Here is a 144179-nt window from a genome sequence, read left to right on the forward strand (position 1 = left end):
AAGAGGAGGGCCTGCAAGAGCGTGAATTGTTGAATCCAAGATTGCAAAAAGAACAGGGACAAATAGCCAAACGAATGGAAGCACATGAATTATGACCAAGGGCTGTGGAGCCCCCAACTGGATCAGGCCCTCTGGATAAGTGAGACCATTGAATAGCTTGATCTGCTTGGGACGCACCCAGTCTGTGGGACCTGGATCTGTCCTTAGTGCATGAGCTGGCTGTTTGAAACCTTGGGCTTATACAGGGACACTTTGCTCAGTCTGGAAGGAGGTGACAGGACCTGCCTGTACTGAATCTACCAGGTTTAAATGAATCCCCAGGGGTGCCTTGATCCTGGAGGACATGGGAATGGAGGGGAGGGGCTAGGGGAAAAGGTGAGGTGGGGGTGGGAGGGGGAGGACAGGGGAACCCATGGCTGATGTATAAAATTTAAAACATATAATAATAAAGAATAGCCCAAGGGTTTGAGAAAGAAAATGCAGTAGAATTAATTTAACTTACGGTTACTGTCTTTGTCTCAATGGGGAAAACCAGGATATGTTGGCTGACTTGAACAACACAACTCCTCTAAGGAGAAGGTGGGATAAAGTACACATCCCAGGGGAGAAGGGTCCATTTTCCACTGGGTCATGTTAAGCATCCAAAGGGAAGTCTCTAGACAACCAGCCCTGATGCTCAGCAGCTTTCAATATACATGCAAAAACTCACCTTTCTCCATTCAAAGTTGAAAGTAAAGCTCCAGTCAGCATTTCCAGATTTCACAGACAATGTGAGGTTTCCCATCAGTGAGATGAGAGAATCCATATTAAAGGACAAGGAGAAAACCAAGTATCCAAATAGGAAAGACCACATATCCTCCCTCCTTCCCATCCCTTGCTAATCCTCTGCCTTCAGGAGGTTTGCTGGACTATTGAGTGCCATTTTCTGTTAGTGTGCTGAACTGATTAGGAGCAAATGCATTTTGTTTGATTTATTGGTTTTCTCAATTCCTTTGCCAGTATGGTGGGAAGGAGATCAGAGGAATAAGATCACTGAGATCTATAACTAAAAGGCAGGCCATGTTTACAATTTAGAAGACTGTATGAACTACACAGTAGGAAATACAAGAAGTGTAAGTTCCAGGAATGAATCTTCGGACATTTGAAATTGCTGTACCTAGGAATCCTCTCTCATCACCAATGCCTTGGCCAACCATCCCAGTTCCTCCGCATCTGTCCCTCTGTCAGCCCTCCCAGGAGACCCGCTCAGTGCAGGAAAAAATGAGGAGCAGGTGGACATCCTTTCAGCAAGGCTCTACTCCCTGACAGACACTGATGCAACGGCCGCCCTAGCTCTGACCTGTGTGAGGAAGAGTCCAGTAAAAGGGCAGAAGGGAGCAAAAGAAAACTATATATACCATTGATTTTTCCTAATGTCAATGGTACACAATATTGTGGTTAATATAAAGGAAATGTGTAGTTAGAGTTTTCCTGCCTGGCCCAGTCAGGACAAATCTCTCTTACCCGCCAGTCCCACAGTCATTCAGACCCAAACAAGAAAGCACACAGAAACGTACATTGTTTACAAACTGTATGGCCATGGCAGGCTGCTTGTTATCTACTTCTTCTATCTTAAATTAACCCATTTCTGTTAGTCTATACTTTGCCACATGGCTTGTGGCTTACCAGTGTCTTTACATGTTGCTTCTCATGGCGGCGGCTGGCGGTGTCTCTCCCCAGCCTTCTACTTTCCAGAATTCTCTTCTCTCTTGTCCCGCCTATACTTCCTGCCTGGCCACTGGCCAATCAGAACTTTATTTACACAGAGCGATATCCACAGCACTTCCCCCCACCTTTTTTTTTTTAAAGGAAGGTTTTAACTTTTACATAGTAAAATTACATATAAAAAAACAATTATCAAGCAAGAATTACAGTTACAATATTAAAGAAGATATCCTATCTATCTTATATTTATGAGTCTAAGGTTTTATATCTAATGTATCTTTTATCATAACTGAGGAAATTATAACTATCTAGTCTTCAACCACATCAAAGACCTCAGAAGGATATAATATTACCTGAGAACCAGGAGAAGGATACAAGCATTTTTTAGGAGTCTTGCAAGAGTAGACAGAGACAGCTGGCAGCCTGGACAGTCACCTAATGTTCCTTTGTAAAGTTGGGGCATTTGTCTTCAGCTCACAGGGCTAGAGTCTCTCGGTCACTTCTCTCAGTGTCCTGTAGAATGTCTGGCAGTTTCCTCTGTGAAGCAGGAACCTGAAGGACCATTTTGTCAAGCAAAGTTTAGTGGTCACCTTTCTATGGGTCTTGCATGTCCATTTGATCGAGCAGTCCAGGCAAGAACAGTTTCTTGCCCAAATGGCTTTTTTTGCCAAGGTGAAGATAAACTCCATATGAAGTGTCTTCAATGCCCATCTTCCTCTCTGAAGTAAAACGGTGCTGCCAGGAGCAGACATGCCTCACTGTCCAGAAAGTTTAAATTTTAAAAATATTTTAAATGCCATATTCTGTAGGTCTTTGAAGTATTTGAAGATTACCTATCTATCTGAAATATCTCTATATATATGTAGAAGACTTAACTAACATGGCTACGAGTATGATTATCATAGATGACTAATTATTAATCTATTTTTAATTATCCATTACAATTTAAAATGAGCTATACAAACATAATACCTTAAACACGATTAGAAATATACACACAGTATAACAAAATTAACTTTAAGTTTGTATCAATAGACTAAAATCTAAACCAATGTAAAACATTTTAAACAAGTTGTTGCTCTTTAGAAGTAAGTTCCCTAATCTACCCCTTCATCCTATTATATCTATATCATATTCCCCTTTCTTCTTTAGAAAGAGATCTCATTTATAATCAACTTGCTTTAAAGAAAAATATTGGTTTTTGTCTGTCCCACACCAGAGGGCTCTTATGATTTGGGACAGAAGTAGCTCTTACCCTTTTTTTTTAGTAATATGTCTGGGTTTAGAGAAGGAGTGAGCCAATTCCATCTCCAAAGCCAGCTTGATAATTTTGGGAATGTGGGCATAGTTTTTCTTACTATTTCTTGTTGGAGGGGGGCGCTGTATCTTATGGGGACACAAAGAAAATTTTAGGATTATGGAGTAGTCCATTAGGGTGAACCTCTGAGCCAGTTGCCTTGAAACCATTTTGGATGTTGGATCATCTGGGCCATTGTGTCATTGGAGACCTTTCAGGTGGTCTTGGCTGATCAAACCTGATGTATCTTAATTTGGAACAAATCCATAGCCTCTGGCTTTCTGTGGAAACAAAAGCAAATCATTCAAATTCAAAGTCAAGTCTTTAAATTTAATTTTGTTAATCAAATAGCACAGAAGCGTGAGGTAACGCAGGTTTTCCTGAGTAACAACAGGATACATCTACAGAAATGGTCTCATTGGAAATTAATAAAGCACAGAAGCTACGCAGGTGAGTCAGGAACCAAAGGAAGGAATCATGGAGTAGAGCAATGTTGGGCCTTTTGTATATTATGTGTGTCCTACACTAATTGTCACTTTGCAATTATTCCCCTCGGTCTTAGGGTTTTATTGCTATGAAGAGACACTATGACCATGGTAACTCCCTGCTTACTAAACTCTGTATAAATAAAGAAACACAGCCAGGTGGTGGGGGTGCATGCCTTTAATCCCAGCACTTGGGAGGCAGACCCAAGCAGATCTCTGTGAGTTCGAGGCCAACCTGATCTACAGAGCAAGATCCAGGACAGGCACCAAAACTACACAGAGAAACCCTGTCTCCGAAAAGCCAAAGAAAAGAGAGAGAGACAAAGAGAGAGGATAAATAAAGTATGGTACATATACACAATGGAGTACTGCTCAGCAGAGAAAAACAATGACAGCATGAGGTGTGCAGGCAAATGGATGGATCTAGAAAAAAATCATCCTGAGTGAGGTAACCCAGACTCAGAATGACAAACACAGTATGTACTCACTCATAGGTGGATACTAGATGTAAAACAAAGGATGACTAGATTGCTACTCACAACTCCAGGGAGGCTACCTAGAAAACAGGACCCTAAGAAAGACACAAGGATCGCCAAATGATAAAGAAATGGATGAGATCTACATGAGCAAACTGGACATGAGTCAGGGTAATGAAGGGCAAGGTCTGAGGGAAAGAGAGCTTAGGGGAGTGGGAGATACCAGCTGGATCAAGAACAGAAAGGGAGAACAAGGAAAAAGAGACCATGATAAATGAAGACCACATGGGAATAGGAAGAAGCAGAGTGCTAGAGAGGTCCCCAGAAATCCACAAAGATACCTCCACTGCAGACTACTGGCAATGGTCAAGAGAAAGACTGAACTGACCTAGTGTGGTGATTGGGTGGCCAAACACCCTAACTGTCGTGCTAGAACTCTCATCCAATAACTGATGGAAGTGGATGCAGAGATCCTTGGCCAGGCCCCAGGTGGAGCTCCAGGGTTCAGTTGGTGAGAGAAAGGAGGGATTGTATGTGTGAGAGATGTTGAGACCATGGTTGGAAAAAGCACAGACAAATAGCCAAACCGGTGGAAACACATGAACTATGAACCAATAGCTGAGGAGCCCCCATGAAACTGGTTCAGGCCCTCTGGATAAGTGAGACAGTCGATTAGCTTGAACTGTTTGGGAGGCCCCCAGTGGGACCAGGACCTGTCCTTAGTGTATTAGCTGGCTGTTTGGAACCTGGAGCCTATGCTGGGACACTTTGCTCAGCCTGGGTGCAGGGAAGAGGGGACTGGACCTGCCCCAACTGACTCTACCAGGCTGAGCTGAATCCCCAGGGGAGTGCTTGCCCTGGAAGAGGTGGGAATGGGGGTCGCGGATTGGGGGAAGAGGGGGAGGAGGGAGGACAGGGAAATCCATGGCTGATATGTAAAACTAAATTAAATTATAAAATATAAAAAATAAAACTTTTAAGAGGTGACAGGAATTTGAGAGGAGGTAGGGAGATGGGGAGATGTGTGGTGTTTCATGAGAAGCAGTGGAAGAAGTGCATGGAATCAAAATACTTTGTATGAAATTTACAAAGAATAAATAAAAATTATGGTAAATAAAAAAGAAAGGAAGGAAAGAAGGGAGGAAGGAAGGAAGGAAGGAAGGAAGGAAGGAAGGAAGGAAGGAAGGAAGGAAGGAAGGAAGGAACACTCTGGCTGCTAGTCAGTCAGGCTACAAGGTTCTCCCAACTACCATGGCCTGGCTCACTTCCTTCCGACTCCTTACACTGTTCCTTCACATCATTCTTCCTCATTCATTCGCTCATATTCTCTAACACTTCTTCTTCATCTGTCACTCATCTCTCTCTCTCTCTCTCTCTCTCTCTCTCTCTCTCTCTCTCTCTCACACACACACACACACACACACACACACACACACACACACACAGCACTCACATTCTGTAGCAGTTCTCACATAACTCTACACAGCCATCTCTCTTCATACCACCACCACTGCTCTGTCAGCCAAACTCTGGACTATTATAAGTTACATTTTCAGGACTCTACCCATTCTCATACATAAGATAAGTCATGTAGTTTCTCTTAGGCTAGTAATGTCGCATTGACCCATGCCTGTAGCTCTAAGTTGGTAGGGGTCCCAGACATTAGACAATTGACTGAATCTTGAGCAGTCAGGGTAGGTGCAGAAAGAGAGCTGCTGCCAGGAGCCAATCTCAGTGTAAACATCCTGGCCTTCATATGGCAATCAACAACACCCGGTAATTAGTCTTTGTATATATTCTGTAGGGGCAGCTTAGTCTGTTTTGAACTAGTCCTAAGGTCTTTGCAAAATGTGTAAAAGGCTAGCTAGCTTTGAGACTGAGAATATTGTTACTTTCCTGTGTCAGTAAAAAAGAATATTCTGGTAATATTTCTGCTCATCATAATTATGCAGCTTAAACAAAAACCACAGCTAAATGTGTGCCCAGAGATGTAAAACACACTACCAAAGGACTGTGGAGAGCAACCCACAGCTGTTCTTATTAGGGAAGCATAACAGTGGCACCCGAGAAAGTTACAGACAGGAAACAACCAGTTTCCATAGCTACTGACCTCATCATGGCTTTGCCAGGTGGGGCTCCCCATTGGGGAGTTATACCTCTGGTAAGTCGACCTGTCAAACACTAGTTGTCACCTGCTGTATACTCCCACAGCCCTCAGCATGAACTCACCAAAAAAACAAAAATATCTATGTGGAAGGCACAATAAAGTATTCTATGAGAAATTTGGCATAAATTGCTCATTCAAATAAAAGATTTTGCATCAAGGTATAAATGAGAAACTTCCTTCTATCTGTATTCAGTGCTGGGTACATTACTAAAAGAGGTAGGGAATATGAGCACAGTGTTTAACCTCAAAGCCAGCCAAGACTTTGCCCAGCCTTAATACATGGGAAGGTTCTTAGTCTTACTGCAACGTGATATGCCATGTTTTGTTGATACTCATGGGAGACCTGCTCTTTCCTGGATGGAGAGAGAAGAGGAGGGGACTGGGAGTGGGGGTAGGAATGGTGGAGAAGAACTGGGAGGGAGGATGTGGAGGGAGGAAGGTTGTGGCCTGGATGTAAAATAAATAGATGGATTTTAAAAAATACTGGAGAAGGCTACACATGAGTAAGGACAAAGGCAGTATCTGAAATCCATCTCTACCTTTCTCTCAATATACCCATAAAAGCAGAACTGCTATAAATTAAATATAAGAACTCACCTTTGTAGGTCTCTTATGTGATGGTATCAGACATCAAGTTTCATTTTGTACTACTACATTTTTCTAACATCAAACCCCATTTTCAGCAGAATAGAGTTGTCCCAGCCTGTGGCTTAGCAAGAGAAAACATAGTCACATTGCTGTCTGAGAGAAAGACCTTTGTCAGTTTACAGTTTATAAGTCAGAAGTCCCTAATAGGTCTCACGGGGCTAAACAGAGAATTCTCAACAGAAGAATATCAAATGACTGAAAAACATTTAAGGGACTGCTCAACATCCTTAGTCACCAGGGAAATGCAAATCAAGACAACTCTGAGATACCATCTTACACCTGTCAGAATGGCTAAGATCAAAAACACTGCAGACAGCTTATGTTGGAGAGGATGCAGAGCAAGGGGAACACTCTTCCACTGCTGGTGGAAATGCAAATTTGTACAGTCACTTTGGAAATCAGCATGGCAGTTTCTCAGAAAACTGGGAATCAATCTTCCTCAGGACCCAGCTATACCACTCTCGGGCATATACCCAAGGAATGCTCAATCTTACTTCAAGGACACATGCTCAACCATGTTCATGGGCTAAAATCAAAATGATAAAAGGCTGTATTCAGCATCTGGACAATTTGCATTCCAAGATTCCCAGTACGTTCCATCCTCAAGGTTGGCTGTTGCATCACTCTAGCCTAGCAGAGAAAACTCAAACCCAAGGTTCAGGAAAACAACCCTGTCTCAAAGGAACAAGATGGAAAGTGATGGAGAATGACACCTGATACCCTCTCCTGACCTCTGTGTACACACACACACACACACACACACACACACACACACACACACACACACGTGTATACATACAGACTACATACCCACATATGTGTAATACACATACATGCATAAATTAATTAAATATTTTAAAAATAATGTGTTCTATGAGAAAGCTACAGGTAGCAGAGTCCACTTTTATCCCTGGGCAGGAGAAACAAAATTAAACAAAACTATTTCCATGAAATCCAAATCCACTTCTTATCTAAAAATCAAGCAACTTAAAGTAATCTTGAATGGAACCCAGGTCCAGGTTGACTCTATGGTGTATAGTCAGCATATCTACCTGAAGGTAGATTTCCACCAAAGAGCCAAAAAAAAGGGTGTCCTACACAATGAAATGAGGTAGTGCCTATCAAACAACTAAACCTTCATAAAATCATTACAGATAAGCATCAGGAGGCTATTGGCCTTGGAGGAGGCCTGTGTACATTCACATATTAGCCAAATTTCCTACTCAGGAATTTGTTTTTGCGGGGTTTTTTTGTTTTGTTTTGTTTTGTTTTGTTTTGTTTTGTTTTGTTTTAGAAATGATCAGCCAATAGCTAAAGCTTATCACTAACTAACTCTTACACTTAAATTAATCCAAAATTCTTACCTATATTTAGCCACATGGCTTGAAACCTTTTCTCAGTATGGCATTCTCATCTTGCTTTTCCTGTGTTTGTTGGTGACTCCTTACTCCGCCCTTCCTCTTCCCAGAATTCTCCTAGTCTGGTTCACCTGTTCAATCTTATCCTGCGCATCCATCAGCCAATAAGCTTTTGATTAACAATTAGCATAATCCACAGCAGTCCCATTTGGTTGTTACCTCTTGCATGACCATTCTTTTCTAATGACAGACAGAAAGAGTGCATCCAGAAGGGGACCAGGACTGGGCTAAATAGAAGGAGGGGAAACTGTCATCAGAATATATTACATGAGAACAGAGTCTATTTTCAATCAAAGGAAACAAATGAAAAAATATGTATTTTATTTTTTATGCATAAATGTTTTCTCAAACAGATGTATGTGCACCACACGCATGCCTGGTACCCTGAGTGGTCAGAAGAGGCCATTGGATCTGCTGGAACAAGAACCACAGGGGTTCCTGAGCCATATGCAGGTGCTCTACTGACCCTGTGTAAGGGACAAGCACTCTTAACCTCTCAGTTGTCTCTCCAAGGCTGATATTAATAACCACTGGGTGATGTTTAGAGAGAACTGAAAAATAAAGGCTAATACATTTAAATACATACCGACTGGACAAACATCTTGTTCTTTTAAGGCAGTACTTGTAAAACTTACCAAGGAATGAGCAATACTTCGAGAGAATTTCATTTTAATTCAATGCATTGAACTTTGACCTTAAAAAGATAACATCACATATCAACATCTCACCTATCACATTCCATCCATAACTTACTTAGACCTTTATAACTTGGTAAGGATTGCACACTTTCTTTCTGATGCTGGGAAAACATCCAGCCATATTAACCTTTACACATATTTTTTGCTAAAAAATATTTTCATTCTCACACCTTTTCCTTTTATTAAGTTTTTCAATTGCTTTATTCATTTTACATATGAACCACAGTTCCCCCTCCCTTCACTCCTCCTTATCCCTCCTCCTCTCTCAACCCACCCCCATCCACTCCTCAGCCCTGCCTCAGCTGAACATGCCAGGCTGAGGCCCACCCCCCACCTCACCTGTTCAAGGCTGAGCAAGGTATCCCACCGCATGGAATGGGCTTCAAAAAGACAGTTCATGCACCAAAACTGGTCCCACTGCCAGTGACCCACAAACACACCAGGCTACTACACTGTCACCCACATGCAGAGGTCCTAGTTAGGTCCCATGCAGGAACCCCAGCTGTCAGTCTAGTGTCTATAAGCTCCCACAAGTTTGGATCATCCGTCTCTGTCAGTTGCTCCTAGTGATCTTGACTCTCCTTGCTCCTATCTTTCCTCTTCCCTCACTTCGACTGGACTCCTGTTACTCAGCTGGTTCTTTGTTTTTTTTAATTATTATTATTTTTTATTATTATAATTTAATTTTACATATTAGCCATGGATTTCCCTGTCCTCCCTCCTCCCGCCCCCACACCCCCCGCCTGTCCCCCAATCCACCCCCCATTCCCACCTCCTCCAGGGTAAGCACTCCCCTGGGGATTCAGCTCAGCCTGGTAGAGTCAGTTGGGGCAGGTCCAGTCCCCTCCTCCCTGCACCCAGGCTGAGCAAAGTGTCCCAGCATAGGCTCCAGGTTCCAAACAGCCAGCTAATACACTAAGAACAGGTCCAGGTCCCACTGGGGGCCTCCCAAACAGTTCAAGCTAATCGACTGTCTCACTTATCCAGAGGGCCTGAACCAGTTCCATGGGGGCTTCTCAGCTATTGGTTCATAGTTCATGTGTTTCCACCAGTTTGGCTATTTGCCTGTGCTTTTTCCAATCATGGTCTCAACATCTCTCACACATACAATCCCTCCTTTCTCTCACTGACTGGACCCTGGAGCTCCATCTGGGGCCTGGCTGAGGATCTCTGCATCCAGTTCCACCAGTTATTGGATGAGAGTTCTGGCACGACAGTTAGGGTGTTTGGCTGTCCTATCACCAGACTAGGTCAGTTCAGTCTTTCTCTCAACCATTGCCAGTAGTCTACAGTGGAGGTATCTTTGTGGATTTCTGGGGACCTCTCGAGCACTCTGGTTCTTCCTATTCCCATGGGGTCTTCATTTGTCATGGTCTCTTTTTCCTTATTCTCCCTTTCTGTTCTTGATCCAGCTGGCATCTCCCACTCCCCTAAGCTCTCTTTCCCTCAACCCTTGTCCTTCATTACCCTGACTCATGTCCAGTTTGCTCATGTAGATCTCATCCATTTCTCTGTCATTGGGCAATCCCTGTGTCTTTCTTAGGGTCCTGTTTTCTAGGTAGCCTCCCTGGAGTTGTGAGTAGCAGTCTAGTCATCCTTTGTTTTACATCTAGTATCCACCTATGAGTGAGTACATACCATGTTTGTACTTCTGAGTCTGGGTTACCTCACTCAGGATGATTTTTTTCTAGATCCATCCATTTGCCTGCACACCTCATGATGTCATTGTCTTTCTCTGCTGAGTAGTACTCTACCACATGATCATCTCGCTAGATGCTGAAAAGGCATTTGACAAAATCCAACACCTCTTCATGATAAAAGTCTTGGAGAGATCAGGAATACAGGGAACATACCTAGACACAATAAAGGCAATTTACAGCAAGCATCAAAATAAATGGAGAGAAACTCAAAGCGATTCCACTAAAATCAGGAACAAGGCAAGGCTGTCCACTCTCCCCATACTTATTCAAAATAGTACTTGAAGTTCTAGCCAGAACAATAAGAAAACACCTTTTCAACAATATCTTTTTTCCTATGTCCTGTTTCCTTTCTGTTTTATTTTCATCATATGAGAAACAGAGCAAAAGAGTGAATTAAGTTAAAAAGAAAGTCAGCTCCAAACTACATGTCTAGCACTATAGAAATAAATTAATATCTCCAGTACACATAGTGTTAAATTATACAACTTTGTATATTTCCCTGCAGACACCATATAAAACAGGTCACTCAACAATAGTTCCTGCATTATAAAGTCTACAAAATGTTCTCACATAGGCATGCTTGTTTTCTCCATTGAGCATAAACAGCAGATGGATCAAAGCAAAATATCAATCAACTGAAGTTTACATCATCCAATAACAAAATAGGAAAAGCCCTGATAAAATGTTATCTCAAGGCAATGGCTCAGGAGTTTTAGACAGATGTTCCTCTCGATCCAGTAGGTGGAAGAGCAGCCCAACACCTGTTTCTATTGTAGACATCATTACATCTAGAGACAAACAAAAGCCCCGTCTCCTTGAAATAGTTTTCCTCTCAGCTGTTATGAAGGTCACAATGTCTTTACCCTTGGCCTCTTTTGCTGTTCACCTTGGTGCTTGTCACAGAGTCAAAGACCATCCTGACTCAGGGTAGAGGATGTGGAGGACTGTTGAAACCAAAGTGGTTGTGCCTCAACTACTTACTCAGGAATTTGTCAAGAGATACTCATTATTTTTGCTACATTACCCAACTCTTGGGTTCTTACATCATTCTGTTGCTCAGAAGTCACCTTTACACAACATGGAGGGCCTATACAGTAAGTAAACTGAGATGGGCAAATGGGAATGCAAGGTATCAAGGTAGGAGGGGTCAGCATAGGTATTTAAAAGTGGCTGGGTCTGGAGCAGATTGTTTTACAAAATAAGTGAAACAAGACAAGGTAGAGACACACCTCATTAGCAAATACTGGTATTCGTGGAAAGGGAGACGTGGACAGCACAAGAAAGTGTGGCATGGCTTGGCTTACCCTCTACCTTCTAAATGTTCTGTGGGCTGTGGCAGGAACCAGCACCCAAAGCTCTTGCTGTGAGTATGGTGATTATTCCAATGGCAAAGAAGCAGTCTCCCTCCAGAGAGGCAGAGATCTCAGGCACAGTTCTGCTGATGAGAAAGGGGTGGAAGAGCAATCACTATAGGAGCTCTGAAGAGGTAGGCATAAGTCAAGGATGGAGACATAGTCACCTTTCATGACTTCACAGAATAATTCTTGGAAAGTCAAGTCAACACACTTTTTTTGGTGGGGAGTGAATTATGATTTCAGGAATGTTGGCTGCTGGAACAAGATAGATACTTAGTGGTAACTAAGACTACATGGGAGGCATGAATATTTGATAGGCAGATTATGCCTCAAATCATAAATATTCTTCATGAAATAATAGAGGGAAGTAAATGCCAAAGAAAACAGTGACTAATAGAATATGAACAGAAATCATGGAAAATACTTCTGCGGTTGTACTGCTCAAAGTTAGCACATGAAAAAACCACTTTAAAGACAGAGATTGTTGGAGAAGATGTAAGGACTAATGAGCATCTAAAGAATAATGCTGATAGTTACTGCATTGCTCTTCTGTCTCCTCAGATTGCTCAAGCATTCTGCCTAAAAGACACAGGAATTACACTTCTGGGAAAGGGATGAGGGCTGGGGGGAATGAGGGATGAGTGATGGGGGTATGGCAAGTGGCTTTCCTTTTCTCAGCTGTCCCCCAAGAACAGCAGCCCTGGGTTGATGGCCTACAAGTGCTCATGGAGAAGTCGGTGACAAAGTCAAACTTCACAAACCCCAGCATCCTGATTGCCATGAACCTGGCCGGTGCCTACAATCTGGAGGCCCAGAAGCTCCTGACTGACAGGCTCATGGCCAGTGACAGTGCAGGTTAGACACTGGAGTCCCTTCCTGAAGCCTGAATCTTCCACATACAGGCTACCCCGGACCCCAGGTGAACATCATCACCCACCTTTCCCCACACAGCAGAAGAACATCTTTAGCTAAACATAAGTGACATCAGAATAGTCAGGGATGCACAGGGAGCTCCAGACTCAGGGCAGAAAGCAGGCACTTCTGCTTCCAAATCTGCTGCTTATGAACAAGCCACTGCATGTCACTTACTCACCCTGCTCCCTAAGAGCCAAAACAATAACAATAGTGGCAGTAACAACAAAGTCTAGGGTCTAGTCACTTCACATGAATTGCCTAGAGGTTCAAGATGCATGACAACTTTACTTTCTGCATCTAAGTCTCCACTGACTCTCATGGGTTTTCTCCTTTCTTTTCTAAACAGACAGCAGATTCTTTTCTTACCACATATTAAACATATGAAATAATTGGTTTCATTGTACAGTCATCGAGTCACAGAGACAACACTAGATTCATTGTTGCCTCAAAGAGTTATTTCCATATTTCTTTCTTTGGGGAAAAAAGAGATTTTTAAAATGATGTGAGTGCACTACTGAAAAATCCAAATCCTGGATTTGAGACTCTGGATATAAGGCTGGGAGATGCTGTGTATGGTGACATATACCTGTAACCCCGGCACTCAGCAGGAGTGAGTTCCGGGCCAGCCAGGGATACAGAGTGTCTCAAAAATTAAAGGGAGGTAGTGAGCAGCCACTGAGAGATGGGTTAGTCAGGTGGCTCCATGGGTAAAGGTGCTTGTTCCACAGGCTTCATCATCTGAGCTTGATCCCCAGAATCAACATAACATTACAAGGAATAACTGACCTCACAAAGATGTCTTTTGACCTCCATATACATCTGTGTTGTGGCTCACACACACACACACACACACACACACACACACACACACACACTAATAATAATAATAATAATAATAATAATAATAATAATAATAATAACAATAATAACAATAAATACGTAGTTTAAAAAACAAGTGCAGCACTCAGTCTAACCTTCGGTAGCGCTTTGCCCTAAAATGCCTGCCATCATAACTCTGCTCTCCTTTCCATAGACCTGACAAGCGGGCAGCTTGCCCTCACCATTTTGGCTCTCACCTCCTCATGCCGAGACACTGGAAGAAAAGTATCCATTCTGCAAAAGAATATGGAGAACTGGGTGCCTCCAAGTAAGACCTCATGGGGAGGGAGGGAAGAGTGGGGTGCAAGGTCCTACCTAAGATTTTTTTAACACAGAAGGGAAAATATGCAAGTGAGAAGAGTGAACAGTCAGGGAAGACACAAGGCTGCCTATGCTCTGACAATCCCACCAGTGAGACACTCAGTTCTCAGCCAAAATGAGCTAAAGAAGCCAACTCCCCAGGCATGGACTGAGCAGCCACCATCCTCCCCAGAGTCAGCAACATCCTGCTTCTCTTCAGATGCCAGATGACATTCTTACTCTGAGAAACACTGATGTCATCCTTTGCCAATATTGTCTCTTTATATGACAACAGGTTTTCTAGTGATTTCTATTTAAAAGCTCTGGTCTATGCTACTCAAAATGTCTCCAGTGTGGTGTTAACCTAAGGATGGTTCTCTATTGTCTTCTGAGGCCCCGGTGCTGAAGCCTCAGCTTTCTATGGGCCCAGTCTGGCCATCCTCACACTGTGCCAGAAGAACTCAGAGGCAACAATACCCATCGCAGTGCGCTTTGCTAAGACCCTGATAAGGGAGTCTTCGCCCTTCAATGTGGGTAAGTTGATGCCATCAGACACTGACCAAGGAGAGAGTATCAGAGTCACAGTAGATGAGAGGTCGTGATGGAGGGGGAAGTAAAGGAGAAAATCCTTCCGTGGAGGTAGAGCTTGGAGCCATGCAGATGGTTGTGGATGAAAAACATTGAACAAATGCTTGTTGAACTTGTGAGTAAAGGACAGACCTCCACTGGGACAATAAACATGTCACACAAGTTACAAGTTATTTTCAAACAAGATGGAGATGGATGTCTTGCCTCACTCCTACCCTGCACTCCTTAATGTGTACTAATTCTCCCTTATTCTGTATATTTCGACATGTTTCTCCTTTTTCCATCCAAATGTCCTCTCTACAAGCAGCGATTTTCTGAAGCCAACACAGGGACCTTCTTATCTTTTTGTGTTACCCACATTGGGCTGCTTATGAATGGAATCCCTTTCCTCTGTGATGCTATTTCGTTCTTAAACGTTCTGTGCAATGATCTTTCCTCTGTTGGGGCCCCTGGCATGGACTCACTGTCATGGCCCTCTGCCTCTCTCTAAGCAATATCATCTCAGGCTTTCTCTCACTTACACAGGCCTCAACAGCAAGCTGTTTTCTTTTTACTACCGAGACAAGCAGGCAGATACAGTCTAGGAGCCTTCCCAGGGATCAAGAACAGGCTGGTATCCTTCTCCATCTGGAACCTCAAACATGGTTGGGGCATCTCTGTCAGTTCAGTAAGTGGAGTGGACGTCTTTGTCTTTAGATGTCAATAACACTGTCACTCTTAGTGGAGCTATGAGACTTTCAAATGAGGGGAGAAGGGCAGTGAGATACAGCTGCCATCTGGATGGCATTTTACTTCTTCTAGTCTTGTCAGACTTGCTCATCTGACCCACACTTGTTTATAACATGCAAATAATGAAAAGTGGGTATTATGGTGGATGCAAAGTTCCCACTGCCCAAGCATGCACAGAGCCCAGGAACCACACACATGACACAGAATGCTGATAGAATAAAACAGGCATGAACTACAAATGCTGAAGAGACTCAGGCTGCTGTGCTGGAAAGACTAAGGTGACTTCACGGAGGTGTGACAGCTAGGCCTTCCAGAACTGCTGACATCTCAAAAGATCAACCTTGACATGGGAGAAGTGGGATGGAACACACTGCTGTTCACACTATTTAAAGTTTCAAAGTCTAGAGCTGTCCAGTGGTACACATTTATTTTAAAGCCTGGCCCTGCTTCTTACTGGCCGTGTGGCCATGGGTATTTCCTTTACAGCTCTGAACTCCCACTTCCTCATCTCTTAAATGAAGATACTTGTAGGTCCTGTTCCACAGGTGGTCCCAAGAATTAAAGGTGGTCTGTAACTAGATCACAATAAGCACCTGATGAACACTGGCTGTGGTGGTGACTGTGGTGAGGATCTGTCTCCCCTCTGCCTTCCAGACACAGGAGCAGTAGCAACCTTGGCCCTGACCTGCATGTACAACAGGATTCCTGTAGGTTCTCAGGAAAATTACAGAGACCTGTTTGGTGAGGCACAGAAGGTTCTTGTGGATAATATCAGCTTGAAGATCAAAGCTGATGGCATCATTGGAAACATCTACAGCACCGGCCTTGCCATGCAGGTAAGCCCATCCCATATGCTTCTAATCCAGGCCAGAATAATAACCCTGAACTGTAACACCAAGGGACTTTGTGTCTACTAACACACCTGGGAAAGTCCAACTAATGTGATTTGGGGTCAATTCCTGAACTACCTTGCTTCAGTCTCTCCACTTGCAAAATGAAGGTATATGGGAACTCATAGATAAAATGTAAAGACAAACCTAAAAGAATTCATTCTCCTTTCATGGAAAAAAAATGAAACAAATAAATCAAGAATTTTCAGGGTTCATTACCAATAATAACCAGTTTACTAGTAACAGTCATTCACTACTGAAAGTTTGATGCATACATACTAATATGAAGGCAGATCTGCTTCAAACTTACCAGAAAAGGGTTTCTTCTTTCCCTCTTATCTTTAGCCACAAGAAAATTGGTTGTTTATTTAAAATGATCAATGTAAGTAATCTAAAGATGACTGGAACACATACACACATACATACATACATACATACATACATACATACATACATACATACATACATACATACATAAATCCACTAAATAGTAGAGCCAAGTCTGAGTCCATCCTATGCCTCCCTCACATATTTCCAGGCTTAAATTAGGTAAAATGCTCCTTGACAACCACATATCAATCACCATCTCCCAGTCCCTGTTCACCAGAGCAGGAGTCATCCAGGGAGAGCAGATTATCCATAATGGTGGGGAGATATTAACAACTAGAACTAAAAATTATAGTCACAATTGATCAAATCCTCTAGCCCATACTGAAATATTAATGGTCTAAATATCTTAGGAAATTAAGAGAAAAAACCGCACCATGAACTCTCAGCCTCAAAACACCAGGAAAGGGAGAGGGCTGGAGTTATGATGTCAGCCCTAATTTTTTTGTAGCTCTTGGTTACTATTAGAAAGAAATGGTCTCCTGGGGGAAAAAATAGAGATAGGTGTTGGTTCCTTCTACACACTAAAAATTAGGGAAGAACAGCACATGTAATAGTCAGTGTCAAGCATAAGAGTGAAGACAAATCACCTGTCCAAGATACCATATGGGCAAGTGACTAAGAGCAAAGCCAGCTTCCTTGTCATGGTCACTGGAATTTTGTCACAAAACAAAACAATTTTCCCATGGCTGACCCATACAAAAGCATCCCCAGAACTCATGTCTAGAAATTCCTGTGGAAAGCAGGCAGTCTGAAGGAATGAGGTTAAAACTGGATTTGGCAGGGTCAAGTAACATGCTTAACCTTGTCTAAGGACTTTGATTGATTTAGTGCCAGATGCAGAACTATTTATTTTGCTAATTTGGCTTAGAACTTCTGTTTGCGATTTCATCACTTTCTAGGTAGATTACACTCTGGTAGATTACACCTGAGAATAAAAGCTTTTCCTATCAAAGGGTAAGACCTCATCCATATCCAGACACCACTCACCATGTAGATTTCTTGTCACTTAAGAAACATAACTTCTCCCTATCTGCCTGCTCAGGAGTATCTACCTGGTGCCCCTTAGACCAAACTGCCTTGGAAAGTGCCCTCACTGGGGAGTTACAGTCTTCATTTGCCAACGTTAACAGGGTGACCATACCTGTCACAAATGTCCAAGTGCCCACACTGCTCTCCCTAGCTGAAACAACTGTCTCTGACTCCCCTCCACCTTCTCCCATTTTCTCTTCCAGCTTCACGCAAATGTGTCATTAGCCAACAAAGCTCACTGCCATACTTGGTGGCCCTAGTTAGCGTAACTGTAAAGGAAGGGAGGATGCAATGAGTTTCCACAGCATGCCTTGCAAAATCCTCTTCCACACTTGCACACTGGACTCTCAAATGATAACCCCTCCAAAGGCAAGCAGGATTTATACTTTCTAATTTGCCCCAAAGAAAGAAAACTAGACCAGCATAAGGGCATCACTTGGTAGAGTAAGCCAAATTCATTTTTCCACTTCCAAAAGCCCAATTTTAACAATACCAACTTAATATTTCACATTCCTGGGTGTGTCCAAGGCTAAATGAAGTGGTTTCAAGAAAAGCCATAATAAAAAGATCAAATGATGACATCAAGGACCACTATTAGTTGTCTGTCATCCCCTGTTTCACTCATTCTCCCCTGCTGTGTAGATTTAAGATGGCCAGTGACAGCTTGGTGCTTACTCATACAGTCCCACCTGAAGTATAGAAGCAAGAGAAATGTTTTCCTCTTTCAGTATTAGTGAACAAGGAAGGAGTGATTGGGGCAGGCATCCACCAGTCACTGTTCCCAAGGACTCCAGTGCAACCCAGAACATGATTCCATCCCAAGGTCAGGGTTGTGGAAACTATGACTGACAGTCCTGACATACACATGGACTTTGGGAACAGTCTACCAAAAGGTGTGCATGACAACACAAATCAGAACAGTCTAGAGGTGTGCCAGTCCAGCTGCCCTAGACTACAGCTCCTTCTGTGGTTTGCTTTGTTACTCTTGTTCCACATTTAAAAACTATGCACAGATACAGCAGCAGTCTTGGCCATAAATCCTGGCTCCAGTCATTGACTAAATAATTGTTCAGTGGCTATTTTTTAAAATCATTTGTCAGTGTTGGTTTCTTTAATTGTTTTATTTTATCTTATGTGTATGAGGTGATTGCCTACCTGTATGTCTATGCATCATATGCATGCCTAATACCTGAGGAGGCCATAAAGGGCAAGGCCTTGTACTATTATAGTTTGGACTCTGGAAGATCATAATGATTAACAATGAAGTTCATCCCTCCTGAGATCCATCTTCCTGCCATGCCTAATCTTTCCTCTCTTTCTATCTCCTTCCCATGCCTGCCCCCTCTATCCTAGGCTCTCTCTGTGACACCTGAGCAACCTATCAAGAAATGGGACTGCCAGAAGACTATGGATATGATACTCAATGAGATTAAGCAGGGGAAATTCCAAAACCCCATGTCCATTGCTCAAATTCTCCCCTCCTTGAAAGGCAAGACTTACCTAGATGTGCCCCAAGTAAATTGTGGTCCTGGTAAGAACATCTCAGTGACTTCCCCTTTTATATCATAAAGTTGCTACTTAAAGTACAGTGGCATGTGGCTTGATGTTGAGTGGAATATTAGATTGTTTTGTAAATTCATCCCAGATAGGTAGAGCTATGATCTCTGATTCCCAAGCATGTGCACTAGCCCATAGCCAAAGGGCCTAGCTAGGGAAGTCAGTTCCTTATACTGAACACCTGCTTTAAGGAGGTAGACGGCCCGTGGTCACCACAGGGATCTTCATTCATTTGACAAATGTACTGCCAAACATCACACATGTCTCATCTGCTCTTTACAAAGTCAGAAAACAGACATACAGTTGAAACTACAGACTTTACAGTAATGAAATCAGTATTAAATAGAAATCAACATCATCTACATCGCAAAGGCAAAAAGAAAAGTAGAAGGAAGGAGGAGAGGAGGAGACTAATAACCAATTAGTGATTTTATTTGGAGGGCTGAAAAGGCACAAATGTAATTCACTCAAGCCTTAAGGATGTAATAATGACAGCCTGACACTCACAGAACACCAACAGGATGAAATGGAACATAACATGTTACTTTATAGCACTTTTATATCCAATCAAATACAATACTGAAATATTGCCGGGCAGTGGTGGTATACACCTTAATGCCAGCACTGGAGAGGCAGAGGCAGGCAGATCTCTGAGTTTGAGGCCAGCCTGGTCTACAGAGTGAGTTCCAGGAAAGGTGTGAAGCTACACAGAGAAACCCTGTCTCAGAAAAAAAAAAAAAAAACCCTAAATATTTAAAATCCATATTGCCCATCCAGAGCCTTTCTAAAACTTTTGTCACTCCAGAAAAAGTCTCTGAAATTAACTCCTTCAATTCTTTTTTTTTTTCTTATCAAAAACTTCCACTTGCACGCACTACGTTCATATGACAGAAAGAAACTATAAGCTCCTCATAGACTTCAGTGTCAAATCCTGCAGGAGCCAAACTCAAGCAAACCCACTGCCACCATGTGAATCATGGCTACCTTAGCCTGACTTCCTGTGCTGCTGCCCAGTGACAGCACAAATTTAACATGGAGTCCTTGCCAGGATTCTGGAATAGCTGTCCCAGTATTTTGTTTAATAGCCTAAAGGTTACTATTTTCTTGAAATCTTTTCTGGGATAAGTTCCCGATAACAATGGCTTTTGCATCCATAACTCAAACACCAAAATCTTTAATAAACTTGGCCTTTTTGTTCCTCACAGATCATGAAGTGCCACCAACTCTGACTGACTATCCTACCCCCATCCCCACCTCAGTGTCCAACATTACCGTCATATATACTATAAACAACCAGCTGACAGAGGCTGATCAGCTCTTCACTGAGACCATCGAGGTTAGTGTGAGGAATGGATCTGCGCTATCTGCTGTCCTAGAAGAAGCGCAGCGCAAAAACCCCATGTTCAAGTGAGTGGTGCATGTGATGTCGCCATCCCCCCAAGCCATACTCAAACTCCCCTATATTCTCTGTCTCTCTGTCTCTCTGTCTCTCTCTGTCTCTCTGTCTCTCTCTGTCTCTCTGTCTCTCTCTCTGTCTCTCTGTCTCTCTCTCTGTCTCTCTCTCTCTCTCCTCCCTCTTTCCCTGTCTTCATCTCTCCCCCTCTCGATCCATCCCTCCCCTCCCTATCTCACTAAGATCACATAACATGTAACTAATAGAGTTCAGAGCTAAACATGTATCTGATTGCCTTTGAAATTCATGTTTCTACCCACTATCCTGTTAGGAAAGAGTAGAATATGGAAATGGATCAGAGGGGAGAATTAAATGTTGAGAAATGTCAAACATTTGCAAAAAGAGGAAGCAATAGAGGAAGATAGGAAGGTCACAGTTTAGTATCAAGGGACCATGCCGATTCATGTAAAACAAAAGAGGACACTTGAGGCCCAAACTCTCTGGATATACTCTACAAGTTCAGCATTTAATATTGCCTAATTTTTCTTCTGTCCATAAATGTAAAAATGGCACATGGTACATAATAGAAACTTGGAGAGAGAAAAAAACAAAAAGAATAAATTGCCTCCACAACCACAATATAATCAGTTATTTAAAAATCTGATAGAAGAATCCGTCCCTGGTGCATGAGCAGGCTTTTTGGAGCCCACTACCCATTGGGACACCTCGAGCAGCCTTGAGGCAGGAGAAGGGCTTGGACTTGTCCCGAGTGGATATGCCTCCCCATGGGAGGCCTTGCCTTCTTGTGGGGGGCAGGAGGAGTGGGTTGGGAGGGGAAGTCTGAGAGGTGGGAGAAGGGAAGAGGGGGGACCTTTGATTGGTATGTAAAATGAATGAAAAGTTTTTATTTAAAAAAAGAAAAAAGAAAATAATCTGATATATTTTTCTATGCATAGTACAAACAGTTGTGATTTATCATATTCATGGGCTAGCATACATTTCTCTAAAATTTGAGTCCTTTATTTTTTTAAATGTATTTTATTTTTAATTACGTAAGGAATGCATATGCACATGTGAGTGCACGTACCTGTGGAGGCCAAAGGCACCAGATGCTATGCTTCTTTGAAGACAGTCCTCTGGGAATTTGGACATCACTAAAATTGATCAATAATAAAACACATCCCCAAATGATCTTCATGCACACTGTCCTCTATGATGGCTGCTCCTTTTATTGCCATGTACTATTCTATAGGGGAGAACCTTGGGCATTAACTGAGCCATGGAGATGTATGTAAGAGTAGAATGTTTTATTGTACATACATGAAGAGACTCACTAGTCTGGGGTCCTCAACATACCAAACAGAAATTAACCCATGGAATCCGGTAAACACATAAATTGTGCAAATTAAATTGTTTGTTCTAAATAATGTATGAATAAAACATGAATATCTAAATATGGAAATACCTATCAACCTACTCAAGTGAAAATATAAAAACCCCTTTATCTATTAATTGAAATTCCATTTTAAGTGGCATGATTCTATACCATTACTCATTTACATTTTCTCTTTTGAACATTATTTTTATCTGCTCTTTAAAGAATTGGAATGTCTGTCCTCCATCTTGCCTCCTGTTGCCTGACTTCAACTGAGGTGGTAACTATTTACATTTTATTCTTAGATTTGAAACCAAAATGACGTCTTGGGGCCATTTTGTTACTTCTATCAACAATATTGCTGGAAATGTTAATCACAAGACATACTGGGAGTTCCTTAGTGACAAAATGCCTTTGGATGAAGGTAAGGAAAACAAAGAAATGTGTTTTTCTTCCAGTTGGTGGGCTACATTTACTAATTCTTTAATTAATGTACTTGATAAATGTGATGCTATACGTGCTTATGATAAGGATATACATGGGAACTTAGTGTCATATGTAGTCATTACATAAATACTCTGCAATTTTTAGTGACTCTCTTTACAGGAAGGTAACCAAATCCAAGAGATGTGATGTGAATTATATACATTGGTGGTGAAACCCAAGTAACCAATTATGCATCAGTGTAGCATTAAAGAAAGAAATAAAACACATCCCCCTTGGTGGCCACTTTACCAAGAGCAAGTCCAGATTTGAATTCTCTACTTCATTAAACCTGTGTCTTCCATCCTCTGTCTTTCTGTTGCATGACTCTGAACCTGTGCTTGCCTGAAGAAGACTGTCTTGTCAGTCTGTCTGGCCTGTGTGTGCTGTGTGCATCTGTCATTATATGTCTCTGTCTATATATGCCTCTGTGTCTGTGCCTCCCAACCGCTTTTATCGGTGTTTATTTAACAACACAGAGAGCATCACAAGGGGGAAAGAATGTGATACTTTACAGATATCTTTAACAGTACTACAAACATCATCAGTGTTTATAAACCAATTTCCATAAATGGATGCTTTCAAACTTTACGGTAGATTTTAGGAAGTTCCTTTCAACTTCTGTATTTGCTGCTTTCAGCAAATGACACACATGCATTGCTCTGGGTAAGGGGCAAGGAAGAGTACATAACTCAAGAACTTAATATTACATCTGTGCATCAACTTTGGTTGTAAAAGTTGATTACATGGGAAATTCAAGGCAAGTATGTTGATTCTTGTACTGTTCTCAGAAAGCCAGGTTAAGTAAACAGGCTGAGTACTCAGTAAGGTAACAGTCTTAAATCCTAAGTGACCACAGTTATATTATTAACACTAGCAGTGAGTTCCAGCAAAAATTCCAGTCTCTTAGAATGCAAGAGATTTTCATAATATCACATCACCATGAGATGTCAAAGTGACCTGTGTGAAACACAAGTCTAGAATTTGATAGAACAGACATCCAAGTCCAGGTTCCCAAACTCTAGGACAAGTGAGCTTTCTAACATAGCTTCATCAAAAATTCAGCCCTCACCATCTGTTTAGTCTCTCACAGAAGGAATGTTGTGATGGCATTTATGTGGTAAATATAGCTAGAGTGAAACTCAGGTTCCAGCAGAATCTTAATTTTTCTGAAAGTTTTTTATAAATGCTGAAACATCTTCCCACTTAAAGAGCACTGAGGCATGCTTTTGTCTAAGCATCATGTTGACCTGACATTGACTGTTACCATGAAAAGGACTGTAAACCCAAGGAGTCACAGGAGGCCAGTGCTGTATCTTGAAGGCTCCACCCTACAGTTTTACCATGGGAGAGATGTTTTGCTTGTCATCTACCATATAGTTAGGAAAAACTGGCCAGTCAGAATTCATGAAATGTAGCAACAGGCTTTGTAGAAAGTTCTTTTCATACTCATAATGTACGTTACACAAATAAGGAATCAGTCTCTATAGCTATAAAATGGAAATACCACTCCTTGGGTTCTTGTAAGGATTAGAAAAATTGTTTACAAATATTAACTACAATATCTTTTGCACATTATGTGTTCAAAACACTGTTATTATTGTCATTTCTCCCACCATTTTGATCTCAAGAAATCATTCTGAAATTTTAAAGGGATTATTCCTCTTGTCTGCCAATTACTTCCCTTCTCTGGGAGCAAGGATAGTAAAAGTAAAGATATCGGATTCAAAAACATTCGGTCACGAAATCATATTTTCTGTTGCCTGAACACCTAAAAGTTACAAGATATCAATGTCATCTATCCTTCTTATTGTGAAAGATCCTCATCCTATGCCCTTCCTATTTCTTACAAAATCTTCCAAAAAAGTGAAATTCTCCCTGGATCACTTTAATTTGAGCTATTTATTGTATGATTCTTATGTGGCAGATATTGTTTCTAATACTAAACATAACATTTCAGGGAAAATATTTACCAAAATTTTCTACATGAGAGAAACTAGACTGGTACATCTTAAGGGGCTATATCCAAAGACATGCTCTACAAAATGGCAAACTAAAGGCTGAAAAAGAGAAATCCATAAATATTTATAGAGCAAATTAAAAAAACAACACAAGAGGGAAGTAAAATATCTTTACCAAAAAGAAGAGAATGAGGAGGACAAAAGAAGGAGGGAGAAAAGAAGGGAGGGAGAGAAGGGAGGGAGAGAAGAAGAGAGTTTGGGGGAACCACCCCGCCCATCCTAGGGACTGGAGAGATGGCTTCATAGTTAAAAGCACCTACTGCTCTTGCAGAGGACCCAGCACCCACATCAAATGACTCACAACAGCCTGTAATCACAGTTCCTCTTCTGGCTTCCACCAGCACCTTCACACATGTGGTACACACACACACACACACACACACACACACACACACACACACACACAAACTGTCTTAAAAGAAGGAAAGAAAATAGGAAGGAAAGCATCAGCAGCTGAGACCCTGGAGGCATCACCACAGTAGATGCCCAGGAGACAGCTCAAGCAGCAAGGGTCTGTGAGTGGGTCTGTGAGTTTCCTGCTGTGAAAAAGCCACACTGAGGCACCGGCTTGGTGACCTGAGTTTGATTCCTGGGAACCACATGATAAAAAGAGACAATCAACTCTGACCTTGGCATGCATGCACCTACACACATACATACAAATAAGTAACAATAATAAAAATATTTTAAAAGAAATCCTTAAACATCCCAAATTCATATTTCTGCCCACTTCTCCCCATGATAATCTAATAAGCATAATGGGCTGATGTTTTGGAATGGGAAGTTTACATGCACCATGGACATTTGTTATCCTTCGTCTCTTTACAGGGGTCGATTATTATATTCCCTCCAACTATGAGCACATCACAGCCAACTTCACCCAATACTGAGGAGGATCTTCTGCTGAATGTGACCAAAGGAAAAGGTTTTTTTTTTTTTCATTTCATTACAAATCTGTGCCAAGAAAAGTGGATGTTAACAATGCTACTCCATTCCTGATTTAAGAGAGAGAGAGAGAGAGAGAGAGAGAGAGAGAGAGAGAGAGAGAGAGAGAGACTGTGTGGTTCTTTCTCTCCATTGTGACTTATGAAATAAAATTTCTGACTTCTCAAAACAGACTGTCAGTTGTCACTTACACCTCTGCCAAGGGAGAAGGAAAGCCCCAGTGATTTAGGAAGATCAATGCAATCTTCTTGATTAAACAACACACTATCTCTCTGGCTATCACACATTTTCTTATCCTTCTCTCCTCCTCCTAAGAATGCTAGAAAAGGTGGGAAAGGTAGGAGCTGGACACCCACAGTCCCCCACAGATGGTGCCACAAAGGATATAAGGGAGTGGGCACCATGAGAGAGGGGTGGGGGCGCATGCCTCCTAATGAATTAAGGTGAGGCGGTGGTATTGTATTCTTCGGGAGTCAAATTTTAAATATAAAGCAGAGTAGTTCAAGTTAAGATGCAGCAAGTAGTTAAAGTTAGGCTGCAACAAGTATCTCTCTGTGTCTCCCTTTCTCTCTCTATGTCTCTGTTTCTCTCTCTCTCAATCTCTCTCTCTCTCTCTCTCTCTCTCTCTCTCTCTCTCAATCTCTATCTACTAATTTAGGTCTAAAAATGGTAGTATAAGTAAGTCATAGAAGTTTTATGAAGTTTAGTTTGAGAAATGCAGGCTTAGGTATATTGGGGTAGAATAGACTTTAAGTATAGGAATATTATGAAACTTAGGATAGAGTAGTTTTCCCCCAGAGTACAGATGGGACCTGGGACGCAGAAAGTAGCATCCAGGACTGAGCAGATGCTGCGACCCTGGCAGTCCAAGAATGAAAAGCTGCTTCAGAGACTGCCAGCTTCAGAAAGCAGCAGCGGAGCAGCTGACCTAGTATCAGCAGCTGAGACCCTCGAGGCATCACCGCAGCAGATGCCCGAGAGACAGCTCAAGCAGCAAGGGTCTGTGAGTTTCCTGCTGTGAAAAAGCCGCAGCAAGGAGAGCCGGTCAGTTAGGATGCTTGTGAAGGCTGAACTGACAGAGGGTGAGGTTATGCTCCACCTCGACAAGCCCAGCAGAGACTCTGCATGAGAGGCTAAGGGCAGGCAGCGGCTGCAGCTTGGAGAGTGTAGCAGAGACTTTGGACCCCAGCAACCGGAGCAGAGCTGCACAGGCAGCTGGTGAGTAAGAGTACAGGGTGCTATGGCAGCTGTGTAAGAGATAAAGCCTCCAGAGAAAGATACCCTTTGGGCCGCACACCAGAAGCTCCAGAGAACAGGTGCTTTGGGGTCTGCATGTGTGCGTTTGGGGATACCAGGGTAGGCCTGACTACTGTGGGCAGTGATGCAGGGGAGCAATAGGGAGTTTGTTAATTTAAAGAAGGCCTTGGTACAACTAAGACTGCTGTAGACATCTTAGACCCATTCATATCATCCTCTATGGCTTTACTGGGAGGTCTGACAGCCCATGGGAGCAGGAGTAGTGCTGTGGTAATTCCAGCTACTTGCAAGTTCTTAGTGGAAAGCTGACTCAGAGCTGCATGGAGTTAAGCTCCATGCCCTCACTTGAGATTTATATTATCAAGAAGGGGGAATTTTTGTGAGATTCCACCCTCCTGAATGCTTAAGGGAAGCTCCTTGTCTGTGTATCCAGCATATTGGGCGTTAACAGCTTTGATACAAGATTGTAAAACATCAGAAGCGGGATTGGGGATTTAGCTCAGTGGTACAGCGCTTGCCTAGCAAGTGCAAGGCCCGGGGTTCAGGGTTTGATCCTCAGCTTAAAAAATAAAATAAAATAAAATAAATAAAAAAAACCAACATCAGAAGGGAACTTCTGCCATATGGGGTTCTCCCATTGTGCTCTCTGTGTAAGCCTGTATTTAAGACCTCCTCCATCCGAAGAAGAAGAAGAAGAAGAAGAAGAAGAAGAAGAAGAAGAAGAAGAAGAAGAGGAGGAGGAGGAGGAGGAGGAGGAGGAGGAGGAGGAGGAGGAGGAGGAGGAGGAGGAGGAGGGAGTCAAGATCATGATGGGGAAACCCACAGAGACAGCTGACCCGTGCTAGTTGGAACTCACTGACTCTGGACTGACAGCTCGGGAACCTGCATGGGACTGAACTAGGCCTGCTGAATGTGGGTGACAGTTGTGTGGCTTGATCTGTTTGTGGGGTCCCTGGCAGCAGGGCCAGAACGTATCCCAGGTGCATGAACTGGCTTTTTGGAGCCCATTCCCTACGGTGGGATACCCTGCTCAGCCTTGATACAATGGGAGGGGCTAGGCTCTCCTTCAACTTGGGATGCCAGACTTTGTTCACTATCATGGGAGTCCTTACCCACACTGAGGAGTGGATGGGTTAGAGTGGGAGGGAGTTGAGGAGGCGGGAGAAGGGGAGGAAGGGGGAACTGGGGTTGGTATGTAAAATGAAAAAAATTTTAATAAATAAATATATTTTTTAAAAAAGAAGGGGGAATTTGTGGAGGCCCAAATTACTCAGGGTCAGGGAATATGATCTTGTGTTACCTAGCAGAGCTGGATAATGGGATGATTTGGTCACAGAAGTGTTTACCAGGTATTTGGAAGGGTCTACATTTGGCTGTACGGTGTGCTTTGACCTTGCAAGGGGGAGGTCTTTTGCCTCTCCCCTTGGCATGTTATAAAAAGCCTTTTGAATAAACCTTCAAGGTCGTTGGGTATTGATCCAGACCCTCCCAAAGCTATCCTGTGTTTTTGTCCTTCTTCTATTCAGCTAGGTCTCTCTTTCTATCTGATATTTTCTTGTCCCTCTCTCCTCCTCCTAAGAACCCTAGAATAGGTGGGAAAAGGCAGGAGCTGGACTCTACAGTCCCCCACAATATATACAAACACATTTGTATGAAATGAACAAAATTATTCCGTTGTGATTCCAGAATGGTTTGTAACTCAGTAAATTATGTCATAACTTATATCTCCAATATTCTTTCTGGATAAATTCATTTGGGGAGGGGGCAGGAGAGATAGCTTGGCAGTTAAGAGCACTTGGCTGCCCTTCAATTCCCAGCACCCACAAGGCAGCTCACAACTCTCTGTAACTCCAGTTCCAGGTGATCCTACACCCTCTTCCAGCCTCCATGGACACTGCATGCACATGGTACACAGACATACATGCACATACAGATACCCATACACCCATACACCCATACACATAAACAAAATTTAAAAACTAAAAATGTTCCTGGGGATCAAGAGGCAGATTCATGGGTAAAGTGGGTGCTGTACAATCATGAAGAACTGAGTCTGGATGTCCAGCACCCACCTAAAATAGTTAAGCATGGGATCATATGATCATCCCTAACCCCAGCACTGGAGAGCAAGTGGCTGGAGCATACTTGCCAGTGAGTCTAACCAAAACAGCAGGATCCAGTTTCAGTTAGAGACCTTGTCTCACAGACTAAGATGGAGCACACATTAGGAACACCTGATGTTGGTCTCTGGCCTCTATGTGTGCATACACTGACAGGAACATCCACCCACATGAACACTCACACACATATGCACACCCACATACACCATACATACACAAAAATAAAATAATAGTCTGAAAATACAATGTGAGAAGAAATCTGTATAGAGAAGCAAAAGACTCTGAGCCACCATTCCGTACATGACTGTAATAAGCACAGTGGCTGACCTCGGCAAGTGTCCAAAACACCAGTTTCCTCATTGGTAAAATGAGGAACCTGGCCTGTCCTTAGTTTAGAAAAAGTTAACCGTCATTTTAGCGGGCATGGTAGTACTGGCCTGTAATGCCTGCACATAGGAGGGTGCAGAATCCAGACTTTAAGCCAGACTGGGATTTACACAGAGAAAGAAAACAAAAGAGAGGAGATGACCCTTTAAGATACGTACATTGTTAGTAATAAGATACTTACACAGCCAGGTGGTGGTGGCACACACCTTTAATCCCAGCCCTTGGGAGGCAGAGCCAGGCAGATCTCTGTGAGTTCAAGGCCAGCCTGGTCTACAGAGTGAGATCCAGGACAGGCACCAAAGCTACACAGAGAAACCTTGTCTCGAAAAAACAAAACAAAACAAAACAAAACAAAAAAAAAGAAAGAAAGAAAGAAAGAAAGAAAGATACTTACACAACCTGGAATAAAATAAATAGCTAAATAGCTGGAATAAAACACACACGCACACAAAGAATGAACTCAAATGTAACTGTCACAGCAGTTCACAAACGTGCACGTGCTCAGGGTAGTCATACACTTGGCCTGGGTGTGACTAAAAAAACACATTGGTGCCCTCTAATGGCCACAAATGGTAAAGACCAAACTTTGGCGGCGCAGTCAGCTACACATACTTTTGTAATGCTGCTGGGAAAACAGAAAAGATGTTTTCCCCAGGTAAGAAGTGTACACAGTTGTATGTGCCTTTGGTTAGATGTGTGAGTGACCTGTGCAAAATACAAGCACATGGTCAAGTACACCACCTTCTTAAGGAACTGGAACCAGACAGATGAAACCTTCTGTCTCTTTCAGAGCAGAGAGAGAAATGGGAAGTCTACAGAATGGAGAACATGATTTCAATCTATACAAGTAGACAGTAGTTAGGAAACCCAATACATAACAACAAGTTCTGAAGTAGCCATATCCTTTTTAAATTAGTATACATAGTATGGGCTGTTCACATTTCAATTTTGTTGATCCTCTCCCGGCCTCATGCCTAGCCCCGCCCCATCACCAGCTGGTGCCCTTCCTCTTCTCTCCTGTCCTCTTTACGTTTTCATGTCACATGTATTCTGTTCCTTTTTTCCCTTCTCTTCTCCCCTCCCCAATGCTCCCTTAAGACTTGTCCCTCCCATTGGTCCCCTTTCTAGTTTCAACACACACACACACACACACACACACACACACACACACACACACACAAGCACACACACATACATACACACATGCACACACACATACACACACACACACATGCACATACACACACAAGCACACACACATACATACACACATGCACACACACATACACACACACACACACACACACACACACACACACACACACACACACACACACACACACACACACACACACACACACACACACACACACACACACACACACACACACACACACACACACACATTAAAATCAAGGATCCACCTACAAGAGACAGAATAAGCAGTCTTGAATTGATATGGGAAAAGTGAAATCACGCATTTGAAAAACAAACTACATACAAGCAAATGGCCAATGCTGAAATCAAAAGCATGAGGGAAAGCTTGACATCACTCATCAATGAAGAAATGAGAACTAGCCTCTCACCACTATGTGCTTATAATTCACTAAGCTGGGGGACGCTGTCAGACATCCACTTCACCCAGCTTTTGTTCACTAGCTTCATCCAGACAGTGTGGGGCTGATAGTTTGTTGTTTGTTGCTGCTGTTGCATTTCCTCTTACTGACACACTGAAAAATGGCAACTGCTAGTGGTTCAAGAGATGGCTCAACAGTTAAGAGCAATTACTGCCTTTCAGAGGAACTTAGTTCTGGTGCCACATCTATGGGCAGTTTACAAGCACCTTGAACTACAGCTCCCTCTTGTGGCCCATGTGGGCACCTGCACATGCATGCAAATTCTTTTGTAAAATTGTCTCTCCTAGTTACAGAGAACATAATTTCAAAATCTAAATACTCAATATCACATAATACTACGCTGAATTAAATTTAGGGGGAAAACAGCCTCTCAGTTCAGTATTATTTTAAGTAGAGAGATAACAGAGGAAATAAGACAGGAAGAAGGGGGGTCTCTATTCCCTTGTTTTAGACTCTTTCCAATCAAGTAAGATTTTTGTTTCCCTCTGATCAGGCACCTTTGCTTACCTTCCCGGGAATGGGTGGTACCTGTTGTGGGCTGAATTACAACTCTTTTAAAAAATGTAGGAGTCCTGACTCCTCCCTTATCCTTCCAAATATGGCTGTTTGCCAGGGCAAGAGGGGGAATAGTCTTTTAAAAAGTAAACAAGTTGTCGGCGGTGGTGGGGCACGCCTTTAATCCTAGCACTCAGGAGGCAGAGCCAGGTGATCTCTGTGAGTTCAAGGCCAGCCTGGGCTAACAAGTGAGTTCCAGGAAAAGGCGGAAAGCTACACAGAGAAACCCTGTCTCGGAAAAAAAAAAAAAAGTAAACAAGTTAAAATTATGTTCTTAGGGTGGCTTAGTAAAGTCCATTAACACTTTGGAAGCAGACGCATTGTATAGGTGTGTAGATTTGTAAGCAATTTCCCCAATATATGTTACAAGTATTATAGACTGTGTTTACTGTTTTGATTTTTGTTTGTTTGTTTGTTTTTTTGGAGACAGGGTTTCTCTGTGTAGCTTTGCACCTTTCCTGGAACTCACTCTGTAGCCCAGGCTGGCCTCAAACTCACAGACATCCACCTGCCTCTGCCTCCCGAGTGCTGGAATTAAAGGCATGTGCCACCACCGCCTGGCAAAATGTGAAATTAATTCTTAAGGGCACACAGATTTAACATGACTTAAGCACAACAGACATGTCTCATTTCTACCCATGTCTCTCTTATCTACCCAGACACACCTGCAGCTCCTTCTCTTGGATTTCTTGAAGAGAAGAACTTGAAGACAGAATGTTGCTCCTCTTCTGAGAAGACAAAGGCTGCGTCCCAAAACATAATTGACCTCATATAAACAGATTCATCCTGTTGAAACCATGCCAGCTTGAGATGGCTACTGTGCCAAACCAGAACTGAGGCAATGATCAACCAGACACCTTGACCAAGGCTCCTCAATTATATATACTTTTTAATCGACCCCCAACCTTATACCCCAATTCGCCCTCTATTTAAACTAAAAGCTATGGGCATGGTGGAACATGGAGAGGCTGGAGCAGGAGATCTCTGTGAGTTCGAGACCAGCCTAGTCTACATAGTGAGTTCTAGGACAGCCAGGAGTATACAGAGAGATTCTGTCTCTAAATACATACATACATATACATACATACATACATACATACATACATACACACACACACACACATACATACATACATACATACAAAGAAAATAAAAGAAAGAAGGAGAGGAAGGGAGAGAGGGAAGGAGGGAAGGAAGAAGGGAAGGAGGGAGGGAGGGAGAGAGAGAGGAAAGAAAGAAAAAGAAAGAAAGAAAGAAAGAAAGAAAGAAAGAAAGAAAGAAAGAAAGAAAGAAAGAAGAAAAGAAACTTAAAGCTCATGTCAGAGTCATGAAGACAGTCTTGGATGGTCCCTGGACCCCTTCATCTGTTATTTCAAATGAAGACACCTTAATTGAATAGGATGTTTTCGCCATTACTTCTCTTTGATATATTGGGACAAGCGATCGAACCTAGCCTGTTGGGACTGCTCAAGCCTGGACATTTACCTTCAAAACTCCAGCTACAGCCCTTCTCATGGATTAATCAGAACAAAACAATGCAAGCGTCCAGGAAATAAGCCAATGACAAATCAATGTCATCTTTCTAACGTCCTCTAGAGAAGGGATACAATGCAGCGAAAGTTAAGGGAACCACTTGCCTATCAAACCTCAGGCTTTCCCAGCTTTCTAAACCAAGGAGGAAAACCTGAGCGGTCACTAAGCAGGAAAAACCGGAGATCCTGGGAGAAACACGGAACGCCTGGGCGTGGCTTGGCGTGCCAGACCTTTAACCCGAAGACACCTGCTCCGGAACCAAGAGTTGGGCTCAAGTTTCCTCCGCTTCCGTCAGGACTCTCTAAGAAAGGAACGTAGCAACGTCACTTCCGGTTCCGGGTGGCTTCCGGCCGACTGGACTCTAAGGTTTTACAGGGGAAATCTGCTGTTGTCGCCGAGAGAATCCTGACCCGGCCGCTTGCGCGTGGCCATGTGGAAGCTGCTGACGCGCGCCCCCGCGCCGCTCCTGCGGGTGCACTTTTCAGGTCAGAAGACCTGTTTGGTCTTTTTAAAAGGCATTCCCCTGTTCTTCCTCCCCACATTCCGAAGTATATGCGTACTCTGATGAGTCCTGCCGCCACCTCCGCTCTGAGGATCCCTGGGTCCTAAAATCACGTGCGGGAGCGATGCTCCGAGTCCCTGCTAGCTCCCTCGGGAGCCCATTGAGTGGAACTCGCGCCCCACACTGGTAGTCACCACTGTCAGGAATGATCCAAAGTGTACCAATAGTGATTTGATTTGTCTTTGTAGATTCTTGGGCAGCCCTTCCCACCAGTGCTGGTCTGAAAACCCTCCTCCCAGTGCCAACTTTTGAAGGTGAGCGCCTGTCATTTCCAGTTTTTTCTCTGATGAAACCCAGCGGATGGTAAAAGACATCAAAGGTGTTCTTGGTGCTTCCTATCTTCATTGAGTGATTCAACAAATATAGGTAACGCTGACAAGCAGTGTTCTAAGAACTAGTAGCAAAGAACAAAAGAAACCGTAAAAGTTACTCACCTGTGCAGAGCAAATATCCATTGGGTTAGTTCCCCGGGATCCTACCCCCATGGTCTACTCAGTCAGAGCTAACTGGTCATTAATCAGACTGATCTTCTCTCTAAATAACAGTACATAATGCAGACACGTAGCAATAGTAACCAGGTCAGCTGCAACCCTGTAAATCTAACTTTACTCTTTAGTATACTATTTTTTCCAAAATGCAAACAGCCAGGACATCTGAGGACCTTCTGCGCATAATTGCTAAACTACTGTTGGGCTGGAGTAATGGCTCAGCAGTTAATAGCACTTGTTCTTGCAGAGGGCCCAGGTTCAATTCTCAGAATGTACATGATGGTTCACAACCATCTATAATTCCAGCTCCAGGGGATCCAACACCCTCTGCTGCACATCAGTACATACTGGCAAAACGCTCATAAAATATTTAAGAAATAAAGTACTCTGTGCTCTTGGAAGTGCATACTAACTTGTAGATGAAAGAAAGCATTACCAAGTTTCTCAGTAGTTGCCCATAGAAGTTGGGGGGGGAAGGTGGTTTTTATAACTTGTCGTGTCAATTTTATAATTCCAATGATAATATGATGAATCTTTGAGGTTTCCAGGCTTGTTTATTTCTACCATGGAGCCATGCTTTTTGTCATATTTAATTTTTTTATGAATCACAATTGTTTTTCCCAAGTTGCCAAATAAAGAGGGTAAAGATGTTAAAATACTGATCAGAGAATTCCTAGGTTATAAGTTTCTCAAGAAAAATGCATCACAGTTGAAGAACTTAATGTTTTTGTATAATATTCTGTACCCTCATTAGCATTCAGCGGGGCAGTAACTTTTTTTTCATTTATTTATTTATTTGTTTGAGACAAGGTTTCTTTGTGTAGCCTTGGCTGTCCTGGAACTGGCTCTGTAGATCTGCCTGTCTCTGCCTCCCAAGTGCTGGGATTAAAGGTGTGTGCCACCACCACCTGGCCTGACTTTTTTTATTTAAAGAACATGCTTCTGCTTTTGATGTTTTAACTGAATTAATTGTAAAATGTCTCTATGCCCTAATTCCTCTTTAAAATGGAGATTAGAATACCACCTGCCCAATTATCTGTTTCTTGATCTAGGTGAAAATTATGTGTGTTCTTGTTTTCAGTTTCTTCGTTGTTTTTATTACTTTTTATTTTTTTTGTATGCACATGTGTGTGTGTGCGCACATGCTATAGCATACGTGTAGAGGTCAGAAGACAACTTATGGGAGTCAGTGCTCTCCTTCCCCTATGTGGGCCCTAAGGATGCAGCTCAGCTAGGCAGACTTAAAAGCAGGTGCTTTTTACCAGTTGAAACATCTCACACGCCCCTTGTTTTCAATATCTAATACTTCACTTTGTAATATCACCCCCATGTCCATTTAGTATATGTAATTTAGTTTTCAAAAGTTCAAACCAGAAAAAAAAAATAAGTCCTAAATAGTATAAAGGTCACCCTCCAGGTGTGGTGATGCACACACTCAATCCAGGACTTCTTACAGGATTGAGATTACACAGTGATCACCATCTGACATTCATGAAGGCTGTCCCAAAATACCAAAGCTGCTTTAAAAGTGGGATGAAATAATAATTTAGAACAGTCCCTGTTATAGGTGCTGAACATAGAGCAGGGGATTAGTATGTGAATTTGGTTTAGAAACATTTGCAGAAAGCATTGTTATAGTGGAAAGATCCCAGTCTCACTGGAAACATCCACAGGAGAATAATAAGCTTTGGAATTATTATTCAGGGACCTAAGAGTTCCCCTTGATTGGTGTGACTCTTCCTAGGAAGAAAGTAAATCCTCTGAGAAGGGTAGCTTCACTTATTCTTGGTTGTTTTTGTTCCTGCTAGATGTCTCCATCCCTGAAAGGTCCAAGCTTAAATTTGTAGAAAGGGCCCCACTTGTGCCAAAAGTAAGAAGAGAACCAAAAAATCTGAAGGACATACGAGGACCTTCAGCTGAAGCCACTGAATTCACAGAAGGCAATTTTGCCATATTGGTGAGTGATACAAGAGATTAACAAAGTTTTCTGCTCTTGGAGTTGATTCTAGTCTCTTCCTCCACCTTATCAGAACTGCCACACCTAGAAGCCACAGTCCAATCACTCTTTAAATAGATGTAGGTCATAGGATTGAAAACACAGTAGTCCCGCACTGGATGCTTAAGAGTGTGGATAGCACTGAATTCTGTGCACAAGCCCTGTGATACTGTTGCAGTGGATCTGATAACCTAGTGGCCACTAAGAACCCCACAGGCAGGTAGCCTATACAACAGAAAGATGATTCATATCTGGGTGAAACTATGTAGAACAAGATGATACTAGATTTTTATTTTGCTATCCCAAAAAGTGTTTAGTTTAAAATTACAAACTGTTTTTGCCAGGATCTCCACTTCACTATTTCAGATGGGTTTAAACCAGAGAGAGGATGAGGAAGGTTACTGTGACAGCAGGGCACAAAGGTGCTGCCTCATCTGCCCGGTTAGAACGAGGTCTTTGTAAGCCTTTGGTAAAAGAGAAATATTCCTGCTTGAGGATTAAAGCAGCTGCTTCCTTATTTGTTGAGTGGTTTCCGTGAAGATTAATGTCAGTAGCCACACAAAGGGATGTGCACTATCATCTCTGCTCCATGAGGCAGCCAGAGTGATATCTGTAAAGTCTTTTTCCTCTGACCTGCATGAGCACTGCTGCATACTCTCAGAAACTGCACTCTGCATTCCTCCTGAAACCTAGCAAACACCGGATTCTGTGCAAACTCACCAAAGCCTTGTGTCGGGGCACTGACGTCAATGTTTCTCTGTCTGGGACTCTCAGCTCCACTCTTGACTAGTTCTTAGGACTCTACCCTCAGCTTTACGGAAGAACTTATATATTTATTTTCATGTGTATCGTTAAAGCCAGTTACTATGAAAGAGGAGGCATAATAGACTCCATAAAAGATTTCTAAATCCCTATGTGTTCTAATTTTTCTATCCATTTTTAGGCATTGGGAGGTGGTTATCTCCACTGGGGCCATTTTGAAATGATGCGTCTTACAATCAACCGCTCTATGGATGCCAAGAACATGTTTGCCATATGGCGAGTACCAGCCCCTTTCAAGCCCATCACTCGCAAAGGTGTCGGGCAGCGCATGGGGGGAGGTAAAGGTGCCATTGATCACTATGTGACGCCTGTGAAGACTGGATGCCTCATTGTCGAGATGGGCGGACGCTGTGAGTTTAAAGAGGTCCAGGGCTTCCTGAACCTAGTTGCCCACAAGTTGCCCTTTCCAGCAAAGGCTGTGAGCCGTGAGACTCTAGAAAAAATGCGCCAAAATCAAAAAAAAAGAGAAGAGAACAACCAAAATCCCTGGACCTTTGAGCGCATAACCACTGCCAACATGCTTGGCATACGGAAGTTCCTGAGCCCGTATGACTTGACGCAGAAAGGACGATATTGGGGCAAATTCTACCTGCCTAAGCGTGTGTAGTGAAAGCACAGGAACCATGTGCACACAAACTCTTGAGACTGTGAATCTGCATCTTTATTGTCTTTAGGATTTTCAGTGGTTCTTGGATCATAATTAAGCACATGAATAAGTGACTTCTGGAAAACTGTGTTATCTGACTGTTTCTAATTAAAGTTTGAGTGTAACCTCAAGGTACAACTTCTCATTGGTCAGTTTCAATTGCTTAAAAGATTAAGAATGATTTGGCATAGCCAGCTTTGTTGGAGCATGTCATTGATCCCAGCACTCTGGAAGCAAAGGCAGGCAGATCTCGATTGAGTTCAAGCCAGCCATGGCCACAAGCAAGATCCTGTCCTGGGGAGGGGGGACAAAAAAAACAAAAAAATCATGGTAGGAACTCTTACTTCCTGCCTTGTACCATACATGTCTCCAGGGCCAAAACTTGTTTTTTCATCTCACAGCTGGAAATGTAAATGTGTACACTGCCTAGTTGATGACATTTTGCTCACTATAGGTGCATTTTTTGGAATAATAAGGATAAAAAGGACAGTACTTAGATTAGTAGGTTCAACAGATATTTATTAATATCCAGCTGCCCATCTTCTGTCAGTCTCAGAAGGGGAAACATGGAATATGACAAGGAGTATACCATTTAGCCAAAGAACTGATGGCAAAAGTTGAAACCTTTGGTGCTTCCTAGATCTGAAACTATCTAAGGAAGGGCATTTTAGCTCTCTGACCCTTCAGGATCTAATGTATATGGAGCACACAAGTTACCGCTGGATAAATGAGGGTCCCGTGTGATCCAAAACTTCATGGTTCCAGCTCCATTTGTACATAACAAGATTAATCTGTTTTTCTGAGCTAGCCAGTATCCCCTATTCAACCTAAAACACATTTGATAGCAGTATTAAACCATTTGCTTTTGAAAGTGAGTAGAAAACAGCACACTGATAAAACATTGTTTCTTCATCCTGTTTCTTAAAAAATAAGATCTCTCACACACACACAAAAAAAAAAAAAAAACAAGTATTTTTCACTTTCAAAAGGATATTTAGTCCCAGATTTTTAATTTATCTTAATGAGTGTCTTCAATGTAATAATCTCTAAGTAAATTAGTTTTGAAATCAAAACACAATGAAACCTTGGACTGGGGACGTGCTTGAACCAATTTCTTGTTGCACCTTATCACTGCTAACTCAGATCTGGTGTGGTCGGGAGCCATAGCCTGACCACACTTTTTCCCCTTACATCTCCCATTGTTACAGATCACAAAGTGTGCCAGTTTGATTAACTATTGGGAGCTGAATCATAGTATAAACTTCTTCCTTGTCGGAGGAATAAATTTAGTTAATGAACCTCCATCCTGAAACCAACCATCATCTCTGCAAAGTGAGAGGCTATTGATAGGAATCTATACCACCAACAGAAACCCAACTTCTACTACCATCCCCCCCCCAAAAAAAAACCACTTTAACGTGTATGATATGGTAATGAGGAGGTTGTAGTATTTTTTCATAAGCCACTGACAGTACTAAACAATGTTCCCAATCACATCTTAGAGTTTAAAAACCTAGCCTAAGGACTCATCCATGAATGGAATCAAAGCTTGACTGCAAGGAAGCAAATTATGTGACAGTGGCAGGCACTGCTAAGCAGCAGGGACATGGCAATGTTTAAGATAGGCATGGTGCCGATCCCTAAACAGTCTATGCTTTACAATTATCCTTGGACCCTGAAGAAGGAAGCAGACATTTGGTTGGCTAAGGGTGAGGCCAAAAGAGCCTTAAGAGCAGAAGTAGTGAGGACCATGATCTGAGACAGACTCACAGAGTTCAATTTAAGACCCTGTGAGTTGGGCATGTTATAATACCTGCCTCTTCACTACTGTCCTGGCATTCAGGCTCTCTGTGTTGGACCCTAACAGGGACCCATTATGCTTCTCTACCACGCAGGCCTGCCCTTTAAGGACCATCTAAACCAGCTGCATACTGCTGTGCTCCCTGTTCATCCAGGTCCCCTTCAATTCGGCATTTTCATTAATTGGTTCCCCCTGTGTGACATTTAATAAGCAGTTGATTGGTGCCCTGTGTTGTAAGTTTCCTAATGAAAAGAGGCATAGCTGTTGAGGGACTCTGAAGGGGAGACGTGATGGCACCAGAGAGGTGGAGACTGGAGATGCCTGTGGAGATTCCATCTGTGAGGGCAGAAGGAAGTGACAGAAAATGGGAAGAAAAATCACGTATTACACAGCATGGTCTGCATGGCCAGCGTACCACCTCTCCTTTGAAGGCGTGAGAAAGTACTCTCAAAACTGTACTGGCTTGTCCTATCTGTGGGGGGGGGGGGGGGTTTAAGGCAAGTACCATGCAAAAGCTAATTCTTACTCCTTTTACCATTTCCAGATCCAGAGGCTCAGATTTTACAAGAGGAATGAATATCCCTTACTGTTCAGAAGCACTATCCTACCAGACTCAGTCATGGGGCAGATTCTCTCTTGTCTTGTCTCCCCATCTCCCTCACTGACTACATACTACCAATTATTCTTCACCTACTCCTCTCCAAAACATCCCTTTCCTTGGTTTTCTCTAACAGTGACCTAGTCTGCGTCCAGCCCCCACCCTTATTAGGCAGTCTGGTTTACATAAAATGAAATCAAGCAGAATACAAGTAGTCAAGTAAGAGACAGCCGGCCTGGCCCTCCCAGACAGCTCACCTTTTTCAGGCAAATATGCCCCCAATGGTAGAAGCCAAGATGATGGCAAGGATAATACAGCAGATCATGATCATGATCTTCTTCTGCTCATCATAAGGAGAGAGAATTACATGAGAAATGGCATCACTGCAGATACACATTCTGACGACGAGACAGGTACAGCTAGATACGGAAGAGGGGAGTAAGGACAGGGAACACCAGAAGGAAAATGGATGGATCTGGCTTGTTCACAGAAATGTTTCCAGGTTAGACTTGAAATCAGATCCACATCCCATCAGATCCCCTACTTCCTGGTAGAGCAAGCCCAGTGACAGTTTTTTCCTGGGGCACCAAAAGTCACCACAAGGTGGCACCAAATCACCGAAGTGTTTTGCAGGGAGATGGACCCAGAGCTGTTTTGCAATCAATATAAAGTCATTTATTTTTAAATTAGCAATAAAATAATCACGTTTACATTTAAAAATATATAAACAACAAAAGCCCTTCACGTGGCATATATTTCAAACTTTCATCCCCTGAATTCATTGTCAGAGAAGAAAGAAGCCTGCACTGAGGATTGTCTCCCCTCCTAGCTGGAGCCCATGTCCAGTCAGACGTCACAGCCATAGGAAGGAAGGAGGGCATCCCTGTGGCTCTGTCTTGAGTGCTGGGTGACTAAAAGAAAGTCTTTACAAAGGAAGCTCATGGGCAGTGCCTGGATTAGAATGCTCACTCTGTCCCACAACACATTAAAGTTGGGGCTTAAATACCCAAAATCGGGGATACTGGCGGGGACCACAAAAGGTCTAAGGCTTACCACTGGGTTGCAATCACTAAATAAGGATGTCCAGGCTGTTGTCTCCATGGTAAGTATTATGGGAGACAAGAGAGCAGGAAGAGCTACTACTCTATAGCCTCCCAAGCCTCCCGCCAGAGAGGGACATCACATGCATAGTACAGAGAACATCAAATAGTCTGGGGAGGCTTTCTGGGCCACCCTCTTGTAGGCAGCAGCTGGGAATAAATATTACACTATCTACTATGCAGAAAACTTCAGTGGGAATCATCTCAGTCCTTACTCCAAAGGTCTCATTTGATTCCCATCCAGAAAACATGCTCTGGGAGGACAAGGGGAAAAATCACATTTTTACAGTGGTTCACTTGAGGTAAACATCTATCCCTTACCTGACTTTAACCAGGCTCTGTTGTTTACCTTGCCACTTTTTTTTTTTTTTTAAGCTCAGAGTATCTTCTAGTTTTTCTACTTCCTGAGAAGCAGACAATTATGTACATATCTCTCACATACAGTTATAAAAGTACACTCTGGACACTTCCAGAGCCTGAGACTATAGCACCTTGTCCCTGGCCCAGTTGTAAATCCTCGGTTCTGCTTGGCCTCCAAGTAATGGCTTCACAAATAGCAATTCTCTAACAGTGACTAGCCAGTTTCCAAGACTCAGACATGGAAGCATATTCCTTAACTTCAGTCTTTGCCAATGGTAGCTTCAGAGGACTGTCACCAGGGTCCCTCTGAGTAAACAAGAGTGAATACAGAGAAAAAATCAAAGTGGCTCACAAACTGAACTTAGAGCTTAATTAAAGGGTGGATTCCAAATAAGTCAACTTATAAGCTCAAAACGGCATCTGTTAGTCCCTCATGTTTTCAGGACATAGGACAACAAACTAAGGACTGGCAGCCTGCAAGCTAGGGGCTCTGATCCAAGCCACACTACAGCCAAACTTAGACAAACCCCTCTATTTTGTTGGTTACTCCCCTGCAAAGTATATTCCAGGAGAATATTCCATGAGGTAGAAATACAGCGCCTCGAGCTGGTCTCACTGGGGACTTTACAAGACGCAAGGTGTAAGAGACCCACTAGAAGGAAGAAAAAGCTGGGTTGCTTCACACAGTCCAGAAGGGAGGGTACGTCAGCTGCTAGGGTAGGAGGTGGTTTGGAGGAGAACTCAGGGCTGCATCAGGTAGGTTAGATTCCTCCAGGGTTGGATTGCTGAGTCAGGTCCAAGGATGGCTACAAGGAAATAAAGGAACAGGTACCCCTCGTTCTCAGGAAGGCCATTCTCATCTGGAGACAAGAGTGGTCAGGCCACGCTGGAGTGAAATCAGGTTCTAAGAGAGGCAAGGAGAAAGAGGGGGCACTGATCAGCATACAGGACAATGCTAAGGCACAAGGAATTTGCCACAAACCCCAAATGTGGAGATTAAAGATCAGAAGCACCTACAAAAAAGAGCATGCAGAAGTCAACACTAAATTGAAATAGCCCAGAAACAAACTTAAGGCTGGACATGTGAAACAAAAGATCTGCATTGTAAAAGAACTAATAAAAACCTCTAGATCAGCACTCGGGAGGCAGAGGCAGGCGGATCTCTGTGAGTTCGAGGCTAGCCTGGGCTACCAAGTGAGTTCCAGAAAAGGCGCAAAGCTACACAGAGAAACCCTGTCTCAAAAAAAAAAAAAAAAAAAAAAAAAAAAAAACACCTCTAGATCAGTGTTTCTCAACCTTCCTAATGCTGCAACCCTTAATATTGTTCCTCATGTTGTGGTGACCCCCAACCACAAAAATGATTTTCGTTGCTACTTCATAACTGTAAATTTGCTACTGTTATGAATGATAATGTAAATATCTCTGTTTTCTAATGGTCTTTTGGGGGTTGCAACCCAAAGGTTGAGAACCACTGTTCTAGGTACAGGAGACTGTGGTGGTGGTGGTAGTGGGGTGGGGGGGAGACCGACAATAGAATTCATGTGACATGAAAGGTGAACAGAGAGCTACTGAGGTTGGAGATCCAGCAGGAAGTGGGTAGGAGGGTCAACAAAAACTACACACATGACATAATGAACCCATTACCATGCATACTAATTTTAAAAGTGTTTCAGTTATTTAACAGTAGTACCAAAAATATTTAGGCGACTTATAAGCCTTTGTGCCACAAACTATCGGCTGTGGAAGAACATGGGGATGCACAAGCCCTAGTTGAAAACACCTGTTCTCTGCCTGGCACGTGGCAGCTCTTTGAATTCAAGTTTCGGGAGCATCCTATATCCAGATTTTCTCCAGGAGCCCTCCTTTCACATAGGAAGCAGACAGGCGCAATCAAAAGACTACGGAAAATTTCAGGTGTTATTCCGTGGCTGCTTCATCTTAGAAGTGATGTAAAAGTGGGCAAGTTTCTCCAGTGGTTTTCTGTAAGTTAGAGGCATGGATGACATTTTAGCACTGCAGCTGGCATGCAACTGCAGAATGTAAATACAGATTGTCGTTGGTCATGGGTTGGCATGGGAGACCGGTAAGCCTAGACCTAGGTGCCAATCAACCTTGCCTTTACTAGTGAATACTGAACAAAATGCAGTAAGCCACATAACCTACAGAGCAACTTAATGCTGTGCAGTCTGGTTAGTCAGCAAAAAGTAATAGTGTTAACCTCCTCAAAAATGAGTCTTCCATATTCTGAATTCTTGGAATCAGGAATGAGAATTAAGAGGCATCATGAATTTGCAAGGCATCTTTCATCTGAGGATATGGAAAGCTAACAACTACTACACCTTTTTCATTATTTTACCATATTTTGCATTGAGATAGTCAAGACTGAGCAAAAACTAAAACTTTATAAAGAGAGGTCATCAAGGACTATAACAATGTCAGGAAAAAGACAAGGGATCAAAAGAACCTATGAAGCTTGATTGCCTCATTGCAGTTATCTCTCAGTGTAAAGTTGAGCACTTAAGATCTACTAATCTGACTTCCAGATCCTCCAATCACATGGAAAGGGGAGAGATGCAGGGATACACTGGGACAAAAGTAAATGAAGGATCAGCCCAGTGTCAACATCAAAGTCTGCATCACCTCTCAGGGAGGTTCGTGCTTGTTACCTCAGTAAACTAATTTCTTAATTCACAGTAAAGAGAAAAGTAAAATAAAAAGCTCATCACATTTAATGGTAGCAAAATAATATAAACTTCAGCACTGAGAAAATGCTAAAAATTAGATTTATAAGATTTTAGTGACAAAGAATGATCTTTAGGATTTTCTAACTGGGTAAAAAGCATTATATAGTTAATATAGCCTGAACTATGCAAAACTGAGAGTGTGTGAGCCTGCCACATGTTTAGAGAAATAATATTACAATGTAACTTTACTTGTCTATATCTTAAAAGCTTTTAAAAATGACATATGCTCTGTTTTATTCAGAAAAAAAGGAAGTTCTTAAGTCCTAAGACTACTAGGTCATCTGTATCATGTTCACCAATGTCAAGCCTAATTTACTGGCCAGCTATATCTTAATAAATTTTGGTTGATAGCCTAGAATTCTCTGGACTTTATAGACAATGAGAAACACTACCTTACTTTATAAAGAGAAACTAAGATGTAGCACTCTCCTAGGTCCACTATTAGCTGTGTGAGTTCAACCTTTCTCTAAGACTTGAAATTTTCTACTTCTAAAATAATACTACCTGCCTCATACGAATTTTGTGAGGATTCTGTTACATATATAAGGTGTTTAGCAGACTGTCTGCCATGAGTCAACACTTAAAAATGTTACAAGTACCTCATTCAAGAACCAACCATTCAGCCACAAACATAACTCTTAAAGGCCTGAAGCCGCAGCATAAGGCTTCAGTTATGCTGAAAAAGGACAAGGAAAGCAAAACCCAGCATCTGTGAAAGCTACTAAGAATTTAGAAGATAGCTCCCAGAGGGTACCCAACATCTACCCATGTTCCCTGGGTACGGACATCAAAATGAGATGCTCAAGTGTGCCAAGCAACAAGACAAAGTAGGACAGAATCTTCAGGCAACAAACAAAGAGAAGGCATGACTAATACCCTGCAGCCAGAACCCAAGAGTGGAATTTGAAGGAAATGAAAAAAAAACCACACAGTTTTAAAGCACATTGTGACAGTCATTAGGAAAGAGTAGACATATGAAATCCCAGTCTAATTCCTCAGGAGGAGCCAGTCCAGAGCCCCCAGAACAATTCATCTACTTACATTTCAGTGCAGCAGCCCCTTAGGCCACTCTTACTTCAGCCCAACGGACAGTCCAATAATCAACGCTAAAATGCCCAGCAACACAACTACTACCACAATGATAATTATCAATTTCTGGAGAAAGGAATAAGAAACAAAAAAGTTAATAAAGTAGCAACTCATCTAACATTCAGCCATTCTCATCTCTTTTACCAAGAAAAAAAATCTCAATCCAAATAAAAATACATGTCTACATAAAAATGTTCTCATGTATATTTTACATTTCTTAAATTCCTTTATGCCTAGCCAGCAAGTAGAAATGTGGAGCATCTACAGCTCTCAGTTCATAGGCTTGCATATGTACACTCATGGCAATCTGTATCATGAGGTCTCCAAGCAGCACTTGGCCAATCCATAAAACATGTAAGTTTGTCTTTTCAACAGCGAGCACAAAGATATCTCTGACCTAGTCCTAATTACCAACTTGTATTCACCTGCCTTCTTAAAGTCCAGTATATACTTCAGAACACACATACTGAACAGATGTCCAAAGTGTGAGTTAGCACATATTCAGATGGAAACTGACTTGCTGGATCCCTGAATAGTTGCACAAGCAATAGGAGCAGTTGGAAGAGAAAGAGCTAAAAAATAAAACCACCAGAGCCCACGAGAAACAAAGAAGAGTGAAAGGTAGAAGCTGCCATAGCTGGATGTCCATAGTCAATGAGGACAGAAGCTCTGAAGTTCTTGAGCATAGAGCCAGAAGGGCAGGCAGACACAAAGATACAGTGGAAAGAGTATGAGTAGCTTTATGAAATGCCAGGTCCACCTCCTGGGCTGCTGAGTGGCCTGAAGCCAGCTACTTACCCTCTGACCCTCAAATTGCTTCCTCTAGAGAAAGGAGGTGCTTCCATGAACAAATGGTAACTTTTACATAACGATTAGCATCTGTGCTTGGTTCAATTACGAGAAAAAGAATGGGGAGCCCGGTGGAAGATGATACCAAAGATCTGTGTAATGGATTAAGGGTTCACAAGCTACATTCAGGAGATTAGTGACAAGACCTAGGCCATGTCTCCAGCCTACAGGGACACTCAAGTGTTGGTTCTTGGGCCAAAAGCATGTGAGAGCCAGATCCATGCAAGGTACCCTGGGAAGGAAGGAAGTCTCTAGGAAAGACTAAGGTAGGGGTTTGGAAGAAGCTAGGACAGAGAGGGGAGACATGGGCTCAAGAACAGAGGTATAAAGGTGACAAAGGACAGGAAGAGAAGGTACAACAAGCAGAGACTGAGGCGCTCACCCTCCGGGCTTCGCTCTGATACTTGACAGCCTTTTTGGTATCTGCCACAGCCCGCTCCACAAAGCCCACTGACTGGTCCATGTTGTTCTCAATACGGTCAATCATGGCTCCCTTTCCCCAGATGCAAGATGTGGTGGCAACAGAAACAGACAGAAGGAGGGGAGAGAGAAAGCGCAGTAGCAAACAAAATGGTCTCTCTTGTCTGAAGATAGAAGGCAAACCTCACCTTCCGAGCTTGACCCTGATACTTCATGGCTTTTTTAGTTTCATCCCGTGCCTTCTCCACATGGTCCACGGTGTGCATGACATTCAACTCTATGTTATCTAACATCTCACCCTGAAAGGGAGACAGAAGTCACACTTGTTAACTCACCCACAACAGTCCTAGCTAATGTGGTGAAGGGACTCAACAGTCTTCCATGCCAAAACACATACAGAAACCTTAGCGCCCAGCCTTCTGTGAGCAAACTTGTCCATTTCCTATGTGATGACCTAGAGTTCCCCAGTCCTTGACAGTGATCACTCATTCTACAAATGCTGGATTACTTCCTTCAGATCAGAACTATGCTGAACACCTTGAAGCAGGTTTTCTAGATGCTTAGTAACTATGTGTAAATATACATAAAGAGATTCCCTCTCCCATATTTTCTTTAATTTTCTTATCTTTTAAGTACATAGGGATGAATCAAAATAAGGAAGTCTCCAATTTTTAGAATATCACCAGGATGTTGCCCCCCTGTTGGCCATTCAGACCCAAACAAAGTTCATTCAGCCTAAATGAGTTTATTCACCACTGTAAATAGCACCTGGCACATAAAAGGTATTCAGTAAGTATCAGGTTGGCAACAGAAGAGAGTACTTATGCTCTTCAAGAGAAATCCCCAAGCTCCTTAAGCAGTAGCTGCTGGGTTTACCCATGCTCATCTTCCCCTCTAGACACTAGTCTTCTAATAAGACTGTCAACTATTTCCCAGCTTATACTTCCCATCAAGAACGTTTGGTCACTCCAGAGAATGTGAAGTAGAGAACTCCCCTCACCCTCTGCCCAGACCCTTCTTAACCCTATCTTATCACCATAGGACTCTCAAACAAACATAGCAAGGCACTTACCATCACTTGAAACTCAAACCAGATCCTCGGCAAGGCAATGTGGTGGGGAAAAAAGAGAAGTGGGAATGGAGGGATTGAGAAAGGTCTCAAAGGCCAGGAGGAATGGGAGGAAAGTACCAAAGCAAGGGCAGAGAGCTAACAGGGAACTAGTCGGCCAGTGCCCAGGCTGCAACGAGGCTCAGTGGTCCACCGCCTAAGCAAGGTTCCAATTCTGGCCAGATGGCTGGACATCTGGAGGTTCCTGGTGAGGCTGTACAACCAGTGACCCTGCTTGATCTCTAACTCTATCCCAAGAACCAGGGACAAACTACCTGACGGAAATGAAGACCATATACAAGCGATACCGAATTCCACCCCTGAGCAGGCATACCTTGGGATGAACTGTCAAGTACCATAAGTGTTTCTACAAATATTCCTTTACTAATTCTCATTCATCCCTACTGTTGAGTCTTAGCAAAAAAAAAAAAAAAAATGCCAACATGCTCAGAAAAACAAATCTGAAAAAATTAGCTTGCTTTTAAGTTCTATGGTGAATTGGAGGGGAAAAAAATTCAATAAAATAATTCACTTCAATAGGCTGACTGCCGAGGCTTGTCAGACTTTTTTTTTTTTCAGCCCAGGCTGCCCCCTCAGACTTGCTCTGTGTTAGAAGACAACCTTTAGCTCTTGATCCTCCTGCCTCCATCTCCCAAGTGCTGAGATATGCCACTATGCCTGGTTTATGCGGATCTGGCCAGAAGATGGCTTGGACCCAAGGCCTATTGAATGCTAGGCAGGCATGCTGTCAACTGAACTACATTCCCCAGCCCAAGAACCCAGGTATTTACTTTTAAAGGGGGGTGGGAGAGAAGAAGGAGAAAAAAAAAAAGATGCTGGGTGAACTGGGTCCTTGTCATGACCTAGGAAACTCCACTACTAACTAGAATCACTGTGAAACCGAAATAACACGCAGAAATAATAAGATTGAGATGGCTCAGATGCCAACACTTGATAAGTAAGAATGCACACCTCTGCCTCAGACTCTAGAACTGTGTTGCTCCATGGTGAAAAATCCCTGTTCCCTGCCCCACTGGACCTCCAACATGTTCTCAAGGAAATGTGTGCTTTTCTCCCTGCTAGCTACCTGATTCTCCACCAGCATGGCGATGTCCATAAACATGTCATGGAGCTCTTTGATGCTGCTCTCCAGCCTCACGATATCCTTGTGCCGGCCCTCAATCTCACTGAGGGCTTGCTTAGAAATCTGCGAGTCGATGATCTACAAAAGGCCCCATACAGACAGGCCATCAGCCACACCAGTAGCAGACCGCCCCTGCACAGCCCTATACCCCAGTAACAGACTGTCCCTGCACAGCCCTCACGCCCCAGTAACAGACAGCCCCTGCACAGCCCTATACCCCAGTAACAGACTGTCCCTGCACAGCCCTCATGCCCCAGTAACAGACGGCCCCTGCACAGCCCTATACCCCAGTAACAGACTGTCCCTGCACAGCCCTCACACCCCAGTAACAGACGGCCCCTGCACAGTCCTACACCCCAATAACAGACTGTCCCTTCACAGCCCTATACCCCAGTAACAGACTGTCCCTGCATAGCCCTCACGCCCCAGTAACAGACAGCCCCTGCACAGCCCTATACCCCAGTAACAGACTGTCCCTGCACAGCCCTCACGCCCCAGTAACAGACGGCCCCTGCACAGCCCTATACCCCAGTAACAGACTGTCCCTGCACAGCCCTCACACCCCAGTAACAGACGGCCCCTGCACAGTCCTACACCCCAATAACAGACTGTCCCTGCACAGCCCTATACCCCAGTAACAGACTGTCCCTGCACAGCCCTCACGCCCCAGTAACAGACAGCCCCTGCACAGCCCTATACCCCAGTAACAGACTGTCCCTGCACAGCCCTCACGCCCCAGTAACAGACGGCCCCTGCACAGCCCTATACCCCAGTAACAGACTGTCCCTGCACAGCCCTCACACCCCAGTAACAGACGGCCCCTGCACAGTCCTACACCCCAATAACAGACTGTCCCTGCACAGCCCTATACCCCAGTAACAGACTGTCCCTGCACAGCCCTCATGCCCCAGTAACAGACTGCCCCTGCACAGCCCTCATGTCCCAGTAACAGACTGTCCCTGCACAGCCCTCATGCCCCAGTAACAGACTGCTCCTGCACAGCCCTACACCCCAGTAACAGACTGCCCCTGCACAGCCCTCATGCCCACCCGACGTAAGCTCCCTCCTCTGCATAGCCACAACTGCAGTGAAGCCCCCCCATGACTCTCCTTGCCCATGGTGCCTCTGTCACTCACCCCAGAAGTGAAGATGGTAGGGTTACCACTCTCCAACATCTCTTCCAGCTCCTCATCTGTTGTCTTCTTGCCAGCTTTGTGACAAAAAAATACAACATAAAATATCAGATCAAAGCATAACTCCATTTAAAATATCCTCCCGGGGGGGGGGGGGGGGGAGGACAGGGGAACCCATGGCTGATGTGTAAAATCAAAACACAAATATAATAATAATAATAAAGAAAAAATAAATAAATAAACAAAATATCCTCCCAAACAAACACTGTCTCCAACAACCTACTGGCTCTTCTGACTTCTTCCAATGCAATCCACCTTGAACATTACCAGCAGTCAGTCCTCACCCCAAGCACGCTCTCCTTTACTTCTCAGCTCAGACTGCTTATTAGCCCCAACCACCATACCACAGAGCCCCAGGCCCTCATGACAGTGCACAATTTGTGGGTGGCCCTCCCTCAACCTTAACACAGCAGCTTCAAACATGCCCTCCTTCCAACCCTGGACAACTTACCACTCCTAGACAAACACATCTGCTTTTTCTTGGTAACATCTTTGTTCACACAGCTTCTCCTACCTGAATCCATTTTCCTTGTAAGGCATACCTTCCATATCTCTAAATTCCTAAACATGTAACCTTATTAATTTTTCAATTCTTCACAGGAACTAGCACTACACCTCTGTTTCACAAATGCACTTTTCCATTTAACAGCAAAACGATGCAATGAGTTCTCTGGAGAGCGACTATTTAGTGGGTGTCCCTGCAGGTATGGTAAGTGCTGGATCCCATGAGAATAAAATTCCCTGGCTCAACAAATATAACACTTTTCAATCTAGGATACCACATTACAGACATATCAATCCCAGACCAGCTGTCCTGTATTTGAACACCAAATAATAGAATGCAGAAGGCCCAAGCCGCAGGGTCACTGTTGCTTCTCCCAGGACTTGGGATGGACAAGCACATAGCAGGAAGGGGTAGGGACAGACACTGGCCCATCTTCAAACACATACTAATTTCAAGCTGCCGCTGGATGCGCCCTTTGCTGCGTTCACGGAAGTCCACCTGAGCCTCGTTGTACTTAGTCATCACCTCCACAAACTTCCGGGAGAGGACGGAATGCTACAGAAACAATGTTAAATGAGTAGCCCCCAGGAGATGGTGTCAAACTCTGCCCCACCCCAACACAGCCTAGTCTGCAGATGCCTGGGCTGGAAACCGAAAGACAAAATGCAAAACCCAGTTTTCTAGTTTGGTGCTACGGGAAGAGTCCACTGCCACTTTCAAGGTGCAATCCCCACTACCCATTTCCTCCTTTACTGAACTCACATCACAATGTTTAGTCAAAAGGAGAGAATGGCTGAGAACCTGAGAGCCCAGTAGCAGCTTTCCACCATAGCCCTGGCTAAAGTTGTCAGCCACCCACCCACAAGCAATGCCTGCCAAAGATTCTGCACTTCTTACCCCAACTGACAACCTCAACTTTTCTTGCTTACAAATAGACATTTTCTCTCATCAAACCTACATAATAATTTTAATTCTTTGCCTACTCACAGCATCAAACCCTACTGATATCTTTTTTTTTTTTTCCCAAATGCACTAATTCCATGTAAATTCAGACTAAATCATGGCAAAAGCCTAACTGGGGGCCTCCTAGCCTCTTGCCTCTTCCCACACATGTCCATAATACTATCACATCCCCATAGCTTGGTGTGTGACCTGAAACAAATGACTGTCAGGTACTGGATCAGATCCAAATCCCCTCAACTAGTAGAGACCTTTGACACTACACTATCTGCGAGAAAATCAGCATCTGCTACCCAACAACAAACTCGTTTCTCAAGACAGGTTATTCCCATTACATCTATCCTAAACTCAACCCTCTGCCGCCCACACCACTCCTCTCCTGCTGCCAATACGCACATACACAAACATACTCATCCCTGATCCTATTTCTTATTTCCTCTCAAAAAAGGGAAGTTCTGCCTCCTGAGCCTGTCTACACTGGCATTCTTGCTTCCCCAAGGCCCAGGCTTCTCAGGCTACCCCCAGTTCTCCATGAGACCTTTCAGTGATGAGATGACCATGTATTCAATGATGTCTTCTTACATTGTTCTCCTGCTGTATAATATTTACTAGATAGATAGATAGATAGATAGATAGATAGATAGATAGATAGAGACATACTATATAATAATTACCACTTAAGCACTGGATCAGGTTCCTCCCTGTTTTAATTTGTTTTTTTAAATTCTCACACTCTAGCTCGGACAGGGTAGCCTCGAAGTCTTGGCAGTCCTCTTGCCTCAGCCTCCCGAGTGTTGGGGTTATGCTTTGTGACAGTTCTCATAGGACAAGGATCGTTTTTTGATGACCCCAAATGTCTGACTCCAAACTGGACAACTACTAACTAACAATCTTTAGAAGACATGGGGGGGGGGGGGTGCTGAGGCTGAGCTCTGAAGAAGCTAGGGAAGTACTTTAAGTGTGAGAGAAGGCCAAGAGGGCACCATGGACCCTGACCACTGCTTCAACCCGGACGGCTCCCTTTTCCCAGTTCCTCAAACTGAGTCTCAATACAATAGAATCATACCTTTTTTTTAATGCACAATAGTGAAAAAATAATTAAAAGAATGGCAAAAATGATTGTTAAACCAGAAACAAAGTTACCTGGGACTTTCGGATCCTAAGATCTGCTGATGACCGGACCTCATCTTCTTCAATATGCTTCTCCATGCCTGGAGTGAGAGAGTTATTCTAGCAACACATCTGTCCTTCCTTCCACAAAGCATCCTATCCATGCCGATTCCTTACCCATCCTCACACACAGAGACCATGAAGGTAGGCAGCAGGGAGGCACAATTGCAAAAAGTTAATGTCTCCTCCCAAGAGCTGCACGCGTGCTCTCATCAGCCTGTACTATTGCCGGTCTCAGCAACACAGCTGACAGTTCAGTTCAGGTCATCAAGGGACTGAGACTCAAATCCTTACCTTGCTATGGACTAGCAATGGGGCACAGGGAAACCATGTAACCCCTTTCACTGTCTGCCCTCTTGTTTATAAAACGGAAAAGGAAGCAATACAAGCTCAGCACCCTGATGGGAAAGGCTTAGAACCAGGTGTTCCAGATTTTATCAAAACTTGGAATATTTACATATTTATAACATCGGCGATGGCACAAAGGATTCATTTGTGTTTCATATATATCTTAGAGCTTGGAAATATATCTCTAGTGTACTTGTAAGGTTAGGTGTGAAATTTTCTACTTACAGTGTAGTGAATGCTCAAAAAGTTTCAAATTTTGGAATATTTGGAATTTGGAAATTTTGGATTAAGGATGCTCAACCTAAACTCCCTTAAAATACCAATGCAAAAATCGAATAAACTGCTTAGCACAGGAACAATCGCATTTTGGAGAGCTGTCTTCCTCTCCATACCTACTGAAATAACTGTCATAAGTTACTGGAGAGCAGAGAAAAACACTGATTTCCTCTCTGACCAATGACACATGCTCAGCAAGTACTTTGAATGGGAACATGGATTACAGCTGTGGAACTAACTAAGCAAGCATTTGGGATCCCCCGGAGGACTGGGTCTATGATAATGGCTTTACTGAGCTGTGCTCCAAACCAGGGGAGGAGGCAGGAATGAGAAGGTACACAGAAGGGATGTCTGCGGGCTGAATGTCAAACCCTGTACCTAGTCCTCTGCAGTTACCTCTCAAACGCACAAGGGTGCTGGGGAACAGTGAGAGAGAACAGAAGCACTAAGCTAAGCTGTTTTTGTTTGGCCTGGGGTGTGTGTCTGTTTGTTTATTTGTTTAGCTCTTCAAGACAGGGTTTCTCTGTGTAGCCCTGGCTCTCCAGGAACTCTGTAGACCAGGCTGGCCTTGAATTCACAAAAATCCACCTGCCTCTGTCTCCCAAATGCTGGGATCAAAGGCGTGTGCCACTGCAGCAGCTTGGAAAGCACATTTTACCTCCCACTTTCTAACTTCAGTTCTGGGCATTTTCAACTGCAGTGAGAACTCAAGAAGCAATAAGAGTCTAAGGACACAGTAGGTCAATCCAGGGACGGTGCCCCAAGCCTCCAGTAAAAATGGGACAAATGATGTCACCCCCATTGAGATGACTGGCAGTTGAGAAGAGGGCCCTGAGCAGCTGCATCTGTTGTGGTAGAGACTGGCTTATTCCTGTGTTCCCTTCTTACTCTTCAGCTTGTTCCGGACATTGTTGGCCCTTTTCTTGATCTCAGCCGTGAGCTGTTCAAGGTCGTCTTTGGTTTCTGGGTAAACATAAAAGGTAGGCTCAGTTAGAAAAGAGGATGAACTGCTCTGTGAGTCACAACATTCTCGGACACTCGCTGCCACTGTAGTGTTCATCCCAATGTGCTTTCCAGAATCTATCACTACAGTCACGGAGAAATAGTGTTGGTGGAGTTTGTTTGTTTTTTTGTTTTTCTTTCTAAAGTGTTTTCAGACTGAGGTAATGGCACTGTGGTAGATTGCATGCTTAGCATGCACCAAGCCCTAGATTCAACCACTCACATCCAAAATAAAATTATTAACTAAATTAAAAGGCATTTTCCAGGCACCCCATCTCAGACCAAATACCCCAGGGTTAGAGCCCAGGATCTGCTTTCCTTAAATAGCCTCCCCAATCCAAGTCATGCTTTTAGAGGAATCAACTTGTTTACCATGTGCATGCGCTCAATCTCAGGAGAGAGGAGAGGAGTCTATGGACGTTCTGGGGAAAAGAAATTTCAACCAAAGCCCATTAACTTAAATGAGGCAAGTATCTATGATGTACTTACTACATGCCCAGGGCTGTTCCAGCTGATGCATGGAGCACCGCACTCATGGTTTATGGAACAAAGTCAACAACAGTTATAACCTTTACTCCAGAGCCATCATTCAGCTCCTCCACTATCAGAACTGAGTGAGAAACTCAGGGATCAGAGAAAAGAGAGAGATTCGGCCTTGAAGGGGCTAAAACTGGCAGGGGCTGAAGAGGGAGTACATCAGAAGTCTTGCTTTGTAGCACAAGGTATGGTTGAAGTTCTGAGCAAGGTGTGCATGGGATAGTTATGGAAAACCCCTAGCACAGCCTCAAGGGATCTGGAAGAGCCCATAAAGGCAGAGATAGTAGAAATGAGTCTCAACAAAAATACTACAGGTTAGCAAATGGTAAAAGGTTAGTTGGTTAGTTAGTCCATTTGTTCATTAGTTAGTTAGTCAGTTAGTTAAGAAAGACTATAGCTTAGCTAATTAGCCAAGGATACTAAGAACAGGAATCCCAAGGAGAAAGAATGATATATAAAGGACATGAGGGAACAAGGAACAGCACTTCAGGAACAGCCAGAGGTTAGCATGAGTAAAGTATCGGCAGGATGGGGCAGGAGGAAGGGTGGAGAAGAAGTTAGGAACATGAAGAGACGATTCTCATATGCCCAGAAACTGGAGAGCCACTCAGCAAGGCAAAGTAGGTAACAGGCCAAACAGGCTGTTTGCTTTTCTTAGGAACATAAAATACAGTGCTAAACTGTATTCTCCAAATATAAAACACAGAGGGGAGCAAAAGTTTGCCCTCGGCAGCAGTAACAAATGCAAGTAAGAGACAAAAGGGACTTCATGAACTTGAACCATTCCAGAACACCTCATAAGGAAAAGAACGAATAAAAATGAACTTGACCAGGTAGGATTCTGGAAGGAGGCTGGAAAACGCATTTCAGTCAGAAGAATGAATGTAAACCAAGGCACAAAGCTGGGATGGAGCTTGGGGTATGTGAGGAGCTGTAAAAGGCATTGCTGGTCATGAGAGGTATGAGCTGGGAAGTAGAGGAATTTGAAAGGTTCAAGTGGGACTATGAAGAGAAGAGCTGGTGGATGCTGGGAGTGAGAGCTCAGAGACAGAAGAGAGGAGATATGGCATGTACATTAACACAAGGGAATGTATACGCTCCTTTGCTGTTCCCAGAAGGGAGGAAAACAAGCCTGTCTCAGCCCCAATGCAAAGAGTCAGTACAGAGTGACTCAACTTAGTCAACACTCACTTGGCTCTGGAATCGGTGCAGAGAGAATGACACTGTAGAGCTTCTTCGCTTCCTCCACACTCTCTGAGATCTTGTCAATGTTGAGCCGAGTTTCCTCAATCTATAATCAGGAAGACAACAGAGGAAAAATAGTCCACACCTGAAAGGAATGCTTAGCAGAGCTTCCTGATGCAAACTATCCACCTTCTGTGTTTGTGGAAGAGCTTGAAAAAAAAAAAAAAAAATGCAGCTATCCAGGGAGTGAGTGCCATCTCCACTGTCAAGGAAATTAGTCTATAAAGAAGTATCATTTCTGAGAGGGAAATAGTCACTCATCTTGAATGGTGAGTCTCAGATCAGAGTCAAGAAGGTCAGGGAACCCGTGAAAAACAACCAGGAGAGACAACTGATAACAGTATGCAGGTGATCCTCTGGCCCCCAAAGTGAGAAAAGAAGAGGATGAGCATGGGGTGGGAAGGAAGGAAAACACTCCACGAGAACAGAGCAAATGTAGAGAACAAAAACTAGAGAAAAGACTAAGAGAGAGCAGAGAGGCAGATGAAGGAGACAGGGGATGGAGGAAAGAAAGAGACTCGGCAAGGCCATCTCAGAAAATAGCCAGGTTCTGGACAAACTCTGGTGAACCAGCTACTACAGACAAACCCCAGCAGCTGATCACGAAGTTACCACCTTGGACCATTTCTGCACTTTTTAAAGTTCCTGACTGCATGAGTGCATGCCATAAAGGATTTCCAATAACATTTCATTTTGGATTGAACACCATCAAAGGACACTGAGCAAACCTCAGCTCCGTCCACAGGCACCAGCTGCCTGGGCACCATGGTCCCTGAAGCAGATGTACAGTAGGGGCAGCAGATACAGAAGAAACCTCAGCACCCACTGTCCCTATGTGCCTCATCCCAAAGTGAAGAGGACATCAGCACTGCAACAATTAACCGACAAGAATCTTGTCATTGACATAATACATCTTATTCATAACACTCTTAACATCTGGAATGTAGATTCATTTGATGCATAGGTGGCTTCAAATCCAGTGCCCCCTTTCTCCAATGGATAGGTACCTCTTTTTAAAAACCTAATTGCAGTGCTCCAGAAAATAGCAAAGATCAAGCTTGAGCTTTCTAACCCTCACATCAGCATTTTTGCCACTCAAGGGATTTTTTCCTCTATAAATAAAATAAAATTTTAATGTGATCATATCAGAGAATAAACATATGCATAACTACTCAATATTTATGTAGCATTTTAATAGTTCACAAAATAAGATTTAAGAGTATATTAGTATTATTATTCAGTCATATCCCACCAGGTATGGTCACACATGTTATCGCCTGTGAACATCCATGGTCCCTAGACCACCCACTCCTGCCCTTCCTCTTTCTCTCTCCCCAACACCAGCTCCTGCAGCTAGTCTGATGAATTAGGGAGAATCCTGGTCCAAACTTTGGTCAATGGTTGAGAGACAGAATATGGGAAGTTGTTAAGTTTGTAGTGTGCCCCAAGTTCAGAGTCACTACAGGCATGTGGGGACTGAGAGTTAGGACCAGGTTATCCAATCTTCTGCTTGTCTTCCAGATGTTCAAGTCTAGGGGAGCAAACCCCGCCCCTACCCGACTAACTACAACTGTTCTCTTCCCTCTGTCCTCATCAATCTCACCATCTGGAGGCATTTCAGGGATCTGATTAAACAGCCCTTTAATCAGTTCACCAAACAATCAAAACCGCTTAGAACTTCAGGGTGAACAACTGGTCAACCACAGGGGTTTCTCTTTCTTTCTCTCTCTCTCTCTCTCTCTCTCTCTCTCTCTCTCTCTCTCTCTCTGAGCTTTGTGTCAGTTTTCTCTTGGAAGTGTTCCTCTTCCTGAACAACGAATTTCTGGGTATTTCTTGGTGAAAGATACATGTGATTTCCTCTTGTGAACTCACCAGATCATCAGACAAATCACTGGGTGGAGAGAAGCTATGTAGGAACTGGTAAGTCTTAATCTTAAAAGCTTAAGAAACTATTTGTGCCTGTGCTTGACATTACCCATATTATCACAGATTTAGACGATGCTAGGACCTTTGCAGCACTTTTGTGAGGTCACCATCACTATCTCCTTTCACACAAAAAAAACAAGGTTCAGAGGCAGAGGCTCCAAACCAACCTACAAACAGGAGGAAACTGAAGTTTGAACACAGGCATCTGTTAGATACCAGACCCTGTCTCCTAGGCTCCTTCTCTGTTAAGCTCATTCACCCTACATCAGGTTGATGTATGTCCAGCTCATATTCTATAAGATTGGTTCTGCAAAGCTAGGCATAGCTGCCCATGCCTGTAGACCCAGCATTGATAGGCAAAGACAGATGGCTCCTGAAAGCACTGGCCAGTCAGACTAGCCAAAATAGTGAACTTCTGATTCAGTGAGAGACCCTGTCTCTAGGCAGTAAGCAGAGAGTGACAGAGGATGATACTCACATCCTGCTCTGAATTATACATACATGTCCATGAATTATACATACATCTGCACACTCATGTGTATACACCACACCAAAAAAAAAAAAAGAAAGAAAGAAACAAAGGAAGAAAGAAAGAAACAAACAAACAAAAAACAAACAAACGAACAAAGAAAAACAGATTGGTTTCAGAATGCATATCACAGGGATCATGTTGTACCTTACTTCTTTCTCTGTCTGACCACAACTCTCTATCAGGAGCTCTTTATACAGAAGCATTGCTTCAGGAATAAGCCAACCCAAAAGTGGATTTTTCAAATCACCACTAAATTTGAGGCTAAAGCATCCCTAGTGCCTTTTTGCTATCTATTGGTTTTCAAACTATTTACCAATGAACTGTCAGCAATATGAGACTCCAGATCATATAATTAAAAAAAAAAAGTATCAAACAGAATAAGTTCAGGGTTCAGCTCCACCTCTTAGCATTTTTATGACCTTGAATAAGCTTACTCCACATCAAGTATATAATGAATGTTAGATGATAACAATAAATACAAACTATAATAATAACTGCTTGTTTATTATATGCCAGGCATCACGCTGTCCCTTTTTTTTTTAAGATTTATTTATTTATTACGTATACAGCATGTATGCCCAGAAGAGGGCACCAGACCTTATTAAAGATGGTTGTGAGCCACCATGTGGTTGCTGGGAATTGAACTCAGGACCTCTGGAAGAGCAGTCAGTGCTCTTAACCTTTGAGCCATCTCTCCAGTCCCCGCTGTCCCTTTAAAAGTATGTCTCATTAATCCTACAGCAATCCTAATATCCTCAGTAACCACTCACAAAAACCTAAGGACATCAAATCATTTTCTCTTGATTGTAGGTGCTACCAATTAGAATGACTACATAATATTAATCACAATCATCTAACCGAAAGGCAGAAGTTGTTTTTGTCTTTTTCTATTTCCATGCATATATGTATGTTATGTGTACATGTGTTTGTAAGTATATGAGCACATATGGGAGCAAATGCACATGTGTGAACATGTGTGGAGGCCTGAGATATATACTGGGAATCCTCCTCAATCCCTATTACACCCTATTCATTGAGGCAGGGTCACTCAATGAAACCCAGCATTCATGGACAAGGCTGATTAATCTAGGGATCCCCTATCTCTGTCTTCTGAGGCTGGAAGTACAGGTGGCTATCATGCCTACTTGGCATTTACATGGGTTCTGGGGATTTGAGCTGTGGCCTTCACATTTGTGTGGCAAGCGCTTTAACCACTGATCCATCTCCCCAGAGCAGGTGGTAGTTATTTTGAAGGCATCAGTGGCCTCTTCCCCTGGACTTAATTCTCCAGTGGAATCTAATTAGACAACAGAAAACAGAGACAGGCTTGGCAGACTGCTGCTGGATGAGTTGAAAGGCACAGCAAAACGTGGTGGCACACGCCTTTAATCCCAGCACTCGGGAGGCACAGCCAGGCAGATCTCTGTGAGTTCGTAGGCCAGCCTGGTCTATAGAGCAAGATCCAGGAAAGGCGCAAAGCTACACAGAGAAACCCTGTCTCAGGAAAAAAAAAAACAACAACAACAAAAAAGAATTAGTCTCTGCCTCTCCTAAATGCCCAAGTCCCTAAAGGGTTTGATCGTGACTTAGGTTAGTTTTTCAGCATCTTTTTATGAATGAAAAGCATGAACTTAGAGTTGGACTGACCAATAAAAACAAGTTTTCTAAGACAATATTCTCAAATCAATTAATTGAAACACTAATCTTCCCCAATCAGAATGTCAGTCATAAAAAGAACAAACATGGTAGATCAAGGAAATACACTGTTGGTGGAATGCAATTAGTACAGCCTCTATGGAAACCAGTATGGAGGTTCCTCAAAAAGCTAGACGCAGAACTTGTATATGATCCCGCTAGACCACTCCTACAAATAGACCTGAAGGAAATGATGTCAGCCTGCAGCAGAGCTACCTCACACCCATGATTACTGCGGCAATATTCTCATTTACCAAGAAAGAGGATCAGCCTATCTACTGATAAATGGATTTTAAAAATGTGTGCATATCAGAATATTATTGAGCCACAAAGAATAAAATACTACCATTTGTAGGAAAATTGATGGAACTAGAGGTTATCACTACAGGTTATCATGCTAAGTGAAAAAAAATGTTAAAGCAGTCTCAGTCAACTAAGTATGTTTTCTCATACAGAATTTACACACACACACACACACACACACACACACACAGACACACACACACATACACACACACACACACACACTCACACACACACACACACACACACACACACACACACACAGGACATAAAAGTAGGTGAGGCATTACTAGGAACTTAGAAGAGGGACCAAAGTAGAAAGTAAGGGCACAGAAGGAAAGGTGGCTTCAAACGGAGCACAATATACACAAACATGTCATATAAATTTATAAACATGCTACTCTGTATAATATATACATTTTAATGTAGTTCCCAGAAAGAAAGGGCAAAGTGCAGGAAAGGAAATGGGAGAGACAGGCCAAAAGCAAATTGCCAAATGACCAGCCAAGGCTTCCTGCCTCACTGCTGGAAGAGCCTAGAAATCAGAATCTACCAGCTTGCCTACTTCCCTCTCATACAAATACCCTACCAAAAGAGTTAAAAAGTTCTTAACCTGCTGGTTTTGACCTAATGCCTAGATTTCCAAATTATAATCACTTTGAAAGGTCTTAGGTCCTAACAAAACTCAAGCCCAAACAGCAAATCCCTATGCTTCAAGATTAGTCCCTCTGTAGCTCTTACTGCTCAGTCCACACACACCCTTCCCTAATCTGCTCTCCAGCCAGGCTCCAGAGAACTTGGCCTATTCTATAAGCATGATTCAGATGCTTCAAATGCTGGGGCTGTGTTTCTCATCTCAAACTATTTGAAAGACCTCATGATGCCAAACGTGCAGGGTTACTCTGTAAATGTCTCTTCCATGAATGTATGAATACAAGTAACTTACAGAAACAAGCATGCTTGAGTTTGTGTGATGTGTGAGCCTAAACAGTCTTATTAAATAAAAAATCCAGAGTCAGATATCCAAGGTGAAAGTTGAAAGATCAGAGAAGCAGAGCAGCCAGCCACCAGAGAGTTCTTATCTCTACAAATCCTCAGATGGAAAGGGGGCAATCCTATTGGTACAAATTCTCAGACTGAATAGGTGCTCCTGTCTCTACTTAGACTGAATGGGTCTAAGAGCCTATCTCTACCTGCCGTATATTTCTGTCTCCACCTCCCTAATGTTGGGATTAAAGGTGTGAGCCTCCCAAGTGCTGGGATCAAAGGCATGAGATCCCAAGTATTGGGATCAAAGGTGTAAGCCACCATCTCTAGGCTCTGTTTCTCCTTTAGACTGGTTCAGTCTTGTCAGGGTGGCCTTGAACTCTTTATCTTCCCGCTTCCTCCTCCCAAGTGCTAGGATTATAAGTATGTCCCACCACTGCCTGGCCTCTATGGTTAACTAGTGGCTAGCTCTGCACTCTGATCTCTGGACAAGCTTTATTTGTCAGAACACAAACAAAATATCATACAACAGATGTGGGGAATGGTTCAGTTGGCAAAGTGTTTGTCTTGTAAACTTAGGAAGCTCAGTTCAGTTCTCCAGAACTCAGATAAAAACCCAAGGCATGTCTGTAATCCTAGCACTGGGAAGGCAGAGATAGGTAGATCCCTGGCCAGCCAGTTTAGTCTAACTGGCAAGATCTGTGCCAATGAAAGACAATTTCTCAAAAGAGGTAGATATTCCTGAGGTGTACAAATGAGAAATATGCTTCATACCCCCAGTAAAATAATCTCATTTTTTTGTTTGTTTTTGTTTGTTTGTTTGGAGCTGAGGACCGAACCCAGGGCCTTGCGCTTGCTAGGCAAGTGCTCTACCACTGAGCTAAATCCCCAACCCCAATAATCTTTTTAAGTGTATCTATAATGAACTGAATGTTGTGCCTCCATAAATTCATACATTGCTTCTTAATGTAAAGGTATTTAAATGTGAGGCTCTTGTAGGTTACTAGGTCATGAAGATGGATCCCTCGTGAATGGAATTAGTTGTCTTTGCTCTCTTTCCACTTTGAGAAGCCACAGGAAGCTGAAGTACTCTGCAGTCTAGAAGGAGGACCCCGACATAATCCAATAATGCTAGTACTCTGAACACAAATTTTTAGGCTCAAGAACCACAGCAAGTAAGTTTCTATTATCTACAGGCCATCCAAACTATGTACTTTGTGACAGCAGCCCAAACTAAGGTAGACTCCCCAAAAGAAAGCCCTAATGGTACATTTTCCAATGTGTAGCTACTCAATCTTGCTAATAAAAGTTCTATGTCAGGTCTGTAAAGAGCTAAACACTGGGAGAGCCTAGCAAAACCAGGTTCTTCACTATGGGACTTCTTGGAGCCTTTAGGAAGATAACATGCATTCTAAATTTCTGAGAGAGGGCCAGCAAGATGGCTCAGCAGGTAAAGACACTTTCCATCACCCAAGTTAGATCCTTCAGACCCACATGGCCAGAGAGAACCAACTCCCTCAAGCCAAATCGTCCTGTGACCCACACATATGCTAAGGCACATGTATACACACACACACACACACACACACACACACACACACACACACACACACACTAAATAAATGTAAATGAAATTTTTTTTAAAGCAGTAACTTTAAACAAATATACTTCTGACAAAAAAAAAAAAAAGGAAATTTCTCAAATACTTGGTCAGAGGTTTATGACATCTCACACTCCAGCCAGAATGAGCATTCTTATTGACCAAACAGCCACACCCAACTCCTACCCTGTCGTTTAGTAACAGTCCCTGGCTGTGTTTGGGCAGCAATGCGGTCATCTCCAGAGGATGTATCATGCTAGATTCTATGGCAGTCCTGGTGATCTTATCTCTCTGTGAAGTATTTACCCTCTTGTGTTCCTTCCAACAAAAGTTGACCATGACCCACCACTAACTAGGGAAACAGACTCTAGTCTTTACTCATGGACCAAATCCCACCATCCCCTGCCTTGCAAGGAATACTGCCTCTTAGGGACCCTCCTGTGGATCAGGAGAAGAGGAGGACACAGGTACTAGAGAAGATTCTTCATCATAGAGAAGATACTCTTTAACACATGTGAGGCTCCAGGGCAAGGCTGACATCAACTTAAGTCCACCTCCACCACTGAACAACAGCAGCCTTCCACTGTCCACAAGTAGAACAACAGAAGTGTTGTTTGACCCCACTATGAGTCTTTGACTGATAGGTCACACCCACCCACAAGCAGGGTTTGGAGCTATGGAGGCTTACAGACAACTTTCCAGGCAGGTAAACAAACACTCAAGTTAGCTCTTCAACCCAGTTCTTAATCTAGCAGATGAGCAGGCATGAACTGCCAAGCTCTGTTCCACTCCATTCAGGGAAACTCTGGAGGATCACTTCTCCACACTTAAAATCCAGATGGTGGGAAGCCCCTGAATTTCCCCTCAGAAAGAAAATTATGTCTTTTGCTTCTTTCCAGGAGATTGAAAAGATAAATACAGAAAACAGTAGATACAGAAACGCGGGGACAGTAAGATTGGGGAGGAGGAGGAGTACTGAGTGTATACATGCCTGGCAATATCCTGGATATTTTATGAGCATAATTAAACCCAACCAATATAACCCTGTGAAACTCATTATATAACTGATCCCAATTCACAGATAAGGAAAACAAGGCTCAGCAGGTTAAGGAACAATCACAAAATCAATAGCTGCTCAGAAGCAGACTGAGATCTGAACCTATATACTCAGCAAAGCCAGAATTTCTGTTCTCGATACCTCTACCACTCCATATTACTGTAACCCCACCCTGTAAGGCCTTCCTGCTCAAAGTACACATGAATCTGTAGGCACATATGACTTTACAAACACGGGACAACAGCATCTTGTTTTCTCCATCACCAGTAAAATTAAGACAATTAGGAAAATTATAAGAAACAACAAATTTGACCAATATGAATCAAAGGCCTTAAGAAGCAATAATTTTGTTTTTACCCCTAGCTGTGACTCCAAAGTTGACAATGTATTTAAATTATATAATTTTAAATAATAAAAGACATCATTAAAATGTTGTCATGTACTTGACTTTTCAAATCTATCTTCAATTACATGTAATTATCCTCTACTAACCTTTTAAAAATCATTTTATCTATCTATCTATTTACTTACTTACTTACTTATTTATTTGATGTGTATGGGCATTTTGTCTGCATGTATATGTGTACAATGTGTATGCTTGGTGCCCACAGGGACAAAAAGGAGGCATCCGATCCCTGGCATTGGAATTACAGGTGGTGTGAGTCATCATGTGGGTGCTGGGAATCAAACCTGGTTCCCCTAGAAAGTGGTTCACAATCTTCCTAAAGCTGTGAACTTTTAATATAGTTCCACGTATTGTGGTAACCCGTAACCACAAAATTATTTTCCTTGTTACTTTATAATGTTTCTACTCTTATGAATCATAATGTAAATATCTGTGTGCTGTGGATATCGCTCTGTGTAAATAAAGTTCTGATTGGCCAGTGGCCAGGCAGGAAGTATAGGCGGGACAAGAGAGAAGAGAATGCTGGGAAGTAGAAGGCTGGAGAGAGACACTGCCAGCCGCCACCATGAGAAGCAACATGTAAAGACACTGGTAAGCCACAAGCCATGTGGCAAAGTATAGACTAACAGAAATGGGTTAATTTAAGATAGAAGAAGTAGATAACAAGAAGCCTGCCACAGCCATACAGTTTCTAAACAATGTAAGTTTCTGTGTGCTTTCTTGGTTGGGTCTGAGCAACTGTGGGACTGGCGGGTAAGAGAGATTTGTCCTGACTGGGCCAGGCAGGAAAACTCTAACTACATCTGTGCTTTCCATTGGTCTTAGATGACCCCTGTGAAAGGGTCATTCAGCCTAGGGTTGTGACCCACAGGTTGAGAACCAATTCTGTAGCAGCACAGCATGTGATCTTAACGACTGAGCCATCTTTCCAGCCTCTTTCTGCTGACTTCCTTAACAAGATGTAAAGTCTAGATACTCCCAAGAACTGAAAACAGAATCTCCCTAGAACAATTCTGCCTGCCCATCTGTTCCTCTGCCAGCATTGAAAGATCTGAGGTTTCTTTATTCTCACTGAGGAAACTGCATTTCCTCATGTACATTCAGGAAAAAAAAAAAAAAAACACAGGAAGGCTGCCCACCTCAGAGAAGAACTCATCCATGAAGGCTGTATTGTCGATAGCAATCTCAACCTCGTCAGTGTCATCTTCCTGTGTCAGCTGCTTCTGTAAGAGACCAGACAGAACATGCCAGAGTGAGAATACAAACATGATAAACAGCCACTGTCATTGATGGAGTCGTATTTAAACGTGGATAGATGATAGATAGATAGATAGATAGATGCCTACATATATACATATAATTCTTTTTTAAATGAATAAAAATTTAATAATACTCTGGAGTTGTCTGTAATTAAATCCAAGGTCTATCACCTCCTGACTTTGTACAAGGGACAAGCAAGTTACTATTCAGCTTGTTGGGCCTAGGTTTCCTTAACTGTCAAAACTAATAACATTACTTTATAGACTTAGTTAAGAAATAAATGAGATACCCTGGGCATTGGTACCTTTAAACTCAGTACTAGGGAGGCAGAGGCAGGCAGATCTGTGAATTTGAGGCCAGCCAGGTCTACAAAGCGAGTTCCACTACAGTCAGGGATACAAAGATAAACCTGTCTCAAAAATTCAAAAAAAAAAAAAAAAGAAAGAAAGAAAGAAAGAAAGAAATGAGATACTGAACATAACACAGGTGCACAGGATCTAGTACACTGTACACTCAACATTGGGCCTTGGTTGTGGGGCCTTTGTCTCGGTTTGCTTTGTTTTATACTGGGGGTCAAAACCGGGGTCTTCACATGCATTAGGAAAGTGCTGTCACTGAACTCCACACCCAGTCCAATCTTGTTGCTACTGGTGGTGATGGCATTTCTGTAACTCGCTCTAGTTGAAGAACCTAAAACTAAGAAAGGTTTGGTAACAAGCAGATTCTGTTCAAACAAGTTCCAATAAGCTGCTTCAAAGCATGAGCTCACAGCTGGAGCAAAGATCTTCCTGTGTTTAGAAACCACCTATTGCAAAGAAAACCATGCTGTTCTCTATCCAAGAGCTCATGTTTATAAGGAAAAGGAAGTTCTTCCCCAGCCCCTGAGCAACCTCAGGGAGTGCAAACCTTCTCAAACTCATTCACCTTCCACCTCAGAATTACAAAATGGCTGTCTAGAGGAAGTGACTCCATTCCCATCCAGCAACAAAAGCCTGAGCTGTTTCTACATTCTCCCGGACAAGTGCTATACAGGGCACTGCTGACTTCTAAGCACACTCTCACACTGGCTGTTGAGAGTGGAGGTGGGGCAGGGAACCGCTACACTTGCTTCATCACACCCGTCAACGGCTTACCCTCAACGGCTCAAAACTCCACAAGCAATGAAAACAGCCAGGCCCCACATCACCTGTTACCACCCCCACAAATCCAAAATTCCCATAGAAATCTGCAACCACCTGAGAAATCTCATTTTTCTGTATGGTCTGGGACAGTCAACATCCCAAACTTCATAGCTATCTATATTCAAGAGAGAAGCTGAACCTGAGGGTCCTCCTACTCATTCCACAACTATCTCCTAAAAAACTCAACTAATTATATCCTCCTGACACTTAAGGTCATAAAATGATAGCTCATCTCCTAGGACCAAAATCCCTTGGCCCAAAAGAACCCACAAGGGCCTTTAAAATCTAGCCACATTGCCGGGCAGTGGTGGCGCACGCCTTTAATCCCAGCACTTGGGAGGCAGAGCCAAGGGGAATCTCTGTGAGTTTGAGGCCAGCCTGGGCTACCAAGTGAGTTCCAGGAAAGGCGCAAAGCTACACAGAGAAACCCTGTCTCGAAAAAACCAAAAAAAAAAAAAAAAATCCAGCCACATTCACACTTGTCCCTCAATGCATTCTTGAGATCAGCCACTTGAGATTCCTTACATTTCTAGTCACAGCATTCCTTTATATATAACATCTTTCTTTCCATGCTGCCACACAAGGATTCTAACCAAAAACCACATCTGTCCAACTACCAAAATCTTATTCATCCTTAGACTTCCCTTCAGACAGCCTGATATCTGTCTCTCCCATGCAAAATTCAAGACCTCCCTTAAGCTCTCACCACTCTGTAAAGACCTTCCATAGCAACCGCCATGGCCTCCTGTTATCAATCTGTAGCCAGTGACCATAAACTCCTGGATCTGGGTTACCATGTGGATCTGTTAGAATACATTCATTGGTGTGTCTGCCTGCCAGCCCAGGGTACCTCCTATGGAATGCTCTTTCACCCTTCCCACCTGATTTTGGGAAGGCCACGGGATCACTCAAACTCCCTAAGAAATCTGTGTTGTGAGAAGAGCCTGAAAGAAATGAAACCTAGTAAACCAATGGCAGCACCTTCCTCTCCTGAGCCCCGCCCCCATTGGGTGCAGGCAGATTCTACAGATCTCCCCTTGTATTCTTTCAGTTAGCTCAAAAGTTCTTTTGCTCATTTAGCCAAAATCAACCTTATCACCTTCAGTTAAAGTACAACGCCATAATTGTTGTAGTGGTTTGAATAAGAACAGCCTCCAGAGGCTCATATATTTGAATGCTTAGATACCAGGGAGTGGCACTGTTTGAAAGGATAGAAGGACTGGGTGTGGCCTAGTTGGAGGAAATGTGTCACTAGAGGTAGGCTTTGGGGTTTCAAAGGCCTATGCCAGGTCCAATATCTATCTATCTATCTATCTATCTATCTCTCTCTCTCTCTCTCTCTCTCTCTCTCTCTCTCTCTCTCTCTCTCTGTGTGTGTGTGTGTGTGTGTGTGTGTGTGTGTGTGTGTGTGTGTGTGTGGCTGGCTGGCTGGCTGGCTGGCTGGCTCTGTATCTCTCTCTCTCTGTCTCTATGTCTTCCCCTCTCTCTGTCTCTCTCTCTCTCTCTCTCTCTGTGTGTGTGTGTGTGTGTGTGTGTGTGTGTGTGTGTGTGTCTGCCTGTCTGTCTCTGTCTTCCCCCTCTCTGTCTCTCTCTGTCTCTCTCTCTGCCTACAGATCAGGACGTAGAACCCTCAGTTACTTCTCCAGCACTATGTCTGCCTGAATGCCACCATACTCCCTGCCATGATGATAATGGACTAACCTTTGAAACTGTAAGCAAGGTCCAATTAAATGCTTTCTTTTATAAGAGTTGACTTGGTCATGATGTCTCTTCACAGCAATAGAACAGTGACTAGGACATTTATCAATAATTTATTTCATGTTTCCCAAGTATTTAATAGAAATTGAATTACTTCTAGCTGAATGCATTCACACTAGCCTGCAACCTCAATTCACACATCAGTTTCCAATGTTTGAGACCAAATGTTCTATTACTCAACATCCCTCAACATCCAAGCCTCTTAGAGGCCTCCACAGGATCCTCTCCAAGGAAGACACCTGCACTACTTCCTAGGAAATACAAAGCCATTCTTCCTCAGGAAGTTAGCAAGCTTTTATTAGGAGCATCCTTTTTAAAGGATTTGTTTATTAATCTATTCCTGTGTATGGGTGCTTTGTCTGCATGCATGCCTGCCTGTGTAACACTTGCATACAGTGCCCATGGACAATAGTAGAGGATTTTGTATCTACTGGTATTGGAATTACAGACAGCTGTGAGCCACTATGAGGGTGCTCAGAATGGAACAAGAACAATAAATACATGATCTTAACTGCTGAGCCAGCTCTCCAGCCCTGAGAATGTTTTTTCCTAAGAGGTGGTCTATCAGCTCCACTTGGACCCCAAGTATGTATCTGATACACATATACACACAGATACAGCCACATGATGTCAATTCAGAGTCCAAAGTGGCACACATGCTATGGACGTAAGAAGAAGCTACCTCATGAATGGATCAAGGGAAGTTTCCAGAAGCTGGGAACAACTGTGGACTGGAACACGAGAAGCGGACACTTAGTGGTTATCATAACATGAGCTTCTAAGACTAGATAGTATACAAGGACTTCCAAATGCCCAGAATGGCTCTTGGCTTTGAGCAGGCTTGAGACAAGAGGCCTTGTCCACCTTTAGTGCGAGAGTGGACTAGGAAAATGAAAAATAGCCCTTGGTAACCTACAAACTCCGTCTAACACCTGTTACCATTCTAGCTGTGAGACCTCACTCAAGCGCCACACCTGCCTAATTTTTTTAAACCATTGTTGGTACTAACACCACACACTTTATTACTTGTATGAGAATCGAAGAAATCACATATGGAGATCTTTGAGCACAATACCGAGCTCCCACCTCACCAACATCTGCCAGGTGTCAATTTCCCCATCACATGGCATTAGATGAAGGCATAGAAAAACAGAACCTGTAAGGAGCAGAAGACCCTCCCTTCCCCTTCCTAAAGGCTGCATCTGTAAGACAGTTCTGCCGGGACAACATACACCAGGGTTATAATGTGGCCCTATCACATGATAGTCACTGAACCCAAATACATGGCTTAACATCTCTGAGCCTCCACTTCTTCATCTATAAAGCCAAAAGTAGGTTACAGGGCCTTGCTTGAGTAGTAGGCTCTGGACCATTGCAACAGCCTCCCCAACCACTTTTCCAATTACCTCCCCAACTCCCAATATACGAAGTATCACCTCCTGGACAAAATCAAAGGTCTGCTCTTTAAAACCCTTTAGAAGATGACTGTGCATGTCAATCTCCCTGATCAGCACCAAGCACTTTCTGCCCCCACCAACCTGATCCTACCTACATCTCCTGCACATGCCATGTTTACTTCTGTTCCTGGGCTTTCTACTGGTACCATGGTCCTTCATGTAGTTCATGGGGGGGGGGGGTTGAATAGGTATGGCCCCCATAGACTCATGTGTTTGAATGCTTGGCCCATAGGGAATGGCACTATTTGGAGGTATGGCCTTGTTGGAAGTAGGTGTGGCCTTGTTGGAGGAAGTGTGTCACTGTGCGGACAGGCTTTGAAGTCTCATATATATGCTCAGTGTAGCAGTGGCTTCTGCTGCCTAAAGATCAAGAGGTAGACCTTTCAGAACCATATCTGCCTGCATCTGCCACGTCCCGCCATGATGATAATGGACTAAATCTCTGAAACTATAAGCCACGCCAATTAAAATGTTTTCCTTTATAAGAGTTGCTGTGGTCAGGGTGTCTCTTCACAGCAATAGAAATCCATATATATATATATATGAACTCAATAAAGCACTGTAAATGTGCACTACTTCTCACCAGCCTTATTGTGAGTCTAAGGGTCTTTAAGGTAAAATAGGACTTTGGGAGCTGAATGCAATCTTAAGGGTGCCTGACGCTAATGGGATTACTCTGGATTTGGATGTCCATCTTCTCAGGCTGAGTTCTTCCCATGTATAGCCTCTCAATACATAAAGTAACAACAAAATTTAACCCACATCAGGAAACGCAAGGACAAGGCCATGGTCTTGTGTCACCTGACATCACTGGACCCAGAACCATTCTCTGTCTTCTACAAAGTAGAAGCGGGTGGGGCTCCTTTCTTTCTGATACAGGTGGCTGTGGTAAATCATGTTCCTCAGAGTCTGTCTCCCCAACACCGGGGTGGGGGCAAGGAAAACACACTCTGCTCTTTATCCTCAGCTCACATGACTGAGCTTAACCAAGAGAACATCAGCATCAATATCAAAGAATCAAGATATGTGGGAATGAGGACGTTATAGTAGCTGAAAGTTCAGCCACAGGCAGAAAAAAATGTGCAGGAGAACCACAGCCCGGACACACACTTCCTCCTGATGCCTCTCCTGGGGGGGAGATGAAAGATTCCACCAATGACTCAGGCAACAGCAAGCTACCCAAGGCTTTAGCTCCCCTTCTCAAGCCTACAATGTACTCCAAATGTCAAAGACAACGGCAAAGGCTGACTCCCTCCTCACACAATAGCGAGTGTTGAGGAGCCCAGAATGCAACCTCAAGCAACTTAACCTGTAATTCTTGGGATTGCCTTTTCCTCAGAAGCCTTCTCCACCATCCTGTCTGTCTGACCACAGGTGGCTCTTCATCAGCTCATATAATAAATAAATGTATTTGCCCCCTAAAGCCACTACTAGGTACTTGGTGGCTGTAACAGCCTACTTTCTTGCACATCATGTGAACAAATCCCATCTACATGCTGTAGCTAAGAAACTGTTAGTCAAGGTCTTACAGCTACTGGTTGCAGAAGCCACAGCTTGGGCATCGGGCCTCTGCCCTCAACCCTTTTTACTTCAGTGCTCCCTGCTCAAAGGCTACCGTCAGCAGCAGCTTGGAACATGAAATTGGCAGCCCAGGCATGCAGAAAGTACCCTGTACTTTGGAGGTATAGGCCTTGGCCACAATACATGTCTTTGTTAAACATTGGCTTTTCTCACCAAGTAAGGAGCTGAGCTCTCCAATGTGGTCTGGGGGGAACCCCCAGGACACCTCAAATGTGCCTCAGAAACCACCCAGCATAGTCAAGGAAGGGGAGCCCAGAAGGTAGGCTCCAGGGCCCCACCTCCCTCGTCAGTGTGCCAGAGCTTTTCCTTCACTGGGACCTGGGAGAGGGGAAAAGAGGGAGGGAGGCAGAGAACCACTCAAGTAGACAGCAGCTAAGAAGGAAGGGAGGTGAATCAATAGACAAGAGGACATCTGGTCACCACACCCCATAGAGGCTAGTAAAGGACTGTGGCTTGTGGGAAGGAGCCCTCCCGGCAAGCACAGAAGAACACAGATCTTTCCATCTTTTCCCCTGATTGAAATAGTTCTTTACTCCAGACAGACTCTTCATTATAGACTCAGTTTTCTCTTGACCTGTTTAATTCAAAGGGACGATTACATATCCTTTTTCTTACCCCAGCTGGCCACTTCTCTAAGGCTGTCTCCTCTAGGACCAGGGTCTGTGGACTCCCAAAGACACATACCAACCACTCACTATTCATAGAGCCCCAGACACATGGACACACACATGCATACAGCGGCCTAATCTGAGTATTCTATTGCTGTGGAATAATCCTTTTGTACACTGTGACGATTTAATAAAAAGCTGATTGGCCGGTAGCCAGGCAGGAATTATAGGTGGGACAATCAAACTGAGGATGCTGGGATGAAGAAAGGCTGAGTCAGAAGAGTTGCAAGGAGACCAGAGAAGAGAGATGGACATGTCACACTGAGAAAAGGTACCAACCCATGTGGCAAAGCATAGATAAGAAATATGGGTTAATTAAAATGTAAGAGTTAGCTAGTAACAAGCCTGAGCTATCAGCCGAATATTTATAATTTATATTAAGTCTCCAACTCAGTTATTTAGGAAGCAGCTACCAGTTATTTGGGGACAGGCAGTTGGGACAGGAAAACTCCACCCACACCCTGTCCCTTTACTTTGATTTAAGGAACCAGAAATTCTAAGTGAGTATGTGGGTTCTCAATGGGTATCTAGTGCTCTCTGTTCCTCCAATGAAAAGTCATATGAGCCTTTTCCAATGCCCAGTTCTCCCAAGGACAATGTTCTTTCTTAGCAAAACCGTCCCTGAGAGATCACTTCCTCTTTTCACTGAATTTCATCTTCTGCAACACTCTTACCATATGAATAAAGAGGAAATCGGCAGATAATGATACCCTAGGTAAGCCTCCTGCTTTTCCTTTCAACATCTTGTTCTAGCTGAGCTATTGAAGGCAAAACATTGGCCCTACTTGAAAGGAGGTAACACTGAGGAATAAAGGTCATTATCAGATTAGGTCAAGACCAGCAAGCCAGATGTCAAGAGCCAAAGCCTCCGAGGATGCCTCGTACTTTGTCACAAACATGACAGTAGATAATACGTATGTTTATTTGTCACAGGCACTTCCACAACTTCAAATGTGTTATTTAAGTCACACACCAACACCCTGAGGGACAAATATTACTTTCCTCACTTACAGACTCGGTAACTGCTAATTAGGTTAATTAATCATCCCAAGCAATTTAGCCATTAAATGGCCAAACAGGACTCTATGCTAGCAGAACTATGGGAGCCTCTGCCTGGACCCACTGCAGTGCCTGAAAGTGTCTCTCTGCAGCCTCAATGACAAATCTTCATTTATTTTAGAGGATGCTACAACATCCATAAATCTAAGCTGAATGAACCTATATCCTCACATGAAAGAGACATCCTGCATGTATTCCTACCTCTGTTCATAAATATGGAGATACACAGGTACATCTGACTTCCGTGGTGAAGACCCAGCATGGCCCTTCACAGCTATGCGCTACCCTCTTGAACAGGTTACTTCTCTCTGCCTCAGTTTCCTCAGTAAACGTGACCGGGACATTCTGCTCACAAAATTCTTGTGATGATCAAAGCAGCTATTACATACAAAACATTTAGAGCAACACATTACATGTGACTCCAGTGCCAGTTCTCAGAGACATCCAATGAGGAGGGAAACTCCTACAATCAGTTTATTTCATTTATTTTAAGACTTTCATTTTTCTGCTATATGAGTTTTTTTTTTTTTTTAATCCTCTGATTTGAGGTCCGGCTACATTCTCACAAATGTACTGCTCTTATTGTCATTCACTCAATACTCTGTCCTTTCTGTTTTGATTTCTATTGTGTTATTTTGAAAGAACTTACTGAAATTCCAAAATGGGAAAACTGGGAGACTACTACTGTATCATTATCCAAGACTCTCACTGATTCATATCCTGTGGAATTGGATGTTTTCTTATGTCTTAGTATAGGGTCAATAAATTTCTTCATCTTCTATATATGTTTCAAAATACCTTCCATTCAGCTTGTGAAAACAAACCCGGAAATCCCATCCCCACTGCTGAGTTACTGTCTGCCTGGTTTTGGGTCTCAAGACCTCAGCTAGATCCGGAGTAGGGCAGTGAGCATTCTCATGAGAGGGAGGAGGTGAAGGCAAGCCTTCTGGGTAGATGTTCCAGCTGCAAGCAGTTAGGAAAGCTAACTCCTTGAGAGTCACCAGCTAATATGGAACAACGGTCATTCTGGACTTCTCTTGATATGATCTAAGCTTTACTACTACATTTACTTGGAGGAGGATCTCAAAGTTTCATAACCAACCACCACACCCAAAATACTCTCCTTCTCCCCTAAGGGTTTATGTGTTCCGCATTCATCCAACAGGAAGAACATCTAACATTTGCCAAGTAATAGTCCAAGTGTTGGAGACTCACAGGGCAAACTCAGCATCCCTGGCTCCAAGTTCTCTCTGGCTAAATTGGGAGACAGCTGGGCAAATAGATGACTCCAATACCATGAGGAAGGGAACAGCAATTATAATGAGAAATTGTACACCCAAGACAGGGTGCCCAACCTCACCCACACATGGAGAGCCTCGCAGAGATGGGAACCTAAAGGAGACTGTACGCAGAGCAACATTTTGAGAAACCTGTGAAAACTGAGTGGATTTACTCAGAGGAACTTTCCATTAAGACCAGTCTGAGTGAGAACACCACACCCAGCCGTCACTCTCATCCTTGAAGCCAGGAGAAAAACCTCACAAAATACTTTCTTCTTCCTCCTCCTGAGCTCAGCTTCCCTTGAGCTTTCAACCCCTGCTACAGTGTCCTATCCTGACTTCCTCTCCCTCCTCTCCCTCCTGTCCCGGCCCCTGACTACCTCTCAAGGCCCCTGACTACCTCTCAAGGACTGAGAGGAGGAAGGAGCTGACAATGTCTCATTCCCTCCTCGGCTCCCTGCTAGATCCTTCCTTTCAGCCCATCCCCTAACCGCTTTCCCAGCATGATCCTTCTACAATACTCCAATCACAGCTACAGCACTTCTAAGGAGTGCACTCTCTATTTACCATGGCATTTAATCCCTGCACCGTTCTTCCAGGTACTAGCGCCCAAAGATGCCAGCTACCCTGCCAACAGTGTGTGCCTGAGCCACTGGAATCCGGAGAGATTCCCTACCCCCATCCCCACTCCAGCTGCAGCATGTAGCCCTGGCCCAGGGACATGCATTCCTAAAGCACTGTAAAGTGGATATCATGCCAACAAAGTCATGAAAAACCAGGAAAATGAAGAGACTGTGTCTGGGGACAGAGGAAGCAAAGGAGGAAGCATGAGACGTGGACACAATGTGGTGTCCTGGCTTAAATCCTAGAACAGAAAAGGGATTTTAGTGGGATAACAAAAACACCCAGATAAAGCCTGGTGTTCAGTGAGGACTCTGGTACCAGTATCTCATTCTCTCTTTGATGAATGTACACTGAAAAATGAGATGTTAACAGGGGTGAAACTGGATGAGAAGAAAGGATCTCTCCGTACTATCTTTGATAAATCTGAAAATATTTTTTAAAAGAGAATTTATTTAAAGAGCTAAACAAACCTCATGCCATACCAAGCTGCCCTAACCCAGACAGCTGGCGTACCCACGCTCTACTGATCTCTTTAGGCAGGAGCTGAACTTCACTCTGTCTACACACACACACACACACACACACACACACACACACACACACAGAGGGAAATGTTGCCATAGAAACAGCCAAAGGTCACAAAGCAGGGTGACCTAAAAGGAAAGACAGTGGTGGGAGAACACTGAAGTGGCCATACCCAAAGGAGGCTAAAGCCAGGTTTATCTGGGACTACCAACCTCCGTGTAGGTAAATCCATCAACAGCGTAACTGTTCATTTACTGAATGGTTTAGTATTCATCTTTTTATACTTCAACTGGGAAAGAAATAAATGATGTATGTGTGGGCTGCTTTCTTCCAGGGCCCCAGACCTGACAGGACTGGAAGCTTCTGAAACTGCAATACTCACGACACATGGCTATGTTTGTATCAACAAAATAAAGAATCTGTGGGAGTCAGGGAATGCACAGTCATGTACTTACCCTGGGAAGCTTCCCCATGTGATGACACCAGAGGCTAGCCTTAGGGGATGAGAGGGATTTTACCAGGGGAAAAATGAGGTAGCTAGGTTTTCACTTAGGTATCCACATATCCATCATTGTCTTTCTGATCAAATACAGCCTCCATGACATCCTGACCTGGAGTTTTGGTAAAGGGAAGAGGCTTGGAATTCATCTACCCTGGGGATGAACCAGTGACTTTTGGCTTCATTAGCAAAGTCATGGATTCCCTGAGTAAATGCTTTACTCCAACCAGGTAAGGTTTCACCAACCACCCAGAGTAGAGCAAGAAATGTCAATCATAATAATGAATGCATTATTTATCCATTAAATAATAAGAAATGAATAATATTTAAAAAGTGTAAGGGATGTATGAGAGTCAAGCTGATGATGGCCAGCAGGCAGAGAAGGTGTAACATGTGACGACCATGCAGAATGCTGGGGACTGGGGCATCCTTCATCTACTATTGCTGGGGGAAGGGAGGGTACACAGTGCAGTGGGAGGTGGTCTGATACAGTGTGGGAAAATAAATCAAAGAGGCAAAACAAACGTGTTTATTTGATCCCACCACTTCCCAGCGGAGGAGGGATCTCAATCAAATCCAAGCCCCACATCACTCACCTGTAAAGGAGAAATGGTGTACATCATCACCTCACCTTATAGAATTGAGAGGACTAGAGAGAAAGTGTGCCGGGCATCAAACCAAAAGCCTGCCCAATAATAATCTGCTCAGTAAATGATGCTTGCTGTAGTTCACAGGACGACAAGTCTTAAACAGAAGATACAGAATACAAAGAGTAATTCAGGAAGAAACTAGTGAAGCTAGGCACAGCGGCTCACAACTTTAAGCCCAGCAGTTAGAAGGCAAAGGCAGGCAGATCTCTCTGAGTTCAAGACCAGCTTGGTCCACACAATGAGTTCCAGGACAGACAGGACTATATTGTGAGACCTTGTCTTAAAAAAAAAAAAAAAAAAAAAGATAATGAAGTTAGTGGATGGTGGTTTCAAACCTACTCAGTGGTAATAAATTAAAAAAAAAAAAAAATACTAACTGCCGGGCGTTGGTGGCACATGCCTTTAATCCCAGCACTCAGGAGGCAGAGCCAGGCGGATCTCTGTGAGTTTGAGGCCAGCCTGGGCTACCAAGTGAGTTCCAGGAAAGGCTCAAAGCTACACAGAGAAACCCTGTCTCAAAAAATAATAATAATAATAATAATAATAACTTACTTAGTTTCAAAACAACATAGAGCTAATGCAAGTGGCTGGACTGGACAGAGTACTCTAGGCTGCAGTTAGGGACAAACGAACAAACAAACGAACGAATCCCATAAAGAATGAACCTGTGGAGCGGGGCAGGAACAACAGCAGTAGGAGGAAGCACTGGGAGGGAGAGGACAGTATGGACCTGCCAATCCCCTAACCTCCCCCCAATCTCACAGGAATAAAAATAAAATTAATCCCCTTCTCTCATCCAAGCATTTTCTCTCTGGCCTCCAGCTGATGGGTCTATAATCCTACTCAATCCCTATCACTCTCATCTCTGCTCCCGTCTACTCGCAGAAAAACAGCCCTCCCAGGGAATGAATCCTCCCTGGTACAGGAGGAGGGGAGGAGGGAATCAGGCTGGTCAGAAATCCTATTACTAAGGAAAGACAGAATCTCAACAAAGGGCGAGTTGGTATGGTAAGATTTATTATGCTCCAAGGCACAGAGCAGGGATAGGCAAACACTCACTTACTGACTAACCTCAACTTTAAAGCAGAAGTACAGCCCTTATTTCTGACAGGATTACAGCACATTACTCTAAGGAACTCTGCTCCCACAGAGATCCGGAACTTCTGGTGGGGAAGGACATGGGCAGGCCTTTAGGTAGCAGCAAGACCAAGACAGGAAGAGTGAAAGGTTAAGCCTAGGCTGTAGAGCAGCTGATTCATTACTGGCCCCTAATGGTTCCGGTCTTAAACGGTCCCATATATCCAAGTCATTTAGTTTTGTTTGTAGGGGGGAGCCAAGTCTTGACCTTGATTCTATACATCACTGGTTACTCAGTTTGCATTATGAGGCTTTACTTTGTTTCTTTTTCATGAAATAATTTGTTTTCCCTCCTTGACCAATTACTCTTTAAGGTTAAGGACTTTGTACAATAATTCTGCCAAACCTCTTATGCAGCGGGATACAAGCTAAATACGGTGCTAAAAGTTGTGATTATGCTGGCCAGGATGTACTGTAAACACACATACATACACATACACACACAAACACACACCACACCACACCATACCACACATCTCTTTTGATGTTAGCATGCATGTTTTTATGTTATTGATGCTTTATATATGAAGCACTCACCAAAGGCAGAGAAAATCTAGGATCCACACCTTCTTCCAAATAAATTCTATTTGAAGAGACTATATTAGATTTGAAGAGGGGCCTCCATTGAAAAACTACTGCTGGGAATAGCACCCCAGGGCTCATCTCCTATCTCCCAGAAGCCAGTCAGCAGGGTCTTCCTGCTGTTGCTATCACAAGAATTGCACATCACACCATCTAGCCCTCTGTTCTTTCTACCCAACTATGAACTTCCTAAGTGCCAGAAACAAATGTTGCTCGATACTACATCCCAGCATCAACTGTGGGGCCTGGCACACAATAGGCACTTAGTAAATGTTTACTGAATATAAACAGGAACACACAAGAGGTTTCTGGGCCAGAAATTGTCCAGCAGATTCAAAGTTCAGCTAGTAAACAACCAGAAAACGCTGATGGGAGCCCCTGAGGAGGAGCAGTCAGGAGATAAGGTAAGCCAGGTCATGTGACTACAGCCTTAGACCCTTAGGTTTAGGGAGGACATTGCTCCCAGGGAGCTAATTATGGACAGCTCACATGTACTAGAGTAGATAACCATCATTGATTGTCACAGATTATCTCTTTTCACCTGTCCAGTGCCCCTGGGGGAAAGACTGATGATCACCTTGACAGGTGTGACTCTGTGTCTCAATCCTTGGGGACTCCAGGCAGTAAGACAAAAAGCATTTCACAAAGCCACACATTCTCAGGGTTCATGGAGGTCTTCAATCTCACACTTCTTCCCTCCCTTAAGAGATGCTCAAATTCCTACAGCACTCAACACCTCAACAATCTTCCTGCTTGCCTCTCATGCTAGAGGACTCAGTACCTATTCAGCTGGCCTGCCCAATTCTTAAGCAACCAATTACATTTTCTTTTTCTGAGACAGGGCTTCTCTGTATAACAGTCCTGGCTGCCCTGGAACTCTCTTTGTAGAAATCAGGCTGGCCTCGAACTCACAGAGATCCTCCTTCTGATTTCTACCCATCAATCCCACATCTTCCCCTCTTATCTACTCACAGCCAAGCTAGTCTCAAGCACATGACACAGCCCCCACTATCTGAAGGCAGCCATCACCCTCTCCCCCCTGGGGTTTAGAAAGACATTGCACAGGCTGCTCAATGGGAAATGTATTGCATTCAGGTTAGCAAATGTTTTTTGTAGATAACAGGAATCAGAGAGAGACTAGGCCCTATCTTGTTGCCAAAAAGGAGGTTCCTGGGATAAGGGACGGGAAGAAAGGGATGATACACCACAGAATGGTTGATCATGCACAGAAACCTTAACATTCTTCATGGAAACCATTAATACAGGCAGAAGCATCTTCTGAGACCAACCGATTTTTGTTTTACAAAGGAAACATCAAGAAGCTCAGAGGTGAGAGTACCTCCTTTAATGCTTTGATAATGCCCATGCTGTCAGAGCGCCTTCTAAATACTTGTGTTTATGCCCATAGATCAGTGCTGCTCCCAACCTTGGTCAGGCAAGCACCTTGGTGCAGTGGGCAGCAGTCAGTGCAGAGACTCCTAACTGGTCCGTGCTGGGAGTGAGTGACCGCTGGGCACTCAGCCCTAGCTGGGACATTCATATCGCCACCAACCAGACTCATGGGGTATAGTGGAAGAGGAAGCAGAAAAGATGTAAGAGCCAGGCTGGGAAGAACTGCTATAAGATGCTGTCTTCTGGATATGACATGACTGTAGCACTCAGAAACCCATAGACAGAAGTTGTGATGGCCTGCACAAAATCTAGTCAGTCAACATTCCATCACAGACGGGGGTGGGTTCGTGAGGCTCCACCCCCAGGTGAGGAGCTATTGGCAGTTGAAGGTTTGTAGGAAAGGAGGAATCTTTATTTTTTTTCCTTCTGACCTGGTAGGCTGCCCAGGCTCTGGTAGATGGCCCCATACTCATTTGCATGCAGGCAGCCCTTTACTGGACTCAGTCGGCTATATAAAAATTTTTAAAGAGCTAAAGAAAAGAAGACATGAAGGTACAAAAGGGAGGGTATTGGAGGTTATCCCAGAATACTGGAGGGAGGATTTGGGTCCAATATGATCCAGATATGTCGTATACGTGTATGAAATTGCCGATGAGTAAAGAAACATAATCAAGAAGCAGCCGCACAAGGTGAAGCTGCCAGAGGAGCCCAGCTGTTAAGTGTCAGGGCCTCAATTAGAGAAGTCTTTGAACCTCAACTCAGTCCTCTTTGCATCTCAGGGCTCCAAAACAGGGCAGCAGCCTCCCTGTGGTTTCAGAACACTACCATAATAACAGCACCACAGAGCATGACTTCCACTACATTCCAAAGAGTGAAGGGGAGAAACGTATCATTAGTCATTAGCCCTGTTTTACAGAGGTTGACCCTGAAGGACTGAAAGGCACAGGGATTTGCTCCCGGTTCCCTGGAAAATGCCCTATTCTTGGAACTAAAAGCTCACTTAAGACTACTCGGTTGAAAAGAGCCAGGGAGTGTCTTAGTCCAGAAGCAGATTCCCTAACTAAAGGAAGGGAGCTGCCTCTGACTGCTGTTCAGCTTTGACAGGGGGCATCCCCCCTAACCCCAGAGTGAGCTCCAGCTTCCCCACCTCTAAAACAGAGACAAGTAAATTATGCACTTTAGTTAACAGGATGCCCTGAGGCTCAAATGTAAAAGAGCAAATTGGGGGCAGAGGCTCACTCCCACTAAGTAAGCAACTGCCCCTTCCTTCTCTTGCTTCCCCTAAGCCTACACTGCAGCCCAGTACCCAGAGCATGTGAACGGCGTCAGGAAGATCTCACCCTAGTAAGGGAGGAGAAAGTAAAACAATTACAATACCAACCCGCTGGCCACCAACATTTCTATTTTTTTAAAAAAAAAGTTATGGGCATAACACTTACTATGTATTAAGTCCTATGTGCCATACACAGGGCTCTTCTGCAGGCTCGCTTGCTTTTATCTTGCATAACTACTCATTTTACAGATAACAAAACTTAAGCTTGGAGTTTAAAGGGTAGCCAGTAAGCAGCAGGGCCGGCCAGGACAAAGCCCCTGCGCTAATACTTCCCAACTCTAAGGAGCTCATTAATCACCTGGGAGGATTCAGTGAGACCTTCACCAGGTCTTGGCTGAGTCCTAAGCTGATGCACTTCTAGGCTGGCAAGTAGATGGAGTCGCCTGTGAGTACCCAAGGCTGGGCTTTATATTCCATTAAGGGGCAGCCTGTATCACTGGGTGGGTCCCCAAAGTTTCACACTAGCCCTGCCCCGTAGAACGTACTCAATGACTTATTAAATGAATCTCTATCTCAAAGTTTCATACTTCAGCACTTCCCTTTATCAAGTCCCATTTGTATCATTCCGTCTTCATAACAGACCTAAAAGGGAGGGTGATTCTCACTTGACAGACAAGGAAATAGGCTCAAAAGAGTAAGTGACCTAAGCTTTTCATCTTTTGTGCGGCAGACACGACCACAGCTGTCTGGGGGGGTGCAAGGAAAAACAGAGACCACCAGATGGTAGGAGGAGAGCCCATCCCAGCACCTGACAAGCTCACAGCTCTAGAGGTCACCCGGAACTCTCAGCTACTCCGGGGATGGGGAAGCCCTGCCCGGTGCTCCAGGAGGGAAATAAGGAAGAGAAGAGGAAGCCGATTTGGGGCACAGTGCCAGCCGGCAGAAGGCAGCTGGTGAGGTTGAGTCTCCTGACTTCACCATAAGCCCCACTGATTTCAAGTACCGGGGTGGGTCCAGCTCTGGGGAACCCTGTCCAGCTTGCGGTGGGGAACAGGGATAAGAGGGTTACGGGCGTTCAGGGAAATCGCTGCTAGGTGATGAATCACCAAGCACATGACCCTGCAGGGGAGGGTACAGAGCTCCGCGGGATGAGGCGGGGGCTTAAGGACTGAGGCCTAGCTCGCAGAGCACCCCGGCGGCCTGGGTTAGGGGAGCTAAGGGAAGCCCCTCTCCCACACCACTCCTCCCGGCGGCTGAATCCCGCAGCCCCGGCCCGCCAGATCCCCGGGTTCTGCAAACTCACGGCCTTCAGCTGCTCCAGCCGGTCCTTCATCCTGGCCCAAGTGCGGGCGGCGAGCACCGCGTCCCAGGTGAGCGCGTCCCAGGTGAGCTGCCTGGAGCGGCAGCGGGTGCCGGCCGGGGCGAGGGAGCTGCTAGCGCAGGCGGAGGCGGGCGGCGGCCGCTCACGAGGAGGAGCGTCCGAGGCCACCGAGGTCCGCCGCGCCGCCCCCTCCGGCCCCCGCCGGCGCCGCGCTCCAAATCCGGCTCCCGGACCAGCGGCGGCTCAGCGCCCGCCCGCCCCTCGGCCCGCCCCGTACCTGGGCCGCGCCCCGCGCTCCTGCTTAAAGGGCCCGCGCACGCGCTCCAGCGCCACCCGGTGTGGCGTGGCATCTCAAGAAGCAGAAGCCTTCGGGGTCGGTCCCCAGCACCGCAGGGCAGAGAAACAGAGAAGAGATCTGTCTAGCTTCGACCCCATATTTTCCGTACTGCCCTCCGCGGATTCGTCCCGTTAAAGACAAGCTGGTTCCCGCTCCCTTTGATTGGGGACGCGGGAGCGGGTGGGGTGAGGGATTCTGACGATGCTCAAGAGATATTCCGCCTCAAAGAAGGAATCTACGAGGTACAGAACTGCCCGGTTCTTAGAGACCTGTTCCAGAAAACATAACTGGAGATGAGACGCAAGTGGATTCGGCTGCGGCGACGAATTAGGGGGGTTATGCAGCTGGTGACCACGGTGCCTCTCGGAGACGTGTAGGCGATTCCGTCACTTTTTACTAACAATTTGAATAACTGTTTAGGGAAATCCTGTTCCTCTAGAGAATTCCGTTTCCATAGCCATAAATCAGAAACTACTTAGCAGTTTGCTACGAAGCCTGAGCGAGGAAAGAAGCCACTGACTTGTAACTACAGGGCAGGGTTGTAGGATAAAGACGTTTGGTTTGGAAAACTTAAGCCCCACACCTCCCCATGCTCTAAAGAGCCTCGGGATTTGAAGGATTTTTGAAAAAGTGTGGTTCTTCTCGCTGTCCTTCCCTCTTCAACCGTGCCCCTTCTCCCGTCTCCACACATTGGATTTTGGCTAACAAATGGCATTTTAAGCTGGGTGGCGGTCAACAACTGGAGCCAGCGAAGACTTAGGTCTCAAGTTCGGGAAGGATCTTGCGCTTTGCGTTCAGTTTTAAAGGTCCTAGATACTTTCTTAATTCCAACCGGACTTTGCCCTCTGCGATGTGCACTCTGCTGACTTCCTCCGCTGCCATAAAGATAGTCAAGTAAGGCCGGGCTTGGGCTGTATGAGCCAGCCCTGAGGTTCTCAACTCTGACCCCTTTTCCCACCTACTGCCACTGTGCCCCACGCGGACTGCGAAGACCTCCACGCCCCCTGGTGGTCGTAAACCCTAAGGCTGGGGTTGAACTTCTGCCTGGCTTACACTTGCAAAACATTCCACTAGCTCATTCTCTAGCTCCAGCCCTTTTGTTTTCTTCTTACTTTCAGACAGAATCTCCCTCAATTGTCCAGGCAAGCCTTGAATTTGCCATTCTCCTGTTTCAACCTCTAAGAGGGATTACAGTGAAACACTCTTAAAGTGTAGACATCTGAAGCCTGGGCAGAAGTGTAGCGGTGAGGAAGGCACGAGGATTCATTTTGAAGAGAGAACCAAGGATTCCTGCTAAGACATAATTGCTTTCAGACTGCGGTTAAGAGCACTGACTGGAGGACCTGGATTCAATTCCCAACATCCATCCACATGACTCTCAACAGCCTATAACTCCAGTTCTAAGGGATGCAACGCCCTCTTCTGACCTCCACAGGCACTGCATACGTGGTGTACAGATAAATGCAGGCAAAAAGACTCACACACAAGTAATTTTTTTTAAGTCTCAAAAATTATTTTTAAAAACATAATTGATTTTAACAGGGTAAAATTGTAGCTCTCATGAGAATATAAAATGAATAAATTTCAATTTTTTAGCTTATTAATAAAGCAACCAGTAAGGAGTTTGTCAAATCCACAGACAAACAGCAGGAATGCTGGTATATAGGTTACTCAGGTAGGAGAGCCTGTGCAAAACTGGTTTTGGGGAGGTGGGAGAGCCTGCGCTTCTCCTGCAGACAAAGCTCTTTTCCTCTCCATGGATAGAAACACTTTTGTTACTACCAATTGTCTCTAATTTACACAGTTGGACAATAACTGTAAGACAATGAAAAGCACTGAGCTGTTAGCACTGAGCATTAGGTAAGGCCACCATAGGACACATAGCATGGAACAGCTTTTTGTTGATGGTGGCGGTCATTGGTCATTTTAATTTGCTCAATTTTTCTGTATACTCCAAGGTAACAACTTCAATGACTGGATGGTACAAACTCTGTTAAAAAGTTATTATATAAAACAAACGTTTTCTTCCCTATAATGTCCACCATTATTCTTGCCTGTTTCTGTACACTTAAAAAAAAATAAATCAGAGCTTATGAGATATCTCAGTCAGGAAAGAAAGAAAGGAAGGAAGGAAGGAAGGAAGGAAGGAAGGAAGGAAAGGAGGAAGGAAGGAGGGAAGGAGGGAGGGAGGAAGGGAGGGAGGGAGGGAGGGAGAGAGGGAGGGAGGAAGGAAGGAAGGAAGGAAGGAAGAAAAGAAAAAAGAAAAGAAAAGAAAAGAAAAGAAAGAGAAAAGTGCTTGCTACACAAATGTGAGAACTTGGGTTCAATCCTCTGAACCACTTTGTTTAAAATCAAGTACAGTGACATATACTGTCACTGTGTAGTAGAGACAGGCAGATCCTTGAGGTCCACTGGCCAGCCAGACTTACGTACTTAGTGAGCTCCATGTCAGTGAAAGAACCTGTCTCAAAAAACAACATGGACAGCTCCTGAGGAATGACAAGCAAGGTTGTCTTCCAACCTGCATACACCTTTACACTCACACAGTTTTATCATTGCTGTCTTTATTTGTCAAGCATGATTTCCAGTGCCAGTGTGTTTCTTTATACATTACTCTTGCTTTTTTCCCCCTTAAACAGGAACTTATATACCTCAAGATGATCTCAAACATTCTATGTAACCAAACATGACCTTAGATTTCTGATCCTTCTACACTCAACTCCCCAGTGCTAGGATTATAAACACATGCTACTAATACCTGTTTATGCCAGTCTGGGGCTCAAACTCAGGACTTCAGGCAGCATTCTATCAACTGAGCTACATCCCCAGAACAAGAAAGTCAATCTCTCCTTCACATAATAGTTTTGCATTGGTGGGGTCATTGTTATAAACTAACAGAACAATTGTTGGACACATAGCTAAGAGGTCTAAATTTAAATTACTCTATTCATTGGGTATATTAACCACACTTATGGATAGGCCTCATATCCAGCAGTAGACTGCCAGTACAAAACACACTCAATGGTATATGGTATTTTTTGTAGACTTTTTATTTCATATTGCTTTGTTTAGACATTTTTGTCTTACTAGTCTTTTGCTTGTATATTATGGTTTCTGATTTTGTGTTTTTAACGGGTGTGTGTGTGTGTGTGTGTGTGTTTCTTGTGTTTTTTCTTTTTTCCTTTTTTAAAATTCTGGTCTGTTTGTTGTTTGCCTGGTTGTTTTCTAAAAAGAGAAAGAAATGCCATGGAGTTGGGTAGGTGGGGAGGTAGAAAGGATGGGGAGGAGTTAGGGGGAGGGGAAATCGTGATCAAAATATATTGTATAAAAAATTATGATTCCCCCTCACCCCTTTCCCCCTACTGTAGGCAGGAAAGCTGGTCCTGGGGGTCACGAAAGTGGAGAGCTGACCCTGCCCTTCACTGGCTGCAGCACTCAGGACAGTGATCCTTGTACTTTGTCTGGGCAGCACACTAGAGCTGACCATGTTGGGGGGAGGGGCACAGCTGATCTGGTCCCACCCCTCATCTGCCATATGGTGGAGTGGGCAAGGAGAGATGCCCTCCTGCATCCCCCCCCCCTCACTGCCTGTGGCGGGTGGGAGAGCTGGCTCTGAGGTCATGAAAGTGGGAGAGCTGGTCCTGCCCCTCACTGGCTGCAGCAGGCCCTGCACTTTGCCTGGGCAACACAGTAGAGCTGACACTGTTGGCAGGGCGCAGGTGACCCAGCTCTGAGGGTGTAGGTGACCCAGCTCTGAGGGTGTGAGAGCAGGAGCTCTGACCCAACCCTCCCCCCCCCCCCCCCCACCCCCCACCCCCGCATCTCCGCATCTGCATGAGTGGTGGGGGGGGGGGGCATGAGTGAGAGAAAGATGCCCTCCCTGCTCACCCATCCCCACCCTCCCCTTGCCATTGAGGGCAGGCTAGAGAGCTGGCCCTGCACTTCACCAACTGCAACACTCAGGAGAACATGCTTTGCACCTCACCTGGGCTAAACAGTAGAGCTGCTCCTGGCGATATAGGTGCAGGTGAGCTGGTCCAAAGGCATGAGAGCAGGAAAACTGGCCCTGCTCTTTGCTGCAGTGGGTGAGCTAGCCAGGGCAGTGCTGGAGAGCCCACCCTGGTGGTGCCAGTGAGGGAAAGCTGGCAGGCTGACCAGCCCTGCTAACACCCAGGTACAGAACCAGCTCTATGAGTTAGCCCACCCCAACATCCACCTCATCTGTGAACTGCTGGAGCATGTGAGGGGCCATACCTGCATATCCAAAACTGCAGGATCCCCATGACACAGCACAACAAGATATCCAAGAGGAGTCACAGTGAGGTCCCAGTATCAAGGGTATAGCAGAAGCCAGAGACCTCCAACCAGCGTAACGAACACTTGAAATAAAGTGACTGACTCACTGTGTCACACTACACCTTTCATGCCAAATCTTTATTTTATTTATTTGGGGGGGCGGGGGTGTTTGGTTGGTTGGTTTGGTAATTGGCTTTGGGTTTTGGGTTTTCTTTTAAATTTTATTTTATTTTGGGGGGAAGTTCAAAGGGCAGAGGGTGGATGTGAAGGGTCAAGGGGATGAATGGAATCATGATGCATGATGTGAAATCCACAAAGAATCAATTAAAAGTTTTTAAAAAGTGACTCTACCACAAAATGTGTGTCACCTGTAATTACAATTTAGCTTTTTTCTATCCATCAAATATGACCAAAACTAGTGATTCTCAAACTTTACAAAGTCAAAATATCATATTTGTTATTGTTATTAGTGGTTCTCTTCTTTCAAAAGATCCCTACACAGTATATTTGCTAGAGGACCAGCAAGGTGACTCATCAGGTTAGGGCACTTTCTACCAAGCCTGATGACCTAAATTTAGTCTCCAGGGTCCCTATGGTGGAAGGGGAAAAGTGACTCCCAAAGTTATCCTCTGACTTCCACACTCGAGCAGTAGCATGAATACAATACACACACACACACACACACACACACACACACACACACACTTAATTTTTAGTATACTGTGGTGGTATTGTGTTCCCCAAAATATTGTACACCCTAATAAACTTATCTAGGGTCAGAGACAGAACAGCCACAATATTAAACAGAGAGGATAGGCAGTGGTAGCACACGCCTTTAATCCTAGCATTCCAGAGGCAGAAATGCAGCTGTTCAAGAATACAGCCAAGCATTGTGACTCGAGCCTTTAATCCCAGGGAGTGATGGTATAAAGCAAAAAGGCATATAAGGCATGAAAACCAGGAACTAGAAGCATTTGGCTGGTTAAGCTTTTAGGCTTCTAGCACCACAGTTCAGCTGAGCGCCTCCAGTCTGAGGAAACAGGATCAGCTGAGGAACTGGCGAGCTGAGGAAGCTGTGGCTTGTTCTGTCTCTCTGATCTTCCAGCATTCACCCCAATACCTGGCTCTGAGTTTGATTTTATTAATAAGACTCTTTAAGATTCCTGCGACAATATACATATTTGCTAGATAATTTAAAAAATTGGTTGGTGTCAGGATTTTGATTGTCTTGTGCTTATTGAGCTGAGGACAACAGTTTCTTGCTGGTCTTGTCTAGAGGTGTCCTTCTGTCCCCTTCCCTGCTGTCCTTGTTTTATAAGAAAGCTCACAGCATGGCAGCTGACATCTATCACAAGAAAAAGGAAAGGGTGGCTGTGGTGGTATTGAAAATTGTGTGTTCCCCGAAATAAATTTATCTGGGGTCAGAGAACAGGATGGCCACAATATTGAACATGAGGATAGGCAGTGGTAGCACACGCCTTTAATCCCAGCACTTTGGAAGCAGAGCCAGGCGGATCTCTGTGAGTTCAAGGCCACATTGGAAACAGCCAGGCATGGTGACACCAGCCTTTAATCCCAGAAATCCAGCCTTTAATCCCAGAAATCCAGCCTTTAATCCCAGGGAGTGACAGCAGAAAGTAGAAAGATATATAAGGCATGAAGACCAGAAACTAGAAGCATTTGGCTGCTTAAGCTTTTAGGCTTTGGAGCAGTACAGTTCAGCTGAGATTCATTTGGATGAGGACTCAGAAGTTTCAAGCCTGAGGAACTGGCGAGGTGAGATAGCTGTGGCTTGTTCTGCTTCTCTGATCTTCCAGCATTCACCCCAATACCTGGCCTCGGGTTTGATTTTATTAATAAGACTATTTAAGATTCCTGCTACAGATAGAAGAGGGGGGAGATCAAACCTGAGGTGTTTTTGTAACTGGATCCCCTGACAATTCCATCACCCTTGCCATATTCTGTTATTAGAACTCAGGTAATCTCTTCAACACGTAGCACTAAGTGCATTTTTAAAAAAATGGAATAATCTCAAACTAGTTACTTAGCAGCACACCTGAAAACTCCAGAACATACACCAAAAGGAGTAGGTGGCAAAAAATAATCAAAGTCAGGACTGAAATCAAAACAACAGAAACAAACAAACAAAAAATACAGAGAATAAATGAAACAAAGAGTGGGTTCTTTGAAAAAAATCAATAAAGTTGACAAACCCTTATGTAAATTAAATAAAAGGAAGAAATAAAATGTCCAAATTAGCAAAATTTGAAATGAAAAAGGGAACATAACAGCAGGCACTGAGGAAATGTAGGGGCTCATAAGGACATACTTTAAAAACCTGTACTCCACCAAACTGGAAATTCTAAAAGAAATGGATAATTTCCTCAAAAGGTACCATATGCCAAAGTTAAATCATGATCAGATCGATGATTTAAACAGACCTATAACCCCTAATGAAACACAAGCATTAATTAAAAGTCTCCAAACCAAAAAAACAAGCCCAGGGCCAAATGGTTAGAGTGCAGAATTCTAACAGACTTTCAAAGAAGAGTTAATGCCAATATCCCTCAAATTATTCTAAAAACAGAAACAGAAGAAACATTGCCCAATTTGTTTTATGAGGCCACAGTTACCCATAAATATATAACAAAGAGAATTATAGACCAATTTCTCTCATGAGCATAGATGCAAAATTTCTCAATAAAAAACTTGCAAACTGAATCCAAGAACACATCCAAAAATAATCCAGTAGAATTAAATAGGCTTGATCCCTGAGATGTAGGGGTGATTCACTATACAAAAATCAATAAATACAATCCACCATATAAAAAAACTAATGTCAAAAACCACATGATCATCTCATTAGATGCAGAAAAGGTCTTTGACAAAATCCAACACCCCTTCATGATAAAAAGAATTAGAGTGGGGTTGGGGATTTAGCTCAGTGGGAGAGCGCTTGCCTAGCAAGTGCAAGGCCCTGGGTTCCATCCTCAGCTCTGAAAAAAAAAAAAAAGAATTAGAGTGATTAAGGATACAAGGGACATGAGTAATCATAATCAAGGCAATATACAGCAAACCCATAGCCAACATCAAATTAAATGGAAAGAAACTCAAATCAATCCCACTAAAATCAGGAACAAGACAATGTTGTCCACGCTCTCCATACCTATTCAACATAGTACTTGAAGTCTTAGTTAGAGCAATAAGACAACTGAAGGAGATCAAGGGTACATAAATTAGAAAGGAAGAAGTCAAAAATATCTTTATTTGCAAATGATATGATAGTATACTTAAGTGACACTAAAAATTCTACAGGGACACTCCTACAGCTAATAAACACGTTCAGCAAAGTAGCTGGATACAAAATTAACTCACAAAGATCTGTATCCCTCCTATATATAAATGACAAATGGACTTAGGAAGCAATCAGGGAAACAACACCTTACACAAAATAATATAAAATATCTTGGAGTAACTCTAACCAAGCAAGTGAAAGACTTGAATAATAAAATTTAAGACAGTGGTTCTCAACATTCCTAATGCTGCGACTCTTTAATACAGTTCCTCATGTTGCTGTGACCTCCCAACCATAAAATTATTTTCGTTGATACTTCACAACTATAATTTTGCTACTGTTATGGATCAGAATATAAATATATGCATTTTCCAACCATTCTAGATTACCCTTTGAAAGGGTTGTTTCATTCCCAAAGGGTCATAACACACAGGTTGAGAACCACTACTGTAAGACAACGAAGAAAGTATCAGAAGATAGAAAGGTCTCCTGTGTTCATGGATCAGTAGGGTAAATACAGTAAAAATGTTCATCCTACCAGAAGCCATCTACAGATTCAATGCAATCCCTATCAAAATACCAACACAATTCTTCACAGATCTTGAAAGGACAATTTTCAGCTTTATTAAGGAAACACAAAATATCCATGATTACAAGAACAATCCTGAATAATAAAAGAATTGCTGGAGATATCACCATACCAGACCTCAAAATCTAAAGGCAGAGACAGGGCTTTCATGAGTCTGAACCAGATGGGCAGTGGATGAGGTCCAACTATCTTTACTTACAGATGCTATGATAGTGTACATATGAACTGAGTGTTGGTCCCTTATTTCCTTCTTAGTTTTGCAGTACTTGTCTTGTAGTTTTCCAGATCAGCAAAAACCTGAGGAGGAGATTTCCAACTCTTGTGTCCTTCCAGTTCTCTATTTCAAAACAAATTGCAAATGAAAGTTTAAATTTCTCCAAAGGAGTCTCTCTGGGAATACAAACTACTCTTGAGGGTCAGCTGCATGCCTAGAAGTAGATGGCCACAGAAAATGAACTGAATAGCATCTTGTTGTCTTACAATGTCATGCCAAGGCTTCCTCCCTTTCTCTCATCTCTCTCTCTCTCAATCTCTCTCTCTCTCTCTCTCTCTCTCTCTCTCTCTCTCTCTCTCTCTCTCTCACACACACACACACACACACACACACACACACACACACACATCTCTCCTTTCTCTATATATCTATCTATTGATCTCCTATCTATTTTTCTTAATTTTTATTTTTATTTTATTTTATTATATCTTTTTTCTTTTTACCCTACAGGCTCTTTACATATAGATTATGGCTCCCAATTTAGTGTATTTATGGTATTCCTGAGTGTGCAAATAAGGTTTTGAGGCTTCAAAAGCCCAGAGCCAGGCCCAGTATTTGTCTCTCACCCGCTACCTATGGGTCAAAATGTAAAGCTCTCAGTTACTGCACCAATGCCATGCCTGTCTGCTTCCTGCCATGATAATGGACTAATCCTCTGAAACTGTAAGCAAGACCCCAATTAAGTGCTTTCTTTTAAAGGAGTTACCTTGGTCATGGTGTCTCTTCACAGTAATGGAATAGTAGCTAAGACACTTGCAAATGTGCACCTGCACACATGAAAACACCCACTTACACACACACACACACACACACACACACACACACACACACACACGTATATATACATACAAAAAAGGAGGTTACAACCTTCATATATATCATAACTAACACATTGACATTTGCAAGCTGTGAGCAATTCTGTGGTAAGCAGGTTTGACTTTGGTCAATATGGTACTGTTCACAATTGTCTGACCATACAATATTTGTTCCACCTAAACAACCTAATGTCTGGAAGCCTAATGTCCCACAGACAGCATGTACCTAGTAGCATATTACAGTAGGATATGGAGCCAAAAGTGGCAGGGACTGAACCAAAGATACATTTTACTTATTTAATTTTTCTTGAAATAGGGTGTCATGTAACCCAGACCAACCATAGCCTGCTGTGTAGCTAAGGTGTGTAGTATTTTGACCACATTCTGACTCTGCTTTGGGTCAGAGGGCAGAGCTAGCCACTAGCTGACCAAAATTAACCATAGAGTGTAGTTGGAGAGCTTCTCTCCAGCCCCTGCCAAGCCCTATTAGTCCAACAACCCATTTATAAAATAAACACACAGACATTCATATTATTTAAACTGCTTGGCCATTAGCTCAGGCCTACCATTATCTAGCTCTTACTCTTATATTTAGCCCATTTCTATTAATCTATACTTTGCCACGTGGCTTGTGGCTTACCGGTGTCTTTACATGTTGCTTCTCATGGCAGCAGCTGGCAGTGTCCCCTCCAGCCTTCCTGTTCCCAGCCTTCTCCTCTTCCTTGTCCCGCCTACCCTATCCTTCCTACCTGGCTACTGGCCAATCAGCACTTTATTTATACAGAGTGATATCCACAGCACTTCCCCTTTTCTTGTTTGTTAAAAAAGGAGGGTTAACTTTTACATAGTAAAATTACAGATAATAAAACAATTATCAAGCAAGAATTATAGTTACAATATTAAAGAAGATATCCTATCTATCTTATATTTGTGAGTCTGAAGTTTTATATCTAACTTATCTTATATCATAACTGAGGAAATTATAACTATCTAGTCTTCAACCACATCAAAGACCTCAGAAGGATATAATATTACCTGAGAACCGGGAGAAGGATTCAAGCAACTTTCGGGAGTCTTGCAGGGTAGACAGAGACAGCTGGCAGCCTGGACAGTCACTTAATGTTCCTTTGTAAAGTTGGGGTATTTGTCTTTAGCCCACAGGGCTAGAGTCTCTTGGTCACTTTTTTCAGTGTTCTGTAGAATGTCTGGCAGTTTCCTCTGTTAAGCAGGAACCTGAAGGACCATTTTGTCAAGCAAAGTTCAGTGGTCACCTTTCTATGGGTCCTGTATGTCCAGTTGATCAAGCAGTCCAGGCAAGAACAGTTTCTTGCCCAAATGGCTACTTTTGCCAAGGTGAAGATAAACTCCATATGAAGTGTCTTCAGTGCCCATCCTCCTCTCTGAAGTAAAACGGTGCTGTCAGGAGCAGACATGTCTCACTGTCCAGAAAGTCTAAATTTTAAAAATATTTTAAATGCCATATTCTGTAGGTCTTTGAAGTATTTGAATATTACCTGTCTATCTTAAATATCTCTGTGTATACCTAGAAGACTTAACTAACATGGCTATGAGTATGATTATCATAGATAATCAGTTATTAATCTAGTTTTAATTATCCATTACAATTTTAAATGAGCTGCACAAACATAATACCATAAACAAGAGTAGAAATATACACACAGTATAACAAACTTAACTTTAAGTTTGTATCAATAGACTAAAATCTATACCAATGTAAAACATTTTTAAATGAGTTGTTGCTCTTTAGAAGTAAGTTCATTAATCTACCCTTTCATCCTATCATATCTATATCATATCCCCTTTTTATCTTTAGAAAGAGATTGCATTTATAATCAACCCAATTTAAAGAAAAATATTGGTTTTTCTCTGTCCCACACCAGAGGGCTCTTCTGATTTGGGACATAAGAATCTCTTAACCTTTTTTTTTTTTTTTTTTTTTTTTTACAGTATGCCTGGGTTTAGAGAAGGAGTGAGCCAATTCCATCTCCAAAGCCAGCTTGATAATTTTGGGAAATTGGACATAGTTTCTCTTACTACTTCCTGCTGGAGGGGGTCGCTGTATCTTATGGGGACACAAAGAAAATTTTAGGATTATGGAGTAGTCCGTGAGGGTAAACTTCTGAGCCAGTTCCCTTGAAACCTTATTCTGGATGTCAGATCATCTGGGCCATTGTGTCATCAGAGACCTTTCAGGTGGTCTTGGCTGATCAAACCTGATGTATCTTAATCTGGAACAATCCCATAGCCTCTGGCTTTCTGTGGAAACAAAAGCAGAGACTCTTTTCCAAAGCAACATATCCTTATATCCAAATATTGAAGTCAAGGTACCTTTAAAATTTACATATTTATTTAACTCAACAGCTTTTACGATCAAATCTTTTTTCTGCAGTTAAAAGTCCCAAAGACAAGACAAACCAGATTCTCTGTGTAATATCCATCTTTGTAAGATTGAAACGCCTCTGTGGCTGCTGGCTCTGCCCACCTCAGCTTTCCAACATGGTGGTGGTACAGTTTACCGCCAGCTCTGGGTCTGGAGCCATGTGTACCATCAACGATCAGAAACAGTTCTATCAAAGCAGCCCATAGGCCAGAAACTTTTTTTTTTAACTAGCAAAGCCTAAATCCATGTAGTAGAGTAAAGTGTCGCTTGTAGATTCCTCATTCCTGCCACACTGCAGGTCAGACGCACACACCAAGAACCCGCCATAGTAGCTCAAACCGGCAGGCTGCCACTAACTTGAGAGAGACAACTAGGAAGCTGTTTTTAGCTCTGTTTTAGAATCTTTTTTCTCAGGTTTTAGGTGGAAATTCTTGCCAACACGTTGGGCACCATTTGTAGTTGGAGAGCTTCTCTCCAGCCCCCACCAAGCCCTATTAGTCCAACAACCCATTTATAAAATAAACACACAGACATTCATATTATTTAAACTGCTTGGCCATTAGCTCAGGCCTACCATTATCTAGCTCTTACTCTTATATTTAGCCCACTTCTATTAATCTATACTTTGCCACGTGGCTTGTGGCTTACCGGTGTCTTTACATGTTGCTTTTCATGGCAGCGGCTGGCAGTGTCTCTCCACTCTATCCTTCCTGTTCCCAGCCTCCTCTTCCTTGTCCCGCCTACCCGATCCTTCCTGCCTGGCTACTGGCCAATCAGCACTTTATTTATACAGAGTGATATCCACAGCAATAGAGGCTTTGGAGGACTGAGGACAGATAGGAGACAAGAAGTAGTAAGGCTGGGCTGAGAGAGGACCTCAGGCCTTTTGGATGGAGGAAGCGAAGAGATAGGAGGTCACTGGTGGCTTCTCTGCTGCTACTCTGATCATTCATGTGCTTACCCCAATATCTGATTCCTAATTTTTATTGATAAAGAAAAATTAGATAAGCACATCACTAAAGATGACCTTTAACTCTTGGTCTGTTGCCTCTGCCTCCCCAGTGCTGGAATTATGGGCACACACCCCTGTGACCACCTTCCTTTCTGTTCTCATCTTCCAAACAGAGTACAAATTTTCAGTTCTATGAGATGTGAGTCCTAGTCATGATTTTATTTTTCTGCCCTGTAAAACTCTTTCAAAGAACTGGAGTTTTGCAACACATGTCTTGTAGTTTTCTAGATAAGGAAGCAAAAGCCTGAGGAGGAGATTTCCAATTCTTATTTCCTTCCAGTTCTCTGCTGAAGAAATGTGCTTTCTACAACAAACCCACGATTATACACATCCCCATTCCCTCTACTATCCCTACTCTAGGGCTACATAGTAAAACATATGAGCAACATTAAATGGACTCATTGGACAGTATGTCTGTGTGTGTGTGTGTGTGTGTGTGTGTGTGTGTGTGTGTGTGTGTGTTAGTGGTTCTCAGCCTTCCTAATGTTGTGAAACTTAAATACAGTGCCTCCTGTTGTGATGATCCCCAACCATAAAATTATTTTTGTTGCTCCTTCTTAACTGTAATTTTGCTACTGTTATGAACCATAATGTAAATCTGTGTTTTCCAATGGTCTTAGACAAGCCTTGTGAAAGGGTTGTTCAATCCCCAATGGGTAACAACCCATAGACTGAGAAACACTGACTTATATGTATATATGTAACAGCATTTAAAGAATAATTCATCAATTTGAGAGAGAGTTGGGCAGGATATGGGAGAAGTTGGAGTGGATAGAGAATGTATGGAAATGATGTAAGTACAGTACTCAAAAAAAAGGCAGTATTTATGCAATGGGAAAAGAGAGGTCAGAGCAGAATGTTCCAGGCCTAATGCTTGTCTTGCTGCTGGTTTTGACCTTTCCCATGTTCAGTGTTGAGGACTGCTGTCAACCTAAGACCTGTATCTGGAGAAACATCCAAGGTGAGAAGATGCTATATATGACGGCTGGGAAAGGACAACTATGTTCACTGCTGTGTTTCAGTTTAAGAGTGACAGGTTGTTTCACTCATGTCTGCCAGTCTTCATAGCCCTCAACACGTAGATTCTGCACAAATTCTGCATCCCTGTGTTGGAGAATAATTAACCTGAAGGTGAGAAAAGAAACATGAATAGTAATGTGACTGGGAAATCTAACTGTATCAAACCTGTAGCCTGCAAACCCCACCTCCTCATCTCATCAACTGTCCACTCAGCATCTCTGCTCCCCAGTGTTGGAGAGGATCATTCAGAGTGCTCATTGTTTTTCAAGCAGGAAGAATCTCATGACCACCTTCCTCAAGGCATCCTTGAGTTCTCTGTTCCTCATGCTGTAGATCAAGGGGTTCAGCACAGGGGTGACGAATGTATAAACCACAGATACCACTTGGCCCCGATCAGGAGAGTAACTGGAGCTGGGACATAAGTAGATAAGACTTGTGCATCCATACTGCAGGAGGACCACAGTCAGGTGAGAGGAGCAGGTTGAGAAGGCTTTGTGCCTCCCCTCAGCTGAGCGGATCTTCAGGATGGCATCTACAATGAAGACATAGGACAGAGTGATGAGGAGGAAAGGGATGGTGAGGACAATGACACTGACCACAAACAGAGTGGCCTCGTGGACACGGGTGTCTGCACACGCCAGCCTCATGACAGGGAGGACATCACAGTAGAACAGGCTGATTTCCTTACTGCTGCAGAAAGGCAGCTGAAAGATGAGCACAGTCAACTGCATGGCCAAGATGAAACCCAGCAACAGGGACCCCAGGGCCAGCTGGACACACAAGTGCCAGCTCATGATGAGGCTGTAGCGCAGAGGGTGACAGATGGCCACAAACCGGTCATAGGCCATGATGGCCAGCAGAATGCAGTCAGCACTGCCCAGGAAGATGAAGAAGAACATCTGGGTACCACAGCCTGCCAGGGAGACCACAGTTCTCTCTGTGGACAGGACGCTGGCCAGAGTCAGGGGAGCTATGGTAGAAGAATAGAAGATCTCCAGGCTGGCCAGGTTTGCCAGGAAGAAGTACATAGGGGTGTGAAGACACCGATTGATCCAGATGGTGAGGACGATGGATGTGTTTCCTCCAATGCTGACTAGGTACATCATGAGAAAGACCACAAAGATCAGCATCTGCAGCTCGGGGAGTTTGGAGAAGGGGCGGAAGTGGAAGAGGACCATCCCAGTCTGGTTTCCTTCTTCCATGTACTTAGTGCAATGGGTCTGCTACTGGCACAGGTGACACCCCTGAAGATAAACAGATGTTAGGACCTAATGCTCCTGCTGGATGATATGCTAGAATCCCACCCTCACCCACCCTTGTCACCTCAAATTCAACTTTTTTTACACTGAGCCTACATTCAGTAGCTCTCTTCCATGACGTTTCTAATCAAAGAATAACAGTTGACTACTGAAAGCTTTTGTTGGAATAGAACATTAAGTACATTCTCATTTTATAACTGTACCTCTGTCTATCCTGTCCTTCTCCCAAAAGTCTGATTATACAATAACTCTCTACTGTCCTCTGTAGTCCTAGTGACCTCTGCTTTTCATTGTCTCTGTGAATTTGCCTATTCTAGGTACCTCAATGTACATGAAATTATTCAATTTATTAAACATAATCTTTCAAGGGCTATCCATGTCAAAATACATTTTTTAAAAAAGTTTGAACTGAGGTACCTTTTATGGGCAGTTAATGCTGCTCCATGAAGCCATAGACATTTAAATGAAAATCATAGCACCAAGTGAGGTATAACTCTCTATGAGTTGTTGGTTAGAGAGGCTCCAGAGACTCTCAAAACAGTACAGGTTCCTGGCAGCCTACCAGAAAGAGACAGAGGAAGACCCTGTTGCTGAAGACACACCACATCCTTTGGTTGCAAGACACAGAGAAATCAAGCTGGAACTTCACTGGAAGCTTCCTCCCTACAGGCTAGAGTTCATAGTTCCAGAAAGTCAAAAGCCTGTGGTTGGAATGGTCAAAGACTCTTTAGGTGGGAGGTGGGGCTAGGGGTGTAATTTACTACTGATGTTTCCCTAAATGGGCATATAGTAAAAGTGCATTATAAATATTTATATTTCTATCCACAGATAAGTTCTGTTCTCAACCTTGCTCAAAATAAAATTCTTTTGCAGAGGGCAACAGCTAATGCAGAGACTCATAACTAGTCAAAATGCTGAGAACAAATGACTGTTGAGTGCTTAACCCTAAACCAAACATCTCTGTGACCACTTTAGAGGCCCAAGGAACATTACAGAAAAGGGAGCGTAAAGATCATAAGAGCCAGAGGATAGGAAGGAGCGCTATGAAATGTTGTCTTCTGGATGTAACATGGCTACTGCACCACCAACTTACAGCTGCTGTGGCTACCTGCACAAGATAAAGCGATTTAACATCCCATCATGAATGAGAAGAGCTTGTGAAGTGCACTCCTCCATTAAAAGCTATAGGCAGGTTGCCAGGGAAGCTGGAGTCATTTTCTTCAGTTATATAGCCACCAGCAATTTGCCTATGCTCCAGTAAATAGTCCCTACCCGTGTTCATAAAAATAACCCTAATTAAACTCATTGCAGAGAGAGAGGGGATGAAGCAGGAGAAAAGTTAGAAAGGAGAGCATCTTAAGTGAAAGGGACATAAGAGATGATAATAGGGAATATGATCACAACACATTGTATACAAGCATGAACTTGTCCCAGACTTTTAAATTACATCACTTTCATGACTGAATAACATTCTACTGTATGTATATGTTACATGGTTGTTTTTAGCCATTCATGAGTTCATCAACAATGCACCATTTCTCCCTTTTTTGGCTTTTGAGAATAATTTTGGAATAAATCAACATACCAATAACCTTTTAAATCAGCACAGAAACCTTAAACCAGAGTACACCACTCTCAAACTACAAATCCTTCTACTTTCATGATGCTTTTGCTGGTAGTCGAAAGTGTCTCCAGAGTTAAATTGTATAGGTGATAGTGTTAGGATGCACAAACCAACCACATGACCACATGTAACATGGTAGCTAATGACCATCTGTAACTCCAGTCCCAGGGGATCCAACACCCTCTTCTGGCCTCTGTAGGCATTGTATACATGTGGTACACAGACATACATGCAGACAAAACATATACATAAAAAAAACCAAAAATAAATAAAACCTGAAAACAAAAATGTTTTCTTCTATCTCTGGTTTGTTTTTGTTGGTTTGTTTTTCCTCTCTCTTCAAGATCTTGTTGATGCCTCCAGTTTTCCCCCAAAAGCCTCCTTTGAGTTTCTCCTTGTCCCATTCAATCAAGATGTCGGACATATCTCTTCTTAGTCTTCTGCCAATTCACACCATCCTAAGATCCTTGACTTTCTGTAATCCTGTTACCTTCTGTGACGTCCAACATCCCTAATACAGGCTATACATGACAAGATCACAACATCCTGTAGCTGGGGACACCAGAGATTGAGTGGTATTATCAACTCCAACAATTCCATCTTCTGAGTCAACTCCTGTTTTGTTCCTCTACAATTAATTTAAAATTCCCTAGTGTTCAAATGTTCCATCCCACCTCCTTCACTAATATCTTAGTTACTTTTTTATTCCTGTGATAAGATACCATGATCAAGGCAACTTACAGGGGAAAAAAAGAGTTTATTGGGGACTAGCTTACAGTTTCAGAGGGTGAATCCATGATCATAATGAAAGGGAGCACGGTAGCAAACAGGCAGGCATGGTACTAGAGCAGTAGCTGAGAGCTTACATATGGTACCAAAGCATGAAGAGAGAGAGAGAGAGAGAGAGAGAGAGAGAGAGAGAGAGAGAGATGAGGCTAATTGAAAATGATGTGGGCTTTAAAACCTCAAGCCCACCCCCAATGATTCACCTCCTCCAATAAAGCCACACTCCCCAATCCTTCCCAAACAGATCCAACAACTAGGATCATGTAGTCAAACATATGAGCCTTTGAGCCTATGGGGCTACTCTCATTCAAGCCACCACAACTGATGACCCAGCCTCCAGTGTCATAAAGAGCTACCTAAAGGACACTATCATTCTCATCAGCTTTAGCTATAACGTTCTCTGCTGGCCTTTGAGGGCATCACACATTATCATATGCCTTGGTATATGGACTCTATCTACTGCCAAACTAATTTCCTCGACCTTTCTGTTTCCTCTGGGAATTTCCTCCATGAGGAATTTGCTCAATCCAATATCTACACCACTGTTCCCCACTCTACAGCAACTTTACCTCCCATGGTATAAAGCAGTTGCCATCAGTGTTACCCTTCAAGATGTCTTGCCAGGTTTGGAAAAACTGTTTATAACCCCACTACTCGGGAAGTAGAGGCAGGAGGAAGAGGAGTTCAAGGTCATTTCGGTTACATAGTAGGATCTGAGGCCAGCCTGAGCTGTATCAGATCATTAGACTGGGTCTCCAAAGTGAAAGAAAAAGAAGATGGGAAGGAGGGACGAAAATGAGGTGGAGCAAACAAAAATCCTCTTTGTCTATTTCCCATAATAGCCATTATCTCTTCTTTATTACAAACAGACAAGCAGCCTGGTTATATTTAATCCCTCTCCTCCTTGAGACCATCTTAATGAAGGTCACCAAGGACCTTCCAATTCCTGAATCAAATAGGTAGTTTTGAGTCCATCTATATTGCATTCAAACCCGTTGGTTACTCCCATTTTCTGGAAATTCCTTGTTTCTGGTCTCAGTGACACCAGTTTTAATTAATATAAGCCTCTGTGTGTTTAGTTGGGTCTGAGCAGTTGCAGACTGGGCAGGACACAGGAAAACTTCCCACTACACAGTTTTCCTACTGATTGCAGCTTTCCCTCACAGTTTTTTTCTACGTTTTGGAATAACCATACCTGTTAAAATATTACTTCATGCCCATGTTGCACTTTTAGCTCTATGCTGTTATCTGATGCTGCAGAGATATATGGAACAGCCATACCTGGGTAGGGCAGTTAGAAAATGAAAGAAAAATCAAACAATAAGAAATCAAACAACCCAATCAGTAAATGGGCTACTGAAGGGAACCATTTAGAAAAGATAAAATGAGCATGTGAAAAAAATGTTCAGGAGGTGGGAGATGGCTCAGCAGTTAACAGCACTTGCCACTCTTGTAGAGGACTTAAGTTTGTTTTCTAGCACCCACACATCTGTAACCCCAGCTCCTGGAATTTGACATTCTCTTCTTGCCATGTGGACACCCACACACATGTGAACATATTATATACTACACACAGACAAACATAAATAAAAATGAATTTGAAATAATTTTAATGTTCAACCACTCTAGTCATCAGAAAAAAGCAAACCAACACTACATGGATTCCATCTCACCCTAGTCACAATGCCAGTCATCAGGAAAACAAATGCTCTCCAGATCTGAAATGAAGGGAACCCTTACACACTGCTGGTGGGAATGTAAATGAATGCAGCCACTGTGGAAATCTGAATGGTGCTTCCTTATGAACCTAAAACTCCCATATGAACTAGCTGCATCACTTCTGAGTACTTATCTAAAGGACTCCAAGCCATAAGGTATCGATAATTGCACATCAATGTTTACTGTAGCACTGTTCACAATAGCAAAGTTATTGAACCAACCTAGGTGCCTAACAACAGCAGACTAGGTAAAGAAAACACAATGCAAGATTTTTGGCCATAAAAAAGGATGAAGTTCTGTTGTCTTGCAGCAAAGTAGGTGCAACAGAAGTCAAACACACTAAAGCAATTAAGCCAGCCTCAGAAAGATAAATGTCCTGCTTTCTCCTGTTGTGGTTACTTGACTCCATAGAGATACATAAAATTACAGGAATATACAGGACAGGAAAGTAGCAGCAAAACTGTTGTGGAAAAAAGACGGCTGTTGAAAGGGAAAACGCAAGGAAGGGGAAGGTGGAACGTGGGGTGACATGTTCAACATACATTATATGCTTGTATGAATACTTAAATTAGCTTTTAGAAGAAAAGGATACAAGATCACACATGGATGAGTAGGTTTTGTCTAGGAGTTTTCCAAGTATTGAAATTCCTCAGCTGTTAGCAGAACTGGGGTACACACTCCCCAACCTCTCTGTGTGTGCAGGGCATTGAGGATAACTAGCAGACTTTCCTTCCACACCTGGCATCTAGTCTCTGTGATTAAACACAAAGAAAATGGTCAGTGACCATAAAGAGAACTGTTAGATCAACAGTTCTCTCTTCCCTTTAGTGATATATTCCTTCTAGGTTCATGTGTTTACAGCCACGCCTCTATGGCTCCAAGCTCCCTAACAGCCTTAATGACTTTGCTTGACACTCAGTGGTGCTTAGAGCCTAAACCAGTGCCTAGCACTCTAAAATCATGCAAGACCAATATATTGAAGACTTCCCAAGTGAGATTTATAGGGTGGGGTCTGGGAAGATGGCTCAGTGCATAAAAGGGCTTGCTCTGCAAACTTGAGAGCTTGTTGGCCAAACAGTGTAGCCAAAACAGCAAGCTTTCAGTTAGGTGAGAGATCCTGTCTCAAGGCAATAAGGCAGGCAGTGGAAGGGGAGAACATGAAATGTGCTGCTCTGGCCTCATCATGTTCGCATAAGGGCACCTACACTGGCATACCAGCAGACTCATGAGCATGTAACATACATGCACACATGCACAAATGCACACATGCACAAATGCACACATGCACAAATGCACACATGCACAAATGCACACATGCACAAATGCACACATACACATGGGGGCTGAGGGCAGGGGCAGGACAGAACGTAAGAGATAATTTTTAGGGCCAATGAAAAAGACAGCTTCTCTTTAGCACTCCAATATTCCCTTTCTGGTTCGAACAATCCTTGCAGGACTCCATTTCTGGTTGGACAAGTCAGCAGTTCTGTAGTAGAGTTTGACTGTGCACTGAATCAACACTACACACTAAAGAAAGGAGGGTTGATGAGAAGATTCCCAGGACCCACTCCTGGGAGACAACTGAAGCCCCAAGCTGTCCCCTGTCTCCACATCTCCACACTCATGACATAGCGCACACACACACACACACACACACACACACACACACACACCCAATGTGATTTTTTTAAATAATTTATTTAACTTCATTTTGTGTGCATTGGTGTGAAGGTGTCAGATTCCCTGGAACTAGAGTTACAGACAGTTGTGAGCTGCCATGTGGGTGCTGGGAATTGAACCCAGGTCCTCTGGAAGAGCAGACAGTGCTCTTAACCACTGAGCCATTTCTCCAGCCCCTGCCAATGTGATTTTAACAACTTAACCCAGGAGTGTTGTGAGATGAGAACTTCTGGACTTGGCATGGCTTCTGACTCACAGCAGCTATGGATGCCTACACAAGATCAATCCAACCAAGCTTCTAGCGCAATCTCTCTGTCTCTGTCTCTGTTTCTCTCTGTCTCTGTCTCTCTCTGTCTCTCTCTCTGTCTCTCTCTCTGTCTCTGTCTCTCTGTCTCTCCCTCTGTCTCTGTCTCTCTGTCTCTCTCTCTCTCTCTCTCTCTCTCTCTCTCTCTCTCACACACACACACACACACACACACACACACACAGAGTTTTGTTGTTGTTTTGCTTGGTTTTTTGGGGTTTTTTTTTTGTTTTTTGTTTTTTGTTTGTTTGTTTGTTTGTTTGTTTGTTTTTGTTTGTTTGTTTGTTTTGAGACAGGGTTTCTCTGTGTAGCCCTGGCTATCTTGGAACTCACTGTAGACCAGACTGGCCACGGACTCAGAGATTCGCCTGACCCTGCCTCCAGAGTGCTGGAATTAAAGGCGTGCGCCACCACTGACCAGCCACAATCTAGCTCTTACTGAAGACATACTAACAGTTGACAGCTGCTGGAGGAGTTTTGGTTTTGGCTTTTTCTGTTTTTGTTTTTTTAATGTGTGACCACTGGTAGATTTCTCATGCTGCAGTGGCTATTCCAACACTCACATATATATGGGCTTCACTAACTGGATTCACTGGGTTATTTTTTTTTTAAAGAAGGCATAAAGTTTAGGGGTCCCTGTTAAAGAGGATTTGGGGGAAGCCATGACCTGTTACATTGTATACATATCTGAAATTCTCAAAAATAAAGAAATACTAATAGTTAAAAGAGTCTCATAAAGTTTAACTCACCATTCCAGACATTTGAAATCCTGGGAAAACTTCCAATTTTTGACTCAATATGTAGCCAAGTTCTCCTCACTGACTTCTGCAATTACAGGGAACTTGTGCCCCAAAGCTACGTCTGCTCACTGAACCTCAGCTCCAGGAAGCTGCACCCCTCATTCAGGCTCCTCTGGTCAGCATGTTTCAAGCAAGTTCAAAAATCAGAAGAGCAAAGAGGAAAAGGATCATAGTGTAGACTAGGACTCACACCCTCAGTGTGTTTCATGTCTGTAAATAAATTCCATTTACTAAGAGGACGAGTTCCAGGATTTCCATTAACACACATCACAACCCCTTGTGTTCTTCTTTCTTTTTGGGTTTTTTGTTTTGTTTTGTTTTGTTTTGTTTTGTTGTTGTTGTTTTGGATTTTTTGGGTTATTTCAAAACAGGGTTTCTCTGTGTAGTTTTGGTACCTGTCCTGGATCTCACTCTGTAGACCAAGCTTGCCTCAAAATCACAGAGTGCTGGGATTAAAGGTGTGTGCCATCACCACCTAGCTCCTTTAATTTTTTATTTTTTGTTGTTGTTGTTCTTAGCTGGAGTTTTTATTGGTTTGTTTAAATTTTTTGTTTGTTTGGGTCTTTTGATTTTCTTTTTTTGAGTCAGGGTCTTACTCTGTAAAATAGCCCAGGCTAGCTGAAATTACCTATGTAACCCAGGCTGGCCTCAATCTCATAGAGAACTTATTGCCTCGGCCTCTCAAGTGGTGGTTATTACAGGCATGAGCCATCACACACAGTTGTTTCTTTTGAGACAAGCATTGACTATATAGCCAATGCTGGTTTTGAACTCATGATTCCCACACCTTGCCTCTCAAGTGCTGGTATTACAGGTGTGCACACATTTCTTTGAGTAGACAAACATACATATGTAATCCAATTTGGCCATAAATACTGCTTTCCTTTTTTTGTGGTAGTTGCTAGGAAACCCAAACTAAGCTTGGTATTCAGCCATTGAACATTCTTTGGCCCAAATTAAATTAAATTAACATTTCTATTTCCATTTTTTTTACTTTTATCTTATGTATTTTATTTTGAGCTTGAGGTTTGATTATGAGGTTTTATTTTTAAGAGCATCCAAAGTATAAGAAATATCAAAATAGAAACTTACACTCTCCTGATGACTTTGGAAAACAATAAAAGTGAAGTACTGTGGGCTTCTGCTGTAGGTAATGGCTCTCTTCTTTTGTGTTGCCAAACTTCCTTTGTGACTGAACAATTCCCTACCACTTAAAGGCTGGATTGGTCAACTCTGGGTGTCTTCTCACATCCCCTTAGTAATGTGTCATCCTCTGATGTGTCTCTTTACCACAGTACCAGTACCAGGACAGTCTCCAAAAACATCACCCACAAGTCTCTCCTTTTCCAGAAGTTCAATTTTCACTGTGTGACTTAGAAGCTGTGTGGACTGCAGTATACTTTGGGGCTGTGCAACTAAGCATTCATTCCTCAAGGGAGAGTAGATTTCTGACTACCAACAGGCAACCTTCAGAGCTGACCACATTTCTAGGGAAATGGATCCCTCCTCTGGTCCTTTGCAGGGAGGATGTTTGCTCTAAAGACTGGTTTGTGATGGTTGTTAACTGTGCCAAGAAAAACTGACTCTTTGTTAGCTGTAGGAGATTAAACTACACTCCAACTTATCTGTGATTCAATACCTAGAAAACCCCTCTCAGGAGATGCCAAGATCAGAAGCATTCATTGGCTCACTCCCAGGGTCTAGAACACACAGCAGCTCTGTCTCCTTCCTTTCTTCTGCCTGGAGGACCTGGCCGCACATCCTCAACCCAAAGCTGTGGTCCTGCTAATGGCTTGGCAACCATGGAGCTGAACCTCTGAGAATCCTCCATCCTCTGAGGACAGCACACATTTCCATATGCCAGCTCTTCCCCACTGCCCCTTCACCGGGGAGGAACATGGGACTTGGGGAATTTGTGGAGTTGGAATTCTGGGTTGTTTCTCTGTTCTCACTCTTCATCTCATTTCTGGAGAATTCCCTGCCCAGTTTGATTTCACCAAGCCCCAGGAGGCTGACTTGGCTTTCAACTGGACCAGCCCCAGTAGGTCTTTGAGCACAAACAGGAATTGTTTAGGGATATGGTCTCATAAACTGACTTAATTGCTACTATTTAGGTATGTTTTAATCATTGGTTCAATTTTTATTCTTTACTCTTAAGGTAGTTGGGGAAGATCACAATCATCTGTGTGAGACACAGAAGGCATAATTTAGTGGCACCTCACCAATTCCAGCCACACAACATACAGATACGTTTCAACCCTTCTCTTCTATTTTTAGGATCCCCAAGTTTTTCTTCTCTTAATGTTCTCTCTCTCTCTCTCTCCCTTTCTCTCTCTCTCACTGTGTGTGAGTTGCTCTGTCTGTCTGTCTATCTGTGTGTCCTATTTCTCTCTCTTTATTCCTGTTCCCTTTTCATTTTGTAATTTCTTGAATTAATGTGCCTTTGATCATATAGAGGCTAAGAAAAGAGCCATCTTTGTGTAGTCTCAGAAAGAAAAATGTGCTCACTCCTTGGCAGGAATACGATCCTATAGTCAGTTGTTTTCTTGTTACGGAAGTTTGTAGAGGGAGAACTTGGTTTTAGGCCATATCTACAAGCCAAGCTCAATACACCAATGAAAGGAATAAACAAAGGGCAAAGCAGAGAAGACATTTATCCTGTGTGGCCCCACCGGGGAGAGAAACAGAGGAGTCCAATGGCACAAAGTCCTTGCTGATATTCGGTTTACATTTAAATTGGGGAAGAGCTGGGACAGGAAAACTATGTGTACAGAAGCAATCTTTTCAAGGCGGGGTCTGGGTGATCATTGTCTCTTTCTGGTTCTACAAGAATGTTGGCTCTAAGAAGTCCTTGTCACTTTTAAGCTGGCAGAGACCAATCTAGTTTCTACAAGATGCTCACTTCTGCTCTGGATGGAAGCCTCTCTTCAAGAATGATGACCCCTGCCCTGGTGGTATGCTGTGCTGTGAGTGAGGTTCCGCTGCTCTGGGAATCCTCTGTGACCCAAGAGAAAAGGTTAAAGACAACAATATCTCTGTGCCTTCAGTAAAAGTAAAAGAGGCAGACAGACACAAACTGAAGGCAGAGATACCTGACTCTCATCCTGCTTCAGTCACCCCTGGGCCCAAAGCTGCTTTTAAGTGCCTTTCTCATTCTCGCCTATCTATGAGGACCAGACTCCAAGGAATTCATAAGAGATAGTGAACAACATATCATTTTCTCCCAGAATGTTCTCTCTACATTCACCCACTATCATAATCTTTTTCCAAATTCAACTGCAGAATTCAGTGGGCACAGCAGGCAAGTATACATACACACATACACACACACACACACACACACACACACACACACACACACACTTTGTGGAATACTATTTTAACTATATGAAGATGTATTACATTTATTGATGCTGCAGAATATTACTTTAACTGTGTAAAGGTGTGTTACTTTTGTTTATGTTGCATTTGTTTAGTTATCTAAAGATGTGTTGCATTTGTTTCACCTTGCCTGCCTAAGGCACCTGATTGGTCTAATAAAGAGCTGGCCAGCCAATAGGTAGGCAGAGAAAGGATAGGCAGGGCTGGTGTACAGAGAAAAATAAGTAGAAGAAATCTAGTCTCAAGAAGAATGAGGGAGAAGAGAATGAGGAGAAAGAGAGGGATGCCTTCAGGGCCAGAAGCCAGGCAGCCATCAGCTAGACAGACGTAGAGACAGCAGGAAAGTAAGACATACAGAAAGAAAGTAAAAAAGGTGAAAATCCCCAAGGCAAATGGTAGATAAAGAAAACAGATTAAGTTAAAAGAGCTAGCCAGAAATGAGCCTAAGCTAAGCCAAGCATTTGTAATTAATAAGAAGTCTCATGTCATGATTTGGGAGCTGGGTAGTGGCCCAAAAGAAAAGCCTGCTACACACACACACACACACACACACACACACACACACACACACACACACCACACACACACACACACTTTGAGGCCTTGATCAAAACTCAAATCTCACCTAAGCTGAAATGTTCCAGTCACTACTGCTCCAAAGAGTGCTAAGTTCCCTTGCTAAGAGCAGAGATCAAGACTTAATAAGCACTGGGATTCTTTGGTTTCAAAGGATAAAATTTGTCTCAGTGGTAGAATAATTAGCTAGCATCCCTTACTATAAAAGATAGGAGATGCCAGGTGTGGTGGCGCATGCCTTTCATCCCAGCAATGGGAGACTGAGGCAGGTGGATCTCTGAGTTTGAGGCCAGTCTGGTCTACAAAGTGAGTTCTAGGCAGACAGGGTTACACAGAGAAACTTTGTCTCAAAAAAAAAAAAAAAAAGAAAAAAAAGAAAAAGAAAGGAGAAACCATAGCTTTCATACCATTATAAAATGAACACTCATTACAAGTTATATTTAACTCATTAATTAATGAAGAAACAAATAAGAAATCACATTTGTCCAGGAGCTATTCTAAGTAGCAGATACACACATGAGCAGCAGGAATGCTGGCATGAATAGGTAGGTTACCGGGTACAAATCTATGGAGGTGGAAGGTGAGGTGTGTTTCTTACAGGCAAGCTTCACTTGGTCTCTGTGGACATAAGCAATTGTGTTACTGTCAACTGTCTTCAGCTAACAGAGGTTGACAATAGCTACAAGACCAAAAATGTAATCACAGACCATCACATCATCAGATAATCAGAAAGGTGCATTCAATAAGACCACATGATATATGCCATGGAATACTCAATAATCTTGCTTTGGGGGATGTTTTGTTGTTATTCCTGGTTTGTGGTTTTAGCAACCTTTCATACTTCAATGATAACAAATACATTAAAATTTCCCTTAATATAAGGGAGGAGGCCCCAGTGGCCTGAATTGACCAGCTCAACTACCACCCAGGCCCACAGTTGGGCCTGGGTTGGCCCACCCTCACATCTATCCCACCTAGGACCTGAACCCACAGAATCTCCATGATTCAGAGCTATCAGGGGCTATGGGAGAGGAGTATCATTGAGGATCTAATGATGATAGTGTACCAGAAGCCAGAGGCCTTGAACCAGACCAATGATTCACTGCAATGAACATCTGCAAGTAAAGCTGATTGGACAAAAGGGTGTATACTGTGTGACACACTGTGGCTCCCAATGCCACAAGGACGAACAAAGAGGCGTTGAAGAGGTGGGAAAGATGGAAGAGCAAAGAGGGGTTTTTGTTGCTGTTGTTGTTTTGTTTTGTTTTTTCCTTTGGGATTTTTTTAGTTTTGTTTTTGTTTGTTTGCTTGTTTTGACTTTTTTAAATTTTTGTTTGGGGAGCCTTTGCAAGAGGAGAGGATATGGAGGGACTAGGAGGTGAGAAGAATTAGGGTGCATGATGTAAAACTCCCAAATATTCAATAAAGAAATTATGATAAATATAAAAAAGAAGTCCTAAGCCAGGCGGTGGTGACACTCGCCTTTAATCCCAGCACTCAGGAGGCAGAACCAGGCAGATCTCTGTGAGTTCGAGGCCAGCCTGGGCTACCAAGTGAGTCCCAGGAAAGGTGCAAAGTTACACAGGGAAACCCTGTCTCAAAAACCAAAAAAAAAAAAAAGAAAAAGGGGGAAGTCCTGGAGACTGTAGGACTAAATGGAACATACCTCACCATGATAAAAGCTATAAGAAAAAAAATTTTCCTTAATATAAAATGAAAATTTTCCTGCTTATAACTTCCATAATTATTTCTTGCTCCTTGCCATTATCTAAACTGTTAATAGACTTGGTATTTCCCTCACGGGACTTTTTTTTTCCATGAAGGATATGTTATTATCAGGCAATAGGACAATGGTTGGACATATAACTAGAATACCTGAATCCAGACTTTACCACCTGTAGACAGAAGTCTTCCTGTGCCCTACCCAGTCCCGCAGCTGCTCCATCCCAAGTAAACACACAGAGGCTTATAGTAATTATAAACTGTGGCTCAGGTTCATTATTAACTAGCTCTTATAATTTAACTCAACCTATTTCTATTAATCTATGTTTTGCCACATGGCTTCCTGGCATTACCTGTTCTCTCACATCTTGCTTCTCATGGCGGTAACCACAGCTCTGCCTCGACTCCACCTTTCCTCTCTCTCTATCTCTCTTGGATTTCCCGCCTGGCTCCATTCTGTCCTGCCATAGGCCAATGCAGCTTTATTTATTAACTAATGGGAACAACATATAGAAAGAATTCCTACAGCAACCACCAAATCTTGGTCATCTGATGTGGTGATATCTTTTTATGAAAGTATCTTTTGTCTTCAAAGAGACTGAACTTCTGCCGGACCTTGCAACCAAGTTAATAATGTGCCCTGAGGCCATTTAAACTATATACTCTAATTGTTATCCTACTGTGTACTCAGCCTGTTTATGTTTTAAAACTGCCTAAAAAAAAATTCACCAGACAGTGGTGGTGCATGCCTTTAATCCCAGCACTTAGGAGGCAAAGGCAGGCAAATCTCTGTGAATTCAAAGCCAACCTGGTCTGCAAAGTGAGTTCCAGGACAGCCAGAGCTCTCACACAGAGCAACTCTGTCTCAAAAAAAAAAAGAAAGAGAGAGAGAGAGAGAGAGAGAGAGAAAGAGAGAGAGAGAGAGAGAGAAAAGAAGAAGAAGAAGAAGAAGAAGAAGAAGAAGAAGAAGAAGAAGAAGAAAGAAAGAAAGAAAGAAAGAAAAGAAAAGAAAAGAAAGAAAGAAAATCAATATAACCAACCAATATGCCTAGGATTTCTTCTGTGTCTTAGTTACTGTTCTATTGCTATGAAGAAACATCATGACCAAGGCAACTCTTATAAAAGAAAGCATTTATTTGGGTGCTCACTTACAGTTTTAAAGGGTTAGCCCATGGTCATCATGGTAGGGAGCAGACAGGCATGGTGCTGATTCAGTAGCAAGGAGCGTTACATCCTGATCCACAAGCAGCAGGCAGAGAGAGACACTGGGCCTGGCATGGACTTTTGAAACTTCAAAGCCCACCCCCAAGTGACACACCTCCTCCAACAAGGCCACGCCTCCCAATCCTTTTCAAACAGTTCCACTAACTGGGGACCAAATGTTCAAATGTATGAGCCGATGGGGCCATTCTCATTCAAACCAACACATCATGCAATCAACTTCTACAAACTAAGCTAATTCATAGCATTAGTCTTAACCTATGTACTCTTTCATGCCCCTGACCTAGAATAATGTAAGTGTATATGTGTACATTATGGTAATTATTTTCTGACAGCAGTCAACAGATTGAGAGAAATCTTCAAAAATAAATATCCCATAAATGCTGGAAGGAACCTATGGTGATAGGTTGTTGAAATTGGTGTGCAGTTTTGAGTGTTATTCTGGGTCAGTAAGTTGCTTCTTCCCCTGGAAAACTCTGTTAAAGAGTTCCTTTTTAGCAGGGTGATGGCAGTGCACACCTTTAATCCCAACACTCGGAAAGCAGAGGTAGGTGGATCTCTGTGAGTTCAAGGCCAGCCTGGTCTACAATGTGAGTTCCAGGACAATCAGGGCTATACAAAGAAACTCTGTCTTGGGGCGGGGGCAGGGGGGCAGATTTTGTTTTGTTTTTTAAAAAGCATTTTCCATCACTTTCACATACCATGCTTTGTGTGCTGTTCAATAAATAGAGAAAATGCTTTGTTACAGATAGGCACCAGGGATAGACACACAACAGAGAGAACACAGAGCACAAACCACAGAAGACACAGGAAGAGAAATGGAGAACCCTAATTTGGGCTGCTCTTGATCTAAACTACTCCAACAGGAAGTTTCTTTCTTCACTCCTCAGTGTAACATGGGATACAATCTGATATCGCACACTTTACTTTTTCTCCTATCAAATCAGAGGACTGATAACAACTAATAATTCTCAAACTTATCAAAGTCAAGGATATCACATATGGAGCCTGGGAGATGGCTCAGTAGTTAAGAGCATACGCTGCTTTTCAGAGGACTCCAGTTTGGTCCCCAGAACCCAAATCCATCAGGCGGCTTATGATTGGCTGTAACTCCACCTCCAGGGGATCCGATGCCTCTGGCCTCTGGGGGACGCCCACACTCACATACAAATTCCCACACACAGGTATACACACATGCACATAATTTAAATAATTAAAAAAAGTTGTTAAAAAGAATATCATTTGTTGTGTCTTTCACATCCACTGGGAAAGACTGAAGACTTAGATTCAATTCAAATTTAGATTAGATGAATTTATTCTTACTGCTAGCAAAAGGATGGCATCACTAGAGTCAAACGGCATGCCGTGCTGAAGGAAGGGTTTAAAAAGGTCGGTATCAAAGGTGCGCATTCCACTATCTATGGAGTCCACAGTCTGCAAGAAAATTGTTTTACTTCCCCCAGTTGTTTTTCTTTCCTGTTATATAGTAGTAAAAAGACCACTTCCTCCCGATCCTACAGCGATAAGCAAGTTTACAGAAGCAAAAGTAAGTGGTGAAATATCTCACAGCTTGAACACCATTATCCTTATCTTATTTCACTTGTGGGCCACTAGGATCTCACAGGCATTCCAAGACCAAAGTCAAAGGCCCTTAAGAAATGCCTGGTACCATATTGAGTTATTAAGTTTCTTTAGCCATCACAGGTGAATTGTGTATAAATCATTACACAGGTCTGAGACTCTGGGGGAAGTCTCTAATGACTGGGTTAGAGCAGTTTATTTCTGGGCAGGCAATAACACAGTGGCCTCAGCTTGGGCCTGGCTGAAATGTCCCCACACTATTCATTGTTTTTCTTCATAGGTCTTGTATAAAACAGTCCTAAGTAATATTTGCTAGATAATAAATTTGATTGCATATAACAAGATGCCTTTTCTTCTTTTTTGAGTAAGAACCTGCCTCTGCCTCCTGAGTGCTGGGATTAAAGGCATGAGCCACCACACCTGGTTTAACAAGACGGTTTGGTGCAGAAAACAAAACTATCTTTGGTTAATCTGTGACTATAATAGAAATGACTGTATGATCTGCCTTAACAGCTTTCTTTTTTTTTCTTTTTGAGATTAATATATCATTTTCCCCTTACCTTTAATCTCTCCAGTCTTTAATCCCTCCAAATCCTCCCATATTCTCTTCCTTGCTCTTTCAAATTCACGGCCTCTTTTTCTATTAGTTGTTATTATGTGTGTGTGTGTGTGTGTGTGTTCTCTTAAATATAACTATGAGACCAAAACAGGAACAATATACCTTGCAGATTAAGGGTTCCGTTTGCAGTTAAGACAGTTAATAAATCCATTTGTCCTATGTTAAGTCCTTGCAAGTTACAGTTTCTATTTGTAATTAAGAAGTTTCTGTTGGTCCTGTGCAGGTTAAGGTTTCTATTTGTAGTTAAATAATGAGTCCTTGGTTGTCCTGTGTTAAGTCCTTGTAAGTTAAGGTTTCTATTTGTAATTAAGAGTAAGTTCCTGTTTCTTAGATCTGATGTAAACTGCCCGCAACCCCATTCACATGATATATATCCTTACCCTTACTCCTTCCCCTTCATTGTATCTTACTATGTTTAACAGCCAACTCTCTCACCCCTGTAAACCCCTTATCTCTCCTATAAAATGGACTTCAAGAGCCCAGCGGGGTCTTCTCTTTCAAATCCAGACTTAGGGTAGGACAGCCAGCTGGATAGTCCTGGTTGCACCTCAAAATATAGCTTGCTTTAACTGAACATTTGTGGAGTTGGTATTTTCTCCTCAGTATCCTCAGGTTTGACATAACCTGCTTAGTCTATATGTGGTAGTTTGAATACAATCTGTCCCCATGAGCTCATGGGGAGTGGCACTGTTAGGAGGTGTGGCATTGTTGGAGTAGGTATGGTCTTACTGGAGGAAGTGTGTCACTGTAGGGGTGGGCTTTGAGGTCTCATATATGCTCAAGCCATGCCCAGTGTCTCAGTTCAGTTCCAGTTGCCTTTGGACCAAAATGTAGTGCTCTCAGCTCCTTCTCCAGCACCATGTCTGCCTGCACGCTGCCATATCCCACTATGATGATAATGGTCTGAACCTCTAAACTGTAAGCCACCCAATTAAATTTATAAGAGTTGCTGTGGTCATGGTGTCTCTTCACAGCAACAGTAACCCTAACTAAGACACTATATAATGTTACTTGTGTTTTCAGGGCTGACAATGTGGTATTGGGTAATCAATTGTGCTCTTCCTTAGGGCCAGCTATTTCTCCCACTCTCAGCATTTCTTAGATGCCTGCAGTTCATTGTGTAGGGCTGAGGCTTTGTGGGCTCCACACGTCTCCACCTACACCCCCCCCCCCCCCCCCCCCATCCACTTCGGTATGTCTATTATTACCATCCTTGTTAACATTTTAAGCATAAAAAAACAGTGTAAAGAGCCCACATAACTGCAACTGAAATCCAGAAGTGCATTATCATCATCATCATCATCATCATCATCATCATCATCATCATCATCTATTAGAAGGTAGCTATTATAGAATGCAAAGTTCTTTAACCTTTCTACTAGATAGGGATCTAAACTTGTTAATCTTATGATATTTGTTCTTCCAGGACAGGCAGAAATAGGAATTTTATCTGCTAGTCATGTACACAAAGCTGAAAAAAATACATGTGACTATGGCACAAAGGACCTGGGATGGAACAACCATGGCAGGAGAGGAAGGCTGGTCTAAGGTTTTGAGTTCAGTGGAGCTTCCTGGCTCCACTTGTTACTTTTATGCTCCCTCAAAGGCACTTCCTTTTCCACATACTAAGTCTCTATACAGCTGTTTTCCCAGTAAACAGGGGTTAGATGAACTCAAGTATTTGTGTTTCAGTTATTTATAAACCTGCAACATTCATTTCACCTTTACAAGTGTTATTTATTAAGCAATGTTATTCATTAAGCAGCACTGTTTACTGTGTGAGAAAATCCATGAGGTACAACAAAACCCACTGTAAGAGTTTATTAAGGGGAGGTAATAGGAAAGATGTGCATCAGCCTATGGAATGACTATGCAGGAAGACAGGGGAGGAATAAGTGGAACCCGCTTTTATAGGTCCCCCTGTCCACATGCACATATGAGCTTACATAGCTATGCCACACATGCGCATAGATTGTGTGATCACGCTGCATGCAAATTACATAATCATGCAGCACACTGATTACATAGGTCATAAGACCCTGGGGTAACCAAGCATCTTGCCAGTGCACATGTGGTCATGTAGCTGGGGGAGTGGCTGGGAATTCTAACAACAAACAAACCAAGACAAAATCCTGGGACTTGAAGGATCTCCTCTCTCCTCCCACTGAACCTGCTTACCTCCCACTAGAAAGACGGGCAGACTCTTACTCCATATTGATGGCCAGGCCTGTACTGGGATAGCTTGAGGTAGTATCTCACAGGTGTGGTGTGGAGGAAAAACAAATGAAGCAAGCCATAAACCTGAAGAGGAAGATCTTTTATGTTCTCTTCTGCCCCCAGCCCAGTCTTGCACACCTCAAGTAAATACACACACACACACACACACACACACACACACACACACACACACACACACACACACACACTTCAAGTAGGATAGAAAAATTCATGATTTAAATATTTTCTCCCTCTTTAGATTTAGTACCAGCTATGGATTGCTACATAGCAGGTTGTTCTATATCATCACATCACATCATAACACACACACACACAGAGAGAGAGAGAGAGAGAGAGAGAGAGAGAGAGAGAGAGAGAGAACATTTATGGGCAGTGTATGTAGCTCAACTGGTTGCCTCAATCTCAAGGTTTCCTATAAGATTACAATGAAGGCATCAGCCACGGCATGACCTTGTGATCCCACCTCAAACCTCCATGAGGAAGGATCTGCTTCCAAGGTCACACATGGTTGTTGTCATGATTTAGTTTCTCTGGGGCTACTGAGGTGGGTTCCTTTCTGGTCACAGCTGGAAGTGTCCCTCTGTCCCTTGCCCTGTGTCCTCTCCATAGGAAAGTTCATAGCATGGCAGCTAACTTCTAGAACAAGATCAGGACAGGGAGGGAAGGAGAGAGAGAAGGGAAGAGGGAAGGAGAGACAGAGAGCACTCAACTGGAAGAAAAACATGCAGCGGGAACAATGTGGGTTTTTAACAATCCCAGATGTGACAGTTGGTCATGTTTGCTATGTTCTATTATTAGAACTGGATAATGAGGCTTGACACACACACTCAAGGCAAAGGAACTGCACATGGGCATGAAGACTAGAACCCAATCCAGTGGCTACCAATCACATAACTCAAATCCCAAATTAATGAAAGGTTATGCAAATTCACCTTCTTATAGCTCTCCTTTTCTCCATATGCAACATAGACAGCAACTCTTTTTCTTGGCCTAAGAGGAGCTGCTTTGAGGAAAAGCATTTTGTTTTCCAAGATTGCTGTAAGTATGTTCTAATGTGCTCAATACCCTGCATATCCCCATTGCAGTTACATAATTATCTAGTCATTGGTCTGCCTCCAAAACCTTCTGTTGGCACTGTGAAGGCATCAGCCTTGTCTCATGATACCCAGACCTGAGGAAAGGACCAAAAATATAAAGAACAAAAATACAAAGTAAATGTTCACATAATTTATTAAATAAGTCTTCTCAAAATACGGAATTATTTCTTTCTTCTTGTTAAAACTCATCAGTGACTCTTGTTACAAAGAAGACAGGGTCCAGACTCTTAGAATAACAGTCAAGGTCCTGCCTAGCTGGACCTGTCCAGCCTTGTACTCTATCACCCCAAGGCACACAGCTCCACCATCAACAAAACAACCACACCATCTCTGAACCTAACTCATCCTTTTTTGTCTTTTGCCCTCTGCCTCATTTGTCCCTCTCTGTATCGAGTCTGTCAAATTTCTACTCCTCCTTCAACAGGGATGTTTTCTGAAGTACATCAAAGTGGTCTCCTGCTTGGTCCACCAACTTCTTGAAGCCACTTACTCTATGTTAGTCATATACCCAACTGCTTGCACAACTGTCTCCCTGCCAAGATCTGAGCTGCTTCAGAGTACCAGCTGGGTATTGTTCAGCCTCCATGGCTATTATAAATTAGCTCTGCTATAAATATGTGAAGAATGAATAGCTAGACACTAACATAAACATAGACTCAAGATCCTTCTCTGTCTTCCTAAGATATGAAGACAATCTCTCTTAGATCCACACTGTTAAATTAAATGCAATTGCAAGTCTGTATGTCTTCAGTGGTTAACTTTCTGTAACTAAATTGTGTACTATATTTAAAAGAGTATGGCTGGGCGGTGGTGGCACACGCCTGTAATTCCAGCATTGGGAGGCAGAGTCAGGTGGATTTCTGTGAGTTCAAGGCCAGCCTGGTCTACAAAGCGAGTTCCAGGACAGCCTCCAAAGCTACAGAGAAACCCTGTCTTGAAAAACCAAAAAAAAAAAAAAAAAAAAAAGAAAAGAAAAAAGAAAAAAGAGTATGTTTTATTACAAAATTTGGTATTATGTTGTGCAAGGTTTTCTTTCCTTATACCAGTCTTCACATACTGTGAATTTTGCCTATGACTTTTAGGGTAAATTCTTTACACCACAGTGTGATTTGAATTTTCATGCAAACTCTCAATCCTTGTATGGGTAAAACATAAAGGGCCTGGTAAAGAAAAAAATCAATAGAGAGGACTCTCTTACTAAGAAACCTTATATAATTTCAGACTTGCAGGAAACAAGGCTGTTTCTTGAAATATATTTGAATACATTTTGAGGAGCAGCACAGTGAGACTTGTTGGACTCACAGTGACTCAGAACACTTAGTAATTAATAAAGTAAGCCATGTGGCTTTTCCCCAACTTGGGTGTTTGAATACTGATGATGAACCAAACTGCCCACTATGGTGCTATTTTAATTGTTCTGAAATGTGATTTTATTTGTATATTAATAAATAAAGTTTGCCTGGAAGTCACATAGCCATAAACAGGAGTCAGGTAGTGGTAGCACACGCCCTTAATCCGATCATATGGCAGGCAGAGTCTATGTGTGGTCAAGGACACAGCCCAGCGTGGTAACACAAGCCTTTAATCCCAGTACCAACCATAGAGACCTGGAGGTCTGTATAGACAGACAGTGATTAAGAAGTCATGTGGCTGGGCTTAGAGCCAATGAGAAGGCAGAACAGGAAGACAATAAAAACACAAGTTAGATGGGAAGAAACTCTCTGAGGAAGCAAGGGCAGTGAGGTGGTAAGATAAGGTAGTCATGACTCTTTGCTAGTTCTCTGATCTCTTTGGCTATTACCTCTGTATTTGGCTCTGTGTTTCTTATTTAAAAAGACTGTTTAAAAATTTGTCTACAGCCCACATCTAACCTCAGTTCTAGCATTAGCTGTTCATGATCTTAATTTAATCATGGAGTACTTCCATCTCCTTATCTGTCCACAGAAGTAAAAACACATCTCAGCCAGGCAGTGGTGGCACATGCCTTTAATCCCAGCACTCGGGAGGCAGAGACAGGCAGATCTCTGTGAGTTAAAGGCCAGCCTGGTCTCCAAAGCGAGTTCCAGGAAAGGCGCAAAGCTACACATAGAAACCCTGTCTCAGGGGAAAAAAAAACCACATAGGTTTTGTTGAAGGTAAGTGAGCTATAACTAAATGAGTTGGATGGAAATTATCAATCCCCTTACACAAGCCCTTGGGAAGCCAACTACTAACCCAAGATAACTAACTGCACTGCGTTTTTAAAGAACATATGGAATTGAGAAATAGCTGAACATCGCAATCTACTATGAAATAACAGCATCCAATGTCAATATCAGCTACTGATGCATTTTTCAGAGGAACTTCAATAGGACTAAACACTTCCAACAGGACTCAAAGGACAAAAATGTTGGAAAAGATGATGAGATGCATCCTTCATACATCATCATGACTGTACCTTTATGGGCTATAAGCATTGGTACCCTTGCAATCACCAGCTGGCAGGACTTTGAGCACCATACTCTTGACAAGGGGTGGAGCATGCTGTTATTATCCACCTAATCACATAGTATCCAGAGCAGTGTCTCACAGACAGCACAGACCACATTCCGGAATAGATGTGACCAGAAAATGTCTCCAAGGGATCCAAAGATCCCTTTTTGGTTATCTTTCCAAAAGTGAAGACTTGTCTTCACTTTAATAGAAGATGAATTTTGATCATGAGTTTCATCTTTCTGTTCTGTGTAACTCTTTCAAACAATATAATAAAAAATTAGCATCATGCTTTTTATAGTTTCAAATTCAGAATGCAGAGACCCAGCAGAGAGGATTTCTGAGTCTTGTGTCTTTACAGTTCTGTAGTTATTTGTTTTTGTTTTCTCTTTGGGGGCCTGCCACCCAGATGCCAAATAAACACACAGAGACATATACTTACTTATGAATGCCCAGCCTTAGCGTGGCTTGTTTCTAGCCAGATTTTCTAACTTAAATTATCCCATTTTTCTTTAACTACATTTGCCTCTGGGATTTTACCTTTCTTTATTCTACATGTCTTCCTTTTCTTCATACTTGGTGGCTGGCTGGGTGACTGGGTAGCTGGCCCCTGGCTTCCTCCTCTTCTCCTTTTCTCACTCCTCCCTCTTCTTCTATTCATTCTCTCTATATGCCATCCCTGCCTATTTCTCTCTCCTGCCTAGCTACTGGCCATTCAGCTCTTGATTAGACCAATCAGGTGTTTTAGGCAGACAAAGTAACACAGCTTTACAGAATTAAACAAACGCAACATAAAATAATTCAACATATCCTTTCATCATTAAACAAATATTCCACAGCATAAACAAATGTAACACACCTTACACTAATATTCCACAACACAGTTCCCTCCTTTAGAAATATCCTTCCTGTTCAAACACTAACAACTCCCCACCCACCCTGATCATTTTTACCCACCATGGTCATTACCTTATAAACTGTTATCTGTCAGCCCTTGGTGTAATTACAGTTGAGTTGTTAAATCTCATTGAATTTTTACTTCCTATTGGCTCTTTTCTGCTTCCTTTCTACTTAAAACAAATGGATATATAGTACACAGTGGATAGAGCACAATAAGTAGTTGCTTACTGCTGGGTTTTTTACATCATTAAGTGAGTATATCACTAAATAACTGGAGAATAGTAAAACTAATGTGTATTCCATCCCTTATAAAAATGGTAATCCATCTATGTTCTGATATCATTGCCTTGAGAGAAAGGATCATCAGGAAAACAATTATCATCCCAAGGTTGTATAATGGGTTTGAAAAAACCAGGATTGAAACACTCCATCTTGCAGGAATCTACTCAAGCAGAAAGGTATACAACTCAAAATAGCTTCAGGAAGTTCCTGAAACTGATTGGATTCACTAGACTCTTCCCTTCCCTAGTAAGAAAACTACTGAGGGTCACTCTCAGACAAGCTAAGCTACAAAGAAGCTTAGACAAGACAAGCTGCAAAGAAGACTCTGAGGCTAGACCATCCACCTAAAAGAAACAAGAAATAGGCAGGCTGCTTAGACGAGGTTTAGAACAATGGAATCTCTTGGAAAGGACACTCTTCAAACTGTTGAGCTACCTATAGGTTGTGCAGTGTACTCCAGTTTCCCAGCTTTTGTAAGCTGTCACCCACTGTGGGGTGGGCTTTGGTGATGTAGCTATCTTGGAGTCATTTCTGCTCCAGTAATTAATCTTTCACCAGTATTCCTGTAAGTAACTTCAATAAAACTCATTAGTGGTATCCATATTTCCATCTGTTGTGGATTTTCTATCTGGAGTGAGGAGATATGTGTGTTGTGTCTCCTCTGGTAAAATTTTGTCACACAACTCCTACTAAGAATCATAATAATGATACCTTTCCCTCAAAGTGTCCATTCTATGTCTATCTTTGTGGATTAGATTTGTTTTATGTGGCTCCAAATTTGAATCAGTATTTCTTCTCTCCAACTCCAGAGAAGTTCAAGTAATAAAGAAGGTTTTCCATATTGTGTAGATATTGCGAGTTTTAAACAGGGGAGGATGAGGAGAAAGAAGAAGAGGAGGAGGCAGGGGTTGGAAGGAGGGATGGGGAAAGAGAGTAAGAGAAAGAGGGGGAAACTAAGTTAAAAGATATCATTCACCATTTTAGAGATGAACTGAGATGAGCGTATGTAGTATCCAAATAAAACGATTTTTTAAAAGTGAATACAACAGAAATTGAATTCTAGAGTTTTCCCCAGAATCTTGGCCATGAAAAGATTGTGTTTCCCAGTTCTGTAAAGAATGCCAATGGAATTTTAATGGTGATTGTATTAAATCTGTACATTAATTTCAATAATACAACCATCTTCATAACGTTTGCCAATCCAGAAGCATGGAAGATCTTGCCATTTTCTGTTATCTTCTTTGGTTTCTTTTTTCAGTGTCTTCAATGAAATTTTCATTTTAGAAGTCTTTCACTGCTTTGGTTAGGTTTATTCCGGGATACTTTTAAAGGGTATTTTCCTCAATTTCTTTCTTGAAAAGTTTGTTATTAGTATCTAAGAAAGTCACTAACTTTTGTATGTAGATTTTGTGTCCTGCAACTTTACTGAAAATGTTTACTAAATCTAGGAGTTTTCTGGCACAGTCTAAAAGGTCCTTTAAGTATAGAATCATACTGTCTATGAATAAAGATAGTCTGACTTCTTTATAAAAAAGAAATTAGGAGGAAATATTAATAATTATAAAAATTCAAAATGTACACAGTAGAAATCATCACAAAGACTGGAATGCTCTCACTTTGAGTCTTGTCTTACTTGTGGCTTCAACCCTCTCCAGAGGTACAATGTTTGACATTGCTGACAATCTGAGAACAGTATCTGGAGAAAAGTCCAGAGTAAGACACAGATGCAACATGGGATGTCTGGGAAAGTAATGATAACACTTCCATATCTGTATTTCACTTCAAGGCTCAGGAAACACCCTGGAAGAACAGGTAGACAGAACATAAAAATGACAGGATGAGGAGGAGTGCCGTGAAACAGTTGTCTACTGGGCATGGCATGACTACTGTTCTCATGAACTCAGAGAGCTGCGGTCACCTGCACAAGATCAAAGCTGCCAGAAGTCCAGTATGGAAAGGGAAGTCTCAAGAGACTAAGACGTTATTGTCATATATGATTCCTAGGGCAGAGACGTGCATTTTTCTTGAGTAGTGTAGCCACCGGTAAGTTTCCCACATTCCCGCAGCCAACATTAAGTATAGCATGATCATGCACTCTTGACATGCTCACACACATGCACACACAGTGAAAGTAGGAAAGGAATTTATTAGAAAGAAGGGGTTCAAAGAGAGTGGAGGAATAAGAGGGGAATGTGAGTGAATATGACGAAAATAGACTTTAGGCATATATAAAATTCTTAAAGAATAATTTAAAAATATTTTTAAGGTCTGGAGAGATGGTTAAGAGCATTAGCTGCTCTTCCAGAGGACCAAAATTCAATTCTCAGCATCCACATGGTAGTTCACAACTGTCTATAACACAGAGCCGCCAGGGCACCAAGCACACATGTTGTACACAAATTTTTATGCAAACGAAACACACACACACATTAAATAAATAAATATTTAAAATGGTAAGTAGCACATTGGAAACTCTCTTTAGAAAAGCCCACATCCCTCTTTCAGGTGTGCCTTAATCTTTCCCTGTGTGCCCTTTTCTCTATATTTAATAAATTCCAACTCTGCTTCAAAGAGAGAGAGACCACTGTTTTCTCTTAATGTATTTCTTGATCCTCATGACTAATTCAGAATTTAAATACTGGAAGTATTTTCATCTCTATTTTCCAAAAAGACTAACTTGAGGCTGAGGAAGGGAAACTAGCCTTTAAAACAAAACTAACAGTATAAAACATGAAATTCACAGTAGCAACCAATGACAAATCAGCCCCCACTTCATCATACTGCATATGTTCAACCCAGAATTTCTACCCAGCAAGTTGCAAAGGAGTATTTAGATTGTTTCATGTGTTGGAACCAAAAAAAAATTTCATTATCACTCTCCTCAAGGCATCCTTGAGTTCTCTGTTCCTCATGCTGTAGATCAAGGGGTTCAGCACAGGGGTGACGAATGTATAAACCACAGATACCACTTGGCCCCGATCAGGAGAGTAACTGGAGCTGGGACATAAGTAGATGAGGCTTCCACATCCATACTGCAGGAGGACCACAGTCAGGTGAGAGGAGCAGGTTGAGAAGGCTTTGTGCCTCCCCTCAGCTGAGCGGATCTTCAGGATGGCATCTACAATGAAGACATAGGACAGAGTGATGAGGAGGAAAGGGATGGTGAGGACAATGACACTGACCACAAACAGAGTGGCCTCGTGGACACGGGTGTCTGCACACGCCAGCCTCATGACAGGGAGGACATCACAGTAGAACAGGCTGATTTCCTTACTGCTGCAGAAAGGCAGCTGAAAGATGAGCACAGTCAACTGCATGGCCAAGATGAAACCCAGCAACAGGGACCCCAGGGCCAGCTGGACACACAAGTGCCAGCTCATGATGAGGCTGTAGCGCAGAGGGTGACAGATGGCCACAAACCGGTCATAGGCCATGATGGCCAGCAGAATGCAGTCAGCACTGCCCAGGAAGATGAAGAAGAACATCTGGGTACCACAGCCTGCCAGGGAGACCACAGTTCTCTCTGTGGACAGGACGCTGGCCAGAGTCAGGGGAGCTATGGTAGAAGAATAGAAGATCTCCAGGCTGGCCAGGTTTGCCAGGAAGAAGTACATAGGGGTGTGAAGACACCGATTGATCCAGATGGTGAGGACGATGGATGTGTTTCCTCCAATGCTGACTAGGTACATCATGAGAAAGACCACAAAGATCAGCATCTGCAGCTCGGGGAGTTTGGAGAAGGGGCGGAAGTGGAAGAGGACCATCCCAGTCTGGTTTCCTTCTTCCATGTATTTAGTGCAATGGGTCTGCTACTGGCACAGGTGACACCCCTGAGGATAGACAGAACGCACCTGGAGGATACTTGTCATTATTCTTTTTGTTGAGCTTTTTATATGAATATATTTAATTTGGAAGTGTGTATGCACACACATCATATATATCATATATGATATATAGATATAGATATAGATGATAACTGGTCAAATAAGTTACAGAAATGTTTGTCACATCAAATTATTCCACATAAGCTCTTCAGTGTGCTTCAGACATATGATGGACTTGGGATAACTGATTCCCCCAACATTTGCATTATGTTGTTCGAATCATAACCTTGTGCTTACTGAAGGTACTCTGTAATTTGATACAAATAAATTACCATATAGGAATCTTTTCTGTCTTGGTTTATGCTCAATAAAGCTAAGAAATTGTTATTTAGTAATGGGCCCTATGTGATTTTATTGATGAGATGAGGGAAAGAAACATAGTATATTATATATAAATACATGTGCTCATATATATATACATTATAAGAGACCAGTAAGCATTTTTTTTTTGTTTTGTGTTTTCATTTCTCTCAGGGTGACATGTAGGAGTAGAATTACTAGATCATATGTAAACTTTTTTCTTTTCTTGAGACAGGGACTCTCTGTGTAGCTCTACCTGTCCTGGAACTCGCTCTGTAGACCAGGCTGGCCTCCAACTCACAGAGATCTACATGCCTCTGCCTCACCACTCCAGTTAATATGTAACCTTTTTAAGGAACCACAAAGAGCAGCAGTGGTGCATGCTTTTAATCCCAGCACTCAGGAGGCAGAGCCAAAGCAGATCTCTGTGAATTCGAGGCCAGCGTGATCTACAGAACAAGATCTAAACTACACAGAGAAACCCTGTCTCAAAAAAACAAAAAAAAGAAAGAAAAAGAAAAAGAAAAAAAAGAAAGAAAAGAACAAGTTGTCATTATTCTTTTGAGCTCTGAACACAGCAATTTCTGTTTACTCTTAAGGCCATCACATAGGTTTTGCTCTTTCTTTTCCTCTGCAGAGATAACATTCTCATTCCCTCTTGTTTTGGCTGGGATCCTGTTTCATAAGGTATTTGCTCAGCCTCCAATATCTAGTGCTGTTTTCCATTCTAGGACAACATTACTTCCCATAATATAAATCAATTATATCAATGTTGTATCATCCCTCAATGCCTCTTGCTATGCATGATGACCTATGCCTGTAATCCCAGAATTTAGGAAGCAGAAACAAGAGGGTCAGGAATTTAAGCTCATGTTCAGCTACAAACTAAGTTTAAGGTCAGCCTGGGCTAAATGAAATGCTGTTTCCTTTTTTTGTTTGTTTGTTTGTTTGGTTGGTTGGTTGGTTGGTTGGTTGGTTGGTTGGTCTGGTTTTTGTTTTCGTTTGGGGTTTTAGTTTTTGGTTTTTTGAGACAAGGTTTCTCTATGAGGCCCTGACTGACCTGGAACTCACTCTGTAGACCAGGCTGGCTTCAAACTCACAGAGATCCACCTGCCTCTACTACCTAAATGAAGGGATTACATGCCTGCACTACCACCACCCCCAGCCCATTTCCTATTCTATCTCAAACAGTCTATTATATTAAATTTATCTGCTCCTTGAGACCATCTTACTGAAGGTCATCAAGGACCTCCCAATGTCTCAACCAAACAGATAGCTTGGGCATCTATACTGCATCCAAATCTGTTGGAAATTCCTTGCTTCTGGTTGCAGTGACACTGACCCATCCTCCCACCTCTCTGGACATGACTCAGGCAAGGCTTTTTTGGCTACTCACCAGCTGGACTCAGATCCATGCTCTACCTTCCCATATCCTGTAGAAGTCTCTAAGGACAGCATCAGATGCGTCTCTCACACTCTGGCTTCTTATTGAATTGGATCAAAGAGAGGAACAGGCTGGATAATGAAAAGGAGCACAAAGAGAGACAGACTCCTCATTCCTCACACAGGCTGCCACACCCTCCCCTTGGCTGCTGCTGCAGAACCACAGAGTCTAACTTCTAGAGTCCCCTAAAGCAAGAGTGAACCTGACCAGTCCTGCAGTTCTGATCTCTCCTCTGTGTTTATTGAACAGCAGAGCAAATGGAAAAGTAATGAGAAACTTTTGTCTTAAACCTCTACAGGAGTCTCATGAGAGAAGAAATTGTTGTTTTCTGACCCTACTGACACAGATTAGCACACAAAGCCATAAACAGATGTTATCAGCTTATGCCCACGTGTTGCTTTCAACATTTTTGTAGTAGGCGTTGTTTTCAATGGTAGGTGGACTTAGGTCAAATTGCTGCATCTTACATGCACATTGTTCTGAGTTAGGGGCATGAATGAGTCACAAAGGAGAGATGGGGAATACCATACCAAACACAGAACACATTCATCTTAGCTTGTAAATGCTAATTACACTGGGAACCCAAAGCATAGTTAAGGGTGATTACATTTTTTCAAGGTCAGTCAATTCTAAACAGGTTGAGTACATAATATATAATCAGAATGAGTCCATAGTTCTAAATGATCTTGAAGCATCTTGTTAGCTTGGTTCCAGTTTGGGTGAAGTCTGAGTTGCAGAGGTTAGCTACAGGATGTGTTTCTCAGTAAAGCCACTCTTGAATGTCTCCCTCTTCCCCTTGGTTCTGTGGCCACAGCTCTGAGAGAGGAGACTATCCGCCATAGCTGGGTATGCCTAGGTTTCAATGGCATGTTTCTCTTCCCTGTTACATGAGGCTCAAGGGTAGAAAAAGCTTTCCATAATCATGGGCCCTGAGTGCATCATCATCTCTCATGGGTTCCTTGAATTCTACCCTTGCCTCTGTAAATGAACCCAGCACTAATTCCTATACTCAGAGAATTACAGCAGATTGTAATACACAACTAAAGAATTCTTAAAAGGGAAAATGTCCTATATTTTAAACTTTTTAAAGCTTTCTTATTTATTGAATTTTTCTGGTGATTGTACCAGTAGAGATGAATTTTAAGTTTGCATAGTTAAAAAGTTAGGCCTACAGAAATACACACAAACATAAGCAACCAAGTAAGTATGCATATAATCACACATTACTACCCTATTTCCTGCAGAAATGAACATGGACATTGTTCTTTCTCTAATGAATCAACCCTTGTCTTAGTTCAGGATATTTTTTAAAAAATCGTTGACTGACTACCTTAGACCATAGATTTCTAATGCTCACAATCCTCAAGGTCAGGAATCCCAAGTTTAAGGTAGCCATAGGTTGGCCACAGTGAAGACCCTTAATCTGGATGGCAGATTACTGCCTCCTTCTTCTGTAGCCTTACATGGCAGAGAGGAAACTGTGCCTACTTCCTCCTCTAGAGGATCATTAATCCCTTCACACGGCTTTCATGCCATGTCCTCATCTAAACCTACTTCCTCCTCAGACCCCACTAATAGCATCACATTGCAGAGTTTAACACCAGCATGTGGACAGGGATGGATGCAGATACTCAGTTCAAAAGCATCTAAACTGCCATGGCAGACAGAAAAATACTAGTGTGTACTTTGCTTCCTGGTTAACAGTGCAGTCCTGCAAAGTGTCAGGGGCATCTCCAGAAGAACGTATCTTTACCTATATTTGCTGCACTCTTATCTGAAGGCATGCCATGACCTTTGCACATGTGCCAATCATGGAAGGCACTGTTCCTTTCCATCATGGAGAATAGGGCAGTTTTCCTACTGATTGCAGCTTTTCATTAAGTATTTACTGTATTTGAGCATTCAACAAGCCAGTCCTCTTATAGTATGACTCCATGCCTACATTCCTAAAGACTTTCATCTCTGTGCTGTCTGTCATCTGATGATGTTGTACCTCTGGACAAGGTTAGAATACAACAAGAATAATTGCAGACCAGTCTTCCTCCACACTTTCCAAGAGCATGCTGTTTTGTGAGTGCTGAAATGTCCTTCCTGTGAGTGGCAGTGGGAAAACACATTCCCCACCCACTCTGGACAAGATATAGGATGATAACTAGCACACTGTTTGCATCAGGCATTTGGTCTTTGTGGTTAAACACAAAGGGGACAGTCAGTGACCGAAAAGAGAACTGTTGTACATAACAGGAGTGTCATCTCTCCTTTGGTGATATATCCACTTCTGTGTTCATTTGTAGCCATTTCTCCATTGCTCTAAGATCCCTAAGGGCAGCAATTAAATTCGAGTTTTACTCATGCCCACAACTGAAACCATTGTCTGGTACTCTATAAACATGTGCCCATTCATACACTGAAGACTTACTAAACTCATGACCTGAGTTTAATCCCCATGTCCCACATGGTGGAAGGAGAAAACCAACTCCCACAAGATGCAGACTCACATGTGTGCACATACACAATAAGCAAATAAATGTGAACAAAAATATTTTTTGAGTGAGGTGTACAAGGGACAGTAATGTCTAATGTCTATGAAAAAGATCACCTTCATTTTAGCACCCAGATTCTATTAGGATGTTCCTTTTGTGGGGGAAAAACATGATCTATTCTCCACAAGTGTTTTAAAGTGTTAAACGCATTGAATGAAAACTCTGTGCTAAAGAAGATACCCTAACAAAGCAGTCTAAACATAAAGCCAGGTGCATACATCCACAGCGTGGTTTCTTTTTTTGTGTAATATTTGTAATATGTGTGTGTGTGTGGTGTGGGTGTGTATTATGTGTATGTCTGTGCCTGAGCGTGCGCGCGCGTGCACACACACACACACACACACACACACACACACACACACACTCATGTGAAAGCAAAACCTATGGAGGTTAGAAGAGGGCATTAGATCCTCTGGAACTAGAATTATAGGCAATTGTTACCTACTATGTGTTGGCTGGGAATCAAACCTGGCTCTTCTGCAAGAGTGGTAACCACCTTTAACTGCTGAACCCAGAGATCCAGTGGCTTCTTTCTTAAAATCGAAACAGAATAAGCACTAACACAAGGTAACATCACAGGCATTTTGTTGGGTATGGGTGTTACCAACCATTATATCACTATGACTATCTCCATGCTTCAGAAGCAGAAGGAGTCCTTATTACATGATGCTGGCGGAGAAAAGATAGTTACATGAGTTACACACCTAGCCTGCATCAGTCACATTACCACTCTGAAAGCAAACTACAAACTCTCAATGGTGGTTTGATTTTTTGGTTTTTTGGTTTTTTTGTTGTTGTTGTTTTGTTTTGTTTTTTGGTTGGTTGGTTGGTTTTTCAAGACTGGATTTCTCTGTGTAGTTTTGGTTCCTGTCCTGGATCTCACTCTGTAGCCAGGCTGGCCTCGAACATGCAGAGATCTGCCTTCTATGTACTGGGATTAAAGGCGTGTGTCACCATTGCCCAACCTCAATGGTGTTTTTTGAGAGAATTGGGACATTGCTATTTCTTCCCGCTTTTCTTTATTTTTTATGCTATATATTTTAAATATAAAAATATTGACTTAAATTCCCATTTAAGTTGCCTGAGACTCAAATTCTCAGTTTCATCTGTCACAGAAGGATGCTTGACTTCATTTCTATTGTAAACATGTCTCTACCAACACACACATTTCTTTTTTTTTTTCTTACTAGAGTGGTTTGGCTTGTTTTTGTTATAATTTTAATGTTGAGGTTTTTATTTGTTTATTCGTTTGGGTTGTTGTTGATTTGTTTTGTGTTAGACAGGGAATAAAGTACAAACTAGCCAGTAACTAAATATGTAGCCCAGGATCGCTTCAATTTTGTGGAGATCCTCAGCCTCCCAAGTGCTGGTATTACAGGGACAAAGTACTACACCCAGGTTATAGTGTTTTAAGACTGACTCCAGGGTCTGATGGTGCATATATTTAATCATAGCAGTTGGGAGGCAGAGGCAGGAGGATATCTGTGAGTTCTAAGGCCAACCTGGTTTACAAAACAAGCTCCAGGACAGGAGATCCTGTCACAAGAAGAAGGAGGAGGAGGAGAAGGAGGAAGAAGAACAAGTGGGGTAATAAGGGGAGAGAGGAAGGACAAGAAAAAGGAGGATAAGGAAGACATATACCAATCATGTAACTGAGACTGGTCTTGAATTCAAGATTCTTAATTTTTTATTGGTTGCTGAGATTACATGCATGTATCACACTTCTGGAGTTACAGCATATTTCTATGAATGGATAGACATATAACATCCTACTTAATCGTGATTGCTATGTAATTTGTCATTTCCCTTTTGGGTTAGCTGCTAGGATGCTCAAAATAAGCTGTATACTCAATTATTGAATAGTCCTTATCCCAGTGATTTTCAACCTGTATGTTGCAGCCTCTTGGGGGTCGGTCAAATGACCCTTTCACAGGGGTCACCTAAGATGACTGGAAAACACAGACATTTACATTACAGTTCATAACAGTAGCAAATTACAGTTGTAAAGTAACAATGAAAATAATTTTATTGTTGGGGTCACCACAACACGAGGAACTGCATTAAAGAGTCACGGCATTAGGAAGGTTGAGAACCACTGGCTTAGCCCTCAGTTGTCATTAAATAGATATTTCTATTCTCTTTAGTTTTAACATATACAGTTTATTTTAATTTTTATCTTTGAGGTTTTATTTCAAATATTCTATTTTTAAAACATTTGATTTATGATGAATTAAGAAATAAATCTTACTCTTTGTAGCTGCAGGCAGCTGAGGATGCTATTTCTCTTTAATACTTTGTGCTTGCTCCTATAATGGCTGCTACCTAACAAAGCCCAGAAGCATAGCTGGTCATTATCATTCCTGTCTGCCTTCCACAAATACAAAGAAATGAATAAAAATGAAAGACTTACTCTTGTGAGTTTTGTCTTCATCCAAGGCACTGATGAGTTTAAAAAAAGATTTCTCCACATCCACAGTGACAAAACTGGAGACTCCTTGTTAGCTGTAGGAGGTTAAAGTACACTCTGACTTATCTGTGATTCAACACCAGAAAGCCCCTCTCAGGAGATGCCAAGGTCAGGAGCATTCATTGGCTCACTCCCAGGGTCTAGAACACACAGCAGCTCTGACTCCTTCCTTTCTTCTGCCTGGAGGACCTGGCCGCACATCCTCAACCCAAAGCTGACTGAAACCCAAGCTGTGGTCCTCCTAATGGCTTGGCAACCATGGAGCTGAACCTCTGAGAATCCTCCATCCTCTGAGGACAGCACACATTTCCATATGCCAGCTCTTCCCCACTGCCCCTTCACCGGGGAGGAACATGGGACTTGGGGAATTTGTGGAGTTGGAATTCTGGGTTGTTTCTCTGTTCTCACTCTTCATCTCATTTCTGGAGAATTCCCTGCCCTGGTGGATTACACCAAGCCTCAGGAGGCTGGCTTGGCTTTTGACTGGACCAGCCCCAGTACGTCTTTGAGCACAAATAGGAATTGTTTGGGGATATGATCTTATAAAGTGGTTTAATTGCTACTAGATTTGGCTATATCTTAGTCATGGACTTGTTTTTATTCTCCATGTGTAACATAAATGGGCAAGATGGTCAAATCATCTCTGAATTACACAGGAGGCAGAATTTGGTGCTCCTCCACCTACTCCCTCTAGTTCTCTATTATTTTTCCTACAGCTCTATCATGTTATGTTTGCTGAATTTAATGTTTTAGGTTATGTGTACTAAGAAAATGCCCATTTTTTAAAAGCTTCATGGAGAAAAATCCATTCATTCCTTGGCAGATAATACCATCTTCTGGCTTATTTTCTAGAGTCAGACTCCAAGGAATTCAGAAGTGAAAGTGACCAATGTACTATTTTCGCCCAGGGTACTCTTCAAATTCTCCACTGGTTCACTATGTGGTTCTGGATCACCCCACCATTGAAACCTTCTTTTCCCAAAATGAAAATCAAACCACAGTGAACACAGTATGCAAAGTAGCTGTTATGTCTCTGTAACCTGATAGGGGCTAGCCTGTATTTCTGTCAGTCCTTAAGACCTTGATTAAAACCCACATCTCACATCTTTAGGAAGAATAACTCAAGATGCTCCAGTACCTGCTGTGTGGTCCAAAGATCAGTTTCCTTTCTAAGAACAGAGAGAGACTTGTAAACACTGAAGGCCCAGGGGATAGCTCAGTGGTCAGAAGCCAAAAACCTGACTTTGATGCCTGCAAGCTACAACAATATAAATACAGTAACTTGCATCTAAAATCCAAGCCTTCCTACAGGGAAATGAGGGACAGAGATAGGAAAATCACCCAGAAGCAACCTGGAATGAGCAGAGCAATAGAAGCAAAAGATATTCTGCCTTGACAAGGTGCAAAAAGATATGGACTTCCAAAAGATGTCCTTTGACTCCCACATGCACACCATGGCATGAATACCTACCTGCTTTTATAGAAACAAATCACACACACACACACACACACACACACACACACACACACACACACACAAATACACACACACACATACACACACATATGATAACAAAATTGATAAAATATGTTAAAAGACTAGTGAGCACCAAATTTCACAACAAAAACAATTGATTTTATTATTGGATTTGTGTTATTTTTGCCTTATTATCATTATTATCAGTATGTGTGAGTGAGTGAGTGTGTGTGTGTGTGTGTGTGTGTGTGTGTGTGTGTGTGTATGAGTGCAAACACAAATGCCACAGAAGACAACTTTTGGGAGTCAGTTCTCTCCTTCCACTGTGGATTTCGGGGATCTAACTGAGATCATCAGGCTGGCTCAGCAAGTGCTTTACCGGTTCAGCCATCCTACTGGCACGTACTATTCTCTTTTAAAACTTTTTAGTTCCCAGAGGAAACTTGGGAACCAATCAAACCAATGTATCATTCTATATGCTGCCATTTTTCAAGTCTCACTTTTTATTATCTTATAACCTTTTCTCTGAGTATCTGAGAAAAACATTTTGTGTTAAGATAACATATAATAAAGAAAGAAAATTTTCTTATAACCAAATATTCTAAGAAATTCCTTTCTGGAACTTCTAAAGTATGTGCTGTAAGCTTTAAATAAAAAAAAAAAATTTAAAAAAGCGAATTGGTCATTTTCCCATCTTGGCCATGGAATTCATTTTTCCATGGCAAATAAGGGAAGTTACCTTATCTAAGATTTTAAGAAATGTTAATTTGTACTGTAATCAGAGAATATACAGTGCAGTTCCTCATGGTATCAGCAACATTTGAGAATTCTGAAGTCTAAGTGCCACTGGAACATGGCAGAATGGCCTCTTTAGCTTTAATCTTTCTTTAAAACTGAAGGCTGGGGATATATATAGCTCCTTTGGTAGAATATTTGCCTAGTGTGCCCTATACCCTGGGTTCAGTCCCCAGCATCACATAAACTGGTTCATGTCTGTAATCCCAAGACTCCACCAAGGAAGTTCAGAAGTTCCAGGTTCTCGGTTCCAAGTTCCAAGTTCTCAGCTACCTGGAGAGTTAAATGACAGTCTAAGATATATGAGTTCTGTCTTGGAAAAATGTAAATAAGTTTTTGGAAAATCAAGTACAGGATCTCATTTATAGGGGAAAAAAGAACCAAAGGATCCCCTGATTGCCTGAGATCAGATTCTGCAATGAAAAAGACCTTTGCTATCTATAATATCACTTGGTTATCCTTTCTGCTGACCTCACAAACAGATCACTTTAAAAGAATGATTTTTTTTCTTTAAAGCAAAAAAGAAGCATAGAACAATGGAGAATAGTAATAGAATTTCCAGCAGTTCCTGAAACACAGAGGTCTTTCTCCCCTTAGATGCTCACCTTCTGTACAGTTCACGAGTGTAAAAATAACTCTTGATTGACTGCATACAGAAAGACTCGTTGTGTTCTGAGCAGCATGAATCTTGCAATTTGAGGTTAGAGGGGTGACTCAGCACTTAAGAGCATTTACTGCTCTTTCGGAGAACCTGGTCCAGTTGCCACAGTGATCTGTAACTCCAGTTCCAAAGGAACTGTCACCACTTCTGGCCTCTACAAGCACCAATCACACAGGATGTGCACATACATACATTCAGACAAGTTACCTATACACTTTAAATAAAAATAAATAAATCTAAAAAAAAACCTTGCAACTTTTTTTCTTTCCCAAAAGCATTCTCAATCTCTGTTTTTCAAGCTGTAGATCAGGGGATTCAGTAGAGGGGTTATAAATGTATAAACCACAGAAGTCACCTGGCCCTTCCCTGAAGAGTTGTTGATGACAAACCCAGTACCATGAAGTTGGTGCATCTGTCCTAGAGGAGGACTGCATTCTTGCGGGAGGGTGGTGGAAGATTGTGCCTCTCTTTGCAGAGGAGATATCGGGGTGACAAACAGGATAATGACACAGATGACATGAAGAGACAGATAGTGAGGACAATAACACCATCCTTATAATTTACCTCACAATTTCATGTTTATAAATGTCCAAGACTTCAAATAAGGAAAGCACAGTTCATAAAAGCAAACTTACTTGCCAAAGTTTGCACAATTGTTCATTAGCTGACCTGGAATTTTATAGCAAGATTGTTGACCAAACACAAAGGGAGGCCAATGAAAGTCTGTCTAATGCTCTTCTACAGCCTGCCTGAAATTTTCACTTTACAATCCTAGTTTTCATGCTTCTCCCAGAAGCCATAGGTTATCAAACAAAAAGGTGTGAGATACCACCCTTTGAGTTGTCAGTGGGAAGGGAAGATCCCAGAGACCTCCAAGACAACACAACTTATTGCCACTGTTCTCATTTGCCTACCAGAACTTGAGGGTATGACACTATAGCTGAAGATTCCATAAGCTTTTCTCACAGGACGTGGAGAAATCAAACTGGAACTGACCTAGAATCTTCTTCCCCGGTGGCTGGCTTGCATAGTACTGGAAAGTGCTATGCAATCATTTGTGTGTGAAGGGGGGACTGGGGTCATCAGCGGTCTCACATAGCTGTGAATCCTATGAGCCATAATAATAGCCAGCCAGGCAAGATATGTGCATGTGTGCAATAATGGCACAAAACTTATAGGTGTGGCCAACCGCTTTTATATTAGACTTAAGACTCAGTCCACAGGAGGAAACTCATGCCTGATACTGTAAATCTTGCTAAGATTCCATGGCCAGGGAGCTCACAGGCCTAAGGGTTGAACCTACTACTTTAATTTTAGTGAACAGACATAGTATCAAACTGCTTTCTAAACCCTTTTCTCTATATGCATGAGTTAGTGCAGTTCTTGGTTAACAACTGAAAAGCTTCTCTGTGTAGTGGATGGCAGTTAATACAGACACTCACAACTGATCAAAATCCAGAACAAGCATGTGTGTGGAGTGCTCCACCCTAAATGGGATGTCTACGTCACACACCCTCTCCCCAGGTCTCAGGGAACATCACAGACAAGGGGCAGAGAGATAGGTTAAGAACCAGAGGGCTGGTGAAATAGTGTCTTCTGGACGTGATGGAGACATTGTACTCTGAATTCACAACTGCTGTTGCCTGCACAAGATCAGGCCAGTCAACATTGCAACTTGGATAGGGGAAGATCCTCTACCCTTGGCTGAGGAGTCATTGACACTTGATGGCTTGGGGGGGAAGGCAGTCAGTTTTCTTAGGGGTGTGGTCCCTGGTAGGTTGACTATGCTTCCGTGGATGGCCCTAAATATATTTACATACAGACAGCACTAGACTCCTTGGGTTATTTAACAGAAGAAGAAGAAGAAAAGAAGACGTGAAGTTGGGATGTAGAACCAAGAGGTGTAGGGGAACAGAGGATGGATATGATCATAATACACTATATATGTGTGTGAAATTCTCAGAGTAGATAAAAATATATTTAAATTATATAAACAAATATCTAGTTTCCATAAATAACTGCCTTCTAAAAACTATCTAGCAACAGAGCCATTTCCTTCATATAGCTAATACCACCACAAGTCACTCCAGCAAACTCAGACCACAATTTTATTTCTGAATTTAAAATAAATTAAATTAGAACATAATGTCATTATTTCATAGTGCTCAAATTTAATCCCATTAAAATTCCATTATGAAACTGGAACACGGCTATGGATGTGTAATGAAGGAAATGAAAACTGTTCATATGTAAGTCTTACACAGTGAATGTAAAATATCTTGGCTCACTATTGTTACAGAATATATATGTTCCAACATTTGGGCAGAAACTGTAGCCTGGAGCTTTCTCTTCTCTATTGCTGCAGTCATTTTCTGCAGAACTGTTTGTGGAGCACTTCCTAACAGAGATGCTATCATATTCAGCTTTAATAGTTCAGACTTATTTTCCTAAAATCTATTTAGAAAACCTTTCACTGACTGTCAAACCATCATTGAACTGCCCTTAGTGACCCCCTCAGCCTGTGCTGAAAATTAATCCTAGAAAATTCACTTTGTCTTAAAGCCATTGGCTCTGAGATGAGAGGGAGCTGCCACTTACTAGATGTAAGATTTTGAGAGAATTATTTAACCTCTACATACCGTGGTTCTTTACAAGTAACATGATTTTGTGATGATCAAATAAGTTAGCACTTACAAAGTAGCTAAGATATTATCAGGTGCATACATAAATGCTCAATGAATAATAGCTAATGTTATGAATGTTGGTATGTTATTGCATATGCAGTATTCTCCTTTGAAAACAGTGAGAAATGGTCCTTTTAAATCTAAGTGTTACCCAGGAAAAGTATTTGATGTCTCCATTTAATTATTTGCTGTTAGGTGAATACTGGTATCCTCAAATTTGACTGTACTCTATTGTTTCTACTGGCTATCAGGAAACCCAGAGACATGTAGGCAAGCACTCCTAAATCTGCAGAAGTGTATTTTAAGTAGCAATCTTACTACTGAGTTCTTTAAAATCCTGCTTGAATTTTCTGCTTTAACTCAATCCTTTTGACTTTGTCATTTTAACTTTTCTAGAAGTATTTTTAAGGTGCTTCGAATATTTTTTTCATTTTTTCATTATTGAGAGATTTTCTCATTTTACATATCAACCACAGATTCCCCTCTCCTCCCTCTTCCCTCCTCCCCCCCCCCCAGCCTTCCCCTCAATCCATCCCCCATTCCCACCTCCTCAAAGTCAAGGTCTCCCCTTGGGGGAGTCAGTCAGCAGAGCCTGGTACCTTCAGTTGAAGCAGGTCCAGGCCCCTGCTCTCTGCACCAAGGATGTGCAAAGTGTCCCACCATAGGCACTAGGCTCCAAAAAGCTAGCTCATGCACCAGGGATGGGTCCCAATCCCACTTCCTGGTGGCCCCCAGTTCAAGCTGAACTGTCTCGCCTATCCAGAGGGCCTAGTCTAGTACCATGGGGGCTCCACAGCTATTGGTCCACAGTTTATGCATTTCCACTAGTTTGGCTGGTCGTCTCTGTACATTTTCCCATCATGATCTCAATGTCCCTTGCTCATAGAATCCCTTCTCTTTCTCATCAGTTGGACTCCTGGAGCTGAGCCTGGCACCCAGCCGTGGATTTCTGCATCTGCTTCCATCAGTCTATGGAAGTTCTATGATGACAGTTAGGGTATTTAGCCATGTGATCACCAGAATAGGCCAGTTCAGGTACTCTCTCGACTATTGCCAGTAGTCTAAGGTGGGTTCATCCTTGTGGATTCCTGGAAACTTCCCAAGCACTCGGTTTCTCCCTATTCCCATGATGTCTTCATTTATCATGGTATCTCTTTCCTTGCTCTCCTACTCTGTTCCTGTTCCAACTCAAACCTCCCATTCCCCTATGTTCTTATTCCCCATCTTTTACCCCAGTTTGCTCATGTAGATCTCACCTACTTCTCCTTCGCTGGGCAATGCATGTGTCCTTCCTAGGGTCCTCCATGCTAGTTATCCTCCCTGGAGCTGTGGGTTGCAGTCTGGTTATCATTTGCTTTACATCTAGTATCCACTTATGAGTGGATACATACCATGTTTGTCCTTCTGAGTCTGGGTTACCTCACTCAGGATAATATTTTCTAGTTCCATCCCATTTGCCTGCAAATTTCATGGTGTCATTGTTTTTGCTGCTAAGTAGTACTCCATTGTGTATATGTACCACATTTTTTAATCCATTCTTCAGTTGACAGTCATCTAAGTTGTTTCCAGTTTCTGGCTATTATGAATAATGCTACTATGAACATAGTTGAGCATGTGTCCTTGTGGTATGATTGAACATTCCTTGGGTATATGCCCAAGAGTGGTATAGCTGGGTCTTGAGAAAGATTGATTCCCAATTTTCTGAGAAACCACTATACTGAGTTCCAATGTGGCTGTACAAGTTTGCACTCCCACCAACAGTGGAGGAGTGTTCCCCTTGCTCCATATCTTCTCCAACATAAGCTGTCTTCAGTGTTTATGATCTTAGCCATTCTGACAGGTGTATGATGGATCTCAGAGTCGTTTTGATTTGCATTTCCCTGATGACTAAGGATGTTGAGCAATTCCTTAAATGTCTTTCAGCCATTTGAGATTCTTCTGTTAAGAATTCTCTGTTTAGCTCTATAGGTGCTTCAAATCTTATTTGAAAAGCTATTGAGACTATAGTACCCTAAAATAGACCTCAATCAGTTCAACAAATAACATGGCTAGTGATGAAGTATTCATTGGCTCTCCTCCTTATTAGAATTAATGGAAATAGTTGTAGGGCCCTGTGCTTCAGTATTTTTTCCAGGCCATAGAATTCTTGCCATTGGGTTTTCATATTGTTCTTCTTTGTTCTCCTCCTGACTCATGTGTTGCAGCATAAGATAAGGGATAGATGGTCTGTTAATATCTATTGTAATGTATTTGCAAAATTAGGAGAAGAATGGAGTGGGGGCTGGAGAGATGTCTCAGAGGTTAAGGACACTTGCTGCTATTGCAGAGGACCCAAGTTCAGATCCCAACACCCATGTCAGGGACCCATAACTGCCTGTAAGTACAGCTTCAGGAGCTCCAGCACCCTCTTCTGGCCTCTGAGAGCATATATATACATACACATAAATGTTAAATATATAACACACATAAAAATAAAAGTTAAATAAAGAGAAGAGAATAGTTTCTTTACCATTGTGTGTGTGTGTGTGTGTGTGTGTGTGTGTGTGTGTGTGTGTGGTGTATGTACACACATGTGCACAGGTGTGAACTCCCATGCATACACACTAAGGCCAGAGAATGACATCAATTGTCCTGTTCTACAACTCTCCACCTTAATCCCTTGAGACCAGGCCTTTCTCTGAACCTGAAGCTGGGATGGCAGCCAGCAAGGCCCAGTGATCCACCTGTCTGCCCCCGACCCTCACCACTACAAGCGTGGAACTGCAGGTACATACAACCATGACTGGCTTTGTATGTGGGTACTCAGGATTTGAACACAGATTCCCATAGTTGCACAGCAAGCACTTTTGCCCACTGATCCATCTCCCATCTCACCTTGAAAATATCATCCTGTATCCCAATCCTCCATCTAACCCTCTCTATCAGTCTCCTGAGCTTAAGTTATTTTCTTGCCTCAGCCTCCCAAGTGCTGGGACTAAAGGCAAATATAACTTTACCTGGCTCCAAAAATTAGATAGATAGATAGATAGATAGATAGATAGATAGATAGATATTATTACTGTCTACTTTTAACATAAAGGAAAGACTAGGAGTTGGAGAGAAGACTTAGCAGCTAAGGGCACTTGTTGCTCTTGCAAAGGACCCAGTTTCCACTTCCAGCACCTGTATGATGACTCACAAACATCTATGACTCCAGGCCCAAGAGATCTGATATTCTCTTCTGACTTTCAGCACAGGCATGCACATAGTGTACACATATATATGAGTACAAACCACCCAAACACATAAAATAATAAAACAAATAAAGGAAAGAGTAGGATCAACTTTGATAGATCCTAAAGTTATGTCCTTAGCAATGTGCAAGGAAAAATGAAAAAAATAATCCATTTCTTCTGTCTCAAAAGAAGTTTCAGTTTTATTGAAGGGTTTATGTCATGATATATTAAACTCAATTTTATAAAAAGTATAATTTAGGCTGGGCAGTGGTGGTGCACGCCTTTAATCCCAGCACTTGGGAGGCAGAGCAGGGCGGATCTCTGTGAGTTCGAGGCTAGCCTGGACTACAGAGTGAGTTCCAGGAAAGGTGAAAAGCTACACAGTGAAACCCTGTCTCCAAAACAAAATTAAAAAATTTAAAAAAAAAAAAACAAAGTATGATTTAATTTTTTTAATGATCACTATCAGATAGAATGGCAAGATTGCATTAAGGGAGCAGGATGTCAGGATACTTTTAATGTTGAAAAGCAAAGTCAAAGGAGCATTTATGGATGTAGATGCATTGGTGTCTATAAGACTTTAACAATGTGACAGATTGACAGCCATCTTTACCACTCAACTCATTCATTCGTTTCCTCTTTTCTTCTCTGACTTTCCTCTGCCAGACCTTATTCTAAGTCCTGTGGGAGAAAAGAAGGCTCTTTATGGTGGCATGAGTCAATCCAGGACTTAGTCACTGAATAGTGAATCTATTAGCAGTTGGGGGATGATGATGAGCACTTCACAGACCAAGGGAGTAGCAAGCACAACTACTGTTCCATTGTCATTGTTTATTGTGAGCTTCCTTTCCATCAGTCCTTCCTTGTTTGGTGGATAATTTTCCTAGGAAGGAATGTTTCTGGCTTCCTGGGCCAGAACATTCTTGCCAAAAGTCTTTTTATTGCATCAGTCACCTCCTGGTTCCTTATGCTGTAGATTAAGGGGTTCAGCAATGGGGAGAAAAAGGTATAGACAACAGATACTGCCCTGCCTTCCTCTGGGGTATAGCTGGAGCTCGGGCGAAGGTAGATGAGGGTGCAACACCCATACTGCAGGGCAACCACAAGGAGGTGTGAGGAGCAGGTGGAAAAGGCCCGGCGCTTCCCCTCGGCTGACTTCATCCTCAGGATGGTAGCCACAATGCAACCATAGGAGAGACAGATAAGGAGAAAGGGAATGGCCACCGCAGCCACGCTGATGGCAAAGAGAGCTGCTTGGTGCATGTGGGTGTCTGTGCAGGCCAGGCGCATGACTGCAGGCATGTCACAAAAGAAGTGGTAGATCTCATTGTGGCCACAGAATGGAAGGTGGCAGATCAGAATGGTCAAAGGCAATGACAACAGGAATCCCAGCCCCAGGGAACCTAAAGTCATCTGCCCGCACAGCTGCCAACTCATAATGAGGCTGTAATGCAGTGGATGACAGATGGCCACATACCTGTCATAGGCCATGATGGCCAGCAGGACACAATCAGATCCTCCTAGAAGGATGAAGAAGAACATCTGAGCCCCACAGCTGGGCAGAGAGATAAGCATCTTCCCCATGGAGAGGATACTAGCTAGAGTCAACGGAGCAATGTTGGTGGAATAGCCAAGCTCTAATGTGGCCAACACAAAAAGGAAGAAGTACATTGGGGTATGGAGGGAGTGATCCTGCCAGACGGTAAGCCCAATGGTGAGGTTTCCAATGAGGCTTCCTAGATACAGCAGCAAGAAGCCCACAAACACCAGGGAAGCTACTGTGGAGTTGGTTGAAAAGGGGCGGAAGTGGAAATATACCACTCCGGTCTGATTTTCCTCCTCCATTAGACCTAGTACAAGGAAAGAAGTTAAGGGTAAAGTTACTGTCCCAATGTCACTAAACTGTGTTAAAGACATAGTCTACAGTCAATGAGTACTTAGCCTCACTCAGGGCTTCCTTTCAACCCCCACTATCCCTGTAACTTTGGAGAAATGTGGACCCCAGCATTTTCACTGTGAAACTCAGAAACGCATAACACCTACCTCAGAGTGCTGGTGAAAAATAAATGAGACCCCATGTCTATAAGCACAGAGACCAATGCCAGACAGGCACGAGGTTCTCAATACACGTTTCCTTGTGACTTCCATTCTGTCCTTGGTCACCATCTGTCTCCTTTTGAAGCAAAGCTTTCTTACAAGTCTCAATGCCTCTTTGTTTCTATGCCATTCACCAGAAGAATAGCCCATACCTACAGATATCTACACATGCATGCAATTTGCACACCAAGCTCAGAAAGCAAGCTACACCAGCCTGTCCTTTACCCAGGTTGCAAATGTGGGTATTCAAAGCCCAGAGAAATTAAATAGGCCACATTGTTACCCTGAGTAGTACTTTAACTTGGAATTTTGGGTTTTTTTTCTTAACTCTTCAACAATCCACTTTCATAGTTGTGCTGTGCCAAATATCAGTCTTACTATTGCCTCGTCTTCTTTCACATTTCCCTTTATCCATGTCCTGATGGCATCTACTTTACAAAGCATTTCTAACATCCTTGTGCAGGGCTCACCCTCTCACCCACCCTAACATCATAGACCCAATGTAGACTCTTTTACACAGTTTTTAAGCTGTGTTGCTCAGTTCTGAGAGTTTTAAAGGATAGCTTCTTATTCTTGCATTATCAAATGCAATTATTAAATCCTGATTTACAAAACATTTTCTTACGTGAAAATGCAATACTTTTTTCTGAGGTATAACTTCAGGAAATAACTTTATAAAAAAAAAAAAAAAACAACTCAATTGTCCTGGTCACTAGCCGTGCATGTCTTTATTAACATTTCAATGTTTCTGAACTTGAGTTTACTGCAATCAAAACTCGTAGATTCGGGCAAACATTTCCCTATGATTGTGGTTGACCTTTTCAGTTGGATGAAACTGGCCACATGTAGTGGTCAGAGTGTTCTTTCTCTTGATGTCTGAGGAGGGAACTTAGAAAAGCCAAGCTTAAGAACACTATTGTGCTAAAAGAGAAGGGTGGGGTCAAATAACTACTGGTTTGTGTGTGTTTCCTCACCAACTAAGCCAAGCTTTGGTATGGTGGTTGACTTTTCTTTGTTTTTTATGGTGGTCAGGCTGATGGAGGGGTAATCATTTCCTTTGAGAATGTGACCACCCATAGGTGGCTTATACCCATGCAACCAGTGCTAACTGGACTCACTGGGTCATTAAAAAGAAAAGGAGGCATAAAGGTGAGAGGAGGAGAGGGCATATGCTGGGAGAGTCCTGGGGGAAAGTGAGGAGAACTTGGGGTGTATATGATCAAGATATAATTGTATATATATATATGAAATTCTCAAAGAATAAAGAGAAATAGTCATAATAAATTATGATCCTCCATGCCAGGAACTCTGTAGAGAAAGAATACTTGCAAGCTAGTTGCTAAAAAAGTGGAAGGCACAAAGATTTAGAAAAAGAAGTTGCTTTTATTCTTCAGTTTATCAGCCTATAAAAGAACTAGGTTTCATTGTGACAATTTTCGAACAAAATTTGTTTTCATTGTTTCTAGAAAAATAATTTAATAATACCTTAAAAAGTCCTATTTTGTCAAAATATTGACGATTTTCCAAGCTGGCAATGCTCCCAGAAGTGTTCATTATACCATCTCTTACGGGGTTGGGATTAAAGATATCCCGAACCAAAAACTAACATATTTAATGCAAATTTATCCATGCTACTCCAGGATTCTAAGTTTAGAAGTAAATCTA

General features: G+C 42.7%; 5 protein-coding genes across 18 annotated transcripts; 1 reads left to right on the top strand and 4 right to left on the bottom strand.

Moving 5' to 3' along the window:
* The first annotated feature begins 11883 nt into the window (after positions 1-11883).
* LOC118595396 (cobalamin binding intrinsic factor-like) lies at positions 11884-25387 on the top strand. Its single transcript, XM_036205874.1, has 9 exons — positions 11884-11956; positions 12627-12803; positions 13897-14010; positions 14436-14576; positions 16014-16195; positions 19022-19199; positions 20431-20632; positions 22299-22417; positions 25326-25387. The coding sequence occupies exons 1-9, from the start codon at positions 11884-11886 to the stop codon at positions 25385-25387; spliced, it is 1248 nt and encodes a 415-aa protein (XP_036061767.1).
* Positions 25388-32676: 7289 nt separating this feature from the next.
* Stx3 (syntaxin 3) lies at positions 32677-82894 on the bottom strand. Of its 14 annotated transcripts, none has more exons than XM_036205795.1 (11): positions 82630-82894; positions 65540-65623; positions 55841-55940; positions 53999-54073; positions 52460-52527; positions 50803-50911; positions 49795-49868; positions 48602-48736; positions 46369-46479; positions 40102-40184; positions 33828-33880 (listed from the first exon to the last, which is right to left on the bottom strand). In XM_036205795.1, the coding sequence occupies exons 1-10, from the start codon at positions 82657-82659 to the stop codon at positions 40107-40109; spliced, it is 864 nt and encodes a 287-aa protein (XP_036061688.1). In that variant the 5' UTR covers positions 82660-82894; the 3' UTR covers positions 33828-33880; positions 40102-40106. The 14 variants fall into 14 exon arrangements, 13 of the variants coding, with proteins under 13 accessions (XP_036061641.1, XP_036061688.1, XP_036061667.1 ...); XM_036205774.1 differs by lacking the exon at positions 33828-33880 and adding an exon at positions 37923-39582 and having other exon boundaries at positions 82630-82893; XM_036205755.1 differs by lacking the exons at positions 33828-33880; positions 40102-40184; positions 46369-46479 and adding exons at positions 42145-42208; positions 45090-45203; positions 46595-46705 and having other exon boundaries at positions 82630-82893.
* Positions 82895-96940: 14046 nt separating this feature from the next.
* LOC118579349 (olfactory receptor 10V1-like) lies at positions 96941-97888 on the bottom strand. Its single transcript, XM_036180533.1, has one exon. The coding sequence runs from the start codon at positions 97886-97888 to the stop codon at positions 96941-96943; it is 948 nt and encodes a 315-aa protein (XP_036036426.1).
* A 25896-nt stretch (positions 97889-123784) lies between these two features.
* LOC118577595 (olfactory receptor 10V1-like) lies at positions 123785-124735 on the bottom strand. The gene has a single exon (XM_036177987.1). It carries the CDS (start codon positions 124733-124735, stop codon positions 123788-123790), a length of 948 nt encoding a protein of 315 aa, XP_036033880.1. The 3' UTR covers positions 123785-123787.
* Positions 124736-141210: 16475 nt separating this feature from the next.
* LOC118578349 (olfactory receptor 10V1-like) lies at positions 141211-142341 on the bottom strand. Its single transcript, XM_036179232.1, has one exon. It carries the CDS (start codon positions 142332-142334, stop codon positions 141270-141272), a length of 1065 nt encoding a protein of 354 aa, XP_036035125.1. The 5' UTR covers positions 142335-142341; the 3' UTR covers positions 141211-141269.
* Positions 142342-144179: the final 1838 nt, after the last annotated feature.

Source organism: Onychomys torridus, chromosome 1 (genome assembly GCF_903995425.1).
Source record: "Onychomys torridus chromosome 1, mOncTor1.1, whole genome shotgun sequence".
Classification (NCBI taxonomy): domain Eukaryota; kingdom Metazoa; phylum Chordata; class Mammalia; order Rodentia; family Cricetidae; genus Onychomys; species Onychomys torridus.

What these genes read in the sequence shown, in the direction of transcription:
- LOC118595396 (XM_036205874.1), top strand. Translation starts at nt 11,884, where the DNA reads ATGGCTTGGCTTACCCTCTACCTTCTAAATGTTCTGTGGGCTGTGGCA. An exon ending in CAGCACCCAAAGCTCTTGCT is followed by an intron (nt 11,957 to 12,626) that starts GTGAGTATGGTG and finishes TCCTTTTCTCAG; the next exon opens with CTGTCCCCCAAGAACAGCAG. An exon ending in GGAGAACTGGGTGCCTCCAA is followed by an intron (nt 14,011 to 14,435) that starts GTAAGACCTCAT and finishes TTGTCTTCTGAG; the next exon opens with GCCCCGGTGCTGAAGCCTCA.
- Stx3 (XM_036205748.1), bottom strand. Translation starts at nt 82,659, where the DNA reads ATGAAGGACCGGCTGGAGCAGCTGAAGGCC. An exon ending in TGGATGAGTTCTTCTCTGAG is followed by an intron (nt 55,941 to 65,539) that starts GTGGGCAGCCTT and finishes TCCTGATTATAG; the next exon opens with ATTGAGGAAACTCGGCTCAA. An exon ending in CTACCATCTTCACTTCTGGG is followed by an intron (nt 48,737 to 49,794) that starts GTGAGTGACAGA and finishes GGCCTTTTGTAG; the next exon opens with ATCATCGACTCGCAGATTTC.
- LOC118579349 (XM_036180533.1), bottom strand. Translation starts at nt 97,888, where the DNA reads ATGGAAGAAGGAAACCAGACTGGGATGGTCCTCTTCCACTTCCGCCCC.
- LOC118577595 (XM_036177987.1), bottom strand. Translation starts at nt 124,735, where the DNA reads ATGGAAGAAGGAAACCAGACTGGGATGGTCCTCTTCCACTTCCGCCCC.
- LOC118578349 (XM_036179232.1), bottom strand. Translation starts at nt 142,334, where the DNA reads ATGTCTTTAACACAGTTTAGTGACATTGGGACAGTAACTTTACCCTTA.